The following is a 144,179-nucleotide window of genomic DNA, read 5'->3' on the forward strand; positions in this document are numbered from 1 at the left end:
TTCCAAATCAATGATGTAGGAGGGATCATTACTGCAGGAAAGACCTGTCTTTTTTTTTTTTTTAAATCAATTATTTTATTTTATTGTGATAAGTGCACTTAACTTGAGATCTACCCTCTTAGCAGATTTTTAAGTGTACCATATGTATTGTTAACTGTACGCACAGTGTTGTGCGGCAGGTCTCTGGAACTTCTTCATCTTGTGTATCCAAGACTTTCTGCCCACTTCCCCTGCCCCCAGCCCCTGGCAACCACCCCTCTAATCTCTGATCTAGGAGTCTGATCCTTTTAGATGCCTCATACAAATAAAATCATGCAGTATTTGTCTCTCTGTGCCTGGCTTATTTCACTTAGCATGAAGTCCTCCAGGTTCACCCATGTTGTCACAAATGACAGGATTTCCTTCTATTTTAAGGCTGACTAATATTCCATGGCACATATATACCACTGTTTTTTTTCCATTTTATTTGTGTATATTTGATTAGTTATTCCTAAACATAAGGACTTTTTTTTTTTTAACATAAGCACAATATCATTGCTTTGCTAAGAATATTAACAGTAACTCCTGATACAGTCAAATATCCAGTCAGGAATCAGATTTCCAATTGTATCATAAATATTTTTTCAAGTTTAATTCCTTTTTAAATTTTTAATTATAAATTGACAAACTGTAGCTGTATGTATGTGTGGAGTACAAAGTGATGTTGTGATTTATGAATACAATGTGGGTAATTAAATCAAACTAATTAACACATCCATGACCTCAAATACTTATCATCTTTGGTTGTAAGAACATTTCAAATTTACTCTTTTAGAGATTTTGAAGTGTACGATACAGTATTATTTACTATGTTCACCATCATATCTCAAAGAACAAAGCCTGACTCCTCCTGTCTCATCGAGGCTTTGTGCCCTGTGATCCTTATCTCACGCAGTCCCCTCCTTGCAATCTCTGTTTCTTCACATTTTCTTTAAGTCCAATAAGTGCAAAGGGCCCCCAAAGACAGGAAGGGCCTGTCTTCTGAATGATCTCCTTTTCCTCCCAAGCCCCAGCAGCAGGGGTTAAATCCAGTGTCAGCCTCTCTTTGCGCGTGCCTGGTATCCAGACTCAGAAGCCCTCCTGCACTTTCTATGTGGATGGTGGGTTTGAGTTCCAGGGCTAAAGCAGATCTCAGCTTTTACCTATGAAGTGAGAGTCAGAAAAGATGATTTCTGATTTTTTTCTTCAGGGTCTAAAGGTGCATTTTCTTTCTTTTTTTCTGCTTTCCTTTTTAAAAATTTTATTTGCTGATATTCTGATTTTATTTTATTTATTCTTAATTTATTTGTTGAATTGAAACAATCGAATATACATATTTGTGGGGTACAGAGTTGACTATCAGTATTTGTGTACAATATGTGATGATCAAATCAACATTATATCATTACAAATTGTAACTATTCTTTGCATCCCTTTACCCAACCGTTAAGCCAAGGCCTTGTAAAAAAGATTTGTCTGTCTTATGGAAGAAACACAGTCTAACTGAAGCAGAGAAGCAAGAATAAAGCATATCTTAAAGCAGTGATTTATTTCTGAATCAGTTTTGAAGTGTTGAAGTAAATGTATACATATATATGTATATTTTAAATGTGCACCCTCTGATTTGAGCTGCTGTGTAGGGCACTATTTTCTGTCTCACCTCACACCGCCTGTGTCTCACCTCAAAGGTTCAGGATGCTAGAGGGCTTATCACAGAAAGGGGGTGTAGTCTGGAGGGTTGGGGACTTCTCTGAAGGAGATGGAGTGACTTTATCTGAAGGAGGCAGGATGAGGGAAGAGGCAATTAGGGGCACAGAGATTCCCAGGGTGGAAACTGCATCCCACAGGATTGGGGTGCATGGGCTTATTGAGGTGCTCTCCAGGGAGCAAGAGAGGGAGGCAGGACAGAGAAGAAAACCAACTGAGCAAGACAAAGTGTTGGGGAGGTTTAGCCTCCACCTGACCTGGGGGGTAGATTGAGGGGTTCTGGATGACATCACAGAGTGGTCCCTTTGAGGCAAATGGGTTGTCCCTTCACATCCTCTGTCAGTCATTATCTGTAGGCTTCCTGGGGAGGATGTTTCTACTGGCTGAGGACATTTTCCAGAGCCCTCCAGGAAAAGGGTCAGTCATGAATAGGAAATTCTCTTAGGTTGAAGGCCTTTGACTTAAAAGTTACATAGATACTCTTTCTATATTTTGGATATTAGTTAAATAACTAGCAACTTATCTCCCATAAGTGTGCAAATATTTTATTCAAGGCTATTTTTTAAATTTGGAATGTGACCTTTTGACATCCACATTTTTTCAATTTTTTTGTCTTAAAATCCGTCAGCCTTTCCTTTTAGTTTCTGAGTTTTGTGACATGCTTCGAAATGCTTTCCCTCACCAAAAGGTTGTAAAAATATGTTCCCATTTCTCTTTCAATTAACACACATATTTTATCGTAAGCTCTTTATTTGTATTTGATGTTTATTTTTGTGCCTTTTGTGAAGTTGAGCTCGAACTTTACCCACATGGGTAGCTGGTCGTATAATACCATTCATTAAATAATCCATTTGTTGTCTACTGGTTTCAAAATGCTGCATTCATCATGTACTAAATTATCATACATATGTGGGTCTGTTCTGGGCTCGGCTCTTTTACTGATGTATTTGTTCATTCCTGTCCAATAGAACATATTTTTATGACTCTGGTTATATAGGTTGTTTTGTCATTTGGGAAGGTAAATCTCTTTATTGTTTTTCCTCTTAAACGTTTCTTTGCTCTCTGCATGCATTTTTCCCTAACATAGTAATGTGATTACTGATTTCCTGCTTAGCACCTATCGCTCTTTTCATTCCCCCTAACATATATCAGTTTTCACTCGGTAGCCTCCCCTCATCTACACAGCTCAGGTTCCTCAGAGCAGGTTGCTATAACTCCACTCTGGGATCTGATTGCTTTAAGCACCCACACCTGAGATCAATCAATGATGTTTATTGTGTCCCAGGGGTTGGTTGATGTTTATTGTGTCCCAGGGGGCACGTCACCCTGCTCAGGCTAATGCTAGGTGACAGGAGGATTCCTGGGAGGAGCTCCAGGGACAGATTCCCTGTTTTTTGGAGACAGCCACACTCATAAGAAGTATTCTTTCCTCCTCTGGACTGCATTCGCATTATGCTATGAAGTTGAGACAGAGAAACCAGCCTGAGGATGAGGACACTATGAAGAAGAAAATACAGCCCAGAAAGTCAAAGCTCAGAGAATCCTGTTCTAATGAAATACACCAATCGAAAGCAGGTCCATCACCGAACTACAGATAAATGATCAAGAAAATGTCTCTTTCCCCTAAACCACTTTGGATCCTCTGTTACCTGAAGCCCAAAACATCTTGATGGAAGTACACACACTTCTCAGAATTAGTGGCTCAGTTTCCATAGTAACTTCTTTGGGATTTTGATTGTGGTAACATGAATTTATAGATGTTTGAAAAGAGGTTACATGTTTATGATAATAGTTTTCTCTCCATGAGCAAGGTTTATCTCCATGTTATTCGTGGTTTGTGATTTGCTCTCCAAGCTCACCTGCTCTTCAGGTGGTCTCACTTAATCCAATTAACACACTGATGGTTCCCAAATACTTATCCCCAGCCTCCACTTTGTTGTCTGAACTTCGGGCTTGTAGATAAAACAGCTGACTTGTGATCTCAGCTTGGATGTTGACTGGACATCTCAAACTTAACGTGTCTCTAAAGAAAGGTTTGCTTTCCCTCCATGACCCTATCACTGCTCATCTCAGGGAGAGTTAACTCCAGTTGCTCAGGCCAAGAACGCTGGGCCATTTTTTCATACCCCACATTAAGTCTGGCAGCTAAGACTGTTGGCTGTATCTTCGTGATATATTCTGTTTTGGACTGAATGTTTATCCTCCCCCCCACCCCAATTCACATGTTGAAATCCTAACCCCCCACATGATGGTGTTAGAAGGTGGGGTCTTTGGTAGGTGATTAGGTCATAGGGGTGGCCCTTATGAATGGGGTTAGTGCCCTTATAAAAGAAGCCCCAGAGAGCTGCCTTGTTCCTTCTGCCATGTATGGATGCAAAAACAAGACAAGTTTTTAATTAATTAATAGCTAATTATTGGCCCATTACAATATCACTGGGTCTCAAGGGCTCTCTTTGTTGCTCTGTGTTCCCTGAGGAAGAATTCAGCCACACAAATATTTAGAACATTAAGTCCACTGGAAAATCATGAGGGCCACTTGCAAAAAATAACCACTGTTCTTTGTTTTCCTCTTTATGTTTTAATTATACGTGCTCTTTTAATGATAGTCATAACTTTTAAAAAGGTTTGAGGACACAGTCTATGAAAGCAGTGATGCAGATACAGTGTTTTCCCCTTTCCTATCGGGAGTAAATGACTGCTTTTGTAAACAGTGTGGTGGCCATAATGCATTTTGAAAGAGTTCCCAACACATCTCTGCTCTGTCACAAAATATGTATATATCCACTTAGAGATGGTGCAAACCGAAATGTGTTGTGTGTGTATACACATACACATGCACAGATGCCCACATATATATCAATACTTTTATGATACAAAATGTAAAAGGGAAAAAATATCTTCCATAATTCTTCCACCAAAATACAATCATTGTTAATTTTCAATTGCAATATTTCCTGTTTTTGAAACAAGTGCTTATTTTTAACACACTTTCCAGCATGTTCTATATTCAAATTTGTATGCTGTTTTTTTAAAAGTCATTTTTATCCAGTTGTTTAGTGATGGAAATTTAGGTTGGTTTCAACTCTTGGCTATTGTAAATAGAGCTGCAATAAACATGGCAGTGCAGGTGTCCCTTCGATATGATGACTCCCATTCCTTTGGGTATATACCCAGTAGTGGGATCGCTGGATCATATGGCAGCTCTATCTGTAGTTGTTTGAGGAACCTCCATTCTGTTTTCCATAATGGCTGCACTATTTTACAGTCCCACAAACAGTGTAGTAAGGTTCCCTTTTCTCTGCATCCTTACCAGTAATTCTTATTCTCTGCCTTTTGGTAATAGACAGTCCAACTGGGGTGAAATAATATCTCAATGTGGTTTTGAATTTCATTTCCCTAATGCTTAGTGATGTTGAGCATTTTTTCATGTGTCTGTTGGCCATTTGTATATCTTCCTTTGAGAAATGCCTATTCAGCTCCTTTGCCCATTTTTTAATTGGGTTGCTTTTTTTTTTTACTGTGAAGTTGTTTGGAAAATGTGGTATGTTTAACAATGGTATACTAATCTGCCATAAAAAGAGTGAGATTTTGCCATTCGCAGCTACATAGATGAACTTAGAGCAAATTATGTTAAGTGAAATAAACCAGGCACAGAAATAGAAGTATCACATCTTCACTCCTATGTGGGAGTAAGTAAGTAAGTAAATAAACAAACAAATTAGAAAAACAAAGATACAATAATCACAACAATATGTTGAACATTTAAGAGAAGAAAACAGAACTGAGGTTGCCGGATGTGGGAAAGGGAGAGAGGGAGGGGAAAGGAAGGAATTGGTAAAGGGTCACAAAAATTGATTCCATTGTATAATGAAGAATATACTAATTATCCTGATTTGAACATCACATGTTACACATGGGTATTGATATTCAATACTGTACTCCACAGATATGTACAATCTACTATGTTCCAATAAAAAATAGATTATAAAATAAATAAAAATTTATTTTTGTTTTGAATTGACAAATAATGATTGGGTATATTTGTGGGATACAATGTGGTGTTTTGATATATGTATACATCGTGGAATGATTAAATCAAGCTAATTAACTTACCCATCACCTTATCTAATTTTTTAATTTAATATTTTCATAGCTATAGTGCAACTGCTCAGATACTCTTTGTCATGGCTTCAGGATATTTTAGCAGTTGGGACACAGAACTATGCCGGAGAATCTTCCTATGGTAGGAGGGAAACACGGGCACCTCTCACAAAGAGGTGGAGTCTTTTCCCTCATTCTTGAATCTGGGCTGGCTTGTAATTGGCTTTGGCCAATATGATATGGCTGAAGTGACATTTTGTGCATTAAGGTGGGGCCTCCATTCTGGCTTGCACCATCTCTAAGTAGATAAATACATTTCCACTATCACTTTTTGGTGCCCAAGCTAACCTGTTGGAGGATGAAGACCATGTGGAAAGAAACTCCAGCACCCCAGTCTTCCCAGCTGAGGCATCATATATGACAAGAAAAATAGCTGAGAAAGCCACATCCAGAGGACACTGGAAGAACTGCCATGCTGAGCCCAACCCAGATTATCAACCTACGAGATAAATGGTTATTATTAAGCCACTAAGGTTTGGAATGGTTTGTTATGCAGCAAAAACTGACTCAGCACCTACGTAATTGACTTCACCAGTCAACGGTTTTGTATAATTAGGTTGTTTCTATCCTTTGATTAATATCTAAAGTAATTTGCAGAACATCTTTGAACACAAGCATTTCTTTCTGTGGTTGGGACCAAGACAAGAATGCTCAGTCTTACCACTCTGTTCAACATAGAATTATTCTAATAAAGAATGAACAGAAATTCTATTCAGTAACCTGTGAAATATGTTTGAGAAGGAATTAAGGAGTAAATAAACAGAGAGATACACATGTTCATATATTAGAATATTCAACATTGAAAAGATATCAGTTGTCCACATTATCATGTATAGATTCAACAAAGTGCAATAAAAGTCCCAACAGCTATTTAGAAATGGAATTTAACAGGCTGATTCTAAATTTTTCATGGAAGGGAGAGAGCCAATAGTAGGCAAGGCACCCTGGAGGAAGAGTGAAGTGAGAGAACGTAGTCTGCTGGACAGTCCACACAACCGCATGGATGAATCTCAGCCGTACCACAGTGAGTGAAGGGAGCCACACGCCAAAGATGCTGTGCCAGATGCCTCCTTTCAAAGGTTCGAAGTCAGGTGGAACCCAATTTCAGTATTAGGGATGCTTACTGAGGTGGCTAAAGTATACACACATACGTCAAAACAAAACACAAGAAAATGACCACTATGGAACTCAGCAGAGTTTTATTTATGCATGAGCCTTCCAGGGCTCCTGGAGTCCTAGAAAATGTATTTCTGGACCTGGGTGGTGATTACAGGGTGCTTGCTTCATTACTTATCTGTCCATTATTTTTCTGGATATGATTTTTCTCAATAAAAGATCTAACCACAATTAAAAGAGAAAAAATTATCAATTTCTGTAAATTCACCAGTTTTCTGAATTTGTTTCTCAGGGCTTCTATAACAAAGTACCACAAATTAAGTGGCTCAAAACAAAAGAGATTTATTGTCTCATACTTTTGGAGGCCAGAAGTCTAAAATCCAGGTGACGGCAGGGCCCTGCTCCCTCCAGAGCCTCCAGTGGAAGGTCCCGCCTTGCCTCCTCCAGCTTCTGGCAGAGCCAGGTGTCCTTTGGCTTGTGGCTGCATCACTCCAGTCTCTGCCTCTGTCCTAGGATTTGGACATATCTTTTGGGAGGACTCAATCAAACCAACTACTGGGGAAACGGTTCTGTCAGGGATTCCTTTGTCCTTGGGCCACCTGCTGGGTGAGGTCATGCAGTTGGTGTGGATCTGATGGGAAATATCTTCTCCTGGAGGCAAACACAACGGCAGTGAGTCAAGCCTGAGACAAGGCCAGGGCACGAGGGACCCCTGGACACAATTTAACTTCTGTTTGGGCTTTTTTTTACCAAACTGAGGGAGCGCTCATTTGGGACTCATAGTGTACAATTTTTTTCTTCCCAAGTAATAACTCCTTTTCCATAATCCTTATGCTTCATTAAACTCAGAGTCCTGCGTAGACTTACGTTAGTGCTAAATGAAGCAATATGGTAAGTCAGTGTGGCCTCCCCACTTACTCCTCTACAGTCTGGGTGAGGGTCCTTGGTAGTTGACACGTGTGAAGTGGTTCTGGCTGGCCTGGGACCAGTAGGCTGGGAACTGTGGGACAGAGGTGTGCAGTGGCACACCTAGTGAACATTCACAGGTACGGCCTTGGAAACATGCCCAAGCAAACTTGCTAGCCAGGGCCAGACAAACCTGAAATGTGGGAGGTCTGATGTTTGGACTACAAGCACATCTGAAACGAAGTGCTACCCATGTAGTCTTGGGCTAGGTTGGTCTTAGGCTGCCACGTCGTGGGTCATGCACTTGCTTTCTAGAACACGAGAGAAATCTTAATGCGTAACCCAGCATCATTGGGAGCATCACTGGATCTGTTTACTGACAACAACGATGAAAATTTTCGATATGCACATCGGGATAAGTATTGATATTTTGGACAGCAGGGAGGCAACTTTACACTGTAGGAGTGATTCGTTGTAATTGCCATTGTATTGTTTGGAGTCTTTCAGTGCTTTCAAGTGTATCTTAAAAATCTGAAGTTGATAATACGAACCTCTCCAACAGTCCAATGGCCTATGATTGATGATCTCAATCCACCTTTTTATTTTCTCTTTCTCTGCCTCCCTCTGTGAGCTCTCTGTTCTGGCCTGATTTTCTGAAGCCATCCTGACCTTTTTGTACCACTGGAAGTTTTGCATACTCTTCTGCCGACTTTCCCATCCTTGCCTGTCCTGTTCAGGGTGTTTAGATGGCTCAGTGCAGGTGAGACACATGAGCTCGGGTGCGGCTCCTCACAACAGCATGGCGCTGGGCAGTCCATCTACCGTTAACCAGACTTGACAGTGTTTGATTCACCTTTAAACATCCCTGCTCCACTCAGAGCGTACAGCTACTGGATGATAAATAACAGAACAGAGCTGCACGGCTGAGCTGAATTGGCCTTTTCTACAAAAATAATGATTTTGGTCTGCTGGGAAATATTCTGAAGGTTAATGTCCCAGGGTGCAAGAGAGAAAATGAACAAAGAATTGCTTCCAGTTGGCTCAAATACATAATGATTTTGTGATGCTTCCTAACTACGTTTTTTATTGAAAAATGTATCTAGATGTTCACATCTCCAAGGCCACTGCCACAAAGAACTACATGATCTGAAATCTTCCAGGGTGAAAATTTTGTCACATAAAAGATGCATATTAATTTTTAAAATTCAACTCTTTTTATGAAAATAATGGGATGGTAATGCAGCTTATAATAAATATTGATTAAGCCATTATATTTTGGTGAATAGCTCCTATCAAGAGTTAGTTTAAATTAACAGGAATTCACATTAAAATAATCCACACTAGACATTTCTACATTAATAAAGTGACAGCACTTAAAAGCAGATGAGTCAAACAGAACAATGTAAAAAAAGTGTCAGTGGAGATATTTTCCCCACTTGGATTTTGTTCCAGGAAATAAAATTCAAAAGAGCTTGTACTTTAAAAAATTGCAGTATTACACAGCTTTTTTTCACAGCAGAAAATTCACTTTCAGCAAATTTTCTGGCTAAGTGGCCAAAAATGATTGTCTTTGTAACCATTTTGATCTAGTTGTGCTTAACTGCTCTTTCCAAGATAAAAAAGAAAAAAGTAAAACGAAAAAGTTCATCTAAAGCTTAGAAAAGGAATTTGAACAAAGTTGAGTCCTCTGTTTTGTTGTTTCATGACTTCTAAATTTTGAAAATTATTACAATTATTATCACATTAGAAAAATTATTGTAGTCATTGAAATAATTGTTACATTATTAAAATTATTATTATTTTAATTACTAAAATTATTATTTCCAACTTTGGAAATGGAGATGTGCAAAAGTATTTTTCAGAGGAATTTCTATTTATGGCTTAATTATTAGGGAACTTTCTGTTCAAATTGAGGAAGTGCTGCCAACTGGACTTTCTTGAGGTTGCCACTTTGTTTTTTTCTTTATTTTTGGCTTCATGTTAGTGCTATGTATCTAGCAATACCAACCTAGCATATAGTGGGCATTCAGCAAATGAAGGTTTTTGTAAAAAACACAAAATAAAGAATGCAAAGTAGACCCTCCACAATAATTAGTGCATGTTTATAATCCATTCAACAATGCATTCAATTGTCATCCAGTGGCAGACGGGAAACAGGCAAGTGCTAAGTAAGGATAGTAATGTTCATAGTTCTGAGATGCACTTAATCAGAAACAATGGGTATAAGATGTTTCTACTGATTAACTTGTTAGATGGTAATTTTCCCCCAAAACACATCGTCTGGGTTGTCATTGTTGCGGTTGTTTTTAATATAATGCATACACCTGTTGAGTGATTAGAGCAAAACCTCCCAATATATAGTGAAACATTAAAAAAGTGAGCCCCCTCACTGATTATAAAATCACATGGTATTTTATTAAATAAACATTATTTGCTCAACTATGTAGTCATTGATGGACATGAGATGATTTCTCGTCTTTTGTCACTCAGGCAGTGCTCCAACGTGCATCCTTTAGCACATGTCCTTTCCTGTAGTGTGAGCATGTCCATAGGATAACCTCCTGCAAGAGAACCACCAAGTCAAAGAATCCATGCTTTCTAAATTTTTATAATATTGCCAAACTACTCTTCAAAGAAGGAATGTTAAAGAATGCTTCAGCTAGCAACATAAAAGAACAGATTTCTCCACACTTTTGCCAACACTAATCAAACTTTTTAAAGAAAATTGGAAGATCTGATCATTAAAAATGGTGTCACTTTCAGTTTTTTATTGTATTTTTTAATAAGCAATGTTGAGTTTATTTTTACGTATTTAAAAAATATTTTTTCACGTCTTTGTCCATTTTTCTATTGGATAGTTTTTGTTTCTTCTGATTGGCAAGAGCTCTTTATGTTTTAAAGATATTAGCCCTTTGTGTTTTACATGTGTTATAAATATCTTCCGAGTTTATTATTTTGTTTTTCTGTTTATTGCTGGTATTTATTTTTGCCATACAGTAAATTTCAATTTTCTTGTAGTCTAATATAACATTTGACATTATTTGAGTTTTTTATTTTACTTTGAAAGCCCCCCCAACTCTGAGAAGTAAAATTAGTAAAGTTTTTATATTCTTTCAGTATTTTTTTAATGTTTGACTTTTAAAATTTTATTTCACTATTCATCTGAATTTTATTTTAATGTAAGCAATGAAATATGAATCCACATTTGGTATTTTTCTTGGATGTTAGCTATACACTACACATACATACACACATACATATGTACAGTTGTGTAGCATCACATGTTTAAAAAGATGTGGAGGAAAAATATAGGACAAAGAGAAGGTCATTAACAATGTTTTCAAAGAATATAAAGTAAATCTTCTGAAATTTAGAGTTTTAGAATTGTTAAACCCAAAGGAAAAAAATATGAGATAGGACGATGTTATGGGCTAAATGTTTGTGTTGCCCCAAAATTTATATTATTGAAGCCCTAACCCTCAGTGTCATCATATTTGGAGATGGGGTCTTTAAGAGGTGACGAGGGTTAGCTAGGTCAGGCCTTGGTCTGACAGATTAGAGCCCTTGAGAAGAGAGACACCAGAGATCTTGGCCTCTTGTCCATGTGCTTGCACGGCAGAAAGGCCATGTGAGCCCTCACCAGAAACCAACCCTGCTGGGACCCTGATCTCAGCCTTCGGCCTCCAGAACTGTGAGAATTTAAATTTCTGTTGTTTAAGCCACCCAATACCCAGCCATCTATGGTATTTTGTTATGACAGGCTGAGCAAACTAAGACAGATGTCTTACTTACCAACTAAAACAAGTCCAAATAGCATTTAAATTAAAATGGAAGAAATATGGATTAGACTTAAGGAAGAACTTTCTGACAATTAGGTTAACCCAAATACTAGAATGAGCTATGGAGGGTATCCCAAAGATCATGGGGTGGGATGGGGAGACAAACCAGTCTAATCCTTCTACTCCTGGACTGTTAAAACATGCACCTGTCTGCAGGCAGAGATTTGACCATCTGACTCCTTAAGTTTATTTTCTACCCACAGAATTGAATATTAGGTGATGTCAAACTTAATGTTGTCATTTAGTCTTTCTATATGAAGCAACTGACAAGTCAATTTATGACTACCTTTTACTTAAGGATTTAATATTTGAGAAAAAAATGTTATGGACGTGGTATCTAGTTCAGCAAGGTGGACTCCCCTTCAATGTGTTCAAATCCATTCGGTGAAACAAATGATGGATGAATTTTGCCAAAAGGTGGGCATTTTTAAATTCGTTGATTTCTACCCATATTGCTTGAGTGTTTGGAAATCAGGTTAGACTCTGTGCTAAAATGTTCTTACTTACCTATAGCCTAGATGGCTCATCTTTGATTACACAACAATTCAATGGTAGGGTTATTACTAAACTCACAGCCTCTTTAAGCTTCATTCACAAGCACCGAGCCTTTCTGCCTGTAGGAAAATAGATATTCAAAAGGGGCAAAGTTCCAAAAAAGAATCTGGGATACACTGATGCCATCTTTAAGGAAAGGTCATTTTTTGCATAGACTTGTCAGTTTCCTTAGCGGGTTGGTGACCCAAAAAAACTACTAAGGAATCAATTAGTGCATTACTGCTCTATTGAGGGCTGAAGTTTGTCCTTCCAGCAGTAGGAAGCTTTTTATTCCTCCCAGTATCTATACACTTTCAGGTAATTACTGGGGAGAACTTTTGATTTATAGCTTGTGAACATAGAAAATCATTTTGGAGGTAGCCAGAAAGGAGAAAACAAAAATTTAGAAGATCAATGGTATCAGAAGCTGTAGGTAAGAGAAAAAAAATTGAGTTGAAATTATTGTGAGATATTATTACCTCAATTTCCCACCTGCAAGAGCAAAAATCCAACTAGTGATGGAAAAACAAAAAAACAAAAAAACAAAAAACAGAACGCTTACAGTCCTAGCTGAGTCTTACGTTATGATAGGCTTCTGAGTATATGGGTTGACCTTTTAAATACCAACAGACAGATAAAAGGTTACACGGCTCTAAAATCACTGGCGCATAACCAAGGAGCAGATATAACCAGGAAAGGCTGTTGGCTGCCAGTGTCTGAAGGCTAGTGCCAAAAGAAGCGTGTCAACACCGCTCAGTTCTGGCCACAGAGCCACCCACCAGGGTTACCCAGGAACGCCAATGTCCCTCCTATGTATAGCCAGGTAAAGGCGCATTATGAAGTGCTGGTGACATGGAATCTATGATGATTTGAAAGACAAGGCTGATCTGCTAGCCATAAACAGGTCAAATAAGTTAACCACAGCTGAGAAGCAGAGTGGTGCATAGGAGAAATAAAATGGAGATGGAATTTTAGGTTCTTTGCCAATAGACACCATAGAAAATGCAGAAATGGTTGATGAGGCCAACACGTAATTGTTTGTGATGCACAACTCTCTCTGTTCTAGTTCCCTCTTCTTCTTATTGCTCTCTCCACTCCATGGAGGCACCTCAACTAGGTTACGGAGCACAAAAGTTCCAATTAGATAATGTTTAAAAATGAAAGCATTTTTTCCTTAAAGCTAGTGCCAATCACCCTCCTTGGGAGAGCTTTCTTCTCTAGTTCTCTGAATTATGCACTTACAGGTCATGGCTATATATTTTAGGGTAGTTGCTTATTGTAAATACCTCAATCATGCTGGAGGTATTTTATGCATATGGGGCTGCCTCTCAGAAACCTGGCTTCCCTAGAAGCCCAGGAAACACTGACCCAGGAACATGCAGCCAGAATGCAGGTCAGCATCTCAGCAGCTCCCGTGACCACAGAAGCCACCGTTCATCTACCTGGGTTCTAATTCTCTGGACATACCTTTGTCCTCACCCCTTTGTGCTTGTCTTATAATAAAAATAAATGCACTGGACAAGTTAAACAGGCAGGGCAGACTTTATTCAAGACTATTGCAATAGAGGAGAGAGCTCGAACTATACTCCATGGAAAGAAATGGAGAGTTTTTAAGCACTTGGGTGGGCTAGTGGAAAAATACTCCAGGATGTTAGAAAATAGGTGAAAGTATGAAATTAGGCCATCTGTGTTTGCTAATTGCTGCTTGTCAAAGTGAGGCTCCTGCCCTCCCACAGAGACTGGGAGGTAGGAGTGGTGACTTCTTTCTTGATGGTTACTTTTGGAAGGGATAGCTCCCAGGCTTTTGAGAAAGACAGAACTGGGTTTGTAAAACTAGCAAGCAGCTGGGAGAAATTTCACACCACAAAGAGGCAGAGGAAGGATTTAAAATTACAAAGCTTTTTCAAGTAAATATTCTAAGAAAAGGGAAGCCAGGGGCCTAGAGTCTGCAATAAACATGTCTAAAGTTTAGTCAAGCTGAGGGGAACATTAAGGTTATCCTGATCAGTCTCCCCTATTTTTTTTCTGATAAGAATGGACTTACCTTTTTTGTTGTTGTTGTTATTTGGAATAACTACAGACCTAAGCATCTCTCCTCTAATCACCAATTTCCTTTTGGAGATTTTAGTCTATGTTCATTACAAGCAAATTGAATTATTAGATATGCACCTCTTTATTTTTGTGCAGTTACAAATCAATGTCTACTTATTGATAAACTAAATATCTCCAATAATTTATTTTCTTCAATAAATCTTTTACTTTTCTCACTAATTTCTCTATACAAAACACCATTATCCTTTTCCATTTAAATTTTAATTTTAAAGCCAATATTCATTTATTTGAAGATAATGTCATCCATCACTTCCATAATCTACTGGAAAGATAGAGCAATAACAAGAAAATGTGATGTGTAGTATTTCCTTTTCAAAGAAAACCCTACATTGGATTCATGTGCTCAGGTCTATCTTTGGCAATAGAGCTAAGAAAGATATTATCAGTTTTATATATTTATTGATGCCCACTGCTTAGAATTACTTTACCAAGTATTATGATTGCAGAGATGCAAGGATTTTACTCAAGCAAAGTGAAAAATAATTTTTTATTACATTTTGAGAAAGACAGTGTCTGCTGGAAAGATTTGGGTCAGTTGCAAATCATTAAAAATTAAAGCACACATGACCATGAAACCATGGCTTAAAAGAAATGTTTAAATTCAATTATTTCTCTTTCACATGACAGGAGACCCCAAGCAAGTAGGCACAGGTGGATGGGCATCTCTGTGGTCATCAGAAACCCAGACCCCTTCTCTCGTGATTCTTGTCTGTCCTCGGCACCATGACAGCCATCGCTGCACGGCTCCTTCTGTAGGAAGAGAAAGCAGGTGACGGAAGGCAAGCCCCTGATTTTAAGAACACTTCTGAGAAGTTGCACAGAACATTTCTCTTACCTTTCCTTGGTCACAACTTAGCCGTCTGGTTGTCTCTGGCCTAAGAGAGGTTGGGAACTTCAACCTTTCAACTTGGCAGCTATGTGCCCAGCTAGAAAAAGTCATAGTTTTTATTACTAAGGGCGAAGGGGCAGATCAAATAATGGGGAGACTCAACACCCCCACCACCACAGTGACATTGTGTCTCCATGAAGACAAGGATTGTGTTATTCTTTTTTTTGTTTAAATATATATACAAATAATTACAGTGTCCAAGGATATACATATCTGGGTGTAAAACACCGAGAGGGTTCATTAAACAGCTTGGGAATTTTCATGTTGTAGCCCATAACAGGCCTTTAATAGTTAATAAAATTAATGTGATTGCTAATCTTCATTGAGAATTTACAGTGTGCCAGGCACTGTTCTAAACACTTCACGTGTACTAACTTTAATTACACGTAACTAATGCTCACAAAACACAGGAAAGACAGAGACTATCAGTATCTACATTTTACAAGTGGAGAAACTGAGGCAGTGGACATCGAGCCAGTTCTAGCCCTAGCCTGCTGCTTTTTGCAGTACCTTCCTGATGAGAGACAGCATTGAGTATTTTGATTTGACAGTCATTCTCTTTGACTATTTCTGGGCCAAAAGTTTAAAAATAGATGTGGTGATGTCACCAAAATATTCTGCTGTTCTCTGACTTAATACTAGTATGTTCTATGTACATTCTGAATTGATAGCTTATCAGTACCACTAAAGGTAGTATTTCAATAAATTTCTGTGAGATCTCACTAAATTCACATTAAGCATAAATTTTCAGTAATATACATTATGTTTGTACACAAACATTGAAGATTTTGATGAAATTTCAATTGCTATCATTCTATCTAGTGGTTTGAATTAGCAAGATAAAACTCATGTGGGTCACAGAAGACACCTGAGTAATAGAGTTGATGAAAATTCCCTAATCTGCTTCTAAATACAGTTCCCAAGAAAAATCTTCTAGTGAATTCTGAAAACCACATTTATTAATAAGATCCTTTTCATTTTTTCTTTCCTTGATATCATGTCTAGAATTGCTAAGACTTCATTCTAAATAGTAATGCTTAGCATGAAAATGTGGACCCATGACTCCTTCCTTCCTAACCTTGAAGACACAGTGGCAAATATTTTGCACATTGGACTTTTGTTACGTGTAGATATGGGCCTGATTCTGACAGCCTTAAAGCCCTTGACTGGTTAATATCACACAGACTCTAATTTCTCCTCCTTATTGTTTTGCTTTTACTTTTAAATGATTCTAGTAACATTAAGCCAAAGTGAAATGGATACCAAATCCAGCACAGACTGTTGATCAGTTCTTGCCCTGCCAGCTTGTGGTCTGTTCCAATGAGAGGGTTGTGCTTTCCGCTGCTGATGATCAAGCATCTCTGGGGGAGGGGGGATCAGCTCAGCTGCAGAGTGCAGGCATGGGAGCTCCCCCGCACCATCCTGCTGGAGCCCATAGTTCTTCTTAGGCTCCCATGTGCTGCAGAGCCCAGATAGCATACTCTAAGTCCAGATAGCATCCTCTAAGATCGGCAGAACAATATTATATATAATAATTTTTTTTATTTATGTATATTTTATACGTGTGTGAGTGTGTGTGTGTGTGTGTGTGTGTGTGTATAATTAGCAAGGATCCAAGGCATGTATGGGAATTGCTTCTGCTGACTTGGAAGAATAGGCAGCTTGCAGATGAAATATCTGCCATTCAGAATGTCCCTCTTCTTGTGATGAATTTCCATCACAAGATGGAAAGGTAGATGGAAAGGTAGATGGGTCGGCAGGGGCTGGGGGTACTGTCTAAGAAAAAGTGCACTAGATAGGTTAAACAGGCAGGGGAGACTTTATTCAAGACTTGCAATAGTGGAGAGACACTGAACTTATAACCATTTAAACAAAAGGTGGAAGGGTTTTTAAACTCTAGTAGGAAAGTATTGAAGGAGCCTATTAGGGGGAGAGTCTCATTAATGTGATTAGGCCACCTGTGTTTGTTAATTAGGGCTTATTGATATTAGGCTCCTACCCTCCCTCAGAGACTGAGAGACAGTGGCCCTATCTTTCATGATGGTTACATTTCAAAGAGATGGCTTCCAGGTCCTTGAGAAAGACATTTACTGGGTTGTAAAACTGGCAAGAGGCTTGGAAAAGGTTTACAACTCAAAGGGGTAGAGAAAGAATTTACAATGGCAAGATTTCAGAAGTAAATGCTCCAAGAAAAGGGAGGTGGGGGGACTAGAGTCATGAGAAACTTGTAGTAGTCTGTTTCTGCTATTTATAACAGAATACCTGAAACTGGGTAACTCACAAACAAATAACATTTATTTCTTACAGTCTGGAGGCTGTAAGTCCAAAGTTCAGAAGGTGCGTCTAGTAAGGACCTTCTTTTGAGTGGTAAAACAGGGTCTCACACGGGGAATGGCTCAGCAAGAGAAAGCTAACCTCCACACTCTGCTTTTAAAGCCATCAGAGCCACATCCGTGACCATCCATTAAACTATCAATGGATCAATTCCTTCACAAGGGCACAGTCCTCACGATCTAATCACCTCTTAAAGGCACCAACTTTTAGTTACCACAATAGGATTTCCCACCCTCTTGACACTGTTACAGTAGGGATTAAGTTTCCAATGAGTTTTAGGGGGACAGTCAATCCACAGCACTTGTCTAAAGTTTAGTTGAGCTGAGGGGAACCTTAAGACCGTCTTGGTCAGTGCACATGAGACTTCCTCCTCCCCCTGCTACCAACTACTATCTCAGGACCAGTGTCACTTCCTCAGGACATCCTCCTGGAGTCTCACCCCACCCCAGGCTGTGCTCTGACTAATCAAGCCGTATATGCTCTTCCCTTACCATCTGTCCTTCCCACCAGACACAGAGGGTCTGGAGTTCAAGAACTTTGCCTGTCATTTCTGAGTCCCAGGGACTCAGCCAGGTACTTGACACATAGTAGAAATTCAGTCAATGGTTACTGATCAGTAAATTAGTGAATGAATGCTAGTTTCTTTTAATAGTCTCAAGAAAACATTTTCATAGGGCAGGTTTTCCAGAACAAAAAACTCACTACATGTAAGAATTTGCAGGGAATGTCGCGAATAATTCTCTACCTTTATTCCACATAAAGCAGATGATGTTAAGGCCATGTGGTAATCCTATGGTATTCCTCCTGAGACTAGAAACCCTTTATAAAAGACATTATATTTGTCCATCATGTTACAGTTCTATATGAACTTTCTGCTTTGCCGTATTTTAGTTTTACAACTTGCCGATGTAGTAAAAGATATTGGGCATTTTATCCTCATTTCGAGGCTGTAATAAGTATTAGCAAGTTACAGAGCCAGATGCTAACTCCAGGTCAAGAGTTCTTTAAATACCACCCCCTTCCCCTCCCCGAACCCACCCCTCTACTCCTTCTAACAAAGACACCTTCCTTTCCACCAACTATCAAACACAGTCAATCCTTGGAAAATAGGACATGAACTCTGTCTCATTCAGAATTTCTTCAGGCATAATGATATATTTTTTAAACAAGTCAAGGACTGAAAGATTTGGAAAAAAATTAAATCAACTACGGCTGAGAGGAGAATAAATTTTGAATTGTTCTTCCCAGTTTCTAAACTGTGCTAAGGCCTATGGCAATAAAATCTTTAATTCATGCTTAGTCTGGGTAATTTAGACATCTAGTATATAATTTATTATGGAAGGATGTATCCTTGAATAAAGCACTCATTTCTAAAGGCGTATGGGTGCTGACTTGTATCCATCTGCACCTGCTCCAGTTTTACTATTTCTTTTCTCATTCTACTTTGTCAGAGAAGCACAGAATTTATACCAATGAAAGTTCAGGCAGCAGAAATATCTGCTTCTTATCTTAAAATAATAAAGCCATTATCATAATAAAGATAATAAGGTGATTATCTAAAATCGTCTTTGCTAGAAAAAATGAGGACTAGCAGAATAGAGAGAGTGATCTGAATGATATATAATAATGTGCACCTACAGGCACTTCTAGAAATTATATCCCAGTAACTTCTTGACATTGATAAAGCTACAAGTACCATAGAACCTGCTTGATTTTCCTCAAAGAAGTCATTAAAATCTTTACTGCTGGTATTTTTCTCTTGATATAAGAAGCTGGGCCTGGTGCTTTACATATTTACCTGCTCACAGCCTCTCTGAGTGAATGTTGATGATGGGAGAAAGGAATGAATGAGTTAAGTGGAACTTTGATGCTCACAGTGGGTTTCATGAGGCTGAGTCACTGCCAGTCCCCAACTCTCCTCCCCTCCACAGCCAAGAAGCTGCTCTCCCTGACTGTTGCCCGAGAATGGTCACCATCATTGCTCTTGACTGGACAAAGAAAGAAGGGGCAGAGGTCAGAGGACTTGGACTAGCTATTTATCAGTTTGCAAAGCTTAGAGGAGCTGAATTTGGAGGTCAGAGGTCTAGAACTTGATTCACTACATGTGAGCCCAGAGGGACCTGGGCAGTGAAAGAGGATATGGACCAGGAGCACAGGCCCAGGTCAACTTCCCAAGTGAGCAGGGTCCTGCTGAGCTGCCCGGACACAGTGCACAGCAGGGAGGCCCAGGCATGTCAACCGAAGGTCTAGAGATGTCACCCATGGGGAGCTATGCACTATCCCCCACTCCACACAGTATTGCAACTGTGGTTCCCCTTGTTTGTGGGAGCAATCTGAGACAAAGAGGTATTAAATAGTACACTCAGACCTATATGGTAGAGCTGGGACTGGAACAAAGTCTGTCTGTTTCCAGAGCCTCAAATACTAATTAGTTCCATCATTGACCATATTTGCCATCCTTTCAAATAAAGGTGAAATAGTTTGTGGTGGTCAATGTTGGGTCCTGCGGTCCTCTCCCATAAAGAGCTTAAGGATGAAATGTGACTTGAAGCTATACTGCTCTACTCTCATAGAATCAGCAGAGCCTATGTCATGCCACTCTCCAAGCAGAAGAGACCCAGAACCAAAGGGAGGGTTTCTCCAACTTTCTGAGTGTTAAAGGGAAACTGTGCAGCTTTGTAAGATTGTGGTTGAAAGCACTTGTGCAGTGTATTTATAAAAGAAACCAAAATAGCCTACTTTCTAAGAAACTATGATCTAAATGAGCAGATATGAATCTACCTGACATATTCATTTTAACAGGCCAACCATCTGCTTTCTTTCAAATCATTTCAACAAGCACCAAGGTATCACTGCATTTTAGAACCTGAAGTGTCATGAAACAAGTTTCATGGCTACCTTAGGGTTTGTGATATAAATGGACTTCAAAGATCCATCAACACCTGGAAGATATATGCACTTTGGCCAGCGTCCGCGAATGTATGTGTTTTTCCCTGCTTAGGGAGATGATTTGTTGATGTCAGGATCTCAAAGGACGCTGTGTCAAAAAATGTTTCAACCATAAGTCCATAGTGATCAAAAACAAGTAGATAGAATGACAAGTAACTAAATAAATGAGGCAGAAGAAACCTCTTCCTGGAGCAGAAGGCTAATAAATAAATGTAGAAGACAGGCTAGAAAATCACCACTTTGCAGTTGTCTTGGTACTGACGGCTACAAGCATGATTCATCAGAGAAAGCTAAAGTCATCGATGAAAGCTGGATAAAAGAGGATCTGTGCTCAGCCTTAATGTGTCTCCAAAACTGTCACTCTGCAGTGGAGAAACACAGTAGACACCTCTTCACCAAAGCCATCAGAGTGAACATCTCCACCCACAAGACATACCGGCTTCGCGACCTCCTGAGCTAATGCTCTGAGGAACACACAACCTCCGGTCTGAGCACAAAGAGATGTCAGACTGACTCACCCTAATGGCTGTTCTGTAAAACCTCAGCCCTGTACTCTTCAGAAAGGTCCATGTCACAAAAGACAAAGAACATAGGGGAAAGTGTTCCAGATCGAACGAAACCAAGGAGGCACAGGGACTTGTACCAGACGGTGATCCTGGCTCCACTCGGGACTAGAAAAAACTGCTACAGCACACGTTATTGGGACTTTTGGTGTAATTCAGATATAGATTGCGGATTACATAGTACTGTGATGTTAAGGCAAATTTTCTGAATTTGCTAATTGCATTGTTGTTTTGGAAGAGGTTGGTCTTATTCAAAGGCACAGAGGTGTGCATATTTGGCCTAAAAAGCTCAATGTCTCCAACTTAGTCTCAAATAGTTTGTCAAACACTGCTAATTCTGTATCACCATTATTATTACTGATATTATTATATGAAAGAGAAAGTGAATGTAACAAAATTAAACAGTCTATAAGTCTACATGAATGGAATTCTGGAGATCATAGCACTATTGTTGCAATGGTTCTGTGAACTCAAAATTCTTCAAATAGAGACATTTGAAGAAAGGTAAAAATCTTGGACCTGGTCCTTCTTTCCTATATTACAGATGAGTATTTCAGCCTTACAACAATTAAGTAAAAGGTATCATTTGCTTGTGAAAGAAGCTGTATTAGAATCTAGGTTTTCCTGAGTTCTGAAAAATTTTCTTTCCACCTTCCCAGATTGTAAGAAAACTCACACCAGTGTATTTCCAAGGCCACACTGTAGATAGGCTGGGGAGGGCTTGTAATTTTTTTTCTATAAAGTAGATCTTTGCTCTGCTTTCACAGACCAAGAGGGGAGTAGAGCTGGACCAGGTAAGGCTATTCTTACCTTCTTGTTGCAATAATTAGGAGACATCATGTACATTTTATTTTCCCCAGTTTTCAACTTCCACCAGCTATAAGTAGAAGCAGACAGATCCGGCATGAAAGTAGCAGTGCTGAAAGTTGAAAAAAGGGTCTCTCTTCCCCACAGAGCCTGCAACAGTACAAAGAACATTGTTCATAATCTGCCACCCGACACCACGACTGCTTGCCCAGCAAGCAAGCCCATGTGTGTTCTGGGACTTGGAGCATTTAAATTGATGAGCTGTGACACGAAGCTTCTAACCTCTTAGCAGGGACAAAAGAGCTGTGGATTTCCAGGGAGACTTCTTGTATATTCAGTTAAGTCTCTGGCAGTGTTTTCAACAGAGGAAATAGGATTCAAGCTAAACCCATACTTTTAAGGGTCTCTATGCTCCTTTACAAATGAGCTGCAAGGATAACATTCCACTGCAATATGCTCCAGTTGAGCCAGGCATATCATCAAGGCTGTGTCACATATATTCTTCCTTTTAAGTTGTATTTATAACTTAGTGTTCAGGGCACAGTCTCTAAGAAGTGTTTGTATCTGAAATGCTGATCACTAGCTCAGTGACCTTGAACAACTCACTTAAACTAATTTTACCCAGGTTCCCCACCGGTAAAGTAGAAATAGTAATAGCAATATTCTTTATTTATGCTTTATGAAACCAAGGATTGACATTTATTGGTTATAACTTATGTGTGCATTATTTAAATCCTACCTTGTTTCATCATAAGATCATAATATAATGCATGACAATTAAATGATGAAACTGGGCTGCAGGAAAGATAAGACAAAGAGAACACGGTTATGTTCAGCAGTAACTGCTCTCCTCGGCTCTCCACTACTCCTGCCAGTGAGCTGCAGAATCTTCGTCCTCTCTAGCTTCCACGATGGTAAAATTGTACAGTTATAATGTAATGAATGTAGAATGAGAGTTTTTTTGCTGTTCTGAATTTTGGCTAAAGTCTTGAGGCTGAGAATAGTGGGCCATAAGTTACCCCACGTTCTAAGGAGAGGTGCTGGATACCTTTGCAAGGGAATTGTCCAGAAACGGCCAACCTGTTCTCATGATGGCATTCCCAATAACCACCTAAGGGAAGACCAAGTCTTCAGTGGGTGAATTCTTCTAAAGGTGTGGACAATTGGTGTCACTTCTCTCTGGGCCAATGCTCCTGTCCTCCCAGTCCCCTCTCTGCAAGCCAAGAGAGATGAGGGGAGAGGGTGGGGAGAGAGGATGGTTGCTTGCAAAGAGATAGGAGAGCCTGTCACACTACCTAAATGCTTGCTGAGTCACAGATTCTCAAAAGCCCATCCTATTCACGTGGTGCTGTTCAAATAGAGTGTAAAGAAATAAATGGAAGAGGTGAACTTGTGCCTGCCCCTCACCTAGAGAAATCTGAAGGTGGAAGCTGGTTGGAGCCGCATGATGGAGGTTCCAGGTTAGCAGGCTGCAGCAGGTTTCTCCTATGCCTTGAAAAGGGAGGCAGCCAGAGGCACCTTGAAAGGACCCTGCCCAGGGGCCTATGTGGTGGGCTCCTCAGCAGGCAGGTGCTGAGGGAGTATTGAGAGAAGCCTGTGAGGGGCCAGTAAACTGCACAGGGTTGTGATTCCTGGAGGAGCGTTTCTGAAGAACCTCACAAGCACCCAGAGAGGTAAGATCATTTTGGATCGTCTCTTGTGACAGACAGCCTTCAGCAACCAAGAGGATAATTTGTTAAAATCAGCACCAGCTGAATAAAATGCACTTTTTTTCCTCTCCATTCCTTTCTTCTCTTATCCCAAACTCTGAAGGTGGAAACAACAAGCATGAAGAGAGATGATGCAAAGGAAGTTCTAGAAAAGACTAAACACCTTCTATTCTCTAGTCTAGAGATGGTAAATGAGAAACTTGTATTTTGTTTGGATTTCATCAACTTTGTGATGTCTAACAATATGACTGCTCTAAAAATCTGAAAAGAACAAGAAATTTGGGGAATCTATTAAAGTTATCTTCCAAGACAACACAGGGAAGGCTGACTGAGCCTACTTGGAGATACCGCCAGGAAAGATATGTTTGTTTCCAGGACTGTAGCCTATAGAGTTTAGCCTGTTCCATAAGCAGCGGCATAGATTTGTCAGATCCACCAGATGCAAAGGACCCAGTTTTTCAGAGTGCAGTTTTCCTGTTCTGACTCCAAGAATGATGTTCTCATTTCATGCCAAGAGGGGTGCAGCAATCCATCACGACTTTACATCTCAGCCAGGCCTGGAAAGGAATCACCAGGAAATCCTTGTGACCACACATGAATGTTTTTAGTTGATCGTGCATCAGGAACCAGTTATTATTTTATAATATTTTTGGAAAAATCGAATCTTTCGTAGTCTTCTTTTCTCCCATACAAAACAAACACATAAAAAATCCCCACCTTTATGGAATGAAACCTTCCATCTTTTAAGTATTTATAATTGGGTTATTACCTACAACAGATGCTTTATATTCTTTATCACTAGTTGTCACAACAAATCATGCTCAGAGAGATTGTGTGAATTGTCTCAAATCACACAGAAAGAGACAATGGCAGGCTTGAGCCCAGATTTCCATTACTCCAAAGCCCAAACTTCTTTCCAGTTGTTTTGCTGTCCTGACTCTCTCATTTACCTTTTGCCTTAATTCTGTGCACACTTGCTAGGTGCAAACTTATTACCACACTCAGTGCTATGGAAGGTTGGAGAGGAAGACTGAAGAACACGCAATTCCTGTTCTCTACTATTCTCACCTGGCTGGTGCAGCTGGAGGGGAAGAAACACACGAAAGGAAGTTGGGGAACATATGCAGATGAAAGGAAATAGAGTCCCACCGTGGTATAAACTATTTAGGAATGAAAAACGGGGGAGCAACAAGTTTGCAGATGGGGTGCTTGTAGGGACTCATGTTTTAACAGCCTGTTGGCTCTGTGATCTGCATTCTTTGATCCTAAGGGAAAACCTAGCACTCGTTCAGGTGAATTCTGAAAAGATGCTGCTACTTGGTTTACTTACGTATTGGCACAGAGAGGTACTAGGCAGGTGCCGTGTGAGGGTGTGTGTGTACATGTGATTGCTGGAGAGAAGTTTTTAATTTAGAATTTTAGGAAGGCAATGGAGGAATTTGTTAAGAGTGACTTTAATCTATGCTGAGCATATCAAACCAAACTCTTAAGTGGTAATTGTGGTAGGCAGAGTTATCCCCTCCTCTCCCTGTGCCCTCAGCCATCAGATGCCCACATCCTAATTCCTGGAACCTGTGAATATGTTTGGTTACATGACAAAAGGAGACTAAAGCAGCAGATGGAATTAGGCTGCAAATAAAATGACCTTAAAATCAGGAGATTATTCTGGATTTTCCAGGAGGGCCTACTGTAATTACAAGAGTCCTCAAAATGTGGAAGTGGGAGGCAGAAGAGTCAGAGTGATGTGGTGTGACTGCTTGAATGGCCATTGCTGGCTTTGGAGATGGAGGAAGAAGCTATGAGCCAAGGCATGCGGGCAGCCTCGAGGAGGTGGAAAAGGCAAGGAAATTGATCCTCACCTAGAGCCTCCAGAAAGGACCACAGCCCTGCTGCCACCTTGATTTTAGCCCAGCGAAACCTGCGTCAGACTTTAGACCTCCAGAACTATAAGATAACAAACTTACCTTATTTTGATGCATTAAATTTGTGGCAATTTGTTACAGCAGCAATAGAAAACGACAGTCAATGTTGACATTTTCTGTTAAAAATGCTGATGGATGTCCAGTAAGACCTGAACTCAGTTTTCAAGTGCTTCTAAATAAGTAACATTTGACGACCTCTAAGCAGTGGCCAGGAAAGTACGCTGTGCCCTGAGCCCTCCTCCTCTGGATCTGCTGGTCTTTCTTTTACAAGCACTGGGGTGGAGGCGTGCTGGGGAGCACTAACGTAGAAGCGCTGTCCACTGCAAAAACTAAACCCAAATCAGCTTTATATCTCATGAATATTCATAACCAATAAATAAATAAAATTAAAATTAATTTAAAAATTAAACAATATTGATCACACTCCATCACTAATAACCTTATAAAAATAATTCCAAGATTAAAAAAAAAACAAAACCAAAAGCAAATATTAATTCCTCAAGTTCCAGACTCTACAGTTCAGCCCTCCCCTATAACACATAATTTCTGTCTTGCTATATTTTTTTGTATTTATTTATTTTAATTGACAAATAAGAATTGTATATATTTATGGTATAGAACATGATGTTTTGATATATGTACACACTGTGGAATGGCTAAATCAAGTTTATTAACATATCCATGACCTCTCATACGTTTTTGGGGGTGCTGAGAACATTTAAAATCTACTATCTCAGCAATTTTCGAGTATAAAATATATCGTTTTAACGACAGTCACCATGTTGCACCATAGACCTCATTAATTTATTCCTCCTGTGTTACTGAAATTTTGTATCCTTTGACTTACATTTCCCCAACTCTCCATCCCCCTGTCCCTGGTAACCACCTTTCCACTCTCTGCTTCTATGGGTTTGCCTATTTTAGATCCCACATTTAAGTGAGACAATGCTGTATTTATCTTCTGTGCCTGGCTTATTTCACTTAGTATAATGTCCTTCGGGTTGATCCATGTTGTCACAAATGACAGGGTTTCCTTCTTTTTTATATTGCTATATTTTAATGTCATAATTTCTTGTTCTGTTGTCCTATGTTCCACAACCCATCCTACCCCCCAGTAAACCATAAATTCTTTAAGGAAGTGAGTGTCTTACTCATATTTGTGTATCCCACAAAGCTAAAGACCATCAATATTGAATCATCGAATAAATGGATGGTTGCAAGTAAACAGCAGATTACAAAAATTTGCAAGACAGGGAGAGCTAAATTTTGGAAAGAGTTAACTTTACACAAATCTAGACCAACCTATACTGTTTATGGAATAAACTAAACTGCTTGAAAACACATTGCTAGAAACTCCTGTAAAAGCACTATAAACCACCAGAAAGTCATTTTTATATATTTTTCTCTTGAAGCCAGCTACTCCTATAAAATAAAAACTGACTGAATATCTTGTTGGTACCTTTTTAGGAATCACGGCGAAAAAAAGATTTTGCAGTTCTTTCAAGTTATGCTTATCCTAAACATTTGGAAAAATTCAAATTTGAGCTGAGAGATCAGGCACAAAATCCCAATAGGCCTTTGCTGCCACATATAATAACATTTTTTCCCCACATTAAATCTAGTCTGTGCACCTCTATCTACTGAGTTGAGTTTTTTTGTTTCAAAGGGTGGCTTTCATGGTCATCCGCATTGTGTGGTGGATCTGAGCACTGGCCACAGCAGCCCTGCATCTGTCTTCTCCTCGGTCCCATTCCTTCAGCTTCCCATGCTCCTCTCTGTATCACTGTCACTGAGCTTCTGCCCCCTCAGCTGCATTTCTCAGGCTCAGCTGACTCCTGATTTAGCTCAGTCAATGGCAGGAGATAAGAGGGGGAAGAGAAGAACAACTGGAGTCTCCACCTTGGCTGCCAGCTCATCTGCAGCACCAGCTCCCACCAGACAGGCCCTGTCTGGTGACCTGGACTCAGGCAACCTCTCTTCTTTCCTGGCTCTGCAGAGCCTGGTGCTGGTTGTGGCTTCCTACAGAGGGCCCTATGGTCTCCTGTTGATTTCTCAACTTTTTCCATCATCACACCACCAATCTCCTGAATTAAATCCCTTCTGTTGCTGTACGTATGAGTATTTAGAGTGGCTTCTATTTTCCTGGTTGGACCCTAACTAATACAGCAGCAATTATTCTCTAGGGGAAAGGAGGATGAAAGGGATTGGCAACAGGATCTACGAATGCACTTAAATCGTGAAGAGTTCCCTTAACACTTTTCTCTCACTCGCACAACTGGGATTCCTGATTCCTTCAGGACTGAGCATCTAAATCAGGACTGCACAGTGATGAAATCAACATTTATGCCACCTGAAGTTGATAGGTGGTTCATATGAACTGCACCGTTTGCATGTCACTGTCAGCCTGTGATGTCCTATGCCACATCTCAACTTTATAGAGGTTAGGTAATTTTTCCAAACTTGCCTAAGTAATAAGTAACACTGTAAATTACATCAAATGAAGGATGTTTATCGCTGATTAGAAACTGAATTATCAGTTGGTTAGATGACTAGATAGCTACTAGATTGTTCCAAGAACAGTTTATCATGCAAAATGATTAGAAAGATGTTTTTGGGTAGATGATTGCTGTGCTTTTTCCTAGACCTGAGAAATAGCAGGGCATTTATATACAATTATGGTGATTCCCAGTGCTTGTTCGTCGGTGAGGTGGAACATCCAAAAGTTACCTTTAACAAGCTACTCACCTTCCTTACGAGTATATGTGGTCTTAATAGCAATAGCTGAGGTTTATACAATGTTTACTAAATGCCTGGCACTCTTCTAATCATTTACATTAATCAACTCATTTAATCCTCATAAGAACCCTCTTATGTAGGTAGTATCATTTTTCCAAAGTTGAAGAGGAGGAAACAACCTAGAGAGACTAAGTAACTAGTCTAAGGTCTAGTGATGAATGAGCAGTGGGGCAGGCAACTGAGCACAAGGTTTGGTATTTCCAGTAATGATGCAAATGTTTCATGGATCCATGTATTGGGAAAAAGAGAAAGAAATACTGAAAGAATGAAGAGGAAGTGGGAAGCAGGAAGGAAAGGAAAATAATATTGAGTCTAGAGTGTTGGTCATATTTCATACCTCACCTCTCTCATTTAACACTCTCAGCCTCCCATGAAGTAAGCACCATCATTTGAAGTGTAGGGATGTACACACTGGCTCAGAGAGATTGATTCTCCTGCCCAGAGTCACACAGCTACTGTACGACAAAGCCAAAAGTGAAAATAAAGTTGGCCTTGCTCTGATCTCCATCACCCATGGATATTGCAGTACATGTAGAATCATCTTCTTGATTTACAAATATTTTGAAATGCAAATTTAAGTTTGAGGAAGTTCACCTGCAGAAGTTGTCACTCCTCATCTGGAGAGTCACTCTTGTGGCTTTCTGTAGGACCTTGCTGCAATCCTCTCCTTAGAGGATAGTTGCATAGGCTATAATCATTCCTGGATTTATTTATTTCATGAATGTATCTTAACGTCCTGAACTGGGTCCTACGGTGCAGTGGTAAACATGACTACTAAAGCCCAAGGTCTCTCTGGGTAAAGCAATATAAGATTAATGCCAACGCCTGGATAACAGGGGTTAATGTGGGGTCCCTAACAGCCATTGTGCTTGTCAGTTGGCACGCCATTTAGCAAAGATGCTACTTCACTGGCTTGACAAAATTTGGCCAAGAGTTTTCTTATTATTTGTTCTTTTACTGTAGATCACACAGAAAGTAATTACTTTCACTGTCTGATTTTCAACATGATAATAAAAACTACTCCCAAGCCCATTCTCTCTCTCTCTCTCAATCTCTCTCTCTCTCTCTCTCTCTCAATCTCTCCTTACCCCCCAGCTCTCCCTTACCTAAGAATAATAGTAGAGTAGACATGACTATTAGGCAGTAATTTCACTAAATTATGTAATTTCCCCTTTCACACTCTTAAAATACAAATTCTGGGATGATTAACCCACTAAATTACCGACACTTCAGCATGAGCTCTTCTTCAGATCTTTCCGTTTATGGCAAGTGTTGAAAGAGCCTGACCACATTGGCTGCTTAAGAACGAAAAGGAGCATTAAAAGGGAGGGAAAAGAGAAAGAAATCCAGTCTAAAATACTCTCTATAGTTGACTTGCCTCTCAACTACGGCAGATAGAAAAAAATTGGGACCAAGAGAAGTTCTGAGCCCACACTTCCATTGTCCCCTCCTCCAATCCACACTCTGAGTAGACCAGGGGACTGGGGTTAAAGTGCTTGGATTTGGCTTGTTCCTCCAAACTTATCAGCACAGACTTATAAACTCCAGCTCATGAGCTACTTTCATCACTGGCAAGACAAAACGAGGCAGTGCCTGTAAGACTCATTATTGCAGTAAAAATTCAGTAGGGATAGCCTCATTCTGTTTCATTTTGTGATTTTGGCAGGTAAGATACTAAATTTGTTGATTTTCTTTAATATTTTTATTGAACATAAAGTAAAAAGAAACCATGTTTGACATCAGATGAGGCAGAAATGATTGATCTGGCAATGTGTCAAGGCATAGCTATTATTCCAGATCAAACAGATCAGCAAGAACAGTCACCCATGGAGAGGTTAATCAATAGGATCGATGGAAAACTCTGCAGGTATCTAGAAACAGTGAGATATTGACCACATTACTAAGGCAGTCTCATAGACTTTCCTCTTGAAAACATCCGTTTAATTTTTTGAAGGAACTGAATTCATCTGCCTTTCTATGTGCTATGATGTGACAAAGATGACCTTGCAGTGGTCTAGAAACATTAGGCCAAATGGTATGTACTGGAGAGTCTCTGTCCGTAGTAAAGTCACTGCAGACCTTGGGTTCTAAGATTTTTAACTCAGGATGGCAAAACAGTAGGCATGGTTTATATTCTTTGGGATAAACAGACTCTCCAGGTGTGTACATATGAATATATAATTATACAATTACATGCGTGTGCAGAAAATGTTGTTCGTAATTGTTACCATAATTATTTTTTTGATACCTATTGCTAATTTATCTATGATGAAAAATGTGGAACTGACTTAACTGTACAATTTCCTCTGAATTCATGAGACTTGTTGGCTATTTTCAGATTATAGACACAGTGGTAGTAAGGGAGGAAAACTTCCTGGACTCCACGCAAGATTGCCCCCTTCTAGAAAAAGGCTTATGCAGAATCACCTCTTGGTTATGCACAAACCAGGTCTCACTTCCAGGCATTTTTTTTTTTTTTTTTAATTCAAACTGGTTATTTTAGAATGTTTGTATGAATATTTAAATATCAGAAGTATTACCACAAAAATATGGATATTTATCGTCTCTTGAAAATCAGAGGATCTGAACACAGGTGGTCTCACATTCCCACATGGTCACCAGTGGCTCAAGCCAAAAAGTGGCTGCCCTTTAGTTTCATCTTGAGGAGTCTTGACTTTCCATCACTCATTCTCTTAACCACCTGCTCCTCTAGGAATGTAAGTTTGTGACTCTTCGTCTAGGAGCTGGACTTCAGCTACACAAGTTCAAAAATTTAATTCAAATTCATACAAGGTTTGGTCAAGCACATGATATCTGTGTCACAGTATACAAAGATCCTACCTGATAAATAAAATGCCCATCTGTTAACTTACCCTTAGAAATGTTGACCAAACTATTATTAATTAAAGGTCTGTGCGTTCTCTCCCAGGAGTATATCACTGTAAGATAATCAAGCTGACAATGTGTAGTGAGTTGGAAACTGAGGAAAATGAGTAGTTAGATGATCTTAAAGACAAACTTTAAGATTGTCATATTGTGATGTTCCAGCTCCTTCAAAGACATATTGACCAATGGTGTCTGCCTCATGGGCTATTTGCTCAGGAAGTGGATTTCCAAACGTTTTAGCATTACCAAGGTCCATGGAGGCAGCTCAGGGACGGTGGGTGGCTCTCTGTCTTTCTGTTTCCCAACCGCCGTCACCAACACACACACACTTTAACCAGAGCACATCGCTTTTACAGGGACACATCATTTGAACAGGTGTCTGTCTCTGCAGGGAGGATACACCTAAACATGAACTCAGAAGGAATTTTGAAAGCCACAGGTTCAGACACTGATCTTGACATCGGTGGAGACTTCATCAATTGAGAACTGGTTTGTGGTACCACAAGATTGCACCATCACATGCCAGCTGTGTCTCCTGAGAATGAACACTCCTTTGGGCTCCTGATGGAGATTTGATAAACATCATAAGTCCCATCCTTCCTACATAGAAATAATCCCTTAGAGCACGTTACTCTGAAGATAACTAGGCTCACATTGTAAATATTTCTTTCTGCAATGATTGTTTCAGAGAGTGGCTATTTCCTAAAGTCTCCATCCACATCTTAGGGACTACGGACAGTTTATACGATATTCATATAAAGAATATACATAGTTAAATAGGATTCTTTTTTAAGGGGAGAGAATCTGCTTTCCTCTAGGTGGAAAGGTTAATCTGGTATACCTTCCACAATTTGGTATGTATCTTGCATCACAGATAAGACTTTATGGAACCACAGAATTAGTGCCTTCTTCTAACATGCTCAGGCGGAAAAATTCTAAGTTTAAAAATGTTAGTATGTTTTTATGTATACATAAACAATATATTTACATGTGTGAATATATGTATATTATATATATACACATATATTTATTAATGAGAAAATTATGCACTTTAATTATGTGCAACTTGAGGTGCTGACAGTAGTAGTGGCAATAAATGCACTGATATCCTTTGGCATTTTCAAGGCTTTGGCAAGTAACATTATAACCTTCAGAAGAGAAGTTGATAGAAGTCTAGGCATGAGCAAGTCTCATTTTGTTGACTTCCAGATTCCACTACATCCAATTTCTGATTTCCCTCTGGAAAGATTTTGTGCTTGTATTTCTTCTAATCCTCTTACATATCATTTTCTCCCAAATAGTGCTTTTGGCTGTATTTCCATGTCAGTGAATTGTCTTTTATGAAGGACGGCTTTGGAAAGTGAGGCACTTGAGCTGTCTAAATATGCCCATAGAGCTTCTTTCGAAATTGCAAAGTCATTCACAAAATTTTGACCATAGGAAAATAAAATCACAGACACTGCTTCAGTATGTTTTTTCTGTAAAACTACTATACACTAAATCTCTTAAGTATTTTAATACTTCTTATCCTATTTATCTTGATAGCTAATTTAACATTTTATACAGAAGTGAATGGAATTCAAATGAAGTTTGAAAATTTACACTAATTATGAATCATGTTTAAAAGTTTTTTCCAAAAAATATTTCCAATATCATAAATATGCTTATCAATCTCAAATGCATAAAAAGAATAAACTATGGCATGATAATAGGATTATACCTAAATTATACTGTGCTGAAAATTATTTGTTCATTTAAGATCAGAGTTTGAGTAAATGATCCATGAATCCATCTATTCACCCAGTTTCTGTATTTTCACATGTAGATTCTTCTAAACCTGTTTAGAATAAAGCAAGCCTTGTGAAAACCCTATGTGAAGCTCATTTTTAACCAATATATTTAATAAATCAATGCCCAGAATAATGGAAAGGACCCAATACACTGGCTCTTTGAAAAAAGACTTTTTATAATTCCCGACTTAGTTATTCTACTATGCTATCCACACCAGCACAGCATGTCACAGATGTGGAATGGTATTTTGTTATGGGTATGATAGACTTTGAATTACAAGTGTGTTAGGATGATGAGTTCAATTATTAGGTTGAACTATACAAAATTGCTACTATTTGCCTGTTTTTGCCCTATATAGTGGTGATATCATATGATTCAATTTAATATATAAGCTAATACTTCAATCCGAATTCATGTGAATCCATTTCTGAATTGATCAACCATGTGCTAGCTTTTAAAGAGGGAGAAAGTGGGAGAATATTGGCAATGTTGGGATAGAGTTTGGTCTGTTTAGTAACATAACGAGAAGTCTCTGTTTTCTCTCTGATAGTCCAAATAAGCTAAGTAAACCATAGCAACAGAGGAGCGTCCCCCTGAAAGGGACAGTCTCACGATCTCCCCTCATTCATTTTGTTGACCTTGTACATTATTGTCTATAGTAAAAAAAAAAAAAAATTATGCTACAGTTACCTAACAGACCAATCATGTGTGTACATCCCTGGAATACGCACAGCTATAGTAATAACAGCGTCCAGAGAGCAGTCTGGAGCATTCTGTGGTGTCGCCAAGGCCAGGATGTGTTGCTGTGTTGGGTGGGACAGCATTGGCCGGAGGCCACTGGATGACAGGTGTTTCAGGAGGGAAGTGACAAGGTAAAGAGCATAGGACTTTGTCACTGGATTTTAGGTTATGTAACATCACTTAGAGAGGGGGATGTAGGTGATCCTTTAGTCTGTCATCCTCTTGTTCATGGGTTAAGTCTTGGGGGACAAATGTGAGTTCCCCAAATGAAAGGAGGATGTAGCAGGTGACAATTCAGGCAGAGAGGTCAGCAGGAACCTTGGGAGAGGAGTGTCTGACCTGTCTTCATTATACAAGTTCTTTCCACTTACGTCTTTCCTCATTTTCTTCTCCCTTCTAATGACTCATCCTTCATCCACTAACTAGAAAAAAGGAGACTGCTAATAATTTTAACATATCTGATTAATGAATTTCTTTAGAAAAACAGATAATTAGAAACACTGATTTTGCCACCGAGAGAATAGTTGGTGATTATCTTGAAGGCACTGATTTTACCATAGTTAAAAGTTTGGAATCAGAAAGTCCTAAGTATGACTCTTAATTCTGCCACTTACAGAATGGGACTACAGAAAAATTACTCAACTTCTTTAAGCCTCGGTATTTCTCACCCATAAAATAAAAATAAATTATTTATCAAGAATATCAATGCAACCAAACTCTTATGCATTGCCAGTGGAAACTTGAAACTGGAATACAGTTTGGTTGTATTTTAAGAAGTTAAAAATAAATTTACCATATGACTCAATAGTTTACTCCTATTGTCTACCCAAGAGTAGTGAAAACATGTGACATGTCCGTACAGTGACCTGCATGCTAATGCTTATAGCAATGTTAGTCACAAAGAGGTAAATGTGGAAAAACCCCAAAGTTCATCCACTGGTGAATAAACAAAGGTAGATCATCCATGCAGTGGAACACTGTGCACTGACAAAAGGGAACAAAGTACTCACACACACTGTAACATGGACCAACAACAAACACACCATGACAAATAAAAGAAGCCAGACACAAAAGGCCACATACTGCATTGTTAAACTTGAATAAGATGTCTAGGAAAGGTAAATCCACAAAGACAGAATGTCTTGGTGGTTGTTTGGGTTTAGGGGTGGGAGTGAGGATTAAGTATAAAAAAGTATAAGGGATCTTATTAGAGTGATAAAATAGTTATAAAACTGGTTTATGGCACTAGTTGCACATCTCGGTAAATTTACTAAAAGTCATCAATTGTGCATTTATAACAGGTGAATTTATGGTATGCAAATTATACCTCAATGTAGCTGTTTGAAAAAGTCAAAGCAATTAATTGAAAAACTACTAAATCATATGAGTCAATTCAATACAAAGATTAGTTTAAAAATTGACATACGAAAATCAAAAGTTTTCAAATAAACCAATAATAACCAATTAGAATATCTAATTGAAAAAAGGTGCCAATTTTAGGATCATGAAATACTAAAAACTATTACTATACCAGAGAGATAATGTAGCAAAGTGATGAGAAGCTTGGTTTCTGTACTAGTCCACCAGGTTTTACATTCCGGCTGCCACCTTAGGCAGGTAAATTGGCCTCTCCCTGCCTCAGCTTCCTCCCTCATAGACAGAGATGATAACAGTATCTTCCTCATAAGGATGCTACGAGGACTAAATAAAGTAATATTTGCAAAATGCAAAAAGCAAAGCCCGACATATAGAAAGTGCTGTGTATTAGCTATGTGTTCTTAAGTGTTCATACTCATGCACAAAATATAGAAACTAGGATATTTAGTAAAACATTCTTTGTAGAATTGAAAAATTAGAAATAACCTAAAGTTAATAATTTAAGAATGGCTGTATAAATAGTGTCAATATTATGAATACTGTGTAGTATTTTAAAAGAATGACATGGATTCATATGTTTTTAGCCTAGAAAAAAATCTCCAAGATATTCTGTTAATTGGAAACAGCAGTGCACAGAATAATAAAAGTAGAATGATTCTATTGAAGTTAAAAACATGCTGTGTGTGGACTTGTGTACAAAAATTATTAAAAGAATAGGTTCTGAAATGATATATACTAATTTGGAGTGTGCGTGAGAGAGGACTCTAACTTTTTATTTTGCATTTCTTCATTATTTAAATTTCAAAACATCAGAATATATTCAATAAACTGCATAAAGATTAAAGTAGAAAGTGAAACAAATAGACCAGGTCATCCATCTCACAGAGTGGGCCAGTACAACCCAAAGAGCCTTTTTATATAAAGAGCTGCACATCAGCAATAGAACATAAGGGTCCTAGCTCAGATCTTTTCAGTAGGTAATGGCTTTTTAAATTTTTAAGGAGATCACCTGTACATTTCCAGGAGCTGACTAAGAGTCCTTACTGAAAAGAAGAAATCTTGCCTCACAGGTCAACTTCAAAGCCACGACAAACAGATGTAACGGATACAAGAAGAAAGCCTAAAGCCTGGACATTAAGCTATATTTTTGTAAACGCTTCTATTTTTCTAGATTTAGTAAAACCATTTCTTTTGAAATGTCACGCAAGGATGAACTTTGTTTAGAAATTGGAAAGTGCAATCAGTATAGAAAAAACATTGCCATCAATAACCTGCTTACTATACAATGTCATCCAGAATTAAAATAGAATGTTCTCACTCATATATTTAATGGCTGTTGTGCACAAGGAAACCCCAAGAGATATGCAAATACAAACAAAGCCCAGCTTCCATTTTTCTGGCTCAGATGTAATTTGAAATGTTCTGAGCTGTAGAGCTTCTATCCATCCTCCTGAGAGCCTTTCTATTAATCAAATATTTCCTCTTATCACGGAACATTTCCTGACATTCTGTCTAAATTTTTATCTTTCTTATGGCATTGTATAATTTAGTTAATTAAATTATCCTGTTAGCAGATGAAAATGATATTCATCTTTTTGCCCATCTCTTTGTTGTTGCTCCATGATTATGCAGATCTAAAGCAACCAAAAAATGAAGGGACCAACATTTTCTTTTATTTCCTTCTTATCTCCCATAGATATAGGGAGTCAGATCAATAGAAAACAGCATAGTGTGATCATGTGTCTCTGCACAACTGGTCTCTATCAATATCTGTATCTGAAGAGAAAGAACTCTTCTTTAGTAAGGTTGATTTCCACCCCAATTAGCAAAATATTTGTCTATTTCCGCTTGCCTGACTTTACCTTGCCAGTTACTAGTAACCACTACAGGGGAGGACCAAAGACAGAGACAATTATGAGAATCATTTTTAAAATCCTGAAATTAATATTGATAAATTAATTTCATATTGTTTGCATGTAATACAAGGGTACTTCAAAAAGCTCATGGAAAAAATGGAATTAAAAAATAATACAAATATTTTTATAAACATTTTAAAGACCCCGTGTATTAATCTAAAGCTTGCTAAGACACAGATAAAATGTTAAGCTCAGAAGAGATGGAGGTAAGCTACGATTCCTCTCGTTATGCCAACTGGGAAAAAAAAACCCCACTGGCCATGAGTCACAGGGGCTCCTTGTGCAGCAGGTGCCTGCAGCAATTATTTTCCAATGGGCACTTGATACAAACAAGAGGTGGAAAATCAATATTTTGGGCCAGTGCTGGTCACAGTTCATTAAGACAGCAGAGGAAGAACCCACCTAGTCCCCAGCATCTGACATAAGTTTCCCCAGGCTTCTACCTCCTCTCCTGAGTCACTGAGTCTCTGTGGTCTTTGACAGCCTAATAACTGGAGAATTACCATCACTTCGTGCACTTTGGGGTTTATTTAACTTAATAAAACAAAAAAAGAGAAATCTTAAAAACTCAAGATACACCATGAGACCACACTCCACTGGAATTTTATACCACCCCAATCTCAACCTCACTTCTCCACATTTAAATATGCTCCTTTCTTTGATACATGAATCACCAAAGTACGAAAACTTGTTTTGAAACATTCATAGCAATATCTAGTGGGAATACACTCATTTAAACCTACCCATACTTCTGAATTTTAAGGTTTGGATTCATTTAACAAAAATCATGTCAAACGTATTTTTAAAACTTCTTGAATACATGCTCTCTTTATCTTATTCGTTAATTTAAACTTATCACAAATTCAGAGAAAATGGGTTGGCTCACAGTGTGTGATAACTCTTGATGGAGCAGAACTCTATCAGTAGCTATTCCTGAGACAGAAAATGGTGACCTTGTGATCACAGTTTTATTGGTAGTTTCTGGTTCAAAACAAAACAAAAGAAAATGTGCAAACACATTGGATAATGACAGCAGAAGTGCCCCATGACATGTTGCAGGGGTTGTCAGAGCCATATCAGTGTCCTAAGGATGGAATTTTAACAGCAAATCCCAGGAAAATTGTGTATTTTCCTTTGTAGTGAGTATTAAAAGCATTTTAAAAATATTAAGTGTAGAGAGCATAGATCAATGTTCAAGTGCATCTAATCTCCTAACCACCTACTTCACTGTCTTCTTCTGGCACATCCAATAGCAAGGATAATTTCTATTAAATTAATTTATCTCTGGCCAACATTTCCTTCCTTGATATCAATGCATCCTGTGCAATGAGCTCTTTAGACTTCAGAACATTACAACATAAGGAAAAGGCAGAATTACCTCCACAAAAGCAGAAATCTAATTACGTGGTGGGGAAGTCTTAGGTCCCCCCTAGGGTCAAACTCACCTGTGTGAACTCTTCCACAACTACTGAGAGTAGTTTTGGGCCCTGAGACGTGAGACTCTAATTAGGGGAAGACTAAGGAGCTGTTCCGGTAGACTCTCCCTTGGAGGGCCACTTAACACCCAACAGCATATTGGTCCTGGAGATACCAGGGGGTTCTCCAGAATGCTGGAGTGGCAAGAGGGACAGATCAGCATCCTCAGAGGGACCCCAGCCCTGGGTGAGGAGGAAACACTCTTCCCCGGGCCTCAGATGATTGTCTGGCATCTGCAAGATGTCCCAGGGCCTGAGCTGTTTCTCTGATGTTCTCATTTGTCTCCCTGGGACACCTTTCCCAAGGTCTTGAAATAGAGAATATTCAGTAAATCATATAGGCCTGTCTAGTGCCTTTTCAGGGCAGGTGCTTCTAAATTCCTTCTCTCTTGACAGACAACTGTTTGATCATCAAGGGGTTATTCTTGAGATTTCTAGGTCTCTGATCTCTTGGTAATACCATAACCAGCAAAACATTTTCCAAAGTCATGTTGCCCAACCCAATTTTTAATTTTTCTTGAGGAAAAAAATTAGCATAGCATGCTAAGATAAACAGAACTGTTGGCCATGTCTTGTAAGGAAACGATGCCATCCTATTAAAAGAAAACATCAGAGCAAGCAACCAACCAACAATGGCTAACACCAAGCCTTATAAACACAGGTCAGAATCACTGTCAGTCTAGGTTTGAACAACTTTGTATTGTTAGACTTTCCTTTTTTCCTGGCAATTTTCTTCTGAACCTTCTGTCTGCTACTCCTCTTCCAATTTTCCATCTCCTTTTCCCATCCCACCCTTCATGTGGTGGTAAGAGACAACTGTACCATAAAAGTACAAAAAATGTCTCAACAAAATCTTTAGCTTAGTCATTAAAGATACTAGAACACTCCCCAAATGTTAAAGACGAGTCTAATCAGATGACATTGAAAAACCTACCTCAAAACTAAACTTCGTTCTGGGAAAATATGAAATCTAACTAATGAAAACAGCTTCAGCCCTTTCACTGGTGAAAATGAAAGGATTCATGGCAAGTCAAAGCACCACTTGTTACAAAGATTGCTATGTTTGCTTGGTCAGAGGTAGGGCTGTCATCCTCTACAAAGTTTAATTACCTTCACAGCATCCTATTTGGTATTGAGTTTCCTGCTTGTCTTATTAAGACAGCATGTGTTCTCTTTACAGGGCATGTCTCATTTCATTGTCAAGATTTGGGAAAAGGTCAACTAAGCTTATCTAAACACCTACTACAAATAAAAAAAATTAATGATTATCTTTTCTAACAGATAACATAAATCATAGTGCACACAAATTGTTAAATATCTTAGTCTATTTAACAATCTTTCTTGAGGAATTCACATTTCATCATTATGTTATTATACTCCTAACATTTTTATTAACATTTTACAGATTAGAAAGTGAGTGTATATCTGTGACCTTATTCACTTTCAAAAGAGCAATGTGATATAGACAATATTATTTTTTATTTTTAATTATGGATAACAAAATTTTAGTTCATGTACTGTACATAAATGGCTTTCTAACATATAGCCAATGTGGTAAACCAAAGTTTCCATTATACCACATTACTTCTCATGATTTCTTAGACAAAAGAATGGATAGTTCATGGACTTGTAATTGGTGACAGACCCAAGAGGGACAGATGGGCTCCTGACATTGTACCTGACACTTGATCTCTTTCTCTTCTTTCTAGAGTGGTAGGGAATTAAATCATACCCTACCATCATGAACTGAGAAGCAGCACAAAACAATGATGTGTGTTACATGGACAGTCAAAGAGAACATTCCCACCCTAAATAATTTCATGGCACTCAAGACCGAGGAATTCCACAATGGTCCTTATTATTGCTAGTGTCATAGTAGAGGAGGACACACAGAGCTTCTTAATCCTGATATCTCTTTGTTTTGTGGTTAAAAGCTTAACAGATATAGGATTGGAAGGCATTCCATGCTTGTATTAGAAAGGTCATCATTATATTTTTTTGAAACAGTATTATTCTTCTATCCATGAAGCTGTGTGTTGTATCAGAGAGCAAGATACTTTGATTGGTCATGGGGTGGTCAAGCCAAGGCCTGGTGCATCCTTCCTTAGTTCAGTCACAATAGACCATGGTTGGTGCACCTGTCATCCCAGTTCTGATTAAATGTTGGCCTAATCCTAAGGGTAAAATTAGAACAATCTCTCACTAGAAATCAAGATATTTTTTCTGTTTTACTTACTGTTGTTTCTCTATTGCCTAGAAAAATGCTTGGTAAATCATAGGGGCTGAATATGTAAAATTTGGGTGAAATAAATCTCTCTCTCTCTCTCTCTCTCTCTCTCTCTCTCTATATATATATATATATATATGTATCTATAGATAGATAGATAGATCAACACTTTCTCAAGTCTGACCATCGAATTTTAAAGGGAATGGTGTGGTAGAGACAGATCATGCCCATACTACATGTTCTTCTTATTCCTCTCTAGTAAGAAGACCCCTAACTTTTAGCTAGGTGCATTGTCATTTAGAAGGAAGACTGCATTTCCCAGGCTCCCTTGCAGCTAGGTCTGATCATGTGGACAGGTTCTGACCAATAGGCGGAAATGTAAGTCTCCTGTCCAAGTTCAGGCAGGTTTCTTGCCTCCTTCCTTCTGGCTGGAATGTGTGTGAAATGGCTGGAATGCCAGAGGCCACAAGGTAGAAGCCACATGTTGAAGATGGTGGGACAACTCCATAGATGGGCCTGGGGTTCTGACAATCACAGTGCACAGCCCTGGACTGCTCACCTCCAGACTTCTTTTAAACCCAAAAGAAATAAATTCTCACCTTGAATAAGCCACTGTTACTTTGGGTTCTCAGTCACTCACAGTCAAAACTAATCTTACTGGACTCAAATGGATTGGCATACATAAAACCGATAGAGAAATAAATACTTTTTTCCCATAACACCTTTAAAAAGTTATCTAATAATTGAGATAACACAGTATTTTACTTTATTAATATATTCTTAGTTTTGATTTCACTGAAAACATTTTGTATCTCATGTTGCTTCTGATTGTAATCAATGTTGATTTATCCTAAGAAACCCAAACCCAACTATGTTGTATAGTAGAGAGCTTCACACATAAAATTCTATACATCCTATTTCTTGCTGTCCATTGTTGGTGTTTAGTACAAGGCAAATTGTAGGGAAAAGATTCTAGAGGATGAAGAGGAGGAATCTTGCCCTCTCAGCACCTTCTCTATCTGGATTTTGTATTATTCCTTTACTGTTTGGTTTGAAGCAAATTCTCAGAAAACCAGTCCTACACATTTTCAAATCCATGGCAAAATATCAAGCCAAAGATATAGACTAGTTCTTTTTCCATTAACCTAATATATTTTCTGTGAGAAAACTGACTCCGACCATGACCTCAAGTGCCACCTCTCCCCTGGTGATCCCATATTCCTTTGTTTCCCAACCTTTTCCTGATCAATGCTTTTTTGATCTACTTTGTGTCAATTCTTTCAACCAGTATTTTACCAAAATTCATTTCACTTCATTTTTATTTAAGGAAAATTCCACAATAAATAAGCTTCCCATTGTCAGCATCTTCTTATGAGGCTTTTTCCCCCAATCCTAATGGGGTTTATTGCCATTACTGTCTCCTTCTTGTTGAGAATTACTTTTTTCTTCTTGGCCTTATGTTCAATTGGGTCTCGGACATCCCATAGGTTTTCAAGCTCATCACCTTCCTGTTTGAAGCGGTCGTCTCCATCTTTCCACCAATACCTGTTCCATTTTTTTCTGTTGATAAATCCACAATAATAGTGTCAGTGACCTGAGCCAGAAGCCTGGGAGTTATCCAAGACTGTATGTTCCACATTCAGTTGGTCACCTCATCAATGTCAACTGACATGGCTTGGTTTTTATTCATTCAGCCACTACCTTATTTAGTTTTTCATCACCTATTGCTTAAATTTTATCTAGTCATCAAACTCTGCTTTTAATCAGCCCACTTCAGTTCATCCTCCACCCTGCAATCACAGAATTCTGTCTACCATGGAAGATCGGATAGATGATTCATCCCTTATCTCCTAAGCTGGGCAGTTCTGAACTGAAGACCTTACCACTGTCTGGTTCCCTTCTACCAGCCTTCCCTTGACATCCAATATTTCTGTCTGCGGAAGCTGGCAGTTTGGAGCAGTTTGGGGCATCAGCTTTGGATTTAAGTTTCATCTTCCTATATATACTTGTTTTCCTCCAGACAGCCTTTAAATCTCAGCAGAATTGCACAGTCTGGGATATTTCCTTGACCCCTAATCCTGGCTAAAGATCAAGTCTTACCAGGTTGAATCTATTAGACCAGATTGTGAGCAGCTTTGTAGCTAAGACTGTCTTTTGCCTCTATCTATGGCATCAGGTATGGAACTTCACATCCAGTGGGTTCTTAAAAGTTAGTTGCTTAAATGAGTTTGTAAAATTCCATTGAATCATCCATGCCCCTCAAGGGAGAGCCACAAATTCTCAAAATAAGAATGGTTTTCCCTACTTTGTGCCTATTTTTCCTGCTGCAGAGAAATGGTAAATGCAGGTAGATTAACTAAGTTCTATACAGTGATTTTTTTTATTTGTAAACAGATAGTTCATGTTCTACCTGATTTTTTTTCTCTCTAAAACACACACAAAAAAGCAACATCTCAATCAGGTTCTTTAACATCCTTATTTTATTTTATTTTTAGATCTTCTGGCTTTGGGTGCAGACAGTTCACTAATGACTGAAAATCAATGAGGATTAAATGTTTGAGGATTTATCTTGTATGGGACAATCAATGCTTGGCGTGCCTGAAACTATTTGTAAGGGTTGATTAAGTTCTTAGGATCTGAAGAAAAATCAGAGCATGACTAATCCAGTATTGGAAAGAAGGTTCAGGGGATGAGAAACGAATTTATGTTAACTGAGTACCTACTAAGTGTCAAACACTATGCATGGAAGTTCACATTGTTGAATTAAATCTTCACAGATAATCTGTGAAGTAGTTATTATTATCGGTTTGACAAATGAGCACAATGAGATTCAGAGAGATACACACCTATAGAAACAAACATCCTCTTTCCAGTATTCCAGACCACAAATATTGTTATTATAACCTGTGGGAATCCCTTACATTAAAGCAATAGTGTATGCTGCAGGTCAAAAATGTTTATGAACACGTTTTTCTTTAATTCCACTAGCTAATTTAGTTGTTTGCATTTAATCAAATAGCTTTTTAAAAAGTCTTTTATTTCAAAATAGCTTTACGTTCATAGGAAAATTATGAAGGTAACTGCTTTGGGTTAAATGTGTTCCCCAAAATTTCATGTACTGGAAACTTAACCTCCATTGTAAAAGTGCTAAGAGGGTGGGAAATCCTACTATGGTATGTGAAAGGTGGGGCCTTTAAGAGGGGATTAGATTGTGAGGACTGTGCCCTTGTGAATGGATTGATCCATTCATGGCGTAATGGGTGTGGTTCTGATGGCTTTAAAAGGAAGGTTAGTGAGCAGGTTAGCTCTCTCTTGCTCAGCCCATTCTTACCATGGGATGCCCTGGTTGTTGTGAAAAGTTACCCCCAAGAACAGGGCCTTCACCAGATGTGTTCTCTAGCCCTTGGATTTCCTAGCCTCCAAAACTGTAAGAAATAAGTTTCATTTCTTTGCTAATTACCAAGTTTCAGATATTCTGTTACAAGCGACAGAAACAAACTAATACAGTAATACAGAGAATTCTCATATACCCTACACCTTATTTCTCCTGTTATTACTTTACTTTGCATAGTACATTTGTCACCATTAATAAGCCAATATTGGAATATCATTGTTAACTAAAGCCCATACTTTATTCATATTTCCTTAGTATTTACATGGTGTCCTTTTTCTGTTCTGGGACCCATCCAGGACACCACATCACATTTGGTTAGCACAGCTCCTTATGCTCCTCTTGGTTGTGATGATTTCTTAGACTTTCCTTGTTTTGATGACCTTGACAACACTTGTCAGATATTTTGTAGAATGTCCCTCTATTTGTATTTGTCTGATGTTTTTCTTCTGACACGTGTTTCCCATCAAGGAACACAGGATTAAACTGAGCAATGTAATGACCAGCTCTGATTTTTCCCCATGTTCATGCTGTGATCTACTTAAAAGGTTACATTAACTGTTTCAGGAATCCACGTAAAATGAAAAAGAGAGACCATTCATGTGTTAGGGACAGTCGTGTGTTAGGGACATGTTTCAGATAGCCATTGAGCAAGTTATTATGGCAGTTGTGGGCCTTTCTCCTTTCTACTATATTAGGTCAATAATAGATGTATAGAAATAAACATAAGTTAGTACTGCACAGCTGACATCCATCCAAGGATACACCTCAGGTTTTAATACCCTTCTTTTTTCTTGCTTTTATTGTAACATGCTTTTAATGCTAGTGTATTTTAATGGGTAGTTACTAAGTGAGAAAACCCTTCTAATGTTCAATTGCTTCTCAGTCTTAAGTTCCTCATAGTTTCTAAGCATTGACAATGTATTTTGGGTTTCAAATGTCCAGAGATGAGTGTTGGTAAAGATGAAGCTGAGATGAATGTTAAGATAAACTGGTAATGAAATTTATATTATGCCTGTCCTGACGGTCTGTAGCCCTCTTTGAATTAATTGTGAGAAGTAGAAATTAAGTAGACAGGTGCCACATATGCTAAAGAAATAAAAGCTAACCTTCTTTGTGATAGAAAGCTGGTTTTCAACAAATGTTTACTGAATTGAATCAGACTAAAAGGGAGAAGAGGCAACTATGGTGATAATATTGATAATAGTGATAATAATAAATAAAGATAAGGCAACTGCTTACTGAAAATGTACTGTGTATCAGGCTCTGTGCCCAGTGCTTTCCAAAATACAGTTTTATTTAATCCTCATGAAAATCAGATGTGTCTAGCACTGTTTTTATTCCCATTTGAAGATAAAGAAATGGAGGATAAGAGAAGTTCTTTAACCAAAGTCACACAGCCAGTAACTAGTGAAACTGCCTGGGAGTTGCTTTCCCTCCAGAGGGAGGGAAACCTTCCTTAATAAGAGGACACATGATCAAAGGAAACGGGCTAAGAGTGCAATGTCCCTGAGGAGATATCACAACCCAGAGGTAAATACTTCCCACAGCTCTGAGTCTAGGAAGCCAGACCATTAGACCAAGTGGCTCCAGGGTTGCAGTCAGGTTTCAGCATCATGTTCTGAAGACTTCGTTGACTCACTTTACAAAGAACATGTGTGTCCCTCCCCATGCCCTGGATGACTCTAGGTAGGCAGAGTTTTGGCTTTTAGCTGTTTTCAGTATTTGTGAAGGAAAACAAAGCTTCTTTTAGTGTTTTATCATTAGCTGAGTGGCTCTTCTCTGACCCATTTTAAAGTTTGATGTAAGATGATCACATGCTGGCAGGTCAGCCCAAGGCTTTGAAGAATCAAATTCCTTCATGTCTGAGACAAGAAAGCCAACCCACAACTGCGTGCTATACAGAAAGTTATGTTTGACATTTTCTGCTTGCTTAGGATAAAATCTTGGCTGGTTTCTACATTTCATCAGGGTTGTCAAATATTAAGGTGGCCACGCAGTCTTGAATGGCACACAAGTGGTTGTAAATCTTACTACCATCGAGACAGTAAATTGAAGGGCTTTGAATCAGGGCCAGGTGATTAAAGGCAGCCCCCACCCACTCTACTTTACTAGACGTTTTCACACTGTGGGGAGTCATTGGTGATATAATTAGTCTCCATACATGCAATTCTGTGATGTCCCCAAGCACATTTGGAAATATCATGCAAATGTAATAGCCACCACAAAAGTTTTTAATAAACTTTGCAAACAAGATACTCTTTGTCTAATACTTGAGTGCTTTAGAAACCTGGCATCAACATGAGAGAGAGAGAGGTTGTTTTCTGGAGATTCAGGAGAAAGATTCAGTGTCACAAAATCATTCCAGAAATCTCAACATGCTTCTTCTTATACGGTGCCAAGAAGTACCAAGCTCTAAAACCTTCCTGTAAGGCTTCGTCTTGATAGTCCTATAAATTATTTTAAATATTACACTTATCCATGTTTTCTGCATGACAGTTGGAGTTCAAAATTATATTTTCTTTGAGGCACTATCCAATAGCCCCTGGTTCTTTAGAACTCCTTGTATATTCGGATTTGCACCAAATATTATCATTGCTAAGAGGAAGAGAAAAGGTTGTGTTTCGTTTTACAACTCTGGATCCATCAAAACTAAACATGGGCTTCCTTTCTCAAAACATAGACTTATATCTTGGTTCCTCCTGCCCTGCCCCACCTCTAAAACACTTCACTTCCCACAGATGTGGGATGACAGGACACAGTCACATGCAGGTGTGCACGTATACATACACACACACACACACACACACACACACACACACACACACACACACAAACTTAATTTGCATTCAATGGTTTAAAATCCAAAAGTCATGTTGGATTTAATTACACATATTGCTCTTGTTATGGTTATAAAGTTCTAAGTATAATCAGATGGCAGATGGGAAAATCAAAAAACTAGTTTAACTTGGCTCGCATCCTCACTTCCTCTGCCTGGGCAGGTCACAATCCTCGCTGCAGTATCTGCCGAAGCTGGTGGATCTAGATTCTCAAGATTCCCTTTACTCCCTGTTTTGTCCACATCAATCTAGACCTAACAACAGTCCCTTATCAAGTTTTCATGAGAAATCCACTTATGCCATTGATTTCATGAGTGTGGCAGACTTTGGTAAAAATGTTGGGCTTTAGGGGAGGGTCCGAGTTGCACGTGTGGGGGCTTCCCCCAGCCTTGCTGGCTGTCTCTCCTTCCTCATTCACCTCTGCCAGCTGCTCTGCGCTCCTTCCAAGGTGGCTCTGTGAAAACCCCTTCCTTGTCGCTCAGTTATCCAGAATCAGCTCCCCATCCTAAGCTTGCACACGTGAACTCATGAAGATGTCCTGAAGAACGAAGAAGCTTCCATTCTTCCCACACTCCACAGAAAACAGGCGGTGATCACACTTTCTCTCTGTGTCAGTGTGCTAGGGCTGCCACAACAAAGTACCACAGACTGTGCCCTCAAGCAAAAGCTGTGGGCACGGTTGGTTTCTTCTGAGGCCACTCTCCTTGGCTTGCAGATGGCTGTCTCCTCTCTGTGTCTTCACATGATCTTTCCTCTTTATATGTCTATGTCCTAATCTCCTCTTCTCATGAGGACAACAGTCATATTGGCTTAGGGCCCAACCTAATTACCTCACTTTAATTTACTTACCTCTTTAAAGACCTTATTTCAGAATACAGCCACATACTGAGGTACTAGAGGATAGGACTTTGGGGGATATGAAGTTGGAGGATCACAACTCAGCCCATAACACCCTCTTTACATAAGTAGCTCCTATAATTGAGGATACATGAGGACAGAGACTTGTTCTGTCCAATTCACTCCTGTATCCTTCGTGCCTATGAGAGTGCCTAGAACATGGTAGACACTGAACAAATAGTCACTTTAGAGATCAGAGGAGGTACTGAGCATGGAGCAAATAAATAATACCATATCTCCGCTGGATGTTTCAAACAGTCCACATGATATATCCTAACTATTCTTTGGGAGGAAAAAGCAAACTGTGAACACATGGATGATGTTGGAAAAAATATGATAAAACTAATTTATTGCTGTTGTTTTATTTCCAAAAGGCTGTAGATCACCTGCTTCCTCTTCTCCAGGCCATGTGTCCATTGGCACTAATATTGAGTAATGATGTTTTGCTGGCATCCAATTTCAGAAGACCAATATCACCAATGTACCTGGCTTTTCATTTAAACAAAAATAAATTTTAAAAGTACGTTTTTTTTCTTGGAATCTGGGCATCTTAAGTACAAAAACACCATTTATATTCTTCAATGAAAGTTCTTTCTTTTCAAAAGGACTGAGTTGCACACAGATGGAGCCTGATCCAATAATGCATCACTAATTACTTAGGCTAAACAGGTTTGAGAAATTAATGACACCTCTACTACCCATCTGAGAATCTCTTTTTTGGTTGGTCTGGCTACATTAGAGCTTCTTGGAAAATTTTGTTGATGTTGTAATACTTGACCCAGAAGATTAGGAAAACAGAAAACCTATTTCAAAATGGTATACTTTGAGAAAAAGCATATAACAAATAGGGAAATAAAATAACCCTTCTCGCATTGCAATATTTTGTGATTTCCTCTGAATTTCAGCCCTTGTCCAACACCCTAACAATTAGGTTTAATACCGGGGCATGTCACCTGCCACTTGAATCTTCACCCAGTTAATCAAAGACGTTTGTCTTCAGAGCTCTTGGCATCACATGATATTTAGCAACCTCACACGAACTGCAAAGGATCTTGGCATCAAAGGTTTAATTTTGGTTCATAACAAAAATGAATAGATTTTAGGCATCAATAGAGCATTCAAGAAGGGTTGGGGGGTGCAGACTGCCACTGGGCATCTTTTGTAGTAAAAAAATCAGCGTGACAGTGCCCTGGTGTAGGCCAGTCCTAGAGGGAAGGAGTACTAACCTCCAACCCTAGAAAAAAGAAGTATTAACCATTGAGCCTAGAGAGAAGAGTATGAGACAGGGCAGATGAGACTCAGACACCTCTTCAGACTCAGTAGAATCCACTCTCCTCTTTCTGTGAACAGTGTCTGTACTATTAGTACTTGGCTGAGAACCCGTGACTCCATCCCTGAAGCTGCCCTTTCCAGTCTCAACACTCTCTGTACCCTTGGAAGTTCCCAGGGAAATACATGCATGGAGAACACAAAGGCACATTCCTAATTACCTCTGCCTCGGGTGACCTGAAGTTAATAACACTACTCCACCTGAAACTTCCTCCTGTCATGGCAGAATGTTCACCTCCAAGTGCCACAATTCATTAAATGTTCCTTAACTTGACATCTGACATATGCTCGTCAGAACTGTGCCTTCTTGGGAGATTATGGGGTGGGGGCGCTTGGAGTGCTAAGGAGGAGACACAGAGCTGTGGGTAAAGCTGTATCTGTGGACCAAGCACTGGGGAGATGAGCAACTGATTATAATTTTCCCTCATAAATACATCAGAGAAAAAAAAACATACATCAATAAAGAAAAACTATCTCTGGGGGAAAGGGTAATCTGAAACATACGTAAAGCTTACTTGTTTTTCTGTTCCTCTTGGACTATGGAACTTTGAACTCTAGAAATAACCTCAGGGGACCTTTTAATACAAGGTTCGTCAAACATTTTCTTAAAGGTCTGGATCGTAAATATTTTAGGTTGTGAGGGCCAAGAGGTACAATCAAGGATGTTATATAGGTACTCACATAACCACTTAAAATGGAGCCATTTTAGTGAAAGCCATTCTTGACTTTCAAGATGTACAAAAGCTGACGATGGGGTAGTATCGGCTCATGGGCCAAAGACTGTGGATCCCTGCACTACAGGCTTTAGTGTGCTACTGGAAATTTGTCTTCTCTTAAAAGAAAAGATGAAGAACAAAAAAGAAAAACTCAGCTATGGGTGAGTTCGGTTTACAATAATATAACCCTAACATTAATGAAGTACCTTGGATCTGACAACCATTCTCAACAACTAAGTACTAAGTACTTGTGAAGGCAGGGATATACATTGGGGTTGGTTGGCCTCAAGGGTCTCAGGACAAAATTCGGTTTTCCCTGACTTTAGGATTTCATAGTTGGTGTTTTAAAAGTCTTCTGTGAAATATTGAGAATGTCAGGTTCCCAAGTTATATCCTTCCTTTGTATTCTCCTCTGTGTAACAGTTTATGAGACTATTCTCAGAAAACACTTGGAAATAAAAGTAAGTGCCTTGTTCTAGACGATAATATTTCAGAAATGAAGACACGATATTTCACATAAACAAATAGGAGAAATATAGTGCATTTTCTTCTTATAATGGTGTTACTGATAGCTCACTTGGGAATATCATTTATAATCGTTCTAGAACATCTAAAAATAGAAACGACATACACATGAATGATTGAAGCTGGACATACTATTTACCAATATCATTCAGAAAATTCCTTAAGTGGACTTTAAGGCATTTCAGCCTTTGCATGTCAATGATGTCTTTGGAGACAATTTTACATGGTGGGCTCTTACCAGAGTGGAAGTAGAAAACCCAAGTTAGGAGTTAGTGCAGAAATTTCAAGAGGGGAGGATAAAGGCTTGGATAAGGGTTGTAGCATCCTAGAAGGTTGTCTCGGAATTGGGGTACATTTTGAGAGTCCATTTGATAGAACTGCTAATGGACTGGAGGTAGAGGATGAAAGAAAGGAAGAAGACATGACGAGTTCTGGATTTCTGATCTGGGAAACTGCGTAAATTATGGTTCCACTTCCTGAGATGGGGAAAGTATGTGGGGGAGAATTAAACATTCTAGTTGTATCTCATAATGTTTGAGACTGCTTGGGTATCCAGGTGGAAATACTAAGGAAACGTTTGCACCTACATTTGGGTACTTAGGGGAGATATTAGCAGTGGAAACACACACACACACACATGGGAGTTGAACTCTTTTAGAGGGATTTGAAGCCATGGGGCCTGATGTGATCACAGAGAGATGGAGACAGTGTAGACAGAGAAGAGAGGATGCCTTCATTCTGGAACCCCCATCATGTAGACTTTGGAAAGACTTAGAAGAGCCATCAAAGGAGACACAAAAGAATCATCTATGAGGTAGGAGAAAACCATGAGGGGAGGTCCTCAAGGACAAGGAGAAGGATCCTCTCAAAAGAGTGAAATGCTGCAGGGAGCTCAGTCAAGAAGGAATGAGTGCTGACGTGAAAACTGGCCAGATCACAGTCTGCGGTCACCCTGGGAGTGCCATGGAGGGAGGAAAAGCCTGGTGGGAGAGGTTTAAAAAGAGACCAGTGGGTGTCTGCAAATCCTTGCTCTGCAAGGTGTGATTCTTGGTCTAGATGCATCGGCATCACCTGTGAGTTTGTTAAATATTTATAATCTCAGGATCTACCCGAAACTTACTGAATCAGAACCCAAACATTAATGAAGTATCTACATGATTTGTATGCAAGTTTGAGAAGCATTGGTTCAGCAACTATGTTGAGTTTTGCTACATAGCTGAGTAGAGAAACAGGACTAGTCTCCATTGCAGCAAAGGGGGTTGGCAGTAAGAATTTTTTTTTTTTTTTAAGATGGGACCTAATACATTTTTGCATGCGGATTGGAGTGATCTCTTAAAGATGGAGACATCGAATGATGAGGGAGAAAAGTAGGTCATAGCAAAAGCAGGGACCTAAAGTGGGCAAAGATAGGTAGGATCCAGGATCCAGGTGGAGGGGGCCCTAAATAGAAATGGGAGGGAAGACAGAGCACAAGCCCTCAGTGCCGGGAGGTGGGCTCATATGGTGATAGGAGATGGAGCCACTCTCCTTTTTTCTGTTTTCTCACTGAAATAAGAAACAAGACAATCAGCTGAGAGTAAATAAAGAAGGTGGTGTTAAGAGGTTTTAGAAAAATCAGAAGGAACCAGCTTCTCTGAAAGTTTGAAAACACTTTGCCAAAGAAACATAGTAGAATTTATTGAGCAGTGCTAAGGATCTACTTAAGATTCATGTTCATAAATTGAAAAGAAAGACCAGTCCAGATAATTACATATTTTTATCAATCCACATTAAGTTATTCAGGTGCAGCACAAAGTAGGCAGAGAACTAGATTGAACTATTCTTGAGGCTTGGCCAGGCAAATACAGAAGTAATGAGAAGGAAGGGATCATGGAATCAAAGTCCGGAGAGGAGGACATGAAAATGTTGGCTCTGGAAAAAGGTTAGGCCAAAGGCTTGAAGATCCTAGTGAGGTCAGAGACTGTTGGCTTGGGGTCCAGGGTACAGCTGCCAGATTTAACAGCTAATGCAGAATGCCTCATTAAATTTGAATTTCAGAATAAAAATAAATAATATTTCAGTATAAGTATGTCCCTATGTCGTATGAATATACTTATTCTAAGAAAATGATCTGAAATTATTTATATGAAATTCAAATTTAATTGGGAGTCCAGTATTTAATCTGGCCACCCACCCCAAGAGAAGGTGAGCTGTAAAGTTTGGAGGTCATTGTCTGAGAACTGAAGGCTTTACAGTGAGATATGAGCTGAGTTCAATTGCTGGCATGGGGGAGTCTAGGATTGACCACGACCATGAGCTGAACAGCTTAGAAAAGCTGGAAGGAATGGCCAAGGAACTGGAAGCCCTGGGCTGCGAATGGATCATACCTGGTGATACTAAATTTGTGAAGAATGTAAACAGAAATGGAGGAGAGAGTGAACTAGCAAGTCAAGTGCTAAAATCTGCAGAAAATGAGAGGAAGACACTGGACGCATAGTGTTCAACAGGACGTGGAGGGGCAGCCTCCAAGGAGGGGCGGCTGATGACAGCCTGTGTCACCCAGTTCACTGGAACCTGGGTTTTCAAGAGAGGAAGACAAAGAAGACATGGTTGGCTAGAAGCAATGAGGAACTAGGAGGAAACCTGCTCCCCACCCAGACATAAATGGGACTGTTTGAGAGGCTTGCAAGAAGAGCAGGGTCCTCAGAACAAAGGCAAGTATCGTGAAACTGAACTTCAGAGAAGGCTCTAGAGATACAGCAGAGTCTGCAGTTGACATCCCATGAAGGCACATGGTAGAGCTGGGGTTGGGTAGTGAACAGCATAGGGTATCTGCAGTCATGTGGGGATGACAGCCAGGGTATGCTCACAGAGGACATGAGTCTCAGCTGAGGCAAACAAGGACGGATGTAAGGCTAGGTGAGCTGCTCCCAGGGGTGGTTACTCGGAGATAGGCAATTGCTACTTCTATGGATTGATCTCTTAGGTGGGCCATGGTGGTGGGCATGGGGTGTGCTGGGAGCAAGGGCGTCCTGTCAGGGGATGGGGGCAGGGGCATCACAGCAGTGAGCCAGGAGTTAACCAAGAAAATGAGGCACTCTGGGCTCCTCCCCTGCTGTGGGCTGGTGACAGCTGAGGGTAAGGGGCAGATTGGATTCTGTGAATCCAGGAGGCTACACTTAATCCCTCACTATTGTGCCCATTAAATTCCAACGCAGGATTTCATGGAGAGGAAGACTACGAGATATGAGTCAAAAAACGAGTTAGCTCCTTACTATTTATTCTTTAGAAGTTATAAATAATTGGATTTTTATATTTTCCCAAAGAAAGATATTGTGGGGGGGTAGCCTTAGATTATGTGTTATCACCATACAACGGTCAAGGCTTGTGTTCTAAGCAAGTCTCCTCTCCGTTTTTTCCCACAATGTCATTAGGCAGCCATGCTCAGGAGCAACTTATATCTAAATATTCATTTCTGGCTCCTTGGCTTTAATTAAAACAAAGCACTTGGAATCTAACAGCTATGATAGGTACATAAATACCTGGAGGTCGAGGTCCTTCACATCCTTGTCCTGACGCAGCTCAAAGCTCCAGTTGTGGATGTGTATTCATGACAATGCGCAAGATACTGTAACCCTTCATGGGGTGTTATATTTACTAGATTTTTGGTGATTTTATTTTCTTATTAAGAAGTCTATGTCCAAGTAAGCAGGCTGTGTCTGGCCCCTGTTTGGTGCCTCTTTCCCTGTCAGACACCCATGACTGACAGCGGCTGGCAAATCTCCTAGGAGCCTTGTTGGCTTCCTGTTCCAGATGAGATTTCTGGAACTGAGTGTCCTCCCTTGACAAATACAAAGTTATTTGATCTTCACTTGCCGCATGGAACTGCTATTTCTTAGACAAAGTAAATCACTTCAAATTGGCCTTGACCAACAAGCTGGAACCAAGCAGCATTTTCTTCTTCCTTTTCCTCCCTTTTGGGGACTAAATATTCTATAATTAAGGCCATTATCAGCCACTTGAGTTGGGGATGTGGGGCCCATTTAACAAGCATTGGTGAATGAACTGGCTGAAGTTTCAGAATTGCTCCACCAGCAGACAAAGCCTGGGAAAAAGTGGACATTGCCAGGGATATTTTACTAGCAATTTCCTCTTGAACGTACAAGGCAAGTTCTTCCTTTGGGGACCTCTACCTGGTTTTCATCAATTTTAGAAATTATGAATATAGGCAGTTTCCAGAATTGGTCCTGATGCTCTACTCAGTTTTACCTAATCTGGAATAGTAGACAATTTGCATTTTTAAATAGAGGTTATGGTTAAGACTGGGTGGTATGACTTGGCCTTTGATCGCCAGAGTATATGTCAACCTATGATTCCTTTGCTTTCCCGTGATCCTTGTCCAGCTTTGGGTAATGTTTAAGTAAGGCTGGGTGGGGCAGGGTTAATTAATACTGCTCAGTGTTCACTGTGTGCCAGGAACAGTGGATACTCAGAGCCCAGATCCTCAGTGTTCAGAGGTCACAAGAAATTAAATACAGACACCAAGGACAACATCAGGGCCTGGCAGGTGTCTGAGAAGCCTGAGGAACAACCCACCTTAGCAATTTTGCTGTCACATATCAAATATAATCAAGATCATAAAAACCCTCTTCCCTCTTCAGTAATAGATCCAAGCTTTTCAATTTTGAAATATAATCTTATTTATTCAGAATTCCAGCATTCTGACTTCATTAAGTAATCAAATGGGAAAGTCATTCGATCTATAGATGCGCATGTCAGTGGCAAAATTTGAGTGGACGTCAATTTTATAAAGGGAGCCGTGCATTAGAAAGGGCAACTCAGGGATCACCCACCTCTGGTTTATGACACTCAGGCACCGATTTCCAGTATACCTGGAAAACACATGATCGAGTCGCAGAGCTGGTCCATTTGAAATCAGAGGACGCATTGGCATGCAAACAATTTTTCTGCAAGATGGTGAAGGTGACAGGAATGGGTTGTCCGTATCTGTGGGTGACTTATCCTCCCTGTCACACCACAGAATCGGATGGAGAATTTTACTTACCTTTGTGATACCTGCAGAGGCTGGCTACCAGAGGAGTGATAGATATATGGAGGTCATAATGCAGGCCAAAACAGGCAAGCCTGAGGACACAGAATCCTTCAGCCTCTGTTTATGTGTGACCATGCAGTTCCACTTTCTGCACGTGCCAGCTTCCTACAGACTGTTCTTCTCAACAGAGGATGCCTGGGGATGCCCTCACAGGAGATGACAGGCTCAGGCTGCCTTCACATGGTCTCCCTGCAACTTCCACCCTCTGAACCAGCGAGCTTCATAGTGGCCACCACCTGCCTCAAATGGACGTGTGTGTCCACCGTCCCCTGCCTCCAGTGAACACTCATGCTCACCATCTTCTGCCTCTAAAAAGCACTAGTCCTCCTATTTTTCCCTCTAGAATAACCATAGCTGAGCTGCTCCTCTCCACTTGCCATATCTTCAGGTATCTGAACAAGTCCTGTGCTCCCCTTAGTGACTAGTAGGAAAAGCACACGTTTTACGCTCAGATCTGGTTGTCAACCTCATCCACCACTTCACAACTATACAATCGTGAACAGGTCTCTTAACTTCTCTCACAGTTACTCATTTGGTAAAATGGACATAATAATACTGTATTAGTCCTTTTCTGTTGCTTATAACAAAATACATGGAACTGGGTAGTTTATAAGAAAACAAAATTTATTGCTTACAGTTTCTGAGGCTGGGAAGCCCAAAGTCCATCTGGTGGTGGTGACAGTGACCCAGGGGTCTCACAGTGCAAGATGGTGGAAGCAGAGAGAACAGAGAGAGAGAGAGAGAGAGACAGACTCTCCTCTTTTAAAGTCCTCAGAACCACACCCCTGACCACCACTTTTAATCCATTCACTACAGCACAGTCCTACAATCTAATCACCTCTTCAAGGCTCCACCTTTCAGTTACCATAACAGGATTTCCCACCCTCTTAACGGTCACAGTGGGGGCCACATTTCTAATACATAAAACTTGGGGACACAATTCAAGCTTCAGGGAGTTTTGGGGGGACATAATTCAGTGCACTACCAATACTTACCTCATAAGTTAATTGTGAGAATTTAATTGGATGAAACAGGTCAAGTGTGTAGTCACACCGTGACTGCAATGTGTGTAGCTGCCTTCCCTGTTTTCCACTCCTTTCTCCAACTTAACACCTGAATTAGTTCCTAGGATCATCGTCACAAGTTACCACAAACTTGTTGGCTTAAAAAAACAGAAATTTATTCTCACAGTTCTGGAGGCTAAAAGTTCAAAGTCAAGGTGTCTGCATGGCCGCGCTGCCTCTGAAGGCTCTGGGGAAGGATTCTTCCCGGCCTCTCACTGGCTCCGGGTGTTGCCGGCAGTGCTTGGTTCTCCCTGACTTGCGGCTACTGCACTTCGTCCTCCGCCTCTGTCTCCACACAACCTTCTTCCTGTGTATGTCTGTGACTCCCTTCCTCTTCTGAGATGGCCAATCATCAGATTTAGGACCCAGTCTAAGCAGTGTGACCTTTTCTTATCTTTCCCAATTATATCTACAAAGATGCAATTTCAATCTAAGGTCACATTCAGAGATTCCAGACTGACATGAATTTGGGTGGGACACCATTTAATCCACTCTAATACCCTAAGTTGCTATAACTTCTTTAGAAGAACAGGGCTTTGTTCTGCTTTAAAATTTCAAAACATTTCTAAAGCATTTAAATCTTATAGGCATTTACTAAAATGCTTATGATTTTTTTCTGCTGAAGCAATACACAATTTGACGTTTTCATCGTTATTAAAGTGTAATGACCGACTGTTGTGTTTTTAATGGTACAAAATACTCTTTCACACCTCTGTGAAGTCCATCTGGTTTGCTGGCTGGGTCTCTACCGAGTGCGGACGTCATTATCAGGTTACAGATCTGCAGGGTGGTTTTGAGACAATTCAAATCCTACGACCTGTTATATGCTAGCATCACTTTCAAAAGATATTTTGCTTTCAAACTGTGTTCTAGGGACAAATTATAAGAATGAAAAGATTGTCATTTGTTATTTTCCTGTAAGTTAGTGCTACTTAAAATAAGACTCTAAAAAAATTCAGCAACTGAACTAATATTTCAGTAACTAAACAAGATTTAGTATTTATGACTATCTTATAAAAACGTCTAATAAAAGGCATTTAATATCAGAGTTGTTGAATTTTAAGAATAAAAGGATCTTAGAGATTCCGACTTCAATCCTGTTGGTTTACAGTTGAAAAAGCTGATGTTCTAGAGGGTTAAATGTAACTTTCCCAAGGTAACACAGCTAGTTAGTTGCGGAAATGTCAGTTGAACATTAATAATCAACTTCCAGTCCTGCTCTTCTTCCTCCATACCAATGTCATATCTGTAGATAGTATTTTACAGAATCCTTCAAATTGATGTCATTGTCTCAGAAGGCTTGTATTTTTTTTCTCTAAATTTCTTAATCTTTCCATTGCACTAATTTATTCAAAATGATTATAGGAAACCATTCCTTAAATTATACTTAAATTATAACTTCCTTACTAAATTATATTTCTTAGTCAGGTTTTGTGTTAAACACAATATTCATTAGAGGTTTTAACATGAAATCTACCTGAAAACTAAATTTATTCAATTCTCAATTTTTCCTGTTGACTACATTCCTTCTATCAGTTTGAACAACTGGTAAACCAATAATGATAAAGAATTATAAAATTATAGTCTTGTCTTTAGTTATGGAAGGAACCAAACTGTAAAGTAATGAATCTCTGTCAGAAAAATGTATTTTCTCTGGGAATACTGACAAAGTATCTTGCTTTGCTAAGTGCTGTCTAGCAGTTTCATTTTTTAACAGATGTGCTCAGATACAAAATATTTCCAGAAAGCATTCAAAGTCTTTAATGATCAAATGTGTAGCCATAACACATTACAGTACCATAAAGGAAAAGATATGGTACCATTATAATATTTCTTTTTTTTTTTTTAATTTTATTTTGTCGATATACATTGTGGCTGATTATTGCTCCCCATCACCAAAACCTCCCTCCCTTCTCCCTCCCCCCCTCCCCCCCAACAATGTCCTTTCTGTTTGCTTGTCGTATCAACTTCAAATAATTGTGGTTTTTATATCTTCTTCCCCCCCCCCCGGTTTGTGTGTGTGTGTGTGTGTGTGTGTGTGTGTGTGTGTGTGTGTGTGTGTGTGTGTGTATGGACCTTGAGAGAATTATATTAAGTGAAACAAGTCAGGCACAGAAAGAGAAATACCACATGTTCTCACTTATTGGAGGGAGCTAAAAATTAATATATTTCTTGAGTACCTCCTATATGATAGGCATTCTGATATTTATTGAAAAAATAAAGAAAAAAAGATCTAGAATAATTTCTCCAAGATGCATAGTCACAGTGCTATGGACTGAATTTATCCCCCCAAATTTATATGTTGAAGCCCTAATCCACCACGTGTCAGTATTTGGAAGTGGGGCTTTGGGAGGTAACTAGGTTTAGATGAAGTCATGAGGATAAATCCTCCGTGATGGGATTAGTGCCCTTATTAGAAGAAGGAGAGAGATTGATCTTTCTTCTCTCTGTGTGCTCACACAGAGAAAAGGCCATGCAAAAACATAGCAAGAAGGTAGCCATCTGCAAGCCAGGAAGAGAGCCCTCACCAGGCACCAAATCTGCCCACACCTTGTTCTTGGACTTCCTATACTCCAGAACCATCAGAAATGAATGTATGTTGTTTAAATCACTCAGTCTATAGTATTTTGTTTTAGCAGCCCAAGCAGACTGACACACGACTTACAAATAAGTCATTAAAACACACATACTGAGTTTAGTAAAGTAAGCAAGAACATTTATAGTGTCAGCAGAAACAGGAAGTATCAAGAAAGGTTTCACACAAAAGTTGACATAGGTCTTCCAGATGAGAAGGGCATGTAGGAGAACATATTTTTCTTAGAAGAAGGGAAACAAATGTTAGATTATAAAAGCAGCCAACAAGCTGAGTCCCCTGAAGGCTTAGCCTGCTCATAGCTCATTTAATTCATTCATTCAAAAGGCTTTTATTGGGTCTTTCTCTGGTCTAGGCACCATTAGGCACAAGAAATAGTGCAAATAAGACACCACTTCTGCCATAAAATGGAGTGGATTATTCAGTACTAGAATATATAACTTGATTGGTTTCAAAGAACTTGTAATCAACTCCATCCATTAGCCAGCCACAATAGGAAGACCATTACCTGAGTCTCTATTTGGGAGACATCTGCAGGATGGAGGGTCCATGGAAAGTAAATCCACATAGATGGGAGAGTGGGAATGTGGGAAGGGTCTCAGATTTGTGTGAGGCCTCTGGCACAGCTTGTGACTGATGAGAGAAGGATTTTGTAACATTCATGTGCTGATGACTCCGGCAACACTGATTTTTCTTAAGTTTCCTCCAGGGGTCATTTAGATATACTGAGTCCCAAATCCCAAAGAGTGATTTAAGAGTAGAAACTAAAATGAGGGGCAGTAGTTAAAGGAACTATTTTCCAGTTCACCAATGTATTAGTTTTCCATTGCAATAGACTAAATTACCAAAAAACTTGGCAGCTTACAACAACACACATTTATGACCTTTTATCCTTTAGTGTGTTTGGTAGGAACAACTGAAAAATTACCTGTTGTCTTGTTCTAAGGGGCAGATGGCCTCTGACTTGTGTTGGCATCAATAAAATTCTATTATCTACAGCAGTGATATGAAATATAAACAAAACTTCTATTATCATACTGCAAGTTCATTAAGTTACTTAAAAGCTAGAAAATTCACTCATTTCTGGGTGTTTTTGAATGTAAGCATTTCTACTGAGAAATTTACAACCCATGTAAACTTGAACAAAGTTTTTTTAGGCATCTCAATCACTTTAATCATTTGTAATGGCACATAGACATTGGCTTTCATGAGATGCAGTCATGATATAAAGTTTCTTAACTTTTGCACCAGAGTCCCTGTGTTCAAATTCTATTCCATAATAAGCCAGCTATGAGACTTGAAGTTCCAACACTCACAAAGTGAGCACACAATAAACACCAGCTTTTACTATAATTTCTTTGATGTTTGAAGAGGCAAAGAATGCTTGAGTTGTCAAGACAAATGTAACTACTTTCTGGAAGCAAAATCGGCTTTTAACTTTAGTGTTTGAGGTATTCTCAACTTCAATACATATTATATCCAGGATCCTTGGATTATCAGGCCTGTGTTCTTTAGTACTTTGGGGAAAAAAATGAATACTTTTCTCTTTACATTTGATCATGACTTCAAAGTCTTGAATGGCTATTTATAGACATGCTCAGAGCATGCTCATGAGTTACCACTGAGGAGTACTGAGATCAAAAAAGACAAAATTTCTCCACAAAGTAGCTTTTATAAAATCCGGATGTGGAGCTTGCTTTATATTTCTTATCTTTATAATGTGGAAAAAACAGTACTTAACTCATGGAGTGGTTGTGAAGATCAAAGAGGCCAATAAATGTAAGGCTTGTGTACTGGTTCAGAGTTTCTGCTTTCTAAATATTAGCTTCTGCTTTTATTCACCACCATCATCACCATCATCTCCACCATCACTATCATCATCACCACTATCACCACCATCACCATCATCATCTCCACCATCAGCACCATCATCGCCATCATCATCTCCACCATCACGATCATCATCATCATCACCATCATTGTCATCACCACCATCATCACCGTCATCATCACGATCATCACCATCATTGTCATCACCACCATCATCAACATCATCATCACCATCATCACCACCATCATCACCACCATCATCACCACCATCATCACCATCATCACCATCATCACCATCATCATCACCACCATCATCACCATCATCACCATTACCACCATCACCACCATCACCACCATCATCACCGTCATCATCACCATCATCACCACCATCATCACCACCATTATCACCACCATCATCACCATCATCACCACCATCATCACCACCATCACCACCATCATCACCATCATCACCATCACCATCACCACCATCAACACCATCATCACCATCTTCACCACCATCATCACCATCATCATCACCATCCCTACCATCATCACCATCATCACCATCATCACCGTCATCACTGTCATCACCATCATCATCACCATCATCACCACCATCATCACCATCATCTCCACCATTACCATCATCATCACCACCATCACCACCATCATCACTGTCATCACTGTCATCACCGTCATCATCACCACCATCATAACCATCATCACCATCATCACCACCATCATCACTGCCCTCATCACCATCATCACCACCATCACCACTATCATCACCATCCCCACCATCATCACCATCATCTCCACCATTACCATCATCATCACCACCATCACCACCATCATCACCATCATCACTGTCATCACTGTCATCATCACCACCATCATAACCATCATCACCATCATCACCAGCATCTTCACCACCATCATCACTGCCCTCATCACCATCATCACCACCATCACCACTATCATCACCATCGTCACCATCATCCCCTCCATCATCCACACCATCATCACCATCATCATTAGTATCATATCAATATCTCAGGCTTTTTTCTTACTCAAAAGATGTTTCTCCTTTCTTCAGCAATGCCACACAATTCGTGTCCTTCTGTCTGCTCATTCTCTGCCCCTCCACCAGCACCTCTGGCATCACCCCAAGTGGTAGTTATTGAACAAACTCATTTTGGCCTTCTGTTATCCTTCTTCTTTTCATTCCTTCCCTCAGCAATTTTATCAGTCTTAGATTTCCATGAACTCCTTAGTTAATGGTATGTATTTCCAAACTGTTCCCTTTTTCACTTGTCAATAGGAGGTTCACCTTAGATATCCTGCATTTAGAAAAACATATTTCAGGTTGATTTTGATATTATCTCTCAAAAATAAACTTTTTTCAATCAGGGTTCATTGATCTGTTTTCATTAAAATATATAAGATGTAAGTGGTCTCAATGGCAAGGAACCAGACAATTCCTCAACTCTTACTAGGAGGATATAGAGCCATCCCTGCCACCCACAACTGTCAGCTCGTTTGAGTAGGTGATGTCACAGTGAAAACTACTGGGTCAGGATCGTGGGACTCATGGAAAGAGCTGGGGCTTATGATCCTGTCCCCGTGGAAAGGCCTCTTCAAGCCTAGTGGAGTGAAAGGCAGCAAGAGACTACATTGTAAAGACTGGAGGTGTGTTCAGGAAGGGGAGTCTGACATGTCACTCCTTGGTCTGCAGTATAGCTTGCCAATTCTCCCTTCTGCTTATTTAAGCAAGGGTGGGCATAGGGCTGGAGGGAGATAGCAGGAAAGGGATGATGACAGTGAAGCAGGCTACACTCCCACGATTTCATGACAGAGGGACTGTCGGGTTTCCCTTGGGTCAAGTGGCCCCCATGGGAAATGGACTGGCTTATATTGTCTTTCCACCTAAGGGGACCATTCACGGGAGGCTAGAAGAGGAAGCACACAGATTCTGGCCCTTAAAGACATCCTCAAATGCCAACCTGGGCAAACCAGAGCCACTTCCCCATCTGCAATCCCTCCCCTTTCTCCCTCTTAACGTCCAGCCTGGGAACAGAAGAGGGAATCCCAGGTTTCACTCTTCCACACCATGTTTCTGATGTTTGGAATACAGACTTAAAGACAAAGAATGGGTTTGTGAATTATCTTAACAGAAATCTTGATAAAAGCAAGTAATCTCGAGGTACTTGCCCAGGACTTGCCCCAGTTCACAAACCACATCACAGCACAAGTGCCACACTTCATGTCCCCCCTTCCACAAACTCACCTAAAGACACCCTTCTGTTATTTTAGCAGCATGAGGATGGGACTATAGCCTGTGGTTTAGTTCAATAAGGAACGAACTCTGGAGGGGTGGGTGGCCCCGGGCAATGGTGGGGGCTGGAATAGATCCTAAGAGGTCACCAGCATGGCCACAGGATTTGCTTCAGCATTGAACACCTCCTGCACCCCAGAGATGATGTGTCCCTATTTCAGGATAGGTTCCATTTTCCTGATAATCTGGGGTATTGTGATATTCTCTTTCCAACTAACCAGCTCTTGAATATACCTATAAAGTCTACTGGCTCATTGTTTTTAATATGATCATTTTGTTCAGAAACAAGAGTTTATCTAAAACTCCTGTAGAAGAAAGGAATCCCTCTGCATTTAGGCACTGAAGCAATGTCTTTAAACATTTATGCTCCCAAGGCTGTGAAATGGCCTGCATGAGGGTCAGTCCTGCACAGCAGATAATCCAGGAGTCCAAGAAGTGACAAAGCATGCTCACTTCTGTGCCTCATAGGTTTTGCTCAGTAGACCTCAGGGAGAGGAATGTGACATTGTGATGTAATAAAACTGACGGACCCCAAAAGATGGGGACAGGTTATTGTAAATGGCAAATCTTATTTTCCACTCCACAATTCATAATCCATCACCTTCCAAGGCAATGCCTGTCCACCGCAGGTGTCACACTGCCAGTGGGTTCTCACACAGACCTCTCCCCCACCTCTAATCCTACATTCTAGTTGTAAAGAGCTCTGGGCACAGGTCCTTCTTTACCACCCCTGTGCCATGGCCACTTCCTCAGTCTACCATTCTTCTCCCCTTCCTCTCCATTTCATGCTGATTCTCCCTCAGCCTCAGAGACCTGGACCAGGCTGCAGCTCCTCTGGGGGGGCCTCCCCAACCTTTTCCAGGTGAGGCAGAAGCCCTCTCCCATGCTCCCACAGTCCTTTCTCCCTCCTGGCTCCTGAAATCCTCTTGCTGACTTGTCTGTGATCTCAGCTGAACTAAGAACCCCTCATGGACAGGGGCAGGGTCTTGTGCATTCCTAGCACCTCACAGAATCTGTGACCCACAATAAGCTCATAATTAGTGGTGAACAGATGAATGAGTCAGAAAGGCATCCCTGGAATTCAGCAGGGAAGCTCATCCCCAGTCATGATGGCTCTCTGGAAGAAGTGAGGAAGAAAATGCATTTCAGTTTTAGTTGGACATAAAGAGAACTGTCGACCAAATCTGTTCTATGAAACACTTAACCCTTTCAAGGGAGCCGCTATGCACATTCCCCTCAGTAGGAGAGGAAACCAAATAAAACCAGGTGCTTCTGGGATGCCAGGATAGCAAATTTCCTCTAACCAGGCATGCAGGCGGTAACTACAGCTGGACTCCTGCCCTGTGAACACAGAAAGAGGTTCATAAACAAGGGGAACAGACACAACCTGGAAGGAGCTTCCCTGCTTTGAACATATCCAGGTTCTTCTGTTTACAACTACACATGCTACTAAAAAGGAATGTCACTGTTCTCTCTAATTACAGAATTTTTATATATATAACACTCAGGTAGCAGTCCATTCTGAGTTATTATGCTGGAATTTTTAATCTGACTATAGAAGTCTGGTAAAAATTTAGTTTAAAATGTTTAAGTGGAAATGCAAAAATTGATGGAATAATTTAACATTGAAATATTGACACATGGTTTTCTTGTCCACATGTAATCAATCTTTTTTTTATTTTTGAGGTTGGCTTCCTGTAAGGTAGGAAATAGCCATGTTCTTCATATAAAAAGTTAGATATGTTAATAGGGAGCTATCTGTTTTGGCCCTCAGATTTTGGTTCTGTTTATTTGCCTGGAACCAGAAATTTCATTCTCATGCATATACTGGTGTTACCTTACACAAAGTAGAGACTGAAAAAACGAAAGAAAGAAACTAATTTTGACAATTACAGTGGTTGTGCTGTCAAACACTGACATAGCAGGTCAAAATGAAAGCATCAGAGGCACCCGGGGCCTGTTTGCTGAAGTAGTTTTCTGAATGGCCTTGCCCCATCCACCATAAATTCTCTCCAATCTACCCACCAATCTGCCCCAAGCGATCTTTGTATTTTTCTTTTTAAATTGTGAAATATTTCAAATGTGGAACATAGTAGTCACCTACAAAACCAAGCACTCAGATTTAATAAGTCTTAGCATTTGGAAAATTAGTGTTAGATCCTTATGAGTCTTCTTAAAAGAAGTAAAATGTTAAAGAATTCATTAAAATCTAATTGCTTTCCTTCCCCTAGGCAATTCTTCTTCTGAAATTAAGATGCATCATTTCTGTGCATGTTTCTATGATTTATATAAAATTGATTATGTCTATGATCTGTATATGTGACTATATATACCTATATAAAACATACAATATATACTTCTGATATTCATTTTTTACAATAATTTTCTTTGAGATTTGTACATAAATATGTATGTATACACACATATATGTGCTTGCGTGTGTGTGTGTATTTGTCTTGTCATTGGGGTTTCTCTAGAGCAGATACCAATTTCACCGGCTATGTTGGTTAATTTTATGTATTGACTTAGTGATGAGATTACCATTTAAACTGGTCAACTTTAGTAATGCAGATTGCCCTGCCTAATGTGGTCGGCTCTCATCTAACCAGTTAAAACAAAATAAAGCCTGAATAAAACAAAAAGATTGGCTTCCTCGAGCAAGAAGGAATTCTCCAGCAGACTGCCTCCAGACTGAATGCACCGTCCCTGCTCCTGAATCTCCAGCCTCCCAGCCCACACTTCAGATTTGGATTTACCAGCCTACATAATTGCATGAGCCAATTCCTTATCATGAATCTCTTTCTCCATATGCACATCCCATTTGTCTGTTTCTCTGGGGAACCCTGACTAATTCTCTGGGTGTAGATAAGCTTCTCCCCAAAGTGGTTGTACTCATTCAAACCTAGCCTAGCAATGAATAGACTTCCTGCTTCCCACACCCTTGTTAGACCTAAACGTGGTTTAAGTCAATTTGACTTTTGTCAATCTGATGAGTATGAAACAGAGATGTTACTTTAAATAGCAGTTCCTTGGTTCATAATGAGCATCTTTCCATGCTTTCTGAGTCATTCAGCATCCTCTTTTGTGATTAATTGTTTACATCCATTTGGTGCCTATTTGTTTATTGGGCTATTTTCCTTTTTCTTATGTGTATGCAGGAGTGTTTGTACAGGTTGGACAATCTTTTAATCTGTAGTTAAGTGTGTAAAAGATGTTTTCTCTTGTTTGGTAGATTGTCCCCTCACTTGAGTATTAGTCCATTTCTGTTGCTTATAACATGATGCCTGGAACTGGGTGATTTATGAGAAAACAAAATTTATTTCTCACAGTGTCAGAGTCTGGAAGTCAAAAGTCCAGGGAACACAGCTGGTGAAAGCTTTCTTTGGTGGTGACTTCAGTGACGGCAGAGAATCACATTGTAAAATGGCAAAGCAGAGAGAGGCAGACTCTTCATCTGCTCTCCTTTTAAAGACCTCCAAACCACACCAGTGACCACCATTATTAATACATTCATTACAGCATGATCCTACAATCTAATCACCTCTTCAAGGCCCCACCTTTCAATTACCATAATAGGATTTCCCACCCTCAACAGTTACAGTGGGCATTCAGCTTCTATTATATGGACTTTGGGTGACACAATTCAATCAATCCACAGCAAACTGTATGTATGATATAGTTTGTAATATCCAATTTTTAATTGTAATATGGTTAAATTTAGCAGTCTTATTCATGACAGTGTTATCTGTCTTGTTGAAATAAATTTTCCTGCCTATATCATCTTTAAGATACACTATAAATTTTAAACACTTTTTGCTATATGACACTATAATTTATGAAATTGTCATGTGATAGAATACCAAATAGAAAAGAAAATGAAAAACTTACAGCTACACGAGTCAACAGGGATGATTTTACAGACTTTGGATTTCACCAGTTTTTAAACTTGTGTTCCTTTTCCATTCCAGGATCCAGTGCAGGATCCCATATTACATTTAGTTGCTGTATCTCCTTACTTTCCTTCGATTTCTCACAGGTTCTCAGCCTTTCTTTCTGTTTTTATGAAGTTGATATCCTTGAAGAGCATTGGTCAGTTTTGTCTTTGGAGAATCTTCCTCAATTTGAGGGTTTTATTGTATGTTTCAGAATTGTTAAACTATAATCCTGTGAGGAATGAAATTACTATCTGGAGTAAAGCATTTAACTATCACTCCTTTTCCTGGTTAAAGTGGAATCTTAGATTACAGATTGGAGACCTTTCTTCTTTTGTAACATTAGCATTTTTTAGCATAAGTTTCCCTCTAAGCACTGCTTTAGTTGCATCCCACAAATTTTGATATGTGGTATTTTCATAATTTTCACTGAGTTCAAAATCTTTTAAATTTGACTATATACTTTCTCTTTGACCTATGGGTTATTATGAAGTGTACTCTTTAACTTTTAAATTTGCAGATTTTCCAGATTCTGTTATTAATTTCTAGTTTTAATTCTAGACTTGATAAAATGCTTCATAAGTTCTTTATTCTTTTAAATTTGTTGAAGTTTGTTTATGGCCCAGAGTATGGTCTTTTGTGATAAATATTCCACGTATACTTAAAAAAAGTTTACTTTTCTGTTTTCAGAAAAGGTGTCAGTTTATCAAGTCATTCATTTAGGCTTTCTATGTCCTCACTTGTTCTGTTAACTACAAAGAAAGGGGTAATTGGGCCGAGCCCGTGGTGCACTCGGGAGAGTGCAGCGCTGGGAGCGCGGCCACGCTCCCGCCGCGGGTTCGGATCCTATATAGGACTGGCCGGTGCACTCACTGGCTGAGTGCCGGTCACGAAAAAGACAAAAAAAAAAAAAAAAAAAAAAAAAAGAAAGGGGTAATTGAAGCCTCCAGCTCTAATTACAGATTTGTCTATTTTTCCTTTCAGTTCTCTCTGTCTTTGCTTTATCTATTTTGAAGTTCTTTTGTTAGGTGCACACACATTTATTATTGCTACATCTTCTTAGAGAATGGGTTCCTTTATCTTTGTGTAATGTCTCTGACAATATTCTTTGTTCTGAAGTCTACTTTCGGTGAAATCAATGTAGCTACTCCAGCTTTCTTTTCATTAGTGTTTACATGGTATACCTTTTCTTATTTTTTTACTTTTTCTTACCTGTGTGTTAATGCTTACAGTGAGTTTCTTGTAGATAGCATGCAAGTGAACCTCGTTTGCACGCCATCTAACAGTATTTTTACTTGGCTTGTTTGGAAATGTACATTTAATGTAATTACTGATATTTTGGATTAAAACATACCGTAGAGTTACTTGTTTCCTATTTGTTTTATCTCTTTGTTTCTTTCTTCATCTTTTCCTGCCCTCTCTTGGGTTATTTGAACAATTTTTGTGATTCCACTTTTATTTCTACTTTTGAATCATCATTTATACCTCTTTTTAATTTTTTGAATAGTTACCATAGGGTTTAAAATGTAAGTCCTTACATATTGAGTCTATATTCAATTAATATTATGTCTCTTTGTGTGTAGTATAAAAACCTTAGAACCGTGTATTTTAAATTCCTCCATCTTATGCTCTGTGACATTTTTGCCACACAGGCGACTTTTCATGTATGGTTAACACACCATGATGTGCTACAAGTTTTGCTTTCCTCAGTTATTCAGAGCAATTAAAAATAAAAGGAAAAGAAAAGAAATGAATTTTATATCACCTTCACTTATTACATTTTCTACACTGTTTTTTCCATTTTGTAGATTCAGGTTTCTGTCCAGTATTATGTTCCTTCTACCTTGCAGAGATTCCTTTAACATTTATTACAAGGTAGGGCTGCTGGCAATGAATTCTCTTAGTTTGTGTTTGTCTGAGGAAGTCTTTACTTATATTTTGAAGGATGTTTTCACAAAGTACTAAAATCTGGATTGACAGGCTTTATTTTCTTTCAGCACTTAGAAGTTGTCAATGTATTATGTTCTTACCTGCATGGTTTATGACAAGAATTCTGCTAATATTCTCATCTTTGCTCCTCTCTATTTAATGTGTCTTTTTTCCTGTGGCTAACCTCATGGTTTTCTCTTTGTCTTTTGTTTTAAATAATTAAGATAAAATATGCTGAGATGTTTTATGTTTGTTTGTTTTACTTTTAGTATATATTCTGCTTAATGTTTCTTAACTTCATATGTGTGTGGTTTGGTGTCCGTAAAGCATTTAGGAAAATTGCCAGTCATTATTTACTGAAATATTTCTTACATGATATCTTCTCCTTCTGGGATTCCAATAGTGCACATATCTGACAATTTAATACTTTTTAATAGCTTTTGGATGCTCCATTAAAAAATTTTTTTTTAGTTTCTTCCTCTTTGTTTTTCAGTTGGGTAATTTTATTGACTATCAGGTACACAGAGTCGTTCCTCAGCTGTACTATGGAACCACTGAAAGAGGTCTACGTCTCTATTAGTGGGTTTTTCATTTGTAGCATTTCTTTTAGATTTTTTTGTTACAGTTTCCATCTCTCAGCTTATATTATTTATCTCCTCTTTCATGTTATACACCTTTTCTATTAGAGACTTTAACATTTTACTAATAGTTATTTAAGATTTTCCATCAGATATAGTATCTGTGTCTTATTTGAGTCTGGTTTTGTTTATCATTTAGTGTCTTGAGCATTTATTGTTCTTGTTAATTTTTATTTTCTTTGCAGATTTGTGTGGAAAGATGCCCACAGTGCTATAGACACTGAGTCAACAGTTTTATACATACCTTCCCTTTCACTCATCCTTTCCTGTGGAGGTTTGTGTTAATCTAGTCAAAGGAACAGGAAACTTTTCTGTAAAGGACCAAATAGTATTTTAGGACTTGTGGGCCATAAAGTCTCTACAGCTCTAGTAAAGTCTCATGAAAGTGGCCTCAGACAAAATGTAAAAAAGTGGGTATGGAGATGTCCCAATAAAACTTTATTTACCAAGTATGCAGCAGACTAGATTTGACTTGTGGGCCATGGTATGCTGAGCCTTGATCTAGTCAGGTCTTGGGCTGGGCTTGAGGTTTCTTGTGTCTGTGATTACCTTCAGAGCACCACAGGCTTCAGTTTCTCCTGCACTACCTTGAGATTAGTATGCAGCCTGGTTTTCTAGAGGACGCTTCCCAATGTCTGCCCTACATTTGGCTTTAAGTCGTCCCTTATCCCTGATCCTCAGCGAGAGTCTGCCTCCTGCATCCTTTCCAGCAGTCTTTCAGGGTGACTTTTAATTGATACTTTCTGGGTTGAGGTACATGGAGCTCTCTGACGTTCTTGCTACCAGACTCGAGGGGTCCATCTCTCAGTGAGCATAACTGAATGAATGCAACTGAGATCAGAAGCCCGGAAAAGAAGTTTTGTTAATTGTAACAAGTAATGAGGTACATTGGGGATAAGTGTCAAACCAGTTTTCTCCTGAACAAAGGAAAGGACGTATTCTGTATAGACTAGTTTCCTGGTCAATTCCGTGCCCAGATCCTTATCTAGGTCCTCTTACGCAAATGAAGGATGCAAACTTGTTCAGTTTGGATAGGATGACTATGGAACAAAGTTCATTGGTCAGTTCTTGAAGTCTAGTTTACATTTGGGCCCAGGAAGGAGCCCTCAAAACTTGTCTGTGTTCAGGAGTTTCATTGTTGTTTCTGAAGCTGTTCCTTGGATCCCGATATTCTGAAAAATAAGCTTGAGCATAAGCATCTGTGAGCTATAGATAATGCTGGTTGCTGAGGCCTCAGCACAAGGCCTTACCTTCCCCTAGCTGAGATTCCCCTTCCCTGTGTTGGTCATATTCTCATTAGCCCTCAGTCTTAGCTTGTTTCCCTGCGTCTTGTGGCCTCCACAGTGCTCTTGTCCTTTCCCAACTGGAGTTCCAGGTCCTATATGTATTTCTGTCCCTCCTCCAGGACTAGAGGCCTCTACTCTGTTCTCTACTCTTCTCCAGCTGCAAGACAGTTTTGTTACCTATTTTACCCCTGTGAAAATTAGGACTTTATTGTGTTGGGAGAGGAGGAAGAAGGATCCAGGTTGATTTTCATGTCCTCCCACGGCAGCCGTGTCAGTGCTCCGCAGACTCCCCACAACATCTGGTGGAGTTTGTGATGAAGGATCTGCAGGAAGGTGTCCACCCCCTGCCTCCCATTATCTGTGCCTCCCAGGTGCAGCTCATGCTCCCACCAGATGTATTTATCCTTCACCAATTCATCGACTGTTCCAGCGGAATTCTACTTGGAGTCCAGACACATCTGACCCAGGTCAACAAGTGCTGGGGTCTCATCCCTTCCTGTGGACACTGGTCTCTCCCCAGACTTTATGGATTTGGTTGCTCTGTGACCTCAGCTCTGTGACGGGTGCCTGAATGAGGAACTTGTGATTTGCCCAGTTTTGCTCTTGCTGGAAAAGTGCGAGAGAGAGTTTTCTCAGCTCTCTGTGTCCCTGAATAGAAACCAGAACTCTCGAACTTTTAAAGTTTCATAGTTACAATAAGATCTTGTAGTGGATTGAATTATGTTCCCCCCAAACTCATTGGAGCTTGAATTGTGTCCCCCAAGTTTTATGTGTTTGAAACTTGACCCCCACTGTGACTGTTAAGAGGGTGGGAAATCCTGTTATGGTAACTGAAAGGTGGAGCCTTGAAGAGGTGATTGGATTATAGGACTGGGCAGTAGTGAATGGATTAAAAGCAGTGGTCAGGGGTGTGGTTCTGAGGGCTTTAGAAGAAGAAAGTCTGTCTCTCTCTCTGCTCTCTCTGCTTCCACCCTCTTGCAATGTGAGACCCCTGGGTCACTGTTGCCACCACCAGATGGACTTTGGACTTCCCGGCCTCAGAAACTATAAGCAACAAATTTCGTTTTTCTTTATAAATCACCCCTTTCAAGTATTTTGTTATAAGCAACAGGAACAGACTAATACAGATCTTTTATCCATCTAGAGTTTTGCTGCTGTTATTATGTAAGTTAAATATCTAATTTTATTTTTTTCTCCCCATAGCTAACATTTTTTTCTTAGTACAATTCTATTATTTTTTGTTTGTGTTTTTTTTTTATAGTTTATGTAACTAGCATTCATCTTTTTAGTGGTTTGAAGCCTGTATACTTTAAAATGTTTGAATTTAGCATTTTACAATTTTAAGTTCCTCTGGCACCAGAGCACCTAAATCTGTAAGATATTCATAGAGGACTTTCCATGTGTGCTTTTTAATTCTGATGTAATACTTGTTTTGTATGTGTCAATCCCACAAAGTCACAGTGGGTGAAATATTTTATTTTGGCTTTCCACTTAATCTTCCAGATGGCTCAGCAATATCCCTGGCCTAGGATCAATTTTTATATTAATCCCTGTAATTAGATTTCCCCATATACCTCATGTGTAGCATGAATTTGGACTCTTAACTCAGGCAAGATTCTGGTCTGGAATTTTGATTTCTCCTAGAAGATATTTTCCCAGAGGCCAGGCAGACCTGGCCTATTCTGATGGGCAGAATTTATCAGTCTTTCTTCCTGGGGGTATGCAGCCCTCTAAGAGTTGCTGCTTCACTTATGGACATTAGACCCGCTGGAAAGTCAGCCTTGTTTAAAAAACAAACACACACACATGCATTACTTCAATAAAACTAAAAAAAAAAAACAAAAAGGGAGCATCTTAAAAGTTTTCGGCAGAGATGGGTAATGCTGGTGCACTCCATGAGAGATGCGGTTCAGGGAGCTCTGTCCTGGCTCGGCCTTAGTCCCGTCCCCCACCTCTCCTGTCTCCCCGTTCATCCACCATGGGCCCTGCTGACACTTGGGAATGTGCTGACCCACTGCCAAGTGCCACAACCTCAGAAACTTCACTCCCCTCCTGCTTCTGCCTGGATATGTGTAAAATCTGACAGCATGAATCTGATGAGTTATTTTTAATACACTCAGCACAGACTCGGTGTGATCCCTGCTTCCTAATCTCTTCACCCAACCAAAGTAGGATTTAGGGAAGTTCCTGCAAATATACAAAGGCAGGCCCCTGCCATGGGCAGGGTATTCTGGGGGCCACTGTCCTTTTCTTCTCACTCTTTCCCCTCCCCATAACTTGGCTTAGCTGCACCCCACCCCATCTGAGTTTGAGGGACTCGAAGAGGGCTCAGGCATTACTGCAAAGGACCTTGAAACTCAGACAAGACAGCTCAGAGACTTGGACTCTCATCCTGCTTTCTCATAATGCACAGCAAGTCCTCGAACAGCCCCTGAAGTGCTCTTGGTTTCTGTTTTCTCCTGGGAGACCCTCACCTGGTTTTATGACATGCAGGAAAGGCAGTAAAAAGAAACTAGGAAGTGCCAACTGATATGGTTTCTTTTAATCAACTTGCAAGCTCAAACCTCTTTTCTTACCCTTTTGCAAAAGTGTCAGCTTATTTTTAGGTCATCACCATTGTCCGCCTGTGTTTCTTAAACCACGACTTACATAAGAAAATTGTTTTCATTGCTCTGCAGTCGGATATATCTGATGTTTCTGTCTGGTTTCCTCAGTTATTAGCTAAGTGGGTGGGGCGACATTGCACTGATGATCATGTTGTAGTGACCTCTCTGCATTTGTATGGGGTCGTATTGAGAAGAAGCACCCCAAAGTAACCAGGACACTAATTGTCACACTTCTCAGTCATGTGGGAACATGTCGGCAGGGCTGCTGGCTCTGCAGAGCCGAAGTCACAGGCCGCAACATCACAACCTCTTCTTGACGGTGTTGCTCTCGTGCACAGGAAGAATATGAAAGGTGCAGAGATGCAGGCTGTCTTCAGAATGCCTCAAAGCTAACTCAGAATTACTCATCCACAAACCCACACCACTGTCCTCAGGTTATGAGCCATCATATGCTGGAGAAAGAATTCGACTGTTGCCCTTGGGTGGGGTAAACGGGGAGGATGGGGCCTCCAGTAGGTCTCAGCAGGTGCTTACAGACTTGGCCACATGGTTTGTTGTCATCCAAGCCCCTGGCCCATCAATCATGACACTTAGCAGAGGTTTGATAGTAGGTGAGGGGCCACCCCTGGGATGCCGTGGGGGCCTGTCCAGACAGGAGACTAAGTCCTCACCAGGCCTCATTGGGTGACAATGGAGAAGCACACCCCCGGGAGGGAGGCCCAAGATGCCTGGAGGATGAGATGCCCAGGCAGGGGCTTGGTCGATGCAGCGTTGTGAGGGGTGAGAGGGGGGTGAACGAGGCTGGGAAAACGAGGGAACACCACATCCCAAGTCTACCCAGGTTGGAAGATTCAAGGCAAGATGCTGAGTGGAGAACCTCAAAGAGAATGACAGCAACAAGAGAATGAGCCAGAGCAGCACTTCAGACAGAGCGCCCTGGGCATCACCCATCTGTGCCAAAACATGTTAAAGATGTTCCTTTTCTTAAATTTCATTGAAGTAGTGTATGTGCATGTTTCGTGCACATATTTTTGGTCAGGGAAGGCAGCCCTGCCTTTCTTCCTCCCCGTTTCTCCACACTGCTTGGAGGAAAGCCCTTCATCACTTTCAGCTGCTGCTCCTGCTGTTGACCTCCCTATTTCTAGATTACATACTTACTAAGGAATCTTTGTTTTTTGAATCTTAGTCTTTCTATGGAAAATGAGAATTTAACCTCTCACCCTTACCCCTACTGCCTTCTCCTCATCAAATTTGTATAATAATTTTGCATAAACCTATTGCATTAGTTTCCTAAGGCTGCCCAAACAAGGAACCACAAGCTGGGTTGGTTTAACCATCAGAATTGTATTGTCTCACAGCTCTGGAGGCTGGAAGTCCAAGGTCAAGATGTCGACTGGGCTGGTTCCTTCTGAGGCTGTGAGGGAAGGATCTGTTCCAGGCCTCGCCGCTGGCTTCCAGAGGTTTGCTGGTGATCTTTGCTGTTCCTTGGCTTGTAAAAGCACCACCTCAGTCTCTGGCTTCATCTTCATGTGGTGTTCTGCCTGTGTGTATGTCTCAGCGTCCATATTTCCCCTTTTTATAAGGACACCAGTCACACTGGATTAAATTCCACTCGAATGACCTCACCTTATCTTGATTACCTTTGCGAAGACCCTGTCTCCAAAGAGGGTCCCATACTAGGGGTTACAGCTCCAACATATGAACTTTGGGAAGACTAAAATAAGCCTACATTAATATTTGCTGTTCGCTATTATAATTCCATAAATATCATTTACAGCTTAGCTACTAATTATTAGCTACTACTAGGATTAAATTTCAGCCTTTTACTCCTAGAGTTCATTCCCTGGCTTGATTCATTTGCCTAATTTTCTTGGTACTTATGTTCATCCCCAAATTCTCTGACACAATTTACTTTCCACACAGCCAAGAACACTGGAAACTTGTTCAGGTTCATTTGTCTTCTTGGTGTCCTTATTGCACTCACCTGTGCAGGTTCTTGTGCTCCCTGCACAGGCCCCACGTCGGCCCTCCCTTCTTCAACTTCCCAGGAGTTCTCTCTACCCGTGTCCTGGATTGGATGAACTACTTCCTAGATCACATACCTTTCTCTTTCTTTTTCACCCTCTTTTTGGTGGAGCCCATCCTTTACTAACATATTAAGAAGTGTCCAAGGCAAGCTAACAGTTTACAGACTACCAATGGCCAAAAGCAACTTTTCCACCAACATGCATTCTTCTCTTTTCCCTTTAATAATTTCAGTGGGTCCCCAGTCTTCCCAGAATAAGGACTGCAGCTCCTGGCTTTCCTTGCATGCTGGTATGGCCACAAGAGCTCAGTCCTGGCTAGTGGGATGTGAGAGGTAGTAGTGTGTGCTTGACTTCCAGGGCATGGTCTGGAAGAGAACAGGGCGCACCCTCCATCTGCTGTCCACCTTTCCCCGTCTGAAGTAAGGGTGTGACAGTGTGTGAGGGAGCAGCCACCTTGTGCCCTCAGGTGAAAGCCATGTGTTGAGAAGGGCAGAGAATGGAATAATAGGAGTTCCGGATTCCTGTTGGCTGCATGGGCTCCATACTCATCCAGGACTGCTTACCCAAACCTTTATATGAGGAAAATAAATTGTTAGTTTGGAAATTTGGAGCCACAGAGTTCTACTGGAAAATAGGAAAGCAAAAGAAAGTAAAACTACGTGGATATTCTATAAGAATATTGCTTTATTTTTATGTCAAACGTCTATGTTACAAGAAGAGATGCTTTGAGAAAATACCCCACTACAAGAAACGTAACTGTGGTAAGATATTTTCATGAGGAACATGTACTTCAGGACATCCTTCAGGACATTGTATCAGTTTTGTTTCTAAAATGTCTGAGTTACAGAGGAAACTGTTACTTTGTATATATAAATAAATAAATAATTTAATATAAATTTAATTAAAAATTTTAAACATTAATTTTTCAAAAAATAACTTTCAGCAATATCAAAATATTGTGAAAATATCACAAAAATGCGGTAAAGAATTAATGCACTAATACTTAAAGATTATAATTTAAAATGTATTTGGAACCCATATGGGGGCAGGAGAAACAAAGTATATAAAAAGTCAACAGAAAAATAAAAATATAATTAAAAGAGGAGATAGAAATATTTTCCCACACTACTAAACAGAGAAATACAGTTCAGAATAACAACACAATACAGTTAGATAACATTTAACACAAATTAATATTCATAATGTTCAGTACTGGCAGAGCTGTATTGAGGTGGACAGGAACAGTTTGGCAGTGATAATTAGTACTTACTCCTTAGAAAACTATTTGGCAATATATAGCAAGAACCTCTAAAATATTTTTTTTTGAACCAGTAATTTAAGTTCCTGATGGCAGAATATATAAGACAGTTGAGAAAATATCTCAACCTCTCCTAAAATATGGTTTTAACCATGTTACATATAAAGTTAAATATTGTAAATAACCTATTGAGGTTCAACAATAGAACACAGCATAAGATAAAAGGTGAACATTCAAATAGCATTTGTGAATACTTAGACTTTCAGAAGTGGTGCTGCTGTAATATTTTACAGTGAAGAAGACACAAAAATTTATGTGAAACAACTTTTTAAAAAATTCTCAGAAATTATTGGTTGGAAAAATGTCAAAATGTTAGTAATAATTGCTTCTGGGAAGTGAGATTATATATACTTTTAATTGTACCCTTATGTTTTCTATATATTCTGCATATTCTAAACTTTTCAAAGTAAGCATGTCACTTTTATAATCACAAACAAAGGAAATTTAAAAATTAAATGAGTGAGTATTGCATACTAGCAGCTTTACTTTAATTAAGGTTTTACAACTCCCCTGCTCTCTCAAAACTTCTTCTGGCATCTGCTTTATTCATTGGCTGTCAAATACCAACATCTCATCTCCGTGATCACTTTTGACTAGTGTTGGAAACAGATGCCTAGGTTTCCTGCTTCAAAAGGAAGCATGACTAGAGAAACTACTATCCTGTCACATTGTTACAGTACTATATTTTCAACATCAAAATAGTTTCCCCAAAGGAAAACATGAAAAAAGAAATTACTTTTCAAAACTGCTGCGAGTGTGGAAAATCACGCTAGAGTTCTGGCACTGGGAAGGCCGGGTTTCTATAAGTGCTGCCCTGCAGGAATGTGGGATAATGAGATTTCACCGACTTGCTGGGCAGCAGGAGGCTTTGCAATTGCACTGATAAAGTAGCTGCTGAGAACACTTCTAGCATTCTCTTCTTTTAGAAGATTTCATAATTTCCTCTTAGGTTAGCTCACACATGCTTTTATATATGTTTACATGATTTCTCCATTTTCTCCTAAAACTTTCATTCTAAAATGAGGGCGGGGCATCAGCTAGGTATTGATTTGCCATCGCCTGCCATATACTTAAACAGAGAAATACATTGGGCACCACATATGTGGAACTTGCTGACCACATACACCAAACATGCTTTGAGGAAGGGATGGAAAAAGAAGATTCCAGGGTGGGTCATTCATAATCCAGGTGGGAAATGGTTCATTCAAATGTGTCTCAATGTAGATATTTGGTTAAACAAGTAATGGTGGGAGAAGTGAGAAGCCAAGCAGGACGGTGAGGCATCCTAGGGTCTGATAACCACGGGAAACTGCTGCTACCCCTAGTTGTGGAGGAACAAGGACTCAGATCAATAGACACTCCATGTTAATGGATCAGAAATCTTAGTGCTGTCAAGATGCCAATTCTCCCCAGTTTGATTATGGATTCAAGGCAATCTTAATCACAGTTGCCAGAACATCTTTGGAAATTGACAAACTCACTCTAAAGCTTATGTGGAAACGCAAAGGATCTGGAATAGCCAACATAATCTTTAGAAAGAACAAAGTTTGAAGACTTAAAATTGCTGACTTCAAGAGTAATGAAAAACCTACTGCAATCAAGAGAGTGCTGTGCTGGCGTATGGAGAGAACGATCAATGAAGTGAATAACAAGTCCAGAATAGACTTTCACTTACTGATCAATTGATTTCTCACAAACGTGTCAAGGCAACATAGTGGGAAAATTAATGTGTTTTTTTCAACACATGGCGCTGGAATAACTAGATATCTGCGTGGGAAAAAAAGACATTGTTATTATTCCAATATCTCATAGAATTCAAATGGGATCAGAGTTCACAGGGGAAGACACACACACACACACACACACACACACAAACACACACACACAAACACACACGCACATGCACATGCACACACACACATGCACAGAGTGATGTGGCAGAGAATGACCAAGAGGGGCTGGTTTTGAATGAATGGTCAAGGAAGGACTCACAAAGAAACTAACATTTGACCTGAGCCTTAATAATAAGAAGGAGATAGTTATGAAAACCCAAGGGGAGAGCAGTCCGGGCACAGAGAAAGTGGACTCACGGCTGAAGCTTGGAGAGTCAGTGGCCGAGGAGCCTGAGATAATGTCTGAGACACAATGGTGTTGCAAGCCGTGATAAAGGACGTGGATTTTATTCTAGGCACAGTAAAATGTCACAGAGGGTTTGAAGTAAAAAATGACATAATTTGGTGTTTGTTTTAAAAGCACCTCTCAGCTGATCTGTGGTGAATGGATTATGGGAGTTCAGGAGAATATCCAGGGTATCTGCTTAGGAGGTAGTTTGATTTCTAGTTTATTTCCTATGGCTTGGTTGGCTAAAACTCTAAAAACTGAAGAATCAGCATTGCTTGGAACACAGGTTGAATACACAGCAATAATAAGATTAATGAGTTCCACTCTATTCTACACATTTTTTCCTAAACATGTTATGTGCATGTGTGATGTTCTTGTTTTTTTTATTTTATATAATATGTCATAAATATGGGATTTGTAGGGAAGCTTCTATCTGTAAAAAAACCTGCTGGGATTTTACTCTTGCATTAAACCTGTGAACCAGTTTGGAGAGAATTGAAGTCTTTACTATCTTGGGTCTTCCATGAACATAATCTGTCTTTCCATTTATTTAGGCCTTCTTTGATTTCTTTCATCAGCATTTTGTAATTTCAACATAAAAATCCTATATGTGTTCTATTAGATGTATATCTAACCAGTTATTTTTAATGAACAGTCTTGTTGGAAACAGTCATGAAACTGCTATCACTTCTAAAAGTATTAAAAACTAACAGAATATCAAGGTATCAATTTTCTGGCCTGAATATTCATAATGATTAATACTTGTGCCTGTATCTAGGGCTTGGACTTTAAAATTAGATATTTGAGCTATGAGTTCTGAATCTGTTCATCTATCTATCTACCTATTTATTACCTATGATCTATCTACCCACCTTTAACTAAAGCACTTTAATCAGCGGCTCTGGATAATTTATACTACATTTGCTTGTCTTCTCTAGCTGTCATTATTTTGCTTTCCTGCTTTATGTCTCCTCTGAATTATTATTATGCATATTCTTCAAAAGCACACACTTAATTGTAAGCTAAAGGGCATTCACTTTCATGCTTTGACAGCAGCAACTTTAGCTAAGTCAATATTTATGCACATTGAGTTCATAGGAAGACCTGACCCATGGTAGAATATTCCTATGTTCAAAATTTTGAAGATAGAAATAACATTTTTAAGTCAAATATTTAGATTTTATCAAAGCCTTCATTCAATTTGACCCACTCAGATGAGACATTATATTTTAAGCAGCATAGGCTTAATTAGAAATAACAGAAACTGATTTTTTGTGTGTGTTTCTATTATCTACTCCTGATAGCTGTGATTTCTTGAGTTCTGGAAGGGATTTCATGAAACAAAATCATGAGTCCAGCAATGAAGATTTATAACACATACAGCAATGGAAAACTGCCTGCAGGGGAACACAGAAGAGTAAAAAAATGAATGCATTAAAATCCACTGGAATTGAGAGGAAGAAAAAGCATAATAGGAAACTTGAAAATACATTTTTGCTGAGTAAATACTCTATCATTTAATATAAAAATATTCTTGCTCATATTATTTCAATGCTATATCTTTTATAATTTAAGATAGTGGAATATTCCAGAAAATACATGTTTCTATAACCATTGTTGTGGCTAATACTGGATAGGATGTGATCTTTAAGGTTTAAAATCAATTTAACTTTCTATTACTCCAGTCACCTCTCCTAAGCTTCCTAATCCTTTAGGAAATGGACTGAATTTTCAGGCTAGTTAGCCAAAATAGCGTGTGTGTGTGTGTGTGTGTGTGTGTGTGTGTGTGTGTGTGTGTGTGTGTGTGTGTGTGTGTGTGTGTGTGTGTGTGTTCAATTCAAAGCTAGACTATATTGAAGGATGAGATATATATATACCATTGTTTCCCTAGAGAACTCAGATGTATCTAGATGCCTGAAAATACATTATTTTATAATGAGTTATTAGCTAGTAGCTTTATTATTAAGACATGACAGACTCAGTCTTCTATATCTTATAAGCATAACCTGTAACCACATATTAAGTAAGCATTTCAAATATAAGATGAACTTTTCTAGGTAAATTAAAAATGTATCCTGGGGCTGTGTCCCCACCACAGCACATGTTTTGGGATGGGTCCTTTCTGTATGCTGGCATCGTTTGAGTCCCTCAGGGCCAGCACAATGTCATTAATTTTGGTTTCCTCACCTGCAGCATAGAACTATAGCCAACAGAAGATGGTAACTTCTTCTATTGAGCATAGCCACTCTGGATTGGTAGGAACAAGCAGTTGTTGGAGTCAGACAGAGCTGTACAGATGTCTGTACCAAGCAAAGCAGAAGTCACTCAATACCAAAAGACAAGTAGAAAATGGTAGGATAATTATGGAAAGCAGAAACAACAAATGATTGATGAAGATCAGGAAGAGTTTGGTGAAAGAAGAGAAATTTTTATCCAACTTAGAATGTGTTCTAGCAAGTGAAACTATTGGCCTTAGCAATACTGGGTGAAGGAATGAGAAAAATGAAAGCTTCATTAATGGCTCTGGCAGAGGTGATGTCACCAGAGTGCCCAGAGCCGGGAGAACCAAGTCATGAAGATGAGTGATAAGAAAAGACAACCAGAGTCAGCAACTTTGAGCTCCAAGGACAGGTGATGACCAAAATTAATTCCATAGCAAAACTTTTTCATTTTTACTTCCACACCTGCTATACGGTAATTACTGGGACTAGAATGGCAAAAGGGAGCAGTCTCTTCCACCCAACTGAATCATACGGTTCAGTGGACGAGACAGGTGACAGGAGCTGCGAAGTATGTAATTAAGAGAAAGAACCATAGGTCGTGGAAGGTAATAGTGAGAAGCTCCTTTGAGCCACACGAGGCAGCTGAATGCTTTGGAGCTGCAGATGATGTGATGGATGGGGGGACGGCAAGAGTGGATGGGAGCACCCCGGATGCTCACAGTAATCCAGGCATGATAGGAGAGACTGTGGAGACAGGGGCGAGTTGGCATATTGAAGGTCTATTCTGTAGACAATTGGCAAATCTTAGTAATGTACCTGAGAGGGTGGGGGTGGTTTGGGGGTATGGGGACGGAGCAGTTGGGGTGCCATTTGCTGAGGAGGCAAATGGCTGGAAAAGGAGTTATTTGGAGCAGGAGAAGTGAATAGCAGAAATGCTGGACGTAGGAGGCACATCAGTTAAGACCTACTGTCAGGACTGTTCTGAGCACATGACACGTGTTACCTCCTTACACCCACTGCCACCTCCCTTTTACAAAAGAGAAAACTGAAGCCAAAAGGGGATCAACAATTTACCTAAGATCAAACTGACAATGAGCAGAAGACCCAGGTGTCCTTCCAGGACATCGGAGTCTGTTTTGGGAAGTGATAACTTTGAGAATGTACGTGGGACATGGAAGTGGAGACTTAAACATGAGGCACTTAGAGATGAGTCAGGAGCTCAGCAGCTGATCTTTGGAGACAGGCCATTGGGAATCTCTGGTACATGAAAGGTACTTGTGGAGGAGTGAGTTAAAGCTGAGCACTTAGGGGCTGGTAGTGCAGCATCTTCTTTCAATTAGAAAAGGAAACAAGAGGTAAGGTGTATCTTCAGGGTTTATAAGAAGATGGCTCAAGGACAGGGCACATTAGAAGGAATCCCATGTTCTCCCCACAAAAAAGAGAACTGAAGATGGGAGAGTACCATGCAAATGGAGCCTAGGGCTGCAGAGCATAGAGGGGAGGCTCCCTGGTCCAGGGCTGTGGGGAGGCGTCAGAAGGGAGGCTTGGTCCCAACTGAGCATCTGGCCAGTGCAGTTAGAGGCTGCAGAAGAATCATATCGCAGATGCTCTGAGGAGCTTCTCAAACACAGTGACCACTCAACAAACAGAAGCACAGACAGGACCAGTGGCAAATAAAAATAAGGAACATCTCACCTTCCATCTTAGGTAACAGACACGAGGGCAGGCATCTTAGGTGTTGCCACCAAAGCTGTGTGATATTTCCTGAGGGTGGATCTAAGAAAGCAGTTCTCTCTACTCCCCCAGAAAAGGAGAAAAAATGAATTTCTGATAAACTTAGTTATGGTAGAGTGGAGGAGAAGTGATGTTATTCAGAATACTGGGGGGGAAAAAAGAAGAAAACTAATGCAGCCTAGAGTCATTAGCTTGTGGATTTACTTTAGAGACTTTACATGGACATCCTTGTAGCCTGAAGTAAGAATGGAATTGGGCTGTTTCCTAAGTGTCCTGCATATCTGAGTTTCCAGGAGGAATAATGGTGTCTCCAATGTACTACGCTGGAAATGGATCTTTGAGGCCATGGGGAATGGATCCCACATCAAAGAGATCAGTAGAAAGAGCAAGGTCAATGGTGGTGGTGGTGTGGGGGGGACTAGGACGTTGCACTGTGGAATCCTTCTGTAGTCTTGCACTGCTGTGCCCCCACAGTATGCTGGAACACACAGACTCTGATCTTCTGCTGCAGAGCCTGAAGAGATTCCATTTCCAATCCCATGTCTTCCCCCTTCGGCAGACAAGTAGAGCACATTCCCACCTTTCCCTGCAGTTTGGCTGAGGCTATGTGTGATGGGCTTCTGGCCAACAGAATTGGGGGAAGTAATAGAAGCCAATTTTAGGTGTGACTGTAGGCCTCATTCCCCAGCAACCTTTTCTTTCTTCCTATTTAAGTAGATGGAAGTCAAGAAATACAAGAATACAAGGAGCAGGTGAAGCTGGATCGCTGACACAGTTAGAGGCAGCTGCCTGAATGACACAACATGGCCAAAGCTTCTGTAGTTTGATACTGCACATGTGACACTGTGATATTACACTGTGGCATTTAACATGCTGGAATATTACATTGTTATATCTCCCTGGTATTAAGTCTGAGACCTACACTATGTAATCATACTGAAATACTATATTACAGTATATACCACACAGAAATCACTGGTTACATTGTGGTCTTATAATATCCTAGTAGGCATTACAGTGCCATCTCATGTAGCTCTGTTTTGCTTTTCTATTACATAATTCTAAAAGTACTTGAAGAGTTCCGTCAACTAACTTTTAATTCCAAAAACTGTTGAATGAAAGAAATATATGACTGCAAGCAGGCTCATCAATAATATTCATTCATTTATTCAACAAACATGTATTGACTTTGAGTCACATGTGTATCAAGGACGTAGGTGAAAGTAAACAAACATTAGGCACATTTACTTCCCTAAAGGAACCCTTGTCCCTGTTGAGGATGGAAGCTAGATAACATTATCATTATGATGAAATATAATGGCAGTGACAGGCATGAGTAATTTAGGGGAATGCCGACAAGTAGGAATGGGAGAAGCAGGGCTGGCAGGGGAGACTAAGACAGAGTTTCTTGGAGGATACGTTTCTTAGTCTGTTTTCTGCTGCCATAATGCAATAACACAGACTGGGTAATTTATGAAGAAAAGAGATTTACTTGGCTCACAGTCATGGAGAATGGAAAGTCCAAGATCAAGGGGCCGCATCTGGTGGGTCCTTCTTGCTGCATCATGGTGGAAGGTATCACATGGTGAGGAAGCTCACAAGAGAGACAGAGACAGATCAAAGGCTGGAACTCATCCTCTTTTTCAGGAGCCTGCTTCTGAGATAACGAATCCACTCCTTCATCCATGCATGACAGCAAAGCCCTCATAACCTCTCAACACTGTTTATAATGGCGATTCAATTTCAATAGGAGTTCTTGGCGGGGACATTCAAACCATAGCAATATGTCTTCTGAGCTGAGACTCTTGAGAGCTTTACATGATAAGTAAGACTGAACCAGACAAATGGGGGTGGGGGTTCATGAAGAACGACTATAAATAGGTGAACTGAGCAGGCACAAGCATGGACTGTGTAGGGGGCTGTAGCTCTTTGATGTTGCTGGATTGTGAAGCTCCTGCAAGGGAGAAGAGGTGTAGCTGGGATGGCAGCCAAGGGCCAGATCAACGGGAGAATGTGTTAGGAGCTTGATTATTTTTATCTTATCAGCAAAATGAAAGCACTGGAAGGAGGATTTTGTAGATTTTACAACAACTGGTAAGGTACCGCATTTTTCACAGACTGCTCTGCCAGCGCTGAAGGTGAGAGTTAAGGAGGACATCCCCAGAGGCAAGGAACCGGATGTGAGGCTGAGCGATCCAGAGCAAGGGGAGTTGAAAATCTCAGAGGTGGGGAAATCCATAGGAACTGCAGCTTAAAGGATGTGGGAAAGGCTGAGTGCCTCTCAGCATTCTTTGATAGGGAGCATTAATTGTTTTCTGGTTATAAAAGGAATAGTAACTAACTCATCACACAGAACTTGGAAAACAATAAAGCTATAAAGAAGAAAATTAAACTATTGATGGGGTAATTATTGTATAGCTACTATTAATATTGGACAGTATTTGCTTCCAACACACATAAATGCTGAGAGCGTTCCTGGGGTGGTTTGTAGCAACCTGCTCCACAAACCTAAACTGACAGCTACTGTCTGTTGGCAACAGACAGCACCATTATCCCTGAGCCTTGATAACCTCACAGCAGTTGGTGGGTAGTGTCCTGAGTGCTTATAGGAACACCTGCTCTTTGGTCAATGATCTCTAATAATAAACCAGGTAGATGGACTGAGGTTCAAAATTCAAACTCCTTGGCTGTGTAACTCTACCAGCCAGAAAATGATTGCTGACCGCTAATTATTCCTTTTATTATACTAGAGACACAAGAAATCGTTGAAGTGACTTATTGCTCATAATTAGAAGCTATGGTTAAAACTGCTCTCACATTACCCGGGGGCTCTCTCTCCAAATTATTTCTATGAAAGTGTCAGTGGGTGGTTTGGAAGGTTTATGTCGGCCTCCTCCCTGAAAACTACTTCTCCATTCACAGAACTGCTCACATGTAACGGGAAGATTCCCCAAAGACCCAGCGATCTCTGTTAATTAAATGAAACAAAACTGTCTTACACCACGACCGCTGGGCCCTCTCCTGCAGAATATCCGAATGAGAAGAATCAGCAGCCACGTACATTCAAAAATTCAAAATTATAAAGATAGTTTATATTTTGTAATTCCCTTAATATAAATCTTGGGACATTTTCCAAATTTTTACTTATTGTGTATTAAAAATGAGCATATGATGTAATAAATAATAGCTTCCTATATGTGACAAAAACTTGGATTTTTATTTCAAAAATGAGTGCAGACCAATGTTATGACATTTTAAGTGCTTCCATGGTTTCCCCATAACAGTATAACAAAAATGACATCTCCCAAAGAATGCTTTATTGCTAAATCTCTCAAATTGGAAAGAAGGAATGTTTCAAATGGAAAAATGAAGGAAAATGGACAGAGACCATGAGCTAAAATGATCATCTGGCTATTCAGACTAGTACTGCGTTTTTTCTGTTTCTTTAGTCCAAAGATATCTGGTATTTTTATTTGTCTAGATTAAGAAAATCAATGACCAATCAAAAGAGGGAAAGTGGGCGTCCTCTACCGACTGTGCATATCGAGGCCTTTGGTTGCTCAGAAACCTTAAACAAGACTTACACACACGGCAAAGTTCTTGGTGATGTACAGAAGTTCTGTGGTGTCAGAGGAAGTGTTACACACACCTTTGAATCCTGTCCATCAAAGGGTTAACTCAATATTTCCTCCTTCAAATAACATTTATTGACTTCCTTGACATTGGGGAAAATGTTGGAGATACAAAGACACAAGACATGATCCCTGAACCCAACTGGAGGGGAAGAAAGTCAACATGAATGAAACATTCAGTAACATTTTACCAGTGCATTGATGGGGCTAAGGACAGAGATCAGAGTGATGAGGGGTGTTTTATTCCGTTTTGTGTTGCTATAACAGAAATACCTGAGACTGGGTAATTTATGAAGGAAAGAGGTTTATTTGGCTCACGATTCTGGGACAGCTGCACCTGTCATGGGCCTCAGGCTGCTTCTACTCATGGTAGAAAGTGGCAGGCAGCCCGTGGGTACAAGCAGATCACATGGTGAGAGGAAGCAAGAGAGAGAGAGAAAGTGCCAGGGTCTTTTTAAGCAACGAGCTCTCGTGAGAACTAATAGAGCGAGAACTCACTCATTAATCCCCGACCCAGGGAGAGCACTAATCCATTCATAAGGGATCTGCCCCCATGACTCAATCAGTTTCCAACACTGCCACATTGGAGATCAAATTTCCACATGAGTTTTGGAGGGGACAACACATCAAAACTCCATCAAGGGGTGACAGCAGGAAGGCCACAAAATGTTTCTTAAAGGAGGAACCCTTCATCAAGGAGCTGAGCTGACAGGGGTGAGTGGGGTCACTAGCTAAGGTAGTAGAGCCACAGAAACAAAGGAGTGAAATATTTGCGCTATTTGGAGAAGTGTCCATGGTTGTTCTCTGATTAAAGAAAGGGAAATGGAAAAACAAAAAAGAAGTGAGAAGGTGTTCATTCCAAACAGTTGAAAGGAGCTGTCAGAATATTCCCTACAGTAAACCCGACACTGAATAGAAGATATAAAATTAAAATTCTGGACTCATGGGTACAAAACTATGCTATCTACACTAAGTGAATCATTGTGCAGTATATGCATGTATTGAAACAACCCACTGTATCCCACAAATATGTACAAGTAAAGGTTAAAATTTAAAAATAAAATGAAAATTGTAATAATAAAATGAAAAATGATTTTGAGGGAAAGGATGGCCATTCCCCTAACACAGCATGGCCCGCTGGATCCGGGCCCTTTTTTCTTGCTCCCTCCCGTTGGATGCTCTTTCTGTCCATCAACATCCACTTCACATTGAGGCCCATGGAAATAGGCTTGCCTTTACGAAACCCCTCTTGATCCCTCAAATTAATGTTTCTCTCTTTATTTCCCATGCTATCTTCTTCCTGGATATGGCACCCGCAACACTGTGTGGGGCATCATGATTAATTGCGTGCTTCCTTCTCATTCATTTATTCTTGCAATGCGTTCTCACGAGCCCCCACTCTTTGTGAGGCACAATTCCTGCCCTGGATGGTGAACAAACCAGACAAACCAACTAGAGCTGATATTCTGTTGCAGAAGACAGACAATAAACAGTGTAAATAAGTACTATGCTAAATACTGCTGAGTGCTAAGAAGAAAAATGGAAGGCAGGGAAGGGGATTTGAGTATTAAGGGAAGGAGTTGAAGTTTTAGATAAGATGGTCAGGGAAGGCCTCATGACAAGATAATTTCGAGTAAAGATCTGAAGGAAGTGGAGGGAGTAAACTACCTAAGTGTGTGGAGGAAAAGCATCCCAGGTGGAAGGTCAGCGGCTGGCATACCGGGGCAACGGCGAGGAAGCTGGAGATGTTGGAGGGAGAGAGCAGGGAGGACATGAATCTGGGGAGGAGGCCACAGCAGCAGCTTTGACCTTAATGTCAAGTGACTTTGGGAGCCACAGAATTGTGAGCAAAGGAGTGACCGACACTGACTTACACGAGAACAAGGTCATCCTGGATCCTGGGCTGCACTGAATGGCGTAAGGGAAGGAGCAGGAAGTTAGGAAGTTATTGCAATAAACAAAATTAAGAGCAGTGGTGGGGGAGAGCAATGGTTGGATGTGGCTACATTTTGAAAGTAGAGTGTACAGGGCTTTTGAACAGACCCAATCTTCAGAGGGCGAGATGACAAGTATGATTAAAGTTGTGGGCTTCCATTAACAGTGATAGGGAAGAATGTGGCAGGAGGACATGAGGGGTTTGTGTTCAGATGTCTATCAAATGCCCGAGTGGAGGGGCAAGTGGATATATAAGTCTTGAGTAGGGGAAGGGTCCTGGCTGGAAGTTTAATTGTGAAGAATCTGCATATGGATTTGAAGTTATCCCACTAGATGAGAGGACGTAGGCAGCGAGTATATATAGAAACATAGAAGAGGTCCAAGACCAGGGCTCCAGGTACTCGACCATGTGCAGGTGTAGAAGGTGAGGAAGATTCACTAAGAAGAGGCTGAGAAGTAGCGTCAGAGAAGCAGGAGGAGAAAGACGTATACGGCAACCTGGAAACAACGTAAAGATTGTTTCAAGAAAGAAAAATGTGGTTGGCTGTGTCATATGTGTCTGAGGATTGAGAACTGGCCATTGGATGTAGAAATGGGAGTTCAATGGTCAACCCAATAAGAACTGGTTTGGTAAAAAGTTGGTTGGGGGCAGCCTGATTGTAGTGACTTCTAGAAAGTATGGAGAAGATACATTAAGAGACAATTGGAGATAACCAACATGGGTAATCCTTTTGAGGAGTTTTGGCCTGAAGGGAAAGAGAGAAATGGGATCCCATTTCTGGAAAAGAAAAGGGAGTCAAAGAATTTTTTAAGATGGGAAAAATAATGGCCTATTTGCAGGCTGGTGAGAATGATTGAGAAGAGAGGTAAATTAATGAGCAGAGGCAGAAGAGTGGATGGCTGGAGAAATGTCTTTTCTGGGTGAGAGGTAGAGGTTAGTACACAGATGCAGGGCTGCACTTCACAAGGACCTAATCCACCCTTAGCAAGAAGGCTAAGGCCATGTGCGGACACAGGCGCAGCGAGCCGGCCCACGTGGTGAATGGGACTGTGTAGAGTTATTTTCTTGGTGAAATGGGATGGCAGGAGATCATATGAGAGTGAAGACAATGGAGGAACTGCCAGTGTTTGGGGAAGATGGGGGAGGAGTAAAATCATCTTCCAGTATTATAGAAGAGACAGGGCAGGAAATACAGGAGTGTACAAGAGACACATCAGAAAGTACCAGAAGAAAACCAGGCAGGAGGGTTAAGTGCTCTCTTGAGATTAGCGATCCTGATTGAAATGAGAAGTACCCACCTGGCTGTGTGTTTTTCTGCAGCCCCATTCAGCTGAGTAAGGACACCAGAGAATAGATGAAGAACTGGACTTTACCTGGCTTGCACTTAAAAAACAAAGCAAGACAATGGAATTGAAGCTGGCAGCGAATGACTGGCCACAGAATGAAGCTGAGTTTTAAAGCGATAAGAAAAAAAAAAAAAAAATGACATGGTTGGTGACAGACAGTGGAAGGGCAGTAGAATAAATGGGTTCACTCTCCTAGTGGGTTGAAGCATTGACTATCACTGGGATGCTGGAGAAGAGGAGAGAGGGTGGTCAGCAGAAAATCCTTCTGAAATGAGATTGTGATGGTTTTGCTTCTACAGAACTCAACTTTCTAGTCGGCTTCTTAGTGATTGAGAAATCACTTCTCCTTAGAGCTGGGTAGTTTCAGTTTAAACAAGAAAGGGGGGACTTGTGTTTCATCAAATTTTCAAATTCATGAAAAATTTTTGCACCCAAAAGAACAAGAAAAACAGTTCACCAAGCTTATTTTTAACTTTATTTACTAAGCTTATTTCATTTTGAATATATCACCGAAACAAAATATTTATATACGTATTTAAATTTTCTTAACTCTCTTTCTATACCTCTACAGACCCAGCAAATATTTCTTCACTGCAGTTTTGTTCATGGCTAGAGTCGTGCCCGAGGCAGTGATGTCCTGAGGGAGCTGCTCCTCCGCACTGTACTGAGCAGGCTGTGGTCAGATCGGTGGCCGTGGCACATGCCCGTCCTCTTCTCTGCTGCTTGGCTCTGGCCAGTTGAGTGCAGGTACAAATGGACAGAATGAATTTTTAGTGCACATCGTTTTAAACAAAGGAATCTACCAGCCATTGGTATAGTTACTTTGAAGGACAAGGGAGAAGAAAACACGATGGTCTAAGACTCTTTTCTAACAAAAAAAAGTGGACCTTTTACTCACATTTGAGAATTAAAGACTTCAACTTAATATTGTTACCCATGGTGATCAATTTGGATAAAAGGCTTAAGAGATTAAATGCTATCATTGTACATGAGATACATTAAAACTCTAAAATCCAAATATCTAAAATGAATGTTTACAATCAACCTTACAGAGTTATTATATGAAAATAGAATTTTTGTGGTTACTAAATACAAAAAAAAAAGATTATCTTCTTATAATTTTTTCCAACATTAGCTTTTAAAAGAAAGTCTCCCGAAATGGCTTTACTGCTTAGATTTTCATCTTTTTCTGTAGTTGCATCAACAGACCTGCCCTTGACTGTTCAGAATTCCTCTTGCCAAATGGAAGGAATTAATTTTTTCAAGACTGAGGACAGACTTCCAGCATAGGTTAGAGCTAAATTACTGAGTATATGACTTAATAAAGTATTTTAAATAACAGTAAAAGTTAAAGACAAGACTATCAAGGCAATGATATTCTACCTCTAAAAATGAAAGCTATTTGATTTTCTAAAGTATTCATTTTTGAATCTGCCTTGTCACTGACCACAGAGCTGTTGCTACGGAATTTTTGTTTCGCTAACTCTGTAAAGTACACATGACTTCACTAGGGGATCTCTGCTCAGCTCCAATTTAAAAAGAATAAATAGAAAAGATTAAAGAAGCTGTAGAAATCCAAGAACAAGGATAAAAGATTACAACCCATCTTCCAGGATGGCTAATTCACAACATGATAAAAGGCTTTGTGAACATATTAAAATAATAAACCTATATTTGTGGTAAAATAAGAGGATCATGGAGATAAGAGTAGAGTTTATGGAAGATTATTTAATTTTAACAGATGACATGAAAGGAGGCAGGCCTATTTAACAACTGGTTCTACTTTTCCAGCTTTTCCATCAAGGAGCACAGCAAAAGAAAACACCGTTAAGAGGCACCGAAGTCCTGATGAGAGAGAAAACAGGAGGACGGAAGGTCACTTCTCTACCTGAGTACAAGTCGCAGATGTAAAGGAGAGACTCTACAATCTTTTAGAAATTACAGGGAGTACAAAGGGTCCGAGAGTGCTGGAGGTGCTAAATACAGCCCTGCTTTTTTTAATGGAGGAAAAAACCAAATCCCTGACAGCTAGAGATCAGGAACTTAAAATTTCCCATAATGGATTTCAGAAGTTTTTCTAAACACATATTAATTACCACAAATCAGCATGGCATTTATAAAGCTCTCATGACAAATAAATCTCATATTTTCTTTAAAGAGTTATCTCACATATACATAAGGAGAATACCATAGACATCACTTATCTGGATTTTTACAAGCCTCCAGTCATGTGGACAAAATTGAGAAATATACGCAGGTTCAAATCTTATGAAAGATGAGCTGAAATCGATAAGAAGAAAACTGTTGATGAACACACGCAAATATCAAGACGTGCATTGGGTTCTGTGCTCCCCACCGTCACTGCCCTCTTTTGCCACCCCACCCCTCACCCCCGTCCAAGATAATTAGGCACAAAACTAAGATGGAAACACCCTTTCTCCCACTGTCCAAGACTGCACTGCTCAATGTGGCTGCCCCCTTAGGCAACGGAGCACTTGAAACATGGCTGGTCAAAACCGAGATGCACTGTGTGTCAAAAATACACACGAGATTTCACAGACTTGGTGTGAAAGAAAGAATATGAAAAATCAGATTAACTTTAAAATGTTGATAACATGTTGAAACAATATCTTAATATAATAGGTTAAATAAAATATAATAGGTTAATAAAATTAATTTCACCTGTTTCTCTTTAATTTCTTAATATGGTTAGAAGCAATTTAAAATTACATATTTGGCTCACATTTTATTTCTAAATGACAGTGCTGATGAGAGTTTCTACAGACATCTAGGGAACACAGATTAGCCTAATCATACTGCAGTGGCCTCTTCACCATGTTAAAAATGCCAGACTGGCTACTGTGATCAACTGTATTTTAATCTGAACATCTGCTTTTCTCAATAAATTCTTTGTTGTTCTTAAACAACACCAGGTTAAAAAAAAATCTTTTCATGTATATTTTAAAATTTTTTTCATCAGATATATATGAAGTACATGTAATACAGTAATTCTAAGTTGTGAAGCCAATAGCATAAAAAATATAGATTTCCAGAAGTCTGTAAGATCTCCTTCGGCACCTTTCAAATCTGTGAATCTAAAGGTAATCATTATTTTGACTTTTATAAACATCAATTCGTTCTGGTTTTCTTTGTTCATTTCGTATTGAATTTGTTTTGTTTCGACTTTATAGAAATGAAATCGCAGAATATGCTAGTTTGTGCATTAGGCTTTTTACACTCAATTAATATATTTGAGAGCTTCCCATGTTGTTGCATTAACTAATAGTTTATTTTTTATTACTGCATACTATTCCAGTGTGTATTAATTTTTTATCCACTCACCTGCTTTTTTCCACTTTCTGTTATGGATAGAGCTGCTATGAACATTCAAGTAAATGCCTTTTAAAATATATTCACATTCATTTACATATATTTAAGAGTAGGATTGCTGGCTCAATTAATTTTATTTTTGTTTTTAGTGGAAGCTATCAGATGGGGTCTCCCAAAGTGCTCATGCAAGCCTCACTTCCAGCAGCACATACTTTGTGTGCACGTTATCTTTGCCACGCTGTGTCTGTAATCATGGCACGTGTTTCCCATGTGACTTTTTTAGTCCATATGTCCCTAATGAGTATTGAAGCTGAGCACCTACTCTTTTTCTTTCTTTATTCATTCATTTGTTTAGGTCTCTTTTAATTTGTCTCATTAGTATTGTGTAGTTTTCAGTACAGAGATCAGGAATATTCTTGTCAAATTAGTACCTTAGTTTCTGAATTTTTTGATGCGACTGCTATACATGAAATTTAAATTTTTGTTAGTCCTTTAATTCTTTACAGCTAAATTCTCAAAGTACACTTTATTTTTATGTGTTGAATTTTTATCCTATGACCTTATTAAATTCACTTATTAGTTCTAATTGTTTTAGGTGATTTTGGGTTTCTGTGGGCACAGTCATGCCATCTGAAACTAAAAAGAGTTTTGCTTCTTTCTTTTTAATACTTATACATTTTATTAATTTTTTTCATGTTTCATTGTCCTGGCTAGGACCTCCAATACAATGTTGAAGAAACATCAAGTGAACATCCTTGTCTTTTCTGCAATTTAAGGAGAAATTAACATCATTAACTGTGATGTTGGCTCTAGATTTCTTGCACATACCCTTTGTCAAATTGAGAAATTTTCTTTCTATTTCTCTTTTTCTGAGAGCTTTCATTTTCATTGTGTACTAATTTATTTTATTTTATTTTATTTTATTTTATTTTTTTTTTTAAGATTTTTTTTTTTTTAATTTTATTTTGTCGATATACATTGTAGCTGATTAATGCTCCCCATCACCAAAACCTCCCTCCCTTCTCCCTCCCCCCCTCCCCCCCAACCATGTCCTTTCTGTTTGTTTGTTGTATCAACTTCAAATAATTGTGGTTGTTATATCTTCTCCCCCCCCCCCGGTTTGTGTGTGTATGTGTGTATGTGTGTGTGTGAATTTATATATTAATTTTTAGCTCCCACCAATAAGTGAGAACATGTGGTATTTCTCTTTCTGTGCCTGACTTGTTTCACTTAATATAATTCTCTCGAGGTCCATCCATGTTGTTGCAAATGGCAGTATTTCATTCGTTTTTATGGCTGAGTAGTATTCCATTGTGTAGATGTACCACATTTTCCGTATCCACTCATCTGATGATGGGCATTTGGGCTGGTTCCAACTCTTGGCTATTGTAAAGAGTGCTGCGATGAACATTGGGGAACAGGTATACCTTCGACTTGATGATTTCCATTCCTCTGGGTAGATTCCCAACAGTGGGATGGCTGGGTCGTATGGTAGATCTATTTGCAATTGTTTAAGGAACCTCCATACCATTTTCCATAGAGGCTGCACCATTTTGCAGTCCCACCAACAATGTATGAGAGTTCCTTTTTCTCCGCAGCCTCGCCAGCATTTATCGTTCATAGTCTTTTGGATTTTAGCCATCCTAACTGGGGTTAGATGGTATCTCAATGTGGTTTTGATTTGCATTTCCCGGATGCTGAGTGATGTTGAGCATTTTTTCATATGTCTGTTGGCCATTTGGATTTCTTCCTTAGAGAAATGCCTACTTAGCTCTTTTGCCCATTTTTTAATTGGGTTGCTTGTTTTCTTCTTGTAAAGTTGTTTGAGTTCCTTATATATTCTGGATATTAATCCTTTGTCAGATGTATATTTTGCAAATATTTTCTCCCACTCTGTTGGTTGTCTTTTAACTCTTTTAATTGTTTCTTTTGCTGTGCAGAAGCTTTTTAGTTTGATATAATCCCATTTGTTTATTTTTCCTTTGGTTGCCCGTGCTTTTGGGGTCGTATTCATGAAGTCTGTGCCCAGTCCTATTTCCTGAAGTGTTTCCCCTATGTTTTCTTTAAGAAGTTTTATTGTCTCAGGGTGTATATTTAAATCCTTAATCCATTTTGAGTTGATTTTAGTATACGGTGAGAGGTATGGATCTAGTTTCATTCTCCTGCATATCGATATCCAGTTATCCCAGCACCACTTGCTGAAGAGGCAGTCCCTTCCCCAGTGAATAGGCTTGGTGCCTTTGTCAAAGATCAGATGGCAGTAAGTGTGTGGGTTGATTTCTGGATTCTCTATTCTATTCCATTGGTCAGTGTGTCTGTTTTTATGCCAGTACCATACTGTTTTGGTTATTATAGCTTTGTAGTATAGCTTAAAGTCAGGTAGTGTTATGCCTCCAGCTTTATTTTTTTTGCTGAGCATTGCTTTGGCTATTCGTGGTCTTTTATTGTTCCATATAAATGTCTGAATAGTTTTTTCCATTTCTGAGAAAAATGTCTTTGGAATTTTGATGGGGATTGCATTGAATTTGTATATCACTTTGGGTAGTATGGACATTTTCACTATGTTGATTCTTCCAATCCAAGAGCATGGAATATCTTTCCATCTTCTTGTATCCTCTCTAATTTCTCTCAGCAGTGGTTTGTAGTTCTCATTATAGAGATTTTTCACCTCCTTGGTTAACTCAATTCCTAAGTATTTTATTTTTTTGGTGGCTATCGTAAATGGGCAGGCTTTCTTGATTTCTCCTTCTGCATGTTCACTATTGGAGAAAAGAAATGCTACTGATTTTTGTTTGTTGATTTTGTATCCTGCTACTGTGCTGAAATCATTTATCAATTCCAACAGTTTTTTTGTAGAGGTTTTAGGCTGTTCGATATATAGGATCATGTCATCTGCAAACAGGGACAGTTTGACTTCATCTTTTCCAATCTGGATGCCCTTTATTTCCTTCTCTTCTCTGATTGCTCTGGCTAGTACTTCCAACACTATGTTGAATAGGAGTGGTGAGAGTGGGCATCCTTGTCTAGTGCCTGTTCTTAAAGGAAAAGCTTTCAGCTTTTCCCCATTCAGGATGATATTGGCAGTGGGTTTGGCATATATGGCTTTAATTATGTTGAGATACTTTCCCTCTATACCTAACTTATAGAGGGTCTTTGTCATGAATGAGTGCTGAACTTTATCAAATGCTTTTTCAGCATCTATAGAGATGATCATATGGTCCTTGTGTTTGAGTTTATTAATATGGTGTATCACATTTATTGATTTGCGTATGTTGAACCAACCTTGCATCCCTGGGATGAATCCCACTTGATCGTGATGAATAATTTTTCGTATGTGTTGCTGTATTCTGTTGGCTAGTATTTTAGTGAGGATTTTTGCATCTATATTCATCAAGGATATCGGCCTGTAGTTTTCTTTTTTGGTTATATCTTTACCTGGTTTTGGTATCAGGATGATGTTTGCTTCATAGAATGAGTTTGGGAGATTTGCGTCCGTTTCAATCTTTTGGAATAGTTTGTAAAGAATCAGTGTCAATTCCTCTTTGAATGTTTGGTAAAATTCTGCTGTGAATCCATCTGGTCCTGGGCTTTTCTTTGTTGGGAGCCTTCTGATAACAGCTTCAATCTCCTTTATTGTTATTGGTCTGTTCAAATTTTCTACGTCTTCACGGTTCAGTTTTGGGAGCTTGTGTGTGTCCAGAAATTTATCCATTTCCTCCAGATTTTCAAATTTGTTGGCGTATAGTTGTTTATAGTAGTCTCGAATGATTCCTTGTATTTCAGATGAATCAGTTGTAATATCGCCTTTTTCATTTCTAATTTTTGTTATTTGAGTCTTCTCTCTTCTTTTTTTTGTTAGCCATGCTAATGGTTTGTCAATTTTATTTATCTTTTCAAAAAACCAACTTTTTGATTCGTTGATCTTTTGAATTGTTTTTTGGTTTTCAATTTCATTCAGTTCTGCTCTGATCTTAATGATTTCTTTCCGTCTGCTAACTTTAGGATTGGATTGTTCTTGTTTTTCTAGTTCTTTAAGGTGAAGTGTTAGGTTGTTCACTTGCCATCTTTCCATTCTTCTGAAGTGAGCATTTAATGCAATAAATTTTCCCCTCAATACTGCTTTTGCAGTATCCCACAGGTTTTGGTATGATGTATCATTGTTTTCATTAGTTTCAATAAACTTTTTGATTTCCTGCTTGATTTCTTCTTGGACCCATATGTCATTAAGTAGAATGCTGTTTAATTTCCATGTGTTTGTATAGTTTCCAGAGTTTTGTTTGTTATTAATTTCTAGTTTTAATCCATTGTGGTCTGAGAAGATACATGGGATAATTCCAATTTTTTTGAATTTATTGAGACTTGATTTGTGACCTAATATGTGATCTATCCTGGAGAATGATCCATGTGCTGATGAGAAGAATGAATATTCTGAGGTTGTTGGGTGGAATGTTCTGTAGATATCTGCCAATTCCAATTGGTCTAGAGTCTTGTTTAGATCTTATGTTTCTCTACTGATTCTTTGCCTAGATGATCTGTCTAATATTGACAGTGGAGTGTTCAGGTCCCCTGCTATTATGGTATTAGTGTCTATTTCCTTCTTTAGGTCTAATAGAGTTTGTTTTATAAATCTGGCTGCTCCAACATTGGGTGCGTACATATTTATGATTGTTATGTCTTCTTGATGGATCAGTCCTTTTATCATTAAGTAGTGTCCCTCATTGTCTCTTTTTATGGTTTTTAGTTTAAAGTCTATTTTGTCAGATATAAGAATAGCCACTCCAGCTCGTTTTTCTTTTCTGTTTGCATGGTAAATCTTTTTCCATCCTTTCACTCTTAGTCTGTGTGAATCTTTATGGGTGAGGTGGGTCTCTTGTAGGCAGCATATAGTTGGGTCCTGCTTTTTGATCCAGTCAGCCAGTCTGTGTCTTTTAATTGGGGAATTTAAGCCTTTAACATTAAGAGTTGTTATTGAAAGGTGTTGATTTATTCTTAGCATTTTATTGGTTGTTTGGTTGTCTTAGGTGTCTTTTGTTCCTTGCTTTCTGATTTACTGTTTGGTTTCTTTGTTTGTTGGTTCCTTAGGTTGTAGATAGTGTTTTTGTTAGCTTGTTTTCTCTTCATGAATGCCATTTTTATTGTACTAGCGGGTTTAGATTTTTCGTAAGTTTTTATGGCAGTGGTAGTTATTTTTCAGGAACCAAACCCAGTACTCCCTTGAGGATTTCTTGTAAGGGTGGTCTTGTGGTAGTGAACTCCCGCAGTTTTTGTTTATCTGAGAAATATACTATTTGCCCCTCATTTCGGAAGGATAGCCTTGCAGGGTAGAGTATTCTTGGCTGGCAATCTTTGTCTTTTAGTATTTTGAATATATCATCCCATTCCTTTCTAGCTTTTAGGGTTTGTGATGAAAAGTCTGATGTTAACCTGATTGGGGCTCCCTTATAGGTGATTTGACGCTTCTCTCTTGCAGCTTTTAAGATTCTCTCTTTGTCTCTGAGTTTTGCCAATTTGACTATGACATGTCTTGGAGAAGGCCTTTTTGGGTTGAATACGTTTGGAGATCGTTGAGCTTCCTGGATCTGAAGATCTGTGATTTTTCCTATACCTGGGAAGTTTTCTGCCACTATTTTGTTGAATATGTTTTCAATGGAATCTCCATTTTCCTCCCCTTCTGGAATACCCATGACTCGGATATTTGAGCGCTTGAGGTTGTCTGATATCTCTCTCAGATTTTCTTCCATGTCCTTGATTCTTTTTTCTTTCTTTTTGTCTGCTTGTGTTATTTCAAACAGCCCATCTTCAAGTTCAGAGGTTCTCTCTTCAACTTCGACAAGCCTGCTGGTTAAACTCTCCGTTGTGTTTTTTATTTCGCTGAATAACTTCTTCAGTTCAGCAAGTTCTGCTACATTTTTTTTCAGGACATTGATTTCCTTGTATATTTCCTCTTTCAGATCCTGTATACTTTTCCTCATTTCATCATGATGTCTAGCTGAGTTTTCTTGTATCTCATTCAGTTTCCTTAGAATTATCACTCGAAATTCCTTGTCAGTTATTTCAAGGGCTTCTTGTTCTATAGGATCTAGAGTATGAGATTTATTAACTTTTGGTGGTGTACTTTCTTGATTTTTTGTATTTCTGGTGTCTTTTTTTTGGTGTTTATTCATTGTGGCAGGGGGTTTCACAGTCCACCGGTTTAAGACTAATGACTAACTAGGATTTTGCTGTGGTTGCCATTTTGGTATGGCTCCCGCCGTGACTGCTCAGTTGGCCTCTAGTGTCTTGTGTGTGTGGTTTCCTCGGGTCTTGGGCTTCTCCGGGGATCCACCTTTCTGGTCAGCTTGTACTCTGCTGGGCTGGTGGATCACGTACCACAGGGTGTGTGATCTCTGTTGAGCTTTCACTTTCTGTACAGGACTTCTCCCCGTTCAGTGTGCTCTGGCCCAGGCTGTTAGATCGTGCAGTGGCAACCCCACCGGGTGTGTGGTTTCTGTCGAGTCTCCGCCTCCCTGGCCGCACGTCTCCCCCCTCTGTGCACACTGTGCTGGGTTGGGGCGTGTCTTCTGCACCCCTCGTCTATCAGCTGGGCCTTCAAGACCCTGCTCAGCACCGCCTCGCCCAGGAAGTCTACCAGGTTTCTGCTAGGCACAGACGACCAGTCTCTCTGGGTGCCTTTGTAGCACTGTGTAGATCTTTCTCGGGTCTTGTTCACCTTTGTATCCCCCCGGTATAAACCGAGTCTAGTGCCCGCCTGCAGCCTGCTCTCCGGCAGGTTCAAGCAGACCTGGGAACTCTCCTACCACACTATTCCCAACCAGAAATTCATTAGGCTTTTTTCCAAACTGGTGGTCGCAGAGATGGTATCTGCCTCCCAGTAACAGGAAGTTTACCGGGGCCGGAGTCCAGGGTGTGGTGGAGTGACAGTCGGCCCGCCCGTACTTCCTAGCACTCCCAACACTGGTCGGGACGCCCCACACCCCCAGCCCTGCCAGAGAACCGTGGAGGGAGTGGGAGAGGAGGTCGGCCCGCAGGGTCCGGAAAGCCCCGCGCCAGGCCAAGCAAATGGGCTCAGTGATGGCCGAGCAGGGCGGAGCTGCCCGCACCTGGGAAAATGGAGGCAGCACCGGGGCAGAGAGTGGCCTGGTGGTGCAGGCGGCGAGCCGCGTGGGCATCCACCCCCCGAACAGAGCTGTGCCAGGGATCACTCACAGTGCTGTGCCAGGTCGGGCGCTCGCTCTGTCTCTGGTTTGTTGCCTTCCGTGTTCTCGGCGCTGCCGCCTCGGGCTGTTCAGTCGCGGCGCCGCTCGGGCGCTCCCAGGAGTCTTCTTTAATGCCGGCCTGAAACCTCGAATCCTGGATAGGGCAGCTGGCCGCCTTCAGTGCGGCCCCAGCCTCCGGGATCCTGGCTGCATCCACAGCAGCCCTGGCGCCGTGTTCCCTGTTTCAAGACTCACTTTTGCAGCTAAGAATCAGTTCTTTTCCTGCTCCACACTTCAAAGCTGTTGCCTGTAAATGAGGCAGCCTCTCCTGCCGGGGGCAACGTGGCGTTGAGCCCCCACGACCGGCCAGCAGCAGCAGTCCTCCCTTAAGAGATGGCCAGAGAAAGGTCCACAAGTTTCCCGGCTGCCTGAGGCCCAGTGGCCACCTTTTCCACCTCAGCTACTCCGCGCCAGCCGCCGCAGCCGCCGCCATCTTGAAACTCTCTCATTGTGTACTAATTTATATTAACTTCGTTTTCTATCTCTATTGAGATAAACAGATGGATCTTCTCTCTGATCTGTCAATGAGTGAATTACAGGGATTGGATTTCACATGTGAAATCAACCTTCTGTTCATGGAATAAAGTCTACTTAGCCACAGAGTATTATCCTTTTAATGTATCCCTAGATTTGATTTGCTAATATTTTTATTTGTTTGTTTTCATTGTGAATTTTTATTGTGGCAAACTTCAAACATACGCAAAACAGCATAATAAATTCTCATGTGTTCATCATCTAGGTTTAACAAGTACGAATTTATGGCCAATCTTAATTTTTTCTCTACCCCACTCACTTTCCCCCCGCCTGCATTATTTTGAAGCAAATCTCTGATATCATGTCATTTCATTCGTAAATATTTTAGTATATATCTCTAAAATATAAGCTCCACTCCTTTAAAAATATAATTATAATACTATCAACATACTGGAAATATAGCATCAATTCCTTAAACTCCTCTACTAAATCTAAATCAGATATCCTCAGTGTTCACATTTTTGATTTTCACACAGGTACTATAAATTTGAAAGTTTTAAAAAAATTTTTCCTGCTACTTGCTGCAACATGGATGTACTTAGAGAAAATTATGTTAAGTGAAATAAGCCAGGCACAGAAAGAGAAATACCACATGTCCTTACTCATAACTGGGAGCTAAAAAATATGTAAACAAATTTTTAAAAAGATACAACAATCACAAAAATATGTTGAATTTTTGAAAGGAGAGAACAGTACTGAGGTTACTAGAGGTGGGAGGGGAGAGGGAGAAAGGGTTAGCAAGAAATTGGTAAAGCAATCACAAAAAATGATTACATTGTATAATGCTGAATATACTAATTACCCTGATTTGAGCATCACATATTGCACACCTGTATTGATATTCAACTCTGTACCCCACAGATATGTACAATCAATTATGTTTCAATAATAAATAAATAAATAAATGAAGAAGTAATTTTATTTACATACAAGTTGATGGACTCCCCAGGTTAAAAATTACCACTTTAAAAAAATGGACTTTTAATTGTTTGGGGACGATATCCAAGGGGGCAAAGACAAATTACTTCTTTAATTATCCTCTTTAGTCCATTTTTGTTTGACACATTTGGAATTTTTTTTGGAGGAGGATGGGGGTTGCTGTGGGGCAAGATAAAATAATAAGAACTTTTTACTAAAATAAATAAATTTTAAAGTTTGTTTGAATTAGTATCCAAATAAGGTTCACATACCATTATTGATTCAGATGGTATTCTACATCTTTTTAAAATCTATAACTTCCCCCTCCATCTCTGTCTTTGTCTCTGTCTCTCTCGGAATCATTTGTTAAAGAACCTGGGTCATTTCTCCTTGGGTTTCATACAGTCTAAGTTTTGCTAATTGCATTCTCATGGTGAAGTTTTACGTGTTTCTACGTTTCCTGTATTTTGTGCAAATTGGTATTTGGATTTAGAGTTTTGATCAGATTCAAGTTTAATTTCTTTTTATTTTTTATCAAAAATATTTCTTAGTGGGTGTTGTTCTGTCTGAAGGAAGATAATTCATGGTGTTCTCTCTTTTGGGGGATATTAGCTACCTTTGATCCTGTTTCATTGATCTCAATTAATTAAGAGTTTGATTTGCTGATATTTTATTAAAAATTCTTGCATCTGTTCATGTGATATTGGTCTATAATTTTTTTTTTTTACTTGTAATGTCCTCGTCAGGTTTTGGTATGAAGATTAATCTGGCATTATAAACTAAATTGGGAAATGGCTTATATTTTTCTACTTCCTGAAAAATTTTATTTAAGATTGTTATGATTTTTTCTTTAAATGTTAGGATACACAGAGAAGCCATCTGTGCTTGGAGTTTTCTTTCTAAGCATTTTGTAATTATAGAAGTAATGTAGATATAGAAATATACAGATTTTTAAAATTTCTTCTTAGGATAGTTTTGAATAACGCTATCAACCAACTAGACCTAATTGATATTTATAGAATAACAACAGCAGCAGAATATGCCTTCTTCTCAATTAAACATGAACACTTACCAAAATAGATCACATTATTTTTTATTTTTATTTTTTTGGTAAACATCATGTATAAGGTCTTTATTTTTTTAAGATTTTAAAAATTATTTATTATTAGCATATTCATTATTACAAATAATGACTTTTCTTTATGCCCTTTATCTGACCCATCACTCCACAAACCTCGTCCCTCCTCTCCCCTGCACCTCTAGTATCCTTAGGTTTGTTCTCTCCTTCTGAAAGTTCAACATATTATTATGGAAAACAGTATGCAGGTTCCTCAAACAACTACAGATAGAACTGCCATATGATCCAGCAATCTCACTGCTGGGTATATACCCAAAGGAATGGAAATCATCATGTCGAAGGGATACCATATTCTTGACTATAACACAAGTCTCAATAAATTTTTCAAAATCCAAGTTATACAAAATGTGTGTTTTGGTGACAATAGAAATAAATTTGCAAACAATAGCATGAGGAAACTTTTCTCTTCTGTGTTCGCTTATAGAGACACATATGTATATTTTCCAGGGCTCTTTATTCTTTTCCGAGATTCTTTGCTTCTGTATCAGGTGTTTCTTTCTGCTTGTAGGGTTTCCTTTATTATTTTTCAGAGTTTCAGCTTATGGCAACAATGTTTCTCAGCTTTAATACATCTGATAATGTCTTCATTTTATCTTCATATCTAAGGATATTTTCTCAAAGTAAAGAAGTGTAGATGCCTTTTTCTTCAGCTTTAATGGTGCTTTCTGACTTCTATGGTATCTGTTGAAATTCCGTCTGTCATTCTGATTCTTGTTTTCCTGAGATTGATGTGGCTTATATCTGGCTCCTTTTAAGGTTTTTCTCATTATTGTTATTATTATTTTTAATCTGTTTGTGTGTGATGTGTCTTGGAGAGGTTTTTTTGTATTCATCTTGCCTGGGTTTTTCTCAGATTTTTTTAATGTGTAGATTAATGACCTTCAACAACTTTGCATAATTAGCATTGTTTCTTCAAATATTGTTTCTGCTCCATTCTTATTTTCTTTTTCTGGGATTCCAATTATACAAATGTCTTTAAAATATATTTATATGATTTTTGCAATATACAGCTTATGTCTTCTTTTAGTCATGGTGGGAGACATGGTCAGTCACAACATTCTACTTCCTAACCAAAAATGGAAATCCTTTTCATATAAAACTGAAATAAGCTCATATTTGCATTTACTTTCCTAATACCTTAATTGAGCAGACCAGATTAAATAATTCCTTTTAAATGCTGACTGTTTGTTTTTGAGGGTTTTTTTTTTTTTTTTTTTTTATGGTACTTTGAGAAAATTCCTAAGGTCAGCTGCATGATACCAAGTGCTTCTCTGTCTGTTCTGGAATGTATTGAAAGAAAACAGAGGTAAACTTGTTTGAACATGTTTGCGAGTTTAGCACTATTCAAATCATTCTGAAAGAGACTTCAAAATTCCAAGAAGACAATAAAATATTGTTAATGGTAAGTTTCATGATCACTGGGGTTAGCACATTAGTAATATGTTGTGATAACATAGAGTTATTAAACAATAGTATATTTATTTGAAGCAACTTGGATGTTGTAAAATGAGAACTGCCTGCAAATACTTCAAATAAGCTCTGGTTATATTGTTTGGAGATCACACTGTATCTCTATTTTCTTAGTAGTGAACAGTCCCTTATGTCATTGTTATTGAACCTCCTTAGACAAAATATCCTTCATAAACAGAATATTCAAGAACACCATCAAATCAGAAAAATAATACATATTGCAAAGTCTTGTTTTCAGGAAATAATGCTGTTAAAATTTGCTCATTTCTCTCTGTAATTTAATGTGTATTTCCCTGTAGTTATCTGTTGCTTTCATAGGCAGGGAACAATAGCAGGGGTTCTTTTTCCTAGTCAATTTAGTAACTGTGTTTTTTTCCTCTTAATCACATGCAAAGATGGTAGTCCCATGACATAAAACCTAAGGGTCCAAAAGTTCTTTTTCCTTTAAATTATTAGGTTGATTAGGTTGATGCATGTCTTTATCACAATGAGAATCCTTTGAATTGTGTGCAGATTAAGTGTGATTTGTAGGGACATAATGATGATTTCATAAGTGAGTACACATTAAATACAAAATACAAGAATACATTGTGCATATGTGATCGTTTTATAGTACGATGTTTGTGGTTTGCTTTCTTTTTTTTCCTCATTGCCAATATGATACATTTCTAATGTAAGAGAAATGGAAAACACAGAGAGGCACAAAGAAAATAAAAATGACAAATATACCTAATGCCATATTTTGGTATATATTTTTGCAGTGTATACAAATATAGATTCATACAAGGGTGTCTCACAGAGTCCATGGAAAAATGAAATTAAAAGATAATATGGATCTTTTCATGAACTTTTTGAAGTACTCTCGTGGATATTTTTGGTGTCATACTCTACATATTACTTTGTAGCTGCTTTTTCCTCGCTTTGCAAGTTATCAGGAATATTTTTCCATGCCATAGGTCTTTTTCTTATAATATTTATAATGACTATTTTGAAATTCACCATATGCATATAACACATTTGTTTAACCAATTTTTTTGCAACATTTAATCTTTTCTCTGATAGAAACAAACATTCCTTTATTTAATAACCAAAACAAAAATTGCTGATTAGAGCAAGTTAATAATATATTTTTAATAATTAAACATAAACAGTTTCCTTTTGTCGAAATTTTCAATGGAAATCATAACAAAAACCAAACCAAAACAACAAAAACTTAGTTTTCAAATCTAAACCAGTGGTTCTCAAGAAGAACAATTCTGATCCCCTGGGCACATTTGGCCATGTTAAGAGACATTGTTGGTTGTCACAACTGGAGGGGTTCTACTGAATCTAGGGGGCAGATGCCAGGATGCTGCAAGGCAGCCCCCTACAACTTACAACCAAGAATTATCAGGTTCAAAATGTCATAGGCTGAGAAATTAAACCTTGTCCACATCTGGAGAGAGTTTTTCATGTCCTTGTAATGATCTGTCCTTGAGATTGTGACACATGCTGTCCTTGAGTGCTCACAATTGCTGGGAATTCCCCACCCATTCAATGTATCCTGATCCATACCAGTGGGGGTGCAGAGTTATTAAGAGTGGTGGTGAAAACGGGCGGGTCTCCAAGAAGGAAGGTAAGTTCTTGAAGGACGCTTCCCTGACCAGATACTGCGGGGGTCATGCCCCCCACCCAACACAACATCAGAAGGGAAATAAGACAGAAAACCAAGTTGAAATCTTTCAACTCTAACATTGACTTAGATTCAACAATATTTTACTTCTGTGGCTTTTGAACCTAATATGTGAGTATTTATGATCTCCAATATATATCACTATATTTGCTTAAAACAGTCTGGTTCCCTGAATTGGAGGTACTCAAACCTAGACTTTTGAAGATTCTAAATTTTATGCCAATACCACGGATTTTTCCAAGCTGTCTGTCTATCCTGCACTTATTTTATTCTCAGTGTCTGCAACATTTTCTCTATCTGCATGGATTTTGTATCCTGTAATCACACAAAGCCAGCTGACACTATTTTCACTTTGTCTCTTAAAGCAGTTAATAACTATTAATACTTCCCTTTCAATTTAATCCTCCACACAAACACCGGAAGAATTATTTCTAATGCAAATATGATGTTACTCTTTGCTTAACACACACAAATATTCCACTCATAGCTCTTGTGGAATATCAACCAAAAATATCAGCATAGACTGAGTCCCTGATGATCTGCTCTCTGCATACCTCTGCAGTATTATATCCTGTTACCTTCCTTCTGGGCATCTGCCACACAGGTCCTTGTGCAGCTCCCCAGATAAAGTGTCACTCCTTCCCGCCACCAGACATGCACACACATTATTGCTCCTGATATGCTTGCCTTGCTGCTCACTTAACTCCTATATTTCATTTCTGGATAAGTTTTCCCTGACATGCCGTCCTACCAGGTCATGGTTCTTCATTATATGCACTTACATAACAGAGTTCATTTCTGCAGTGCAGAGCCACTTTTGGGTACAAATGCTGTATCACAAAAAGCAAAACAAAGAGAGTAACTTAAAAGTTAGACAAAGATAAGAGTATTAACTTTGGAACATGAGTGTGAAGAGACCCATGGAAACTACCAATCACAACTGGTTAAATTATAATTACACATATTATATACGTATATATGTACCTGTATACATACACACACACACACACACACACACACACACAGGCCTTTTCTGGAATTTTTCTAAGGATATATAGCAAATAAAGAAACATTTATTCATGAAAATCTACTAATTCCCAATAAGAACAGTGAGAGTCTGTGGCATTTCAACCTTGTGCCATGACCAGCCCCTGGGCCCATCCCCAGCTCAGCATGACAGAAGCTTATTCCACATGAGTACAGACAATAACATGGGGCTCCTTTCCCCCTCAACTCCTGGTCTAGGGCTGTGGTATCTCCCAGGCAAGGGCACACCAGAAACATTTCTCATTCCCTTCAGGTCTGTGTTGCAGAAGCTCTGTTCTAAGCAAAAGTGCTTGGGGGTACAGGGCTCTCTTTTTTCACCTAGCCCCTACACATAAAGCAGAGCATTATTCAAGTCATGGCGTGCTTAGAATATTGGGTCCCGATTCCTCATCCTTGCTTGCTCAGAGGTAGAGTTTCCACACCAGGAGAGGCAAGCCAGGAAGACCAAAAGCTATTGCCCCTGTCAAGTGACCTGCTTACAGAGCAGGAGTGTCACTCCGAGAGAAGTAAGCCGCTGTTACTGCCCCAAGCTCTGACGCTTGTAGTGCCACAGAGGGTTTTTCTCCCCCACTCACCGAGAGAAGCAGACTCTAAGAACAGAGAGCTTTAAATTTCTAATTGAGGGAACAGACTGTACTGGAACAAAATATGGGAAGTCCCAGCTGACGGGTATTCTCACAAACAATGGAGATGTAGCAGCTAAGACAAGCAGGTGAGCATTTAAGACAAGCTGGCGGCTCACTCAGAACAAGAAACCAAACTATAGACCATCTGGAAGTTTAACAGAGAGAACCAAGTAAACGGATAGCCAAGAAGATCCCTACTTGAGTTGAATGCAAAGCCTCAAAAACTGGCCTCAAGTACGACCCCTGCAAAGAAGCCCAAATTTAATTGGACCAGAATGAGGAGCAACTTATTTCCCAAGAAATTCCAAAAAAAGTTCTTCAAGCTAAAAGCAAGTGACCCCATATTGCATTTCACATCCTCCCTCTCCCAAAAAACCCACAAATTACCAGGAAAAGTGGTCATGTGTTTATAAAAGGCAGTATAATCGCATATTTCTTCTCCTTTCTTCCCTTAGGTAATATAGAAAGCAACTGTATAAAATAACTTATGTAACGGTATTTTGGGGCTTATAATATAGAAATATACTTGACAAAGGAGGTGGCTGGGACCAAAGCTATACTGGAGTTAGGAAATGATACCAAATGGTAACTTGAAGCCAAAGGAAAAAAATGAAGAAAACTGCAAAGGTAAATGTGAAGTGCAATGTAAAACTCTTGCTGTGAATTCGAAGGATTTGGGGGCTGATCAAAGAAAAATGTATGACCACAAGGTGGCAATAGAGCACAATAGGCTTTATTTGGGAGCTGCTTTGAGAAGATTGCCTGGGAGGGAAGGTCCCTCAGAGCTGAGACCTTCCAGGGACAATAGTGTGGAGCCACAGCCCAGAAGAGAAGGTGGGAAAGGGAACTCCCAAGGAAGAAAGGAATTGGGGAGAAAGCTTATTTTCTAGATGATGTTCTCAACAGCATAATGGAGGAAGGAGGGAGATTCTGCATCAGAGAAGTCCAAAGAACAACAGTGGCTTGGGGTTTTCATAGCCTCAGAGACTATTACTGAAGAAAACCACAAAGGTAAATGTGAAGACTATTACTGTGTCCATCACTAGCAGGTGTTGGGCACAGTTTTGTGGGTTAAGCAGAGAAGGCTATAAAGTTTTGCTTACTTGGTCTGTATTTAAACCATATGTAAAAGGGCTTTTGAGCTAAATGTTCTGGTTCTGCTGTGAAGAAATGACATAGAGCCAATATACAGGGATGATCTTTGGCTCATTTATTTAACAACTTTATAAATATGTCTTTTTTCTTTTCTCAGTTTCTTTAAAAGACATAAAATTATGTAATAGTAACTGTAATAATGTACTGTTAGATTTGTAACACCTATACATGTAATATGTGTAATAGTAATAGCACAAGAAAAGGAAAGAGGACATTGGTGTATGTATGACATTCCTATACCTTACTGGAATTAAGTCAGTGCAAATCTGAAATAAATTCTGATAAGTTAATATGTGTATTATGACCCCTATAGGAACTACTAACAAAATAACTCAAAAAAATATAGTGAAAAGATAAAGGAATTAAATTATTTCTCTAAAATATTCACTTAATTCAAAAGAAAGCGCTAAAGAGGGAATAGGGGAACAAAAGAAGACTAGATGTGTTGACAACAAAAAGTAAGATAGCAGATTTAAACCCAACATTATTAATAATAACATTAAATGTGAATGGATAAAACAATCAAATCGAAAGGCAGAGACTGCAATAGCAAACTGGATGAAAACAATAAGATCCAACTAATGCTGTCTACAGATGACACACTTTAATTGACAGATACAAATAGGTTGAAAGAAAAAGGGTGTAAAAAATATATTATGTAAATAATAAGCATAAGAAAGCTGAAGTGGCTGCATAGATATCAGACACAATAACCATTAAAACAAGAAAAATGTTACTAGAGAAAAAGAGGGACATTTTAAAATGATAAAAGAGTCAATCCATCAGGAAGATTAACCATGATAAACACATAATAGCAAAGCAGCTGGAATACATAAAGCTAAAACTGACAGAATTGAATGGTGAAATACACAATTCAACAATAATAGCTGAGAACTTTGATACCCCACTTCCAATGCTGGATAGAAAAAAATAGGCAGAAGATGAACAAGGAAGACTTGAGAAACACCACAAACCAAGTAGACCTAACAAACATGTATAGAACATTACAAGCAGCCACAGCAAAATATACTTTTTTTTAAAAGGGCACATGGAAAATTCACCAGAATAGACAATTTTTAAACCACAAAACAAGCTAAAAAATTAATAAGATTGAAGCCATACAAGGCATATTCTCCAACCGCATTTGAATGATATAGAAATCAATAGCAGGAAGGTACTTGTGAAATTCACAATAATGTGAACATTTAAACAACACACACTTAACCTGTTGATCAAAAGAGGAAATCACGAGAATTAGGAAACACTTTAATATAAGTTAAAATGAAGACACAACTGACCAAAACAAGTGGGGTATTACTAAAGCAGTGCTTAGAAAGAAATTTGTAGTTGGAAACCCCTATATTTGAAAAGAGAAGAAAGATCTCAAATCAATAACAAAAATTCCTCCTTAGGACACTAGGGGAAAAAAAGCAGTACACCTACATCAAGCAATAAAAGGCAATATTAAAGATTAAAGCAGAAATTAATGAAATATAGAATATAAAAACAAACACAATGAAAGAAAAAATTAGTTCTTAGAAGAAATCAACAAAATGGGCAAGTCTTTAAGCTAAACTGACCAGGAAAAAGAAAGGGAGAAGATGCATACAAATATAAGGAATAAAGGTGGGTGCATGATACCACTCCCACAGTAATAAAACAGTTTGGAAAGAAATATGACAATCAACTGTATGCTAACAAATAAGAACAGGTGAAATGAACAGATTCTTTGAAAGACACAAACTACCAATTGACTCAAAAAAGGTTTTAAAATGTAAATAGACCTATAATAAGAGACTGAATCAGTAATTAAAAGATTTCCCACAAAGAAAAGCCCAGGCACAAATAAATTCAATGGTAAATTCTACCAGATGTTTATAGAAGAATTAAAATCAATTCTTCATAAACAATTTCCAATATTATTATGACATCAAAACCAGACAATGACATCACAAGAAAAGAAAGTACAGAATACATGAATACAGATGAAAACATCCTGGGTAAATGCTAGCAAACCTAATCCAGAAACACATAAAAGGATTATATGATCAAGTGGGATTGGTCTCGGGAATGCAAGGTTGGTTTAACATCCAAAAATAAACTAATGTATGAATGTAGACCATGGATTTAATCAGCCATCCCTGCAGGAAAGTTCACAGTTTGAGATAAAGGGAAAAGATACAAAAAGGAATGAAGGTAGGCTCTCAGCCTTAGATTTTACAGTACGGAGTTATAGAGCTACTCAGTTGCAAATGTACACTGTTTCTCAAGAGAAAGGAAGAATGCACCCAAAGAGGATCCATTGATCGTCCAGGCTGCCTTCCAAGCTTCAGAAATCGGGCCCATCATCTTGCTTTTAATAGAACAGATGCTTTCTGGCCATCTGGCCTATTGATACCATATCTATTGAATAAAGAACAAAAACCACATTATTATCTTCCTGATATAGAAAAAAATAATTTACAAGATCTAGTATCCTTTCATGATAAAAAAAATACTCAAAAAATTAAGAATAGACAGGAACTTGCCTAACCTCGTACAGAGCATCTATGAAACACCACCACTAACAACACACTTTATGGTGAAAGACAATGTTTTCCTCCTAAGATTGGGCGGGGGGAAGGATGTCTACTCTTACATCTTCTAGTCAACATTTTTCTTGAGGTCCTAGACAGGGAAATAAAAATAAATAAATGGCATACAGATTGGGCTGAAAGAAGTAAAATTATTTCTATTTGCAAATGACAAAATTTTGTATATAAAAAATTCTAAGGAATCATTCAAAACTATTAGAATTAGTAAACAAACTCAGCAATGTTTCAGGATACAAGATCAATATATAAAATTGGATTTCTATACACTAAGTGTCTTAGTTATTTTGAGGCTACTATAACAATACCATAAACTAGGTGGCTTAAAGAACAGACATGTATTTCTCACTGTTTGGAGGCTGGAAGCCCAACATCAGAGTGCCACCATGGTCAGGTTCTGGTGACAGTTTCTCCCAGGTTGCAGAGAGTTGACTTCCTGTACCATCATGTGTTGGAAGGAGGGCAAGAGAGCTCTCTGGAGTCTCATTTAAAAGGGCACTAATCCCATTCATTAGAGTTTCACCTTCATGACCTAATCTCAAAGTCCCCATCTCCTAATACCTCCACACTGGAGGTTCGGATTTCAACATATGAATTTTAAAGAAACACATTCAGTCCATGTCACTAACAATGAATAATCAAAAAATAAAATTAAATAAACAATTTTATTTAAAGCAGCAATAGAAAGAATAAAACACTTGGGAATAAGTTTAACACAATAAGAGTAAAACTTGTACACTGCAAACTACAAACCATTTTTGAAAGTAATTAAAGAGAACCTAAATAAATAGAAAGACATTCCATGTTCATGGATGGATCCTATGAATTAATATTAGATGGCATAACCCCCAAATTGATTTACAGATTCAATACAATCCCTATCAAAATAAATTCTAACTACCTTTATTGGAGGAAGTGACAAGTTGATACCAAAATTCATGTGGAGATGCAAGGGTCTCAGAATAGGTAAACTAATCTCAAAAACAAGAACAAATTTGGGGAACTCATTCTTACCTATTTCAAAACTTACTACATAACCATAGTAATTAAAAAATTTATAGGTTAAGGATAGATATATAGGTCAATTGAATTGAATTGGGAGTCCAGATATATCTTTACATTTATAATCAATTCATTTTTAGAAGGATATCAAGACAATTCAATGGTAAAAGAATAGTCTTGTCAGCAAATAGTCCTGAGATAAGAGGACAGCAACATCAGAAGAATGAAATTGAACTTCTACCTGAAAAAAATTAACTCAAAGTGGATAACAAACCTAAATAAATGTAAGAGCTGAAACGATAACACTTTTGGGAAAAAATATGTTATAAAATCTTTGTAACTTTTGTAAATCCTTTTTAAATACAACATCAATAGCACAGTGACAAAAGAAGAAAATATATAAATGGGACTTCATCAAAATTAAAACCTTTTGTGTTTCAAAGAACACCATCTAGAAAAAGGACACCATCGGGGTGAAAAGAGAAAATATTTGCAAATAATTTATTTGATCAGGGACTTATGTCTAAACAGTATAAAGAACCTTTACACATCAATAATAAAAACACAAGTCAATTAAAGATGGACAAAATATCTGAATATACATTTTCCCTAGGAAGATATACAAATGGTCAAATGCACATGTATAAAAGATGCTCAATATTATTCGACATTAGGGAAATGCAAATCAAAACCACAATGAGATACTGCTTCACACCCACTGGAATGGCTGTAACCAAAAGACACAGGTAATAACAAGTGCTGGTGAGGAGGTGGAGTGATTGGATCCCTCACACATTGCAGCTGGAATATGAAATGGTAACAGCCACTTTGGAAAACAGTCCGATGGTTTTCCAGATGTTAAACACAGAGATACCCCATGAAACAGTAATTACATTTCTAGGTCTGTTTACAAGAGAAAAAGAAAAAAGACATTCTCCACAAAAACTGGTAAACAAATGTTCTTAAAATATTTCCTTGGCTTTTTCTGATGAGAATTACTGTATTTCATTGAATCTGTGTTGTCATCAGTTATAAGGGAGAACTTATTTTATTTTGACTATGAAAGAAAAACAAACTTCCAATTACTCTATGTCACAATAATGCCTTCTCATTGAGACTTTGTATTTTATATTTTTGTAAAAACTTTTTTATAATTTCTTTATTTATTTTAATTAAAACGTAGTTGATTGTACATATTTGTGGAGTTAAAAGTTGAATATCAGTACGTGTGTGCAATCTGTGATGCCCTAATCAGGATAATTTGCATATTCAGCATTATACAATGTAATCATTTTTCATGGTCCTTTTTCATGGCTGACTGACTAAGACATAATTCAAGAGTGTGAGCATCAAAATAAAATAAGTGCAAGTGAGAATTGCATCAAGAAAAAAGCCAACATGTTCTGCTGTGCTATATATTCTCAGATTTCTCAATTTCTCATGAAAAATAAACTTCATTCAAAAGAGACAAAAAATGTTCACAATAGTCCAAAAGTGGAAAGAACCAAAGTGCTAAAAGGTGAAAAGAACTCAAACATCTATCAATTAATGAATAATAGATAAAACAAAATATTTGACAATAAAAAGGAATGAAGTTCTGACACATATCACAACGTGAATGAAACTTGAAAATATAAGATACACAGACTAGAAAAAAGCACACTAATTAAATGCAATTTGTAAGAAACGCAACTTAAAGAAAACTCATAGAAATGATGAAAAAGATATAGATTTCCCACAGCAAACTAAAGAAAGAGTGTAGCTATACTTCCATGAAGTAGAATGGACTTTTAGGAAACAAGCCACATTACAAATAAAGAGGGAAATTGCACAGTGATAAAAGTTTAGAAATCAAGACTGCATAGCAATTTTATACACCTATACTTTCAAAACATGTAAAGCAAAAACCAAAACTACCTGTTATAACAAACAGGAAAAAAGTTAATGTAATGCAGAAAATTTGAATGAAAATATTAATAAATTTGATCTAACTGGCAACTTATATGGAATTTTACCCAACAACTTTATAATATGGTCTTTTTATGTGGAGACAAACCATCTGTCGAAGATATGCTGAGCCACAAAGAAAGTATTAATAAATTTTGAAAGATCAAATTCACACATTTCCAGACTCAAGTGGAATAAGCTAGAATCATGTTCTTTGACTTCTTTGCAGTTAACTTAGAGACCAAAAAAAAAAAAAAAAAAGATAACTATGGCATTTTCATACTTGGAAATTAAGCAATATACTTCTAAATATCTAATATGGCCACCGAAATCACAATAGAAGTTTAAAGCAATAGTTTAAACTGTATGACAGTGAGCCACTACATATCAAACTGTAAACTGAAATTTAAGAAATGCTCAAAGAGAAATTGGAAGTCTTAAATATTGAAAAATTATGAAACAACAAAGACTATAAATAAATATTGTAAGCATCCCACAAGAAGAAATTAGAAAAAGAACAGCAAATTAAATCCAAAGGTAGTAGGAGGAAAGAAACAAAGACAAACACAGAACTAATAGCATAGAAAACAAAGGAGCAGACAATAGAAATATGTAAAAGCAAAATTTGTTTTTTGGAAGATACTATAAAATGGACACACAATTACCAAGAGTAATAGAGACAAAGACGAGGCACAGATAAACAATGTTAGGAATGTGTAAAAGGCCAAACTACACATGGAGTAGAGAGTACTAAAACCATAAATTAATATTTTGCTGAAATATTTAAAAGTATAGATCATAGAATAATAAATATAGATAATTATAGATTGAATGGATAATTTTTGATAAGTTAAAAAAGTAATAAAATAGATTCAAGAAGATGACATTAACCCAATCACCATTAAAAAACATTGGAATAGAGAATAAAACATTTTATCTTAACCTTATTTCTTGCCCCCAAATGATATCAGGACCAGAATGTTTATGGTATGAGGCTGTTCTAACACTAACTGTTCTACAAAGTAAAAGCTCATTTTACGAGGTTAATATAACTTTTAGAACCATTCAGAATAAGAATTGGGTAAGAAAGAATATTAAATATTATGTTCACTATGAATTAGATATAAAAATTCTAAATATAAATGGGGCAATTGGATCCAGCAGTGTAATTCTGAAGAGTATCTTTAAGAGCAACTGGGATTTGTCACAAAAAACAAAGATAGTGTACCAGTGGGCAATCTATCAGTTATAACTCACCACATTATTAAGTTAGAGAACCTCAGCAAATAACACATCAGTTGAAAACATTGGGATAAAATGCAAAACTCACCACTGATTTTCAAAAATATTAAATCTTTAGCATAACAGAAGGGAATTACTTAATCAAAAACCTTTGGAAAAGTTGTTCTAAATTGAGAAAATTCCCATTAAGTAGAGAACATTACGTGATGTTTTCTATTTTCCCTAGTTAAACATTCAAATAATATGTAATATAATATGTAATATGACTAGAAAAAAGTAGGTAAAGACTGCAAAAGAAGAACCTTATGTGTAACAGTTGTAGACCATTGAAAGCACAAGAGAATTACGAGATACAAGGTTCAGCAAGGTAAGGGGATGAGATGAACCTAAAAACACCAACACCACCAGAAATTATTAATCAGAAAGTATAACTAGAAAAGGTATTTGAAATAGCAAAAACATATTTAAGAATAAACCTAACAAAATACATACAAGCACTTTATGGAAAATTCTACAAGATTTTCAAAAAGTACAAAAGACCTGAACTCAGGACCATAAATGTAATGTCACTAAATAGGAAAGTTCAATATTATAAAGGCAGTAACTCCAAAAATAAAATTACAAAATTCTAACAGAAGAATAAACACGCAAGGATAACAAAGGATTTTTTTTTAATTAAATAATGAGATGAAATTTACCTTAACAAATGTTAAGATACTCTATACAGTTATATTAATTTAGTAAATTATAATGTTGCTAAAGGGATAAAGAAATAATTATAAAGGCATATTTATTTCCACTTGTTTATCTATTCATCTATCCCCCATCTAGCATTTGGATACATGCATAGAAAAATGAAATGATATTTACTTAATATTATTAATGATTGGTATTTCCCGATGATGGGATTTAGAATTACATTTTGTTTCGCTCTTCTTGTACTTTCCTTCATTGCTTAAATTCTTTATAATATGCATTTTTTTTTCAAAAATAATTTATTGAGGGTTTTTAAAACAATTAAACGTGTTTTCTCTATTTTACTGTGGATTTTTCTCAGAGATACATTATTCATAATTAAATTAGCAGATTTTTAGATGAATGTGGTAGTTGTGTGTTTTCCGTAAAATACATAATAAATCAGGCATATGTACAGTCTATCAGACAAAACAACTACATCCCGTCTTCCTGCATTTGGACATCAAACCTTCTCCCCATGCAATCCAGTGGTTGAGTCCAAGGCATTTTCCATATTCCCATTTCCCACCACCCTTTACGGCTGGGTGCCATTTAATAATAAGATATAAGTTGCTCCCAAGGGAAATAAAGTGGTGGTATTAAAAGATAAAGTAAAATATAATTGACATATTTTCACAAGTAACTAAACTTGGAAGGTCAAATAGATCAAGTTTACTGTGATTGTAAATTAGCTGTGATGCCAGGAACAAATTATGACAAGCCGCCTAATTTGGCATATTAGAATTAAAATTAGTTTCTTTCTTTTCTCTGAAATAGACATCCTTCAAATTTTCTGTTTTCAACAATATTTATATTTCCAAATTTCGGCATTCTCAAAGACCTGAATTAGACGACACAAATAAAATTCCTAGACTATATTTAGTGTCCTATTCTGATGAACATAATTTTTTTTAATCATTCTAATGTGCCATTATATTTTAATTATGGGAGTCTTTATGTGCAGGGATTTGCCTTGGTTGTAAGTCTTAGAGCAGTAAAGGTCACAGGGAAATTGAAGTCCATCAGATCTCAACAGATGGAGAAAATAAGCTTTTTAACATTGTATGTAATTGAGTTGAAATGAGAATTGGCTAGGAAAAAAGCCAATTTTCTTTGTATCTCACACCATTTAGGGTCATTTTCAGCCAACTCAGAACACGGCAAAACAGATTTTAGGAATTCTCATTAAGTGCCAGAAGGAAATTACAGAGAGTTTTACATAAATCATGCCCTTTACCATGTTCAATATCCTTTCTCCAATCTGTACAATGCACATCTGAATACATAATTATAGATAGGATTATCAGAGGGCCCTATGTACCAGGCACTGTCTTAAGTGTTTCATGTGTAATCCTTTCAATGAACCTATCAGGTGGGTACTAACATTGCCATATCATTTTACAGATGATGTCACTGACACACAAAGAGCTAAGCAAGCTGCCCAAGACACATACAGTACCTACGTGGTGGAGCTGGGATCTGAATCAGGTATTTGGTGTCCTGAATCACTGTGACATTCTGCTGACCCGTATCTTCCAAGTTTCAGCTCTAATGCTATCACTTCTAGAAAGGCCTCCTTGATTTTGTTAGTTGAAATGAATTTAGCCTTCCCTATATCCTCAGGTGCCTCTGGTACCATGTTTTCCAAAGCTTGGTCACTCTCTTACTATACCTATTCTTATTTACTATTTTGTTCCTTAAATGTATGTTTAAATAAAATTTTATGTCACTATCAAAAACATAAAGCCAATATCACTTGTCCTATAAAGCGAGAAAGTGTAAAAATAAGTAAAACAGAAGTAAAAAAAGCATGATTAAATTCCAGTAGACGACACCGCCTGCTGAAGATGGAGCTGAGTCCTACTCTCTCCATCACAGCATAAAAAGTTGCAGAAGCCAGACTATCCATTTTCTCTCCATAATCCATTCCAGCCAAGTGTTGGGAATTGGGGGTCAAGGTCTGTCAAAATAATGAGGTTGTTCCCTCTTCAACCACATGGCTCAAAGAAAGAAATTCTCAGAGCAGAAGTTGCTCTTCCCTGAAAATTTAGACATGATGAGAAGGTAAATCTAATGCTGTCCCTTAGAATAACTAAATGCTCTACAGATAAAATGTCGAGCCTTTGGTAATTCCTCTTTTGGCTACAGCTCAGCTCCCTTATGATACTCGCACTTCCATCAAACACTGAGCTGAGACAAGGCTGCAACTGGCTGTTTGACTTGGCAGATTTAGAGGCAGGGTCCACTGTTGCTGGGTAGCAGAGAACGGAATTAGCCGGTCACAGCTGAGTCAAAAGCTAAAGATCTTGGCTGTATCCTAGTGATACAATTAGATAAGAATGATGAAGGAAGGAAGAAAAGTCCCGGGGGAAAAGAGATCATAGCTTTGTACATTCTCCTCATAAAATCACATTTATTGATAATGCAAAGTAGTCACATTAGTGAAGAGATGCTTTAAAAGAATATTAGGCCACTTGATAGCAAACTAGGAGACAGAACAAAGCCTGCAGATCTTATCTGATTCATGGAGGCAGATTTCCTCTGATGCAGCTTTATTTTCCATGTGAAAATATATTGAGCTGAAGGATTCTAGTTCACTAGTTGGTATCTTAGCAAGGTGAAAGGTTTCAGGTACATTTCCAACAGGTCTGCTTGGTAAAAACAGATTCCCTCTTGCTCTACGTTATAGATTGAATTGTGTCCCCCTAAAAGATACATTGAAGTCCTAATCCCTGGTACCTATGAATGTGACCTTATTTGGAAACAGGATCTTTGCAGATACCATCAAGTTAATATGAAACTATTAGGAGGAGCCCTGATCCAACACGAACAATGTCCTTACAAGAAGAAGGACATTTGGACACACACACAGGGAAGAGAGCCATCTGAGAACGAAGGTGGATATTAAGTGATGCTGCCAGAAGCCGAGGAGCACTTGAGGCCACCCGAAACTGGAAAGGCCAGGAAGGACCCTCTCCTAGAGGCTACATAGTCCTGACCACAGCTTGATTTTGGACTACTGGCCTCCAGAACTGTGGGGCGATATTTTCTGTTGTTGTTGCAAGCCACACGTTTTGTGGTGTTGCTATGGCAGCACAGCTACAGGAAAGCTGTTTTTGAATTCAGACTCCCATGTCCAAGTTCTTATTTTCTTATACTTGCATGGGTGACTGATGGCTTCAAGGACACTGTCTCCTTGGATAAATTGGGGTTAGTGTAAAGGTGAGAGCCCAGTCTTGGCATTCAGAGCAGGTAATAAGCTTCTTCCTAGATCCAGTCATCTAGATTTATACTTACTGTATTTTCTTGAACAAGGCACTGTTGTCTAACAAACTTCAGCTTGTCCTTGAGGACAACATTATTGCATGTCTTCATGTGCATGAAGGTGGCCACGACTGCCAATGTTCACAGAATCTCTGTTCTCATTTTTTTCCAGAGCATACATTTAAGATTACATCTCCCAGCCTCCCCTGCAGTCAGCTTTGTCTTTGTGATAAAGTTCTAGACACCAGAGCTGAAACAGAATTAAGGTGTGCCACCTCCAGCCCTATCTCTCAAGAACCTCCCACATGTGGGGGTCATGCTCTTTTCCTTCCCAGCTGCCTGGGATGGAAGGGCAGAAGGCAAGTCTTCAGGATGACACCTCTCACAGCACATCAGGGCCTCTCCTGCTCTCCTGTAAACAACCCAGGACAACAGGACCCAGCAGCACCTCCTTCCCTTTCCTGGGGAGCCTACAAACAAATATAACAGGGTTTCTCAGGTAAAGAGGCAAAAGCAAACTTCTAAATTTCTGGGCGGACTGAGAATTGAGGGGAGAATGCTCACCCAATACAATGCAGTTCGCTGAACAATCAGATGGCACTTTATACAATGTTTGATATGGGAACATGTACAGATATGAAAGAGGATCTTGTACAAATAACAATAGCATGAAAACTAAAATCTTGATCATGCAAACTAAGAGTTCAACAGATCAGCTGAACAGCATAATGGACGCAATTGAAGAAAAGTTTAGCCAATCAGAAGATTAGAGTGAGGAATTCTTGCAGAAGTTAACATGAAGAATAAACACAATGAAAGAAAGAAACAGAAGTTAAGAAACATAGTAAATAGATTGAGAGATTCCAGTGCAATCGAATATGACTTTCACAAGGAGGAGACAGAAAGAATGAATAAAGGAGATGCAGGATTAAAAGAATTATTGAGGAAGGATCTCCTAGAAGTGGAGAAAAGACAGAATTTTCAAAGTGTTCTCAGAGTTTACCAAGTATTTTGGAAAAAATTATAACTTAGACATATGCAATACAATTTCAGAAAACTAAGTAAAGAATAGAAATCCTTTCAACTTCTAGCAAAAAAAAAAAACCCAAAATACAATAATATAAAATAATATATATAATATTGCCAAATATATATATAATAATATAATCAGCATTAGATTCCTAAGGGCAGCAAGAAATACAAAAAGACAATGGAAAACATTTCTAAATCCCTGAGAGAATTATATATCTCAAATGCAATTTTAGTACAAGGGTGGAATATCAAAGTTTTCTCGTGTCTGAGAACTCAAAGTTCACAATCACTGACATCATACAGGCCATGTTTACTAACCATAATAAATTCCAGAGAAATAAGATTATATACACCACATTAACTGACCAAACTGCAATAAAATCAAAAATTAAAAACAAAATATATGTATATAGCCCACGAATTACCTGGCGGGGGGGGGGGAATAAACCTTTAAATAACTTTTGGGTTAAAAAATAAAAACTGAAAACTGCTTAGAACTGAATAAAAATAACCTGAAATGGTGGGGTTAAAAAACAATGAGAGTAAAGTGGTGTTCAGGGAAAAAAATATAGTTGTAAATGCATGTATAAAGAAATTAATAAGTATGAAAATATGTGAAATGTCTCCAGGCTAAGAAATTGAAAAAGAGCAATAAAATAATTACTGAGAAATCTAACAGAAGAAATTAATAAAGACAAAAGCAGAATTTAACAAAACGAAACACAATATAGTATATTTCGTTAATAAAGGAAAGCTTTTATTTTGAGAGGAATAAAATAGACAAAACTTTGTTACATAAGATCAAGAGGAAAGAGAAGGAAGGTCAAAAAGAGTTAAATTGGATACAACATTGACCATTTCATTTTACAAGTATATTAGATTGGTCTTGCCTTTTCACTGTCCCTGTAAAAGAGGCCATTTGTTAGTGCCTGAATTTGTGACTGTGACTTGAAAGCTTGTCAGCTGGGAAGGGACTTGCCAGTGTGAGAATGGAAAATAAGAAAATGCACTAGAGAGAGGTAAAGAAAATACTGGTGGGAAAAAAAATGTTTTTTTTAATTTGTACTACAATGATTATATTTCATTCAGTGAAACGGTTTTTGTAGGTTAAAAAACAGTACCCACCAGTAAAACAGAGTCAGAAAATATGGCCAAAGTCTCCAGTGGTGGGAACTTTTCCATAGCCATCAGAATGCCTCATCCCCCTTTCAATAGTAAATAGTGTCTCCTAATGTCTCATGCAGTAAAATGTAACCACGACCCTGAATTCTTTTCAAGGGAAGAGAAGCATAAGGCATATGTGTCCCTTCTTGGACAGGGCACTGAGATTAGGCCACTCTTCTGCCACTGTTCTTTTTTACTTTCCTACCAGGTGGAGGGCTACAAGACCAAGGACAGAGCAAATCTGGCAAACATGTATTTAATAACAAGGCCTGCATTGGCCTGGATCCCTGAAAGACTGCATGGAACAGAGTCCCCTGCAACCTGGAACATCCATTCTCAGATTGTTTTGTAAGACTGAAATAAAGTTATTTTCCTTCAGTCTTAACTCAGATAGTAAGAGGTCTGTTTGTTACAGCAGCTCAACACATTTTAGTTAGTATACATATCATAAAACATATTTATATTTAGGAACAGAGAAAGACTTGGGATTGGGATCATTTTCACCAAACATATTACAATGGGTTTTTTGATGATGTACTTAGAGGTGATTATTTTCTTTGGTATGATTCTATTTTTGTATTATTTTCTCTAATACTATAACATGAGCTACTTTTAATGAGAAAAAATTATTTTTTGAAGTATAGGTATGCATCATATATAACATTAAGACTCTTACCAAGAAGAATTAAAGAAAAAATAGCCAGTCTGAATGAGAAAAATGTGTAAGAAATGGCCCCTGTATGTTAGCACATGGAGACGGTGATATGATCTTAAATAGAAGAAAGTACTTCCCAAAATATTATAAATATGACTAATGACAAATAAAAGGATGTAATTTCCAAATTATACATTGTTTATACGTATATGCCTGCTTATATATTGTACATACACACAACAAACGCTTTGTATATATACCCTTTGTATATCCATGTGTGTGAATATATGTATATATTGTATATTATTTTAAAATAGGCTATATATAATTATATGATTTGAGTGTTATTATATATATATATATATATGTATATATATATATATATATATATGATGCACCTCATGCTATAGAAAATTTTGTCAGCTAATAATTGTACCATCCAACTTGGTTCTTGCCTGATAGGCTCTAAATTTTGTTTTTTTAATTTAAATTATTAAAAAGTCTACATTTCTGTAGTGAAATAAGTTATAGAATTTCACTAGAATTTACCATTTAAAGATATTATAGTTTATAAACCTTAATTTAATATATTTCTGGGAAACACCCATTTTAAGGAAAACACGGTGGTATGGGGGAGGAAAGTTCCCAAAGCTGGAAAACTGAAATGTCTGCTCTAAACTCTGACTCTGCTGTGTCCTGGCTGGGTGACCTTAAGCACTTTATTAAATCCAGCTGCAACACAGATGTCTCATCTGGGAAGTGGAAAACTAATACCTTCTCCAGAAATGTTGAGACGACTAACCATAAAGGATAAATCTAAACTGTCTTACTTGTTAGAAGGGAGAATAAATACTGAAAAAATATAGATATTAAATTAATATAATAACACTTTCTCTGGACACAATTTATCTCCTTCCAACTCTCCAGCCTTTGTTTTGCACTATCCCAGCATCTCTTCCTTCCTCATATAAATAAAAATAGGATAGTTTGACCTGTGCTCGTTATAAATATTAGAGATTTTTACTACTCCTTTGTGATATTCTCTCACATAGACTCTGAAGAAGAAGTAAATGTAGCCTTCAACTTTCCTCTCTAAGATTGGTCAAATGTTTTAAATTCATCCCTTGTTTATTCAGTTTCCCTTATCTAAGAAAGCAAGTTGTTCTCTCACCTACGTGTTACTTTATCCCAAAGTTGGCCTTTCTCCAAATAGGACATACGTTGACAGTGTATCCCTGCCTCTGTTGGGGACCAGACACAGTAAGTCATATTTTGTTTTGTCTTTCACTGTTCACTGCTTGGAGACCCAAATGAAGAACAAACAACAGGTTTCTGTACTTCAGCAGACTCAAACGAGGATGCCCACCAACCCTAGGGAAAAGTCAGCTTTTAGGGTCACACTTATTTTTCAAAACAATAGACACAGTTTAGAAAAAGTCTAAAAATAAAAATTAAAACCCCAACATTTAAGGAATAGCAAACAAAAATTATCTATGTTGCTTCCTCTGTTATCCATGATTTTTGAATATATTTTATTCTATAGAAAACCATTTTTTTTTAATTGAGCAAAAGCAGTTAATTGCCACTGGTTACGTTAGTCACTCAAAAAAAAAAAAGTTACTGAGGTAAAACAGTAAGGAGAAACCACGTAAAATAAAATATTGATGAAACCGAGATCAATGATTTAAAAACTCTTTGAAAAAACTGAATTATTTATATTCTTAGCATTATATTCCTGTAGTTATATCTATGCTATACCAATCATTTGTTGCTACCCTACTTTAATTTTTTTTTCCCTTGGAATATGAGCTTTCACTGGTATTGCAAGTGTTGATATATGTTCTTTTTTCTTAATTAGCTACCTTTCCAACCCTCTTGTGAAGGGACCATGTGAAGGATTCTAGGCCAGTACGTAGACAGATTTAATTCTCAAAAAGGTGAAAATTGAAGCTTGAAATCTGCACCTTATTATGTAATTTTACATCCTGTAGAAATGTTCTTTCCACCAATATACAGATGAATGTTCAGCATATTTTAATCGTAGGAAGGTTGCCAAACAAGCCCAGTAAAAACAGGGAGCTTTTGGGGGGAGACAGGAAGATCGGTTTATCTGCAGAGGATAAACAGTTACTTGGCAATACTTGGTGGGGAATCAAGCTACAATAATGTTTTGCAAAGACTAAGTGTCCTGGTTGATATGGTAAAATGACAAAAAATAGATATCATGTCACCAGTGCTTTCCATAAAGCAAAAAGTAATTACAGATTAGTCATCAATGTGCCATATGTTTTGTAGTTCCTGTGTGTAATTAGTCAGCATGGCAGGTTTAGGCATCAGTAGAGTAAAGTGTGTAAGGTTTGGAAGCCAAAGGCTATGTGCTCCTGTGCACAATCCCGTTCATTCTCTGTGCCTCAATCTCATGTGTCAAATTCAGATGAGAACACTTCCCTGCACTGTGTCAGGAAATAGACCTGTAGATGCTTCATAAAACCAGGGAATTGACTCCCCAAATGTGAGTGAATTTCCTTTTCCTTTCCTCTCTCACCTGGAGAAGTGATTTCTGTGTGCTTCCATGCCGGGGAAACCAGAGGAGATGAAATTCCACTATCACATGCTAATACTCACAGGATCAAAGGACCAGGCCTTCAGGACGTTCTTTAGCAGCTTATATAAGGAAAGCTGTTTTTCACCTACAATTAGTTTGAGGTGTTATGTGCTAGTGAAAGAGCATTCTTCTTGATATTGATATTTTTTTAATTAAAAAATAAATAACCCAAAAGGAATATTGGGTTTGCAGTTACACTTCTCAATTGAACCAAACTATTCGGGGAGGAAAGCTTGTTTTTGTTTATGAACAATTGTATTGACTTGTTCTAATAAAAGGAATGTATAACCAGAGGATTATAGGTTTACAGGAAAAGATGCATGTTAAGGAGTTACCCTTGCCATCCTATGGCCGCAGGACTTATCTATGTCAACATCAGATAAATGAGAATTTGTCCTATTTTAAAAAACATAAATGGAAAGGAAGAGATTCTACCATTTCTCCATTTAACATAGTATCTGGTCAGTCTCAAAATAGGGGGTTTTATACACACACACACACACACACACACACACAAATTATATATATTGTGTAGAGGATTATATGCATTGTTTATATTGTGCACATAAAGTATGTATATAGTATATGTATAGATAGATAAATAGATTAGGATAGAGATATATAACGTTCAAAGTGTATGTTATTATTTCCTTAGAATTTTTTCCTTAAAGCTAAATAATTATTTCCTTTACCAGGAAACTGCTAAAATATGCTTATTTTTTTTCTAAGTCAATGAATAATTTTTAGAAAATCTTTCAAGTTCTTATCATTCTTAAGCTGTGAAATCCTGATTTACTTCCATCTCTCAAAACCTGAGTACAGAGATATGATCATGGCTTCTAGAATAGCACCATTATTTGGAATATGTTCTGTATTATTGCTAGGAGAGCTTGCCATCACACTACGGCATCTCGGTTTTCATTCCCGAAGATCCTATTTGCAGCTAGCCTGATTCAGATCTCTCTTTTTAAAAGCACCACCTTATTCTTAGGCATTTTTCTGCTTTCTTTGTACAAAATAACTTCTTTCTGTGCTTTAATGAGTTCGTGCCTGTGAAGTGCTTCTGAGAGTGACAGACTCACAAGTGGATGTAAATTATAACTCACATAGCTATCATTGTGCTTTTATATAGTAGTCATTCCCAATTTTGATATGTGGTTTTCATGCTTATTTTATGATATTCAATGAATTACTCCTTGATTATTAAGCCCCTTTATCCCTCCCACGCTCAATGAAACTCACAAGATGGGTGACTTAATTGCATTAATTAGAAGCAAGAGAGCATGTCTGGGGTCCTAAGGCAGAAGCTGAGAGCAACCCTCTCCACCCAGAAGCAGGCAAGGAGCACACTGAAAACACCATTTCTGTGTGGGTGGCCCACCATAGCCACCACCACAGCCACGGCTGTGGCAAAAGTGATGGACCCCTCAGCAGTAGCCACAGCTACTGTGCAGATGGCCTACCAGACACTCAACTGCATTTACACAAGGGGAGTCACTAGTGGAGACCAGAGAAAGAAGAGGATTTCTCTCTTGTCAAATCTCACTCCAGAATAACAGAAGCAGCAAGTGCTCTAACCAGATGACCAGATAACAGCATAAAGATATTAGAAATATGAAAATCTAGGAAAATATGTCATCACCAATAGAATACAGTAATTCTCAAAGTCCAGGCCCTATAGAGCATGAGACACTTGAAATGACTGAAAAGAAATTCCGAGCAACAATCTTAAGGAAACTCACTGAGATATGAAAATATTCAGTTAGACAACATAATGAATTGGTTAAAAAAATCTAGGATACGAAGGAGGAAATTTACAAAGAGATTAATATCTTATAAAAGAATGTAGCAGAATTCATGGAGCTGAAAGATTTACTCATCAAAGTAAAAAACAAAACCAATAGTTTAAGCATCAGGGTAGAACTAACAGAAGAAAGAATTTCTGATCTTGAAGATAGTCTTTTTGAAATAATCCTGAAGGTCAAAAAAAAAAAAAAGGAAAAAAGAATTTTTAAAAATGAAGAAAATCTGAGAGAGCTAGCAGACAACCTTAAGCACACAAATATTCAAATCATGGATGTTCCAGAAGAGGAAGAGAAAGGAAAAGGCATAGAAAACCTATTCAATGAAATAATAATGGAAAACTTTCCAGGTAGAGGGAGAGACACAGACCTTCAGATCTAGGAGGCTTAAAGATCCCCAAATAGATTCAACCCAAAAAGATCCTCTCCAAGACACATTATAGACAAACTGGCAAAGTTCAAAGACAAAGAGAGAATCTTAAAAGAAAAAAATGTCAAGACACCAATAAGGAAGGCCCTATCAAATAAACAGCAGACTTCTCAACATAAACTCTACAGGACAGAAGAAAATGGGATGATATATTCAAAATACTAAAAGAAAAAAGACTTCCAGCCACAAACACTATACCCAGCAAGGCTTCAGAAATGAAGGAAAAGTAGTGCGTTTTCCAGACAAACAAAAACTGTGGGAGTTTACCACCATACAACCAGCCCTTCAAGAAATCCTCAAAGGATTCCTGCATCTAGAATCCAAAAAATGATAAACACTACCACAAATACACAAGAAAGAACAAGACCCATTGTTATAATAAAAATGCAAATGAGAAAGAGAAAAAAACTAAATCTTACCACCACAAAAAACCTTAATGACAATGTCATAATGTCCCTACTTTATTTCTTATTCTAGTAATTTCGGTCTTCTCTCTTTTTTCCTTGGTAAGTCTAGATAAAGGTTTGCAAATTTTATTGATCTTTTTAAAGAATAAACTTTTGTTTTTGTTGATCTTCTCTATTGTTTTTAATTCCATATTTCATATATTTCTGTTATAATATTTGTTATTTACTACTTATGTTTGCTTTTGGTTTAGTTCTTTTTCTATTTTCTTATGGTATAAGTTTACATTACTGATTTGAGATTTTTATTATTTTTAATAGAGGTGTTCACAAGCATAAATTTTCCTCTAAGCACCTCATGAGCCCTGCATCCTATAAATTTTGATATGTTGTGCTTTGATTTTTATCTCAAAGTACTCTATAATTTTCCTGTGCTATTTCTTTTTACCCATTGTTTAATTAGGAGAGTGTTGTTTAATTTCCACATATTTGTGAATTTTCCAAATTTCCATCTGTTATTTTGGTCAGAGAACATATTTTCTATGATCTTAGTCTTTTTAAATGAATTAAGACTTGTTTTGTGGCTAAAAATAAGGAATAAATAAAAAATTAAAATAAAAATAATTGTATTATTTATATTCTATCTTCAAGATGGATCCAAGTTAGAACTCTCTAGAATTCCAATTAAATTCCTTACACAACTCTTCAACCAACTGTAGATATTTTTTTTTTGTTTCATTGGATTTCAGAACATTCTGTGTTGTGGGAACAGAGACATGCATTCCACACTACAAATGATTAATTTTGGATGACAGAATATATATTGTTCATAAAATAATATTTTTTCAAATTATAGACACCAAAAAGCAGAAAAAATGAATTGATTTTCAAATAAATACTGTACATTTGTGACATTTTATTTGACTATTTTTTTAATTTTCAAAGAAAGTTTTAGATCTATTAATTGCAGGATACTTAACTGCTAATGTTACTCTTGGCTACTCAATCACCTTTGCTTTATAATGGATATATTTAATACTATTTATGCAATAATGAGCACTTTTTAAATATATCTTTATCTACCAGTTAGTCAGTGAATGTATTACTTGGAAGGTTTTTTTTTTCTCTTAAGAATAAAATACCCTTCTATATTACTCGATTTGTGTGCATAGAGTACCAGACATGATTTCTCAAAATATTTTTAGCCAATTATTATCAATATGTTTGATTCATTAATATAATTTTTGTTGCTTCCAAAGATACTTGACTTATCAATTTACATGTGGCTTACGTACTAACAAGTTCAGTTACATTGGTGAGTAAAGTGTCCACTGACACTAATATCATTTTGCAAGCTTTATATGGATTTATGTCATATAACATGGTAAGTATCATAATGAGATCAAGACTATTTTATTAGCCACAGTATGAAAAAGTGGAGTGCCTGCCCTTCACCTGTAACTGCAGAGTGGCTTCTCCATTTTGCTCCAACTTCAGCACCTGTGTGCACAGCCTAGGGAGAGTCTGACAGTGCAGTCTGGGGTTTCTTGTATGTGACTTCAGAATGACGAGGGGCACTCTTGTTAAAGATGCTTTTTTTCCAGAACTTTTTTCTCTGCTAATCAGGTGGATACATGGTAGAACTGGGTACTGGATTCAGAGGAGCATATGGATACTTTTAGGTAAGTCTGCATGGGAAGTGTCATGTCGGCAGAGACCACGGTAAAGGCACAGGAGCATAGTCAAAACAAAACCTAGAGCCGACCAGGGCCATCAGACAGAGAAAGGAGCCATCCAGGCCAGTCCCAGTCCCAGATACAGACAGTGGCATCAAGGATGCTGTGTACGGGTCACAACTGCTGATCAGGTAGAAAGGGACCAGCAGCCATGAATGGGACAAAGGCCAGCTTTTTGGAAATTGAAACAGTAGCAAGGAATCATACGCTGACCATTTGGGAAGTCACCATTCAGCAATTTTCCACTAACTGAAAGGCAGCTTTTGGCCTCAGAATGTCCCTGATAGTTTCCTTCTGACACATGTGCTGGAAAGGTCTCTGGCTCTCAATGACAATCCAGCAGGAGTGAACATTCATAAGCGCTCACCATATGCCACTCATCCTCTTGAGTGGTCCTACATGCATTAATACATTTCATGCTCACACACATTTACCAAACAGGAACTGGTATCCTTAGTTCCTCAGGTGAGGAAACAAAGGCACAGGGAGCACAAATAATTGTCTGAATTTACACATACAGCCAAGTGGAAGAGTCCGCAAGTGTTCCGAGCCCACACTCACAACCAGTAAGAGCACTGGCTTTCCCCACAAGTGACGTACAATTTACCCATTAACCCCTATTCTCTGCCAACCTGGGTACCCGGTGATGAACAATCACATAAACGCCAGAATCACACTGTTGTGGTGGTTGGATGTTTACATCTGTGCTTAAAGATATGGTCATTCAATGACTATGAGTTAATTCTATGGTGTACATTTGGTTGCTCAAATGCGATTCCTCCTGGTGTTGTTATACAGGCTCAAGGACCTCTTAAGGAGTTGTTAAGGAGAAGTTCCAAAGTGCATGGGCTGAATTAACTGCAGTCACGATTGCTGGGCTGAAAGCTGGGAAATCTGGTAAACAGTAGTCCCTAACCAAATGATGCACATTACATACCCAGGCCCTCCCACTGCATGTGCTCGTGCTACTGGAGCTGCCTCAGATGCGGGTGGGGGGCTCTTCTCTCCCCTTCACTCCCAAGTCTCTAGGCTGGCAAAGGAGGCTGCATGTGGCTGTACTGAAGTCTCATGCTCAGGTGGTCAGATGGGACAGGATGCTGAACGCCAGTCATGCAAAATTTAGACATACAGAGTGGATGCAAGTTAGGATGGGCTTTGTCGGCACTATGCATCGTGAGAGAAAGGGAGAGTGAACGATTGATTTGCTTCTGGGGAAGTCAGCTGATAAACAGAAAGGTCATCAGTATCTGAAAGCGGAGGGTTCTGAGAACGTTGATATTCCACTCCAAAAGAAGCAGGCTGTCTCCTAGAAAATAACGTGGCCCTGCACAGACTCTAGGTCTTCTGTGCTTCCTCACAACTCGGGCTTTGACATCGCCATCGGTATGTCCACCTGATGCAAAGAGAAGGTGAACCGATGAATTAGTTAATTCAATAAACAAGTACTTCATGTCTACATGTGCTTTACACTGATCTAGCACAATGTGCATCAGAAAAGAGCCCTTTGTCATTGTAAATGGAGACTGACAGTAAGTTACAAACATGATAAACAAATTAATATCATGTTGGGGTGATCAGTGTTCTGGGGGTGAGAAAACCTAGGGCAGAATGGAGAGAGGACAGGATAGGCTCCCCTGCCATTTTAAAGAAGGTGGTTGGGGAGAGGGGAGTGGTTTGAGAAGGTGACATTTGAGCAAAGACTTGAAGGAGTTTTGAGAGAGGACCAGGTGGATATCTGGAAAAGACAATTCCAAGATGAGGGAACAATCTATGTCAAGTCCTAAGAGAGAATGTGTCTGCTGTGAGAATAGCAGTAAGGAGGCCACAGAGGCTGGTGTGGAGAGAGACAGGAAGTAGAAGGAGACGGAGTCAGGGAAGTCACAGGTTCCACCACACAGGGCCCTGGTGGCCACTCTAAGGATGAGCTATTGCTCCCAATGGCATGAGAAGCCAGTGGAGGGATTTGAGGGAAGAGTGAGGTCCGATCTGTCTTTTACAAGTATCTTAGGATCCTTGTTGAAAATAGGCAGGGGGTGCAGGAACACTGGTTAGGAGATAGTTTCAACTGGAAATTTCCAGATCATTGTAAAACTGTTATCATTAAATATTCTCTCTCACAGAATATGTGTGCCAAATGTATGCATTCACATACTAACCAAAACCTAATATTGCACTAAATAGTTACCTGGTCATGTCAGAACTGTGTCTACACTGCAAGAGTCTACCCCCTACCTCCCTAGCATTGGTCAGCCGTGCATCCTCTGATATTTTCTTCAAAGTAACATTAACTCTCCTCTGCCACGTGGTCTCAGAGTGGTGGCATTTAGTCTCACTAGGCAGGCCCTCAGCTCCTCATGGACTCTACCTTCTGCCTTTCCAAAAGGAAGCTGTGCTGAGGCCCCATGCTCAGAGATGGGTTCAAAGGCTCCTTTCACCCACGGTGGCTCCCATCTCTCATTCTCCTCTTAGGGGCTTCCTAATGGGCATTTTAACTCATCTTCTGGCCCTCCCCTCTCTAAACTCCCTGGTTCGATAAAATTATTTTCCCCCAGTCTATCTCTGTCCTCTGCTAACCTACTGCTGTGATTCCGCCCACAGCCCACTGAAAGAAGCTGGTGAAGAACTTTCAGCAAGAGGGACAAAGACGTCCCTCTGGTGTTGTGACTGTTACAACTTTTGAAGTATGAAGTTTGTCAAGGAGTGGATTGGGGCTGCCATGATATTCCCCGTGAACCACGGCAGCAAATGAGACGGGACTAGAGGAGATCGATAGGACCTATTCGTCTCCACCCATTCACTTTTGCAGAACACCAAATTTGGATGTGACTTTGGGACTTTGGAACTGTAATCAGCCTTCCCAGATTAAAGGCATAAAAGTTGGTTCGTGTTCAAAACCTATTGGTCGTGTTCAATCCACGTTCATCTTTCTTTTTCTACAGAGGAATTTAACATGCTGTTTGTCTTCTGCTTAATTGAATGTGTACTAAACTTTCATAAGTCTTCCCTGCAAATGAAATAAACACATGTTGTCTGATATAAAGCCTTCTCAGTGGACAATATACTTCTGGAAAAAAGAACTGAATTTGAGAGGTGGTCTGCTAATAGGAGTGGTCCTCCATTAAGAATGACTCTCTCCCTACAGGATGTTTGGAAAGGTGCTGGGGCAGCCCCAGCAAACACTGTGAGTGGGTGTGTTGCTGGCCTTTGCTGTCCTGGAACATAAGATGCTATAATCCCTGCATGACAGCCCCTCTCACTCAAAATACACTGAAAGAACCATCATTATGCTGAATGCTAGACACTACTATCGTGTTCAGTCTCCTTTAAATTTGTCCTATTAAACTTGTACTATGATTACTAAAAAAAAATAACATCCAGTAATTACCTATCCGATTATGAGAATTTATTTTGTGATTTTATCTTGATCATTGGTTAAAAGCAAGAATATATGAAAAGATTCCCAAAGTCCAAATAAAACACCTGTTATTCTATTTCAGTTTTATGTGGCTTCACACCTGTATTACTACAACCTCAGCTTGCACTCATACTTTTTCAATCCATCTGGTATATTTTCTGATGTTCTTTGAATTCTGTTATTCTTATGGTACTCTCTAGCTCAAAAACCTTTATGACTCCCTATTTCAGAGCCAAATGTCTCTACCTGGATTTCAAATGATTCCAGGAAAATTGGTCCTCTCAGCCCGCCTCGTATTCACACTCTCCCCAGAGATGGTGCAGCCCGCCAGCCAGGACAGACTCTTCACAGCACTAAACATCCCCTTTACACCAATTGCCTTGCCTTGGCAATGCCTCTTTCCCTAGTATATGAAACATCTCTTTCTCTCTACTTTTCAAATTATACCAGTCTTTCAAGAACTAACTCTATTCTTCCTCTTCTTTAAGACAGTATAGGAAATGTTTAAGGTCATGAGCTTTGAAACAGACAACCTGGGTTAAAATGGAAGCCTTACCTCTCACTGAAAATTATTTAATCTTTCTAAAGCTTAGTTTCCTCATATATCAAATGGAGGTAATAATATCTATCTCAGAGTGTCATTGAGGTTATCAAATGAATATTATAGAATGTTATATATAAATTATTTAGTACAAGACCCGGTACAGGGTAAGTTCCTAAACAAGGAACTGAAATGACAAAGCTTCCATCCAGGATAATCAATATTTCAATAATTACTCCTGCCCTCCCTGTTCTTCTCATTCATTGATCTCTTTTAGAAATTAAAGATTCTATCTAATAAATTAACATGTAACTTATAATTGCATATCGCTGATACTATTGTGCAATCTACTAAAAACCCTCTGATGGGAAAGAAAATGTTTTTACCTCTTCTCATCTGGTGGGTTGGTGGGAGGGAAAGAGGTGGACTAATGGGTATAAGTTACAGGCAGATAGGAAGAATTAGTTCTGGTGTTCTAGACTGACTGTAGCTAATAATGTTACATTGTATATTTCTGAATAGCTACAAAAGAGGATCTTGACTGCAATCACCACAAAGAAATGATAAATATTCAGGTGATTAAAATGCTATCTGCCCTAAGCACAATTTATGCATATATTGAAACAACACACTGTACCCCCACAGGCGCCCACAATGAAAAATAAATTTAAAATAAATAAATAAAATTCAAAATTTAAAAACACGATGGATGAAAAAACTAATTGTCTCATAAATATCAAAAATGTTCTTTTTATTTTTCACAATTTGTTTGAGTCTGGATACAAAAAAACATTCACACATTATGATTGATAAATCTCTTATGTCTCTTTTAATCAGTAGGGTTTTCTCCTCATACAATTTTTTCCTTTTATTTGCAAAAGAAATAAGATCAGTTTTTTTCCTCTAGAGTTTCCAGACACTGGACTTGGCTGTTTGCATCTGCATGCTGTAATCGACATGTCTTCTTGACCTCTGTATTTCCTTTAGATGGGTAACGGGATCTGGGTGAGTTTCATCAGGTTTGGGTTTAATTTGTATGGCAGCAGGGCTCCGTGGTGGCATTGTGAACCTCCGTAAGAGGTACACAGGATCTAAGCGTCTTCTTTTCATGATGTTAGCTGCTGGTGATGCCCAATGCCTAGGTCCACTAATTCATCAGGATTACAAAATGGACATATTATCATTCGGTCATTTTTTAGCTGGAATATTATAAATAAACCTTCTCTACATCCACTGTTTGGTTAGTCATTGGGGCCATTCACCTACAAAAACCACAATAAATGTTTAATTTTTTCCCTTTACTTAACTGTTTCCAAAATAAATTGTCACTAACATCCTTCAGCAGTGACCAATTCCTGTTAAAGACTTTCCTTTGTGATTTGGGAGCAGTGGCAAAATCATATAGCTCCACACATCTTTATACATGTAGCTTAGCACAGAGACTAGCAGTTCCTTCCAAATGACACAGAAAAGTTATGGACTTATTTTATCAATTTTTTTTCTTCTTTACGGGTGATTTTCCACATGACATTATTGTTTACAAAAAGATGAATAGCGTGGAATTTTATCAGATGTGGCCTTGGAAATTACCTCATCCATATGCCGCATCCATCGTAAACTCAGAAAAATGAAGCAGGTTGAAATCAAGCCACTTGCCCAAAATGACCCTGACAATTGGTAGAAAGCCTGGTTCCAGAATTCTTTTTTTCCTTTTCCATGAATCTTTCCCACACTCTGACTAAAATGATGGTTCGGTCAGGAATTCTAGTTAAAACCATTAGGAAGTATAGGGAAGGAAATGTAACTCTCAGAGGCTGTCCCCAAATTAAAATAAGCCATTATTTGAGAGCTCATTCCAAGTCAGAGGTTTTAGGACTCAGAGTACTTTCCCAAAGTGACTCAGATTTCACTGCTGGTTAAAACCCAGGCTAGCCTGATAAACAACACTTAGTTGTAATTTAAAACAAGTACTGAATTTTGTATAAGAAGCACCATGAACAACTGTTCCCTTACAGAAATCAATGACCGTAAGAAAACCTTCACTTAATATACAGTCCCGTGTCCTGGGAACGTCCCACGCATTTCCTCATTCCACGTTCACAATAACCCTGAGAGGTAGGTGGTATCAGTTCAAACCTACCAGGAAAAATGTGAGGTTCAGAAAAACAACATAACTGCTCAAGAAGGCACAGTGAGAGGTGGAGCTTGGACAGGAACCGGGATCGGCTGCCACCCGAGGCCTTCGGATCTGCACAGGGACTGCAGAACCATCTCCTGTCTATTGTCCCAGCAAGCAAGGAGGATTCCTCTGCTGCTGGGTCCCTGTCAGTGATTTCCTCAAGTCATTGGATGTTTTGACAGCGAGGAGTTTTGACAGGATTGACAGGGCAGAGGAGGGGAGTTCGACTCAGAAATGGCTTCCGGGGATTCATTGGGGGATTCATTGGGGGATCCATTGCTGAGCTGGGTGTGAGCTCATGGCCTCAGAAAGAGGGCTGATTCAGTGGGGTACTGACTGCTGAGGAAAGGGTCCCAAGCTATGGACTTGGTATCAGCAAAGCAAAGGAGGGTTCTGATCCACTTTTTGCAAGGAAGCTGATTGTTTATAAGAAGCAGCCTGTGGTGGGCAGGCTGTATGGTGGCCCCATGGGCCCTCCTCCTGATATTCACAGTCTTGTGTAATGCCCTGCCCCTGAGTGTGAACCGGTCATAGTGATTCACTTCTAACAAACAGAATGTCACAGGGATGATGGGACACCACTTCCAAAACCAGATAGTAACAAGCATGTGGCTTCCATCTTGGGTGTGCTTTCTCTCACTCTCAGATCGCTCATGCTGGGGAAACCATGTTGTGGAAGCCACCATATGGATAAACCAACATAGCCTGGTAAAGTACCAAGGCCTCAGTCCAGTGGCCCCGGAGGAACTGAGGTTTGCCAGCAACCACATGAGAGTGCTTGAAAGAGACTCCTTCAGCCCCACTTGAGCCTGGAGACTACTAGGGCCCTGGCTGACATCTGAACCACCATGCCACTCCTGCTGAGATAGTAAATGTTTGTTTAAGTTGCTAAGTTTGGGTGTAATTTGTTAAACCACCAACTAACATAGTGTCATTACTAAATCAAAGACTGTCTGTTCCTTATTGATGCAATTTTTGTATATGTATGTGATCATTTTATTTAGGAATTGTGGGGAAAATAGGATAATTTAGTCAGGCTCCCTCAGCTCAGGTCTGGTTGGGGTCAAGCAGCACATTCTCATCTCTTTGTAAACAAGTTTTGTGTGGGTGGAGTTAGTGTGCATGTGCACCAATGTATCTTTTTAGTTGTTGCTAATGTGTGTTCTTCAGTTAGTTAGCAGAGCTGGCTGCAGAGCTTCTGTAGGAATAGAGCATGTTTACTCAGCTGGCAGCTGCTCAGTTTCAAGTTCTCTTTGGACTTTGTTGGTAGCAGTTGAGTTTCAGAGTTTTTCATGCTGCTTAGCTCTCAGACGTGTGTGTGCTGAATAAAGACTATTCCTAGTTCAGCCTAGGCTGCAGGGACCTTTTGTCCAGTTACCTAGCTCACAGACCTGCATGTGAATGGTTTGTGAATGGGCTCGAGGGGTCTTTGAGTACCAGACCCCAGGTCTAGCTCCCTAGGAATGCTATCCTCTTATACCTTTCAATAACAGAGTCATTTTTTCCAGGTACAATCTTATATCCCTGAAAAATATCAAAGTCAAAAAAAATGTGTGTGTGAGTGTGTGTGTGAGAGAGAGAAAGAGAGAGGTTGTAATCTGGGGTAGACTTTGTAACGCAAGGGACATTTGGCAATGTTTGAAGACGTTTTTGTTGTCTGAACTGGGGCTTACTGGAATCTGGCGGGTAGAGATCAGAGATGCCACTAAACATCCTATAATGCACAGGTCAACCCTCCATAGCAAAGAATTAACCAGCCCAAAATGTCAGGAGGTGTTAATATGTAACCACTGAAATATATCTTTTCAGAAAATAACTGTATTTGCATAATTGAAGCTTTAAGATATTATATCAAAACAATAAAAAACAAGTATGTATTTTCTATAATTTTTGATTTCTCCCTTTTCTCTTAACAGTTTTTGTCAAATTAAAATGAAAATCTTTTAATAAAATAAAAGCAATTTTCTTTTCATTTACATAAATCCCATTTGTTTTAATGGATGATACAGTGGAATATTTAATTTCTTGAATGTTCTTGTTATCAGAAACATGTACATAGATACTTGGAAAAGTAATAGACATCAAATTTGGAACATTATGGATCACAAAACTCAACACTGACTGATGAAAATAACTCTCAGTACCCCAGTGTGTGGGTAACTCTAAATAAGAAAATTGTGAACAGATACTTATAGAGAGCCCACAGATGAGACACATTTATTATAGGCAGGTGGCTCCCATCACCCTTTCCTAAGGGATGGGTTGCCCACAGTGGCACAGACACCACCAGCGTGTAATGAAGGTAGACACACCACAGAGTTCCTCAGGCTCCTACGACTGTGAAACAGGCCAGTCACAAATGCCGAGCAAACAAGGTTTCCAGAAACGAAAATCATGTAAAGTCCATGGTGTAAGGTTTACCTCAGTAGAAAGAGACTTCCAGAGATCTATGCAAATAGTATATCAAGAGCAGATTTTCCTAGAAAAATAAGTGAATATAGCAGAACTATCAAAAATAAACTGAGCCTTCACAGATTTACAGAAGCTGAAAGCAGAGCAATTAAAAACAGAACTGATATTGGAGGTGTGATGATCAAGCAATAATACTGATTTTTCCTTTGTCTGAAGTCGTGGCAACATCACACAGTGTCTATAAGATTCCAGATAAGGACTTTGGGGAGAACTATGGTGATTAACTGTAAAGAAAGTGGCCGCACAGTGCAGTGGTTAGAGCCTTGTGCTGACAAATCAAAGATCTCTGGGTTCAAACCCTGGCCCCTGATAAGTTTAGCTGGTGAAATTAGTTAATTGCAAATTGCTTACCCCTGAAAGCCTTACCGGTTGAAAATGAGAATTAAATGAGATAAAGCAAAAAAGGTTAGCACTCAAACATAGAAATAAATTGATATCTTGTTAGCTATTATGATCATGATGAATAAAAAGTCTGATATACAATGGCATTGTTATTCCTTATATAACATTCTCCTCCACTGCTCGGCATGCAGCCACTGCAGTTGGTGGCTCCTTAGTTCCATTTCTGTGCATGGACTGACATTAGCGATGCGGTGGGGTGAGCCCATGGCAAGCTTTGGCCCAGTGATGGAAGGTGGCTGAAAAATGCTGGCCTGTTTGCTGAACCTAAAGGTGATAATGCCACCAATAGTCCTACCAGCCCACACACAAATTCACTTTCACTTTTTCCATACGTGACTTCTGTAAGATGATGCTTTTGAATTCACAAACTTGAACTCATACCCTCACTTTTGACGTTGATTACTGGACTCCTAAAGTATGAACTAAGATCCGTGCCTTAACATTCTAGTCCAGATCATTTACCTCAAGTTTTGCTGGGCTCACAACACTTTTATTTCTGACTTCAGGAGTTTTATGCTTCCTGTTTATGAACAGGTAACATGAAGAGCTTGGGTTAGTTTATGAAGCACATTTTCTTCAACAAAAACTGTCTGGAAAGACTGAAATACCCAAAGAAGTGGAAATCATCATGTCGAAGAGACACCTGCACTCCCGTGTTCATTGCAGCTCTATTAACAATAGCCAAGAGTTGGAACCAACCTAGTTGTCCATCAGTGGCTGACTGAATAAGGAAAATGTAGCATATATACACAATGGAAGACTACTCAGCCATAACAAAGAATGAACTTCTGCCATTTTCAGCAACATGGATGGGCTTGAAGAAAGTTATGTTAGGTGAAATAAGCCAGGCACAGAAAGATAAATACCACATGTTCTCACTCATAGGTGGGGGGAGGGGAGGGGAGGGAAGGGGAGGGGAGGGGAGGGGAGGGGAGCAATGCTGAACTTTCAGAAAGAGAAAAAGACCTATAGTTACTAGAGGTAGGAAAGCGGGAAGAGAAGTGGGGTTAAGGAGTAACTGGGTAACAGACACAAAGAGTAATTATAATTTGTAATGATGAACATGCTAATAATATTGATTTGATTATCACATACTGTGCACAGATATTGACAGTCAATTCTGTACCCTATAGATATGTATAATCAAAAATAAATAATTTTTTTAGAAAACAAAACTGAAGTAAAGTCTCTGTCATCTTCACATCGGTGCTCTGGATTTTCTCCAGAAGTAGAATAGATTTGGCAAAGAAAGGGAGCTTTTAGATTTAAATTCTCCTCCCATATATTTTAGTTGGGTTGTTGGCTTTCTTTAAGGTATGTTTTTTTCACTTTAGAAACTTACATAGAAACCAATATTCTTGTACATTGTTATTTTGTACACCATAAAACAAATCCATGTTCTAGGAATACTGACTAACGAACAAAACATTGCGGATGTTAGCCTTACCACCATTTTCCTCTTCGAAGCTCTATCAGAAGAAATATTAATCAAGTCTGTGGAAATAGTAGAGATTTGTTCAACACAGATCACATCATTAACAACGCTGAGAGGAAAATAACCTCTTGCCGTAGACAAGAAATACTTCTCATCTCAAAAGGAAGACTCTTAAAATATAATAGGGCTGGGTTGGAAACTTTTACTTAAAAAAGTATTAGAAAAATTTAAAAATAAAAAATATTAGAAAAATTTCATCATTCATTCATGGATTAGGTATGAAATATTGTAGGCATTTCATAAACATTTATTGAGTAAATTAGTTACTCTTCCTTGTCAATGTTGGACAGATTTAGTTTTAAGATTCTCTTTATCACACTTGTTACAAATAATCCAACTACTAAAACAGAATTAGAGTTAATGCATATTTGCACAAGGACAGATCATGTATCCACACACACATGAACCTGATTTCATTCATTTCTGGGACTGGAGGAAATGAGCTGGATCTGAGACGCCAAAAGGAGGGGGCGGAGTACCCAAGCATGAGTCATCAGATTGTCTATGACATTAGCAGAGTTGACTGAGCGCTTATTCTACACTACATCTCCAAGATTTCTGATTTTGCTAATTTTATAGCCTCTGTGAAATCCTTATGTTCTTGCTAACTCTGTGATTCACATTAAAATATTTCCTGTAGAGTGCCTAGATAGATTAGGGAACTAATATTAGAGAAAATCCCTGTCTCGCCATCGGGAGCCCAGGGAGCTGGTGAGATTCATTGGGTTCCTTGACCTTCAGTATGATGCTGATGGAAAAAGTATGGGAGTTAGCACTGAAAAGCCACACACACAGTTCCATGACCAGCATTGTGGAGGGACTGCTATATAAGTGGGCCAAAGAAGGTCCCTAAATATTGGCCCGTAGGTTGTTTACTTCTTCGCAATGGGACAATAAACTCAATCCTGCCAGCACAAAACTCAAATTTTTACTCATTCAATTGTCTAAATATAGCCCAAATAAGCATATGGTTTAACTAGTTAGAGTCTGCCTGCTTTGCATACCTCATGAGAGTGCAGCCAGCATCAGCTAACCATAGATAAGACCAGCCCCATGACTATTAAAGACCATAAACTCAATCCTGCCAGCACAAAACTCAAATTTTTACCCATTCAATTGTCTAAATATAGCCCAAATAAGCATATGGTTTAACTAGTTAGAGTCTGCCTGCTTTGCATACCTCATGAGAGTGCAGCCAGCATCAGCTAACCATAGATAAGACAAGCCCCGTGACTATTAAAGACCCAGACTGCTGCTGCCCTTCTGGGCTCTCTGATGCAGAGACTCCCCACCCAGCTGCGGAGCACCATCATCTAGACATGGAAGCCCCCTCTCCAATACCCACCCCCCGGGAACTCCCAGACCCTCTTTACCTTCTGGCTGACGGCCCTTCCAGCTGTCTCTAAAAGGTCTTCTGCTGGGAGGAACTTCCCCTCCCATGTAACCCTGTCCAAGTGCCACTCAATAAAGCTTGTTTTGCAACACTGTCATCTCATGGTCCTGTATTTTCCTCACCGGCCCCCAAGTCCTCAAACTCACCATAAGGACCAATAAAATATGTAGCTAAGAGAGGAACAGAGCATGATCCTGAAAGATGGTATACCTGGCGAGTCCTTGTCACTGGACAAGGCTGACGACCAGTGAAAAATCAAAGATGCAGACCCTCTCAGGAACGCTGGTGTGGAAGGAGGGCGTCTTTGAAGTACATTCAGGGAATGCCAGTGTGAGAGTTGATGACCCTCAGCCGAGTACCAGCACCTCCAGCCTGCCTCCACCACCACTCTGGAGGGTCTTTGGACACCATCCTATGAGGAACTGAAGGAACTGTACAACTTGGCTATTGTGAATAGTGGTGCCATGAGCATGGGAGTGCAGACTTCTCTACAGCATTCTGATTTCAAATATTGCTGGTAAGTACCCAGTGGAATTGCTGGATCTCTAACCTAAGTGCCCATGAATAAATAAAGAAATGTGGTTTATGTATACAATGGAATACTATTCAGCCTTTAAAAAGGAAGAAATTATGTTATTTGTGACAAAATGGTTGAAATTGGAGAACATTATATTAAGGAAAATCAGTCAATAAGTAGTTTGGGAAAACTTAAATAGAAATCAATTCAATAGACTCAATTTGTCTTATTATTGCATTCGTATTTTTAACACTTTTCTAGACTTTTCTAAAATTTTCTTGAATTTTCTAGCATAGAATTGTGCTAATTCTATCTTTAGATTTTAAAGAACCATCATACTGTTTTCCATATTGGTTGTACTAACTTACATGTCCACCAACGGTGTGCAAGTGTTCCCTTTCTTCACATCCTTGCCAACACTTGTTTTTCTTCTGTCTTTTTAATAATAACCACTCTAACAGGAGTGAGGTCATGTCTCACTGTGCTTTTAATTTTCATCCCCCTAATGATTAGTGATGTTGAGCAAATTTTCATGTATATGGTAGCCATTTGCATGTCTTCTTTTGAGAAATGTCTATTCAGGTCCCTTGCACACACAGAAATACAAATACCACATGTTGTCTCTTGTATGTGTAATCTAAAACAATTGAACTCAGAGGCAGGGAGCCAGAGGCTGGGGGGTGGGAGGATAGGAGATGATAGTCAAAGGGTACAAAACCTCAATTAGACAGGAGGAATAAATGTGATTTTTTTTTAGATCAATAGCACAGCATGCTGAATATAGCTAATAATTAAGTGCTATACATTTCAATATTACCAAGATAATAAATTTCTAATGTGCTTGTCACAAAAAAGTGTTAAATATTTGAGGTGATTGGTATGTTAATTAGCTTAATGGAATCATTCCACATCGTATTCAAAAACTGTAACACCACTTCCTACCCCATAAATAAATGCAACTATAATTTGTCAAACTACAATAACATTTTTTTAATTAAAAAAATAAATATTTGTTCAAAGAAAAGCAAGTACGAATAGCATGAGGAATGAATTGACCATGAAGTGAATGAAAGTTTCATTTCATGTCCCTCCCTTACAAAGGCCTCTTCCAAAGCTCTGGAGTGAGTCTTTGCAATTCCATATTAATAAATCACTGGTCTTTGAAGACACCAAACAACTCGTATTTTCCCCAAGTGGCATATCCCATCCAAAGTCAGGATGTTCTGCGGCAGAGCTGTGATTCTGTGTTATGTGATATTGACTCCAGAAGCATGAGCCCCTGTGTAGCTGCTTCTGTGCCTTGTGTACAGAAGACTCAGAAGGGTTGGAACACGAGACACACATGACTTTAAGGGTCCAGGGACCAGATGACATCTACATTCCTCCAAGTTCAAACGAAACAATTGCTTAAAATCCCTGCCCAATTTGGAGGTTAGCATACACAATACTGCTTATGGCCAACGAAGTCAGACTGTGTAGTTTGGACCTCTAAACTTACTTCTTAAAATTTGGGTGAATGTGGGCAATCATTTAACCCTCAAGCTTCAAACACAGATAATAAGTACCTACTTTATAAGGATGTAGTGAAGAATAAAGGAGATAACGTATGTGCATAACATAGAGTCTGACTCACATCACAGTAAATGTCTTCAGTTCACATGCATCTGATCCTTATCTGGGTATTGGAGGGTCTGCATAGACAACAAAAATGACTGCTTACTCCCTGACATTATATGCAAGTTCGCCTCCACCTGCCAAAAGGTTTATTGTGAAAACAAAAAACAAAAACAAAAAAACAAAACAGTAACAATGCCCATCAGCTGGTGAACATATCAAAAACCCGTGGCTTCTCCGTGCAATGGAATGTGACTCTGCCATGGAAAGGAACGGAGCGCT

This window comes from Cynocephalus volans, chromosome 2 (genome assembly GCF_027409185.1).
Source record: "Cynocephalus volans isolate mCynVol1 chromosome 2, mCynVol1.pri, whole genome shotgun sequence".
Taxonomy (NCBI): Eukaryota; Metazoa; Chordata; class Mammalia; order Dermoptera; family Cynocephalidae; genus Cynocephalus; species Cynocephalus volans.